This window comes from Melanotaenia boesemani, chromosome 17, assembly GCF_017639745.1.
Source record: "Melanotaenia boesemani isolate fMelBoe1 chromosome 17, fMelBoe1.pri, whole genome shotgun sequence".
Lineage (NCBI taxonomy): Eukaryota > Metazoa > Chordata > Actinopteri > Atheriniformes > Melanotaeniidae > Melanotaenia > Melanotaenia boesemani.
Genome location: NC_055698.1, coordinates 3,180,738 through 3,324,916, shown reverse-complemented (window position 1 = coordinate 3,324,916; position 144,179 = coordinate 3,180,738). Strand labels below are relative to the sequence as shown.

The 144,179-nt window shown below is 41.0% G+C and overlaps 4 protein-coding genes and 1 non-coding gene across 5 annotated transcripts; 3 read left to right on the top strand and 2 right to left on the bottom strand.

The window, feature by feature from the left end:
• Window positions 1-6,430: 6,430 nt before the first annotated feature.
• On the top strand, window positions 6,431-22,173 carry maneal (mannosidase endo-alpha like). The gene is made up of 5 exons (XM_041967296.1): window positions 6,431-6,741; window positions 6,866-7,532; window positions 10,837-10,946; window positions 18,454-18,530; window positions 21,220-22,173. Exons 2-5 carry the CDS (start codon window positions 7,028-7,030, stop codon window positions 21,854-21,856), a joined length of 1,329 nt encoding a protein of 442 aa, XP_041823230.1. The 5' UTR covers window positions 6,431-6,741; window positions 6,866-7,027; the 3' UTR covers window positions 21,857-22,173.
• A 4,058-nt stretch (window positions 22,174-26,231) lies between these two features.
• trnav-cac lies at window positions 26,232-26,304 on the bottom strand. Its single transcript has one exon. It is a non-coding gene; the product is annotated as a tRNA-Val (tRNA).
• Window positions 26,305-27,529: 1,225 nt separating this feature from the next.
• sf3a3 (splicing factor 3a, subunit 3) lies at window positions 27,530-38,653 on the bottom strand. The gene is made up of 17 exons (XM_041967292.1): window positions 38,427-38,653; window positions 38,269-38,316; window positions 37,516-37,568; window positions 37,274-37,379; window positions 37,119-37,191; window positions 33,276-33,367; window positions 33,102-33,184; window positions 32,885-33,023; window positions 32,744-32,812; window positions 32,593-32,660; window positions 30,772-30,879; window positions 30,607-30,676; window positions 30,330-30,494; window positions 28,202-28,312; window positions 28,024-28,114; window positions 27,883-27,938; window positions 27,530-27,795 (listed from the first exon to the last, which is right to left on the bottom strand). Exons 1-17 carry the CDS (start codon window positions 38,520-38,522, stop codon window positions 27,718-27,720), a joined length of 1,506 nt encoding a protein of 501 aa, XP_041823226.1. The 5' UTR covers window positions 38,523-38,653; the 3' UTR covers window positions 27,530-27,717.
• A 2,592-nt stretch (window positions 38,654-41,245) lies between these two features.
• On the top strand, window positions 41,246-135,398 carry LOC121628290 (ubiquitin-conjugating enzyme E2 E2-like). Its single transcript, XM_041967306.1, has 6 exons — window positions 41,246-41,399; window positions 48,327-48,524; window positions 55,577-55,627; window positions 108,939-109,071; window positions 127,911-128,058; window positions 134,673-135,398. The coding sequence occupies exons 2-6, from the start codon at window positions 48,334-48,336 to the stop codon at window positions 134,768-134,770; spliced, it is 621 nt and encodes a 206-aa protein (XP_041823240.1). The 5' UTR covers window positions 41,246-41,399; window positions 48,327-48,333; the 3' UTR covers window positions 134,771-135,398.
• Window positions 73,398-77,121, top strand: LOC121628278 (E3 SUMO-protein ligase ZBED1-like). Its single transcript, XM_041967290.1, has 4 exons — window positions 73,398-73,408; window positions 73,485-74,864; window positions 75,639-76,249; window positions 76,473-77,121. Exons 2-4 carry the CDS (start codon window positions 74,027-74,029, stop codon window positions 76,884-76,886), a joined length of 1,863 nt encoding a protein of 620 aa, XP_041823224.1. The 5' UTR covers window positions 73,398-73,408; window positions 73,485-74,026; the 3' UTR covers window positions 76,887-77,121.
• Window positions 135,399-144,179: the final 8,781 nt, after the last annotated feature.

The window sequence follows — 144,179 nt, the reverse complement described above, 5'->3', positions numbered from 1 at the left end:
TTTTTCTTCTTTTCACACACACATACAACTTTCTGTTCACTGGTTGATCTTTGGCTGCTCCTGATTGGACGTTACCGTCAATCTAAGCTCTCTGATTGGTGGAAAGTCTGACAGGAAGTGGCTTCATCATCATGTCCAGGTCTAAATAGAGGTCTCTTAGCAACATAGTACTGATGGTGATGTTTTTATGATGAAATGTGATAAATAATGTTGTTATCATGGATCATTGTGTATTTACCAGATAGTCACTGAATAAAACTACATTTAGTGGCTGGATTGTAAACCTGCTGGATGGGATAGAAATGCTGGAAAACTTCCGTAGTTCACCTAAAGGGTAACTATCCATCACAGTTTACCACACAGAGTTACACAATACCGTTCCTGAGACACTAATGATGATATGAGTGACAGCGGTCAGGGGTGCCGTTGATCTAGCAGAGTTTTAAGGATTAAGTAATTAGAAAGTGTTACTAATGCATTGTAAACACCTGAAATGGATGTAGAAGGGAAACTGGTGTTACCTCAACATACACCAAGGCTGACTTCCAATCCCAATGACAAATCCAGGACTTTAAAAGGTCAAGTCTTTTATACCCAATCTTGGCACCCTTAACTGTAACAATATAATATGCGCATCTGTATTTACATATTTATATAATTATATAAATATATATAATATATAAATATTTATATATTTATGTATTTCCTTTAGCTTTGTTGTCTTCCTTTGTATCGCTCCCAACTTTTTCTGATTTGAGTGGTTTTAGATTTGTTTGTTATCCAAGTACAATGAAGAAGCTTGATGGAAACACTGAAAATCACTTTGTCTGAAAATATAAGTTCAAACCAATGAAAATAAATGAGTAGATTTAAAGTTTAGTTGCATTTTAGAAAATTTCCTAAACTTTTCTGGAAATCATTGTTTTGTGGAAATCCTACATTTTATTTCACTTTGAAATGTTGTGCTTCACGTCCTGCGTCAATGTGTTCACATGCGACAGCCTGGACAGCAGCTCTGACATGGAGTCAGGTCAACAGCTGGGGATGTTTTGCAGTTCTGGTTTGTTTCAGATAAAAAAACAAAAGGAAAGAAAGTCCTGTCAGGGACCCCAAGAGCTGCCGTGGAATTAATAAAGGCCACAGGCCGCTGCACAACAAAACAGGCCACGCTAAGGTGACCGGGGTCACTCAGAGAGGGGCTTGTGGGAACAAAACCTTGACACGTGCTCAATCAATAAATCAATATGGACATACATATCTCCCCCCCCCCCCCCCATAATCACACATACAGACTGCAAAGACGCACCTAACACACCTAAATTTGTGACTAAACATAGCGATTCCAGGTAGAATCTTCAGCATCCATGTTGTGGGATAGATGGTTTAAGGAACACTTTGGGAACACTTCATGCTTCATGAGCTCTTGTCAATTAGTGATGTGGGATAAGAATAATCAGCAGTCCCACTTTGAAGCTGGTCAGTTCACCTTTCACCCCTTTTCCAGAGGGAAATAAATCAATACACCTGATCAATAACTAATCTATGACCTCCTGGGAGAGGTGTCCCTCCCACCATGAGCCGGTAAGAGAGGCTGCTGGGCCAAGCTCCAGGCCAAACAGGCAACAATGACAGGATGAAGCAACCTGGAGGCTGTTTTATGTTTCACCAGATGTCAGTCGAAACTTTCTTTCTTGAACTGCATGACTGTGATGCTTTACTTGGATGTTATGATCCCAAAGAAAAAATCCAGTATATCTGGTGCCAATATTTCCAATAACTGCAGGATAATTCCTCACACCACCAGATGGCACCAAAGGTTAAAAAAAAGAAGCTGTGTGAATTACTTCATTATGTTGTGAGTTGTGTTATATATCCCATTTTTAATTTATTATATATATATACGTGTGTGTGTCTACCTGATCTGTCACACTAGACAGACAGACAGACAGTCAAACACACACACACACACACAGATATATATATATATATCTGTGTGTGTGTGTGTATGCTTAACATTTTATTTTATTATATTAAATATAAAATTGCTTTTGTTTTAATTTATTTTATTTTATTTTATTTTATTTTATTTTATTTTATTAGTTGGTTAGTTTGCTTGTTTTTCTGTGGTGGACATATTTATTCTGCCTATATTACAGTCCTGTACGGTTATTAAAAGGATGAGTAACAAACAGCTCTTTGTATGTGACAGAAAACAGTTTCAGCATGAAGGACAGCTTCAGCAAGGCTTTTTATCACACGTGTGATTTATGAGTCTATAAAGCAAACACGCTGGTGGACGGGCAGTAACCACCTGCTTCACAGCCAGAGACGAAAAACTACAGAGCTGCATCCATAAACATGAAGACGATCAGTGCATTATTTCACCTCATCCACTAGATGTCGCCTTAAACACAGGTTCTCTATGAAAACAAGACAACTCCAAGCCAACAAGAACGTGGTGCTTCAAGAAATATTATATTAAAAATAAGAATTATTCATTGTTTATGATGTTAACGTTTTTGTTGAGCTGTGATAGGCCTAAAATGCCTACATTCATATTTTCTAAAAGAAACTAAGAAGAGAACAGAAGAGGAATGTCTCTGACTCTGTGGTGGCATCAGCCATCCTGTACAGTGTGGTCTCAAAGAGATGGAGAGGAAGAAGCTGGGCCAGCCCTGCCCTGGGCTGGTCTCTGGACTCAGTGCATGGAGGTAGGTGACCCCCCTGCTGGACCATGAGTCCCCCCCCTCGCTCCAGTGACAGCTGAAAATCATGGCCCGACGAAGCCAACAGAACCACATCATCTGCAAAGAGCACAGACCTAATCCTGAGGCCACCGAACCGGATCCCCTCAACCCCTTGGCTGTGCCTAGAAATTCTGTCCATAAAAGTTATGAACAGAATCAGTGACAAAGAGCAGCCTTGGTGGAGTCCAACCCGCACTGGAAACGATTCTGATTTACTGCTGGCAATGCAGACCAAACTCCGACACCAATCATACGGGGACCTGACAGCTCGTACAAGGGGGTCCGGCACTCCATACTCCCGGAGTATCCCCCACAAGAGTCCCCAGGGGGCACGGTCGAATGCCTTCTCCAAGTCCACAAAGCACAAGTAAATTGGTTGGGCAAACTCCTATGCCCCCTCAAAGACCCTGAAGAGGGTGTAGAGCTGGTCCACTGTTCCACGACTGGAATGAAAACCACACCACTCTTCCTCAATCCGAGGTTCTTGGGCCTGCCAGGCCTGACTGGCATCCTCCCTCACCATCTGAGCCAACTCACCACCAGGTGGTGATCAGTTGACAGCTCCGCCCCTCTCTTCACCCGAGTGTCCAGAACATGCGGCTGCAAGTCCAACGACACAACTACATTGTCTACGACCTGCAGCCTAGAGTGTCCTGGTGCCAAGTGCACATGTGGGCACTCTTATGTCTGAACAAGGTGTTCGTTATGGACAGTCCATGATGAGCACAGAAGTCCAACAACAAAACACCACTCGGATTCAGATTAAGGGGGCCGTTCCTCCCAATCACGCCCCTCAAGTTCTCGCCCACATGAGCATTGAAGTCCCCCAGCAGAATGAGGGAGTCCCCGGAAGGAGTCCTTTCCAACACCCCCTCCAAGGACTCCAAAAAGGGTGGGTACTCTGAACTGCTATTTGGTGCATAAGCACAAATAACATTCAGGACCCGTCCCCCTACCCAAAGGCAGAGGGAGGCTACCCTTTCGTCCACTGGGGTAAACCCCAACTTACAAGCGCCAAGTCGGGGGGCAATGAGCATGCCCACACCTGCACGGCGCCTCTCACCGGGAGCAACTCCAGAATGGAAGAGAGTCCAGCCCCTCCAAGGACAGTGGTTCCAGAGCCCAAACTGTGCGTTGAGGTGAGTTCAACTATATCTAGCCGGAACCGTTCAACCTCGCGCACCAGCTCAGGCTCCTTCCCCACCAGTGAGGTGACATTCCATGACCCTAGAGCTAGCTTCTGCTGCCGAGGATCAGCCCGCCAGGGTCCCCGCCTCTGGCAGTCGCCCAGTTCACACTGCACCTGACCCCTATGGCCTCTCCTGCAGGTGGTGAGCCCACGGGAGGGGAGGCCCACATCACACTTTCGGGCTGAGCCCGACCGGGCCCCATAGGCAAAAGCCCAGCCACCGAGCGCTCGCCTCCATAACCCACCTCCAGGCCTGGCTCCAGAGGGGGGCTCCGGTGACCCACATCCGGGCAAGGGAAACCTTGGTCCTTGTTTTCTCCTCATCAAAGGGGTGATTTGAGCCGCACTTCGTCTGGTCCCTCCCCTAGACACCTGTTTACCATGGGTGACCCTACCAGGGGCATGAGCCCCCGACAACATAGCCACTAGGATCATCAGGATGCACAAACTCCTCCACCACGCTAAGGTGGAGGCTTTTTGGATATATATACAGTATATATGGAGACATTCTGGATAACACCCGGACAGAAAAATACACTTAGAATAGACATTTTTGATGCTCTGGTCACCAAATTTGAACCAGCAACAGCTGAGCCTTAATTGATTTTCCAGTCCATATCTCCATCTTTCCATGTGCAGCTAAAAGAAAAAATGAAAGAAAAATCCAGGAGAGGGAAGAAACATTTGATTACAGTGTGTTCCAACTTCAGTAACTACATACATGTACTGTTATAGAAATTTGATAGCTGATTGTAAAAGTTCAGTGTTATCTTTACAGAGAAGACTGTGCTTTTGAATTTACTCCACAGAGTTCAAGAGCAGCATCTAATCTAATTTGGGTATGCATTTTTTCAGGCATTTTTGGCATATTGGGTGTGACAGTTAAGGAATTAACACATATAACTATCCTCTTACTAATTTAGAATTTAGAATTGCAGAACATGGGCAAACTTTTTTCTTAAACATATCACTTTTTTAAACAGCATAATTAGCAGCTCACCCTATGGCATTGCTAACATTTGCGGCTAACTTCCGGGAAATATTGATTGGCTCCCATTTTGATCCCTGTGGCGCTTGCTAGTGGTGGCAGGCTGTATTAATGATGGTTGTTTCTTCAGTCAGAACTTCAGGAGTAACATCAGGAGTCATTTTAGAGTGAGTTGATGTAAAAGTTTAAGGTTCAAAGTAATTATTTTCCACATGATATTTAGTCATCAATAATGGTTATGATAATATTCACCATGAATTAACAGTGTTGTCCTTATGTTGACTCTGCGCCGCCTTCAAAATGCCAAGAATTAAACCGTTACATTTGGATGTCAAAATTTCCTAATTGAACCGGGATTTCCACCTCCCGAAGCGCAGCAGCTACTCTGCTGTTGGACCTCTGCTCTGCACGTGAACACATGGTAAACATCTGGAACATGTACATGACACACAGGAGTAAACTAGTACCCATGCATGAAAACACACACCGTGAGGAGGCATTTCTGCACTGCGAGAGAATAACATGATGTCTGCAAGCAGAGAATCATCCTCGTCAGAGCCCATCAATCCACTGTGTCCATATGTGGACCGAAGTCCTCGCAGCAGTGACCAGCACGCTCTCTATTCTGTCACTGTACGCTCGGCTAAACGGTCCTCGCTCGCTCCGTAGTGGAGACTGTGGTTGACGTGTCCTGTCCTCTGACTGGTCGATTTCCAGCCGACAACAGAGCTATGTCAGAAAAAACTTTTCTAAAGTTTTGTCAACACATAAATAAACAACACTGAGCATATTCCATTGAATTATTAGGAACCAAGACCACATTAGACCAGCTGCTATAAAGTAAAGTGCCATAACTTGGCACTTTGTAGATAGATTTGGCTACAAAATTTTGTAGGGGAAACACTGATCAGTATGTTATTTTATCAGGTGGCAGAATCAAGGCTGCCAGGTAGTTCAGGGAGAGGAGGAGATGCCGAGGCAGGTGGAGAGGAAGGTGAGTTTTAATACTCAGAGTTGTGACTTGAGCTCTATAATTAACTGAAATTTAGTCATAATATGTCATAGTGAAGTGTTTATTTGACTTCCCATAATAATACACAGATTTGTAAAGACATTCTTGTTTGTTACAGATCCCTGTAAAAAAAAAAATAAATAAAAAATACCATAATAGTTTTAACATGTTTTTAAATTAAAATTATTGTAATAATGATGTTAAAATCTCCAACATAAATTCTATGCAACTACAATGAATCAAAATAATAAGAATCTAATTGTAAAGCACTGAATGGAAACTTATCGTCATTTCAATCATCTTAGTTACATGATATTGGGACACTTTTATGTCCCTACCAATGAATCACTGGCCCTTGGGGAAAAACAGAAAATATGTTTTTAGATGTAAAATTATGTTGATAATAAAGAAAAGCATCTTCTGTAAACTCTATGTTAGAAAAACAGAGCTTCTTTTGTTTGTGTTTTGTTTTTTCCAAATGAATGCAATAAAAGGCTGAGACATTAAGCTCCGCCCCCTGCTTCTTTGTGGCATGAATCGACCCCCATACACGCATCTTTTTCCGGTTAAGGTTAATCCTCCCTCCCGCTTGCAACGCAGAAACAAATCTACCATTCTGTGCTCTAGTTTCAGCGTGTTTTTATTCAACACAGATCTGATCCGCTCCCCTAGAAACGGATGCGGTTCTGCTCGGAAGGAGCAGCAGCTGCATGGAGCAGAGAGAGGCCGGGAGACCGCGCGCTGCAGAGTGATGGAGCACGAAGGTAACAGGACGCGGTTCGTTACCGCCGGACAGAAGCCCTCGGTGAGTCAGAAATAAATGAAAATCGTCATGGCTGTTCAGATGGTGAGCAGGAGGAAATCTGCTGAAGCGCGAGCTGTCTCCAGTTCCTGATCATGGAAGTGAAACGCTGTTTTCCGTCTTACAGGCTCCGTTATGCAACAGTTCAAACGTCCGTTCATCCGCTAGTTCGTGCTATACGAGGATGACCGCGCTCGCGGGGCTGTAGTTGGCAGTAAGTGGAACCGGAGTCCCTCCCCTGCTGGTCTCTGGACCGGGTCTCCCTGCGGCAGCACCACGGACAGCGACGATGACTCGTCTGCGCAGGAAAGCGCTCGTTGCGCTTTTCCTCTTCACCCTCTTCATCTTCGGGACCATGATGGGGCTCAGGACGCTCAAACCCAGCGACGGCTTCTCCGACCTCGCGCCAGGAATGGACTTCATGGCGGAGAGATCCGAGAGGAGGCGGCTGGACACGAGGGACGTGGTGGTGTCGCCGGGCCAGTTCCATACGGGCAGCAGCGACACCAAGGTGGTGTTCACCAAATCCGACCGGGATTACAGCATTTTTTACGATGTCCACATCTTCTACTACCTGTGGTACGGCTCTCCCAGCGTGGACAACAAGTACATCCACTGGGATCACGTCCTGGTGCCGCACTGGGACCCAAAGATCGCGGCCAGTCACGCGCAAGGGAGGCACACACCTCCAGAGGACATAGCCTCGAGTTTCTACCCTGAGCTGGGAGCCTACAGCTCCAGGGACCCGAAGGTGCTGGACTCACACATGGCCCAGATAGAGGCAGCTGCAGCAGGTAAACACGCTGAGACACCGTCCCTACATGGCTCTGGTGCAGTTATCAGTTAACAGTTTTTTAATGATATATATATATATATATATATATAATTATAATCCAGTTCAAACAAATCTATTATATAATCCACCTCAGTCCAATTTATAGCTGTAACTATTTATAACTGTGTTCAAACAAACCAGCTCATAAAATAATTACCTAGCTAAGAAAACCAACGGATTGGATCAAATGTCCAGAACCAGGAAGGACGGCCATTTTCCTGGACCAGTTAGGGGTGGAGAGGACAGGAAAGAGGGTCAACCAGCAGCAGAACTCTAATCCAGGGATTCCTGCTGAGAAAGAAGAGAAACACAAATCCAGACAATGTCAGATATTTCTACACGGAGAGTAAAAAGAGTAGAGCGGAGCCCAGTGCATCATGGGACGTTTCCCAGCATCCTCTAGCAGCAGCACTTAAGGATGGATCAGGGTCACCAAGCCAGACCTACTAGAAAAATTATCAGGAAGGAAAGTTTGAATATGATCTGAAGGTAGAGAGGGGTCTGATACCTGAAGCCAGACTAGGAGCTGGTTCCACAGAGAGGGTTCGATACCTGAAGGTTCTGCTTCCTGTTCTACTTTTAGACCCACCAGTAAACCTGCAGTCTGAGTGAAGTGCTCTGATGGGAAAGTCTGGAACTCTGAGATCTTTAAAACCCAATATATCTTGGTCACTAAGAGCTTTATATATGTACAGTAAGGAAAACTATGGCACCTAAAACTGGGCCTTGGATTATAATGCATAGATCCTATAAATATGTCAGTCAAGATAAATTAAGTGATGACGTAAAAAATGTAAAGTGGGATCGAATTTATGCTAAAAAAGACACCAATGTTAAAATAAAAGAGTTTACAGATATGGTATAAAGGGTAGCTGATAAGCATTTAAAGAAACTGACAGTTAAAAAAAATTTGCCCGGTGGCTTGATGACGAATTTAAAACTTGTATGACCCACTGGGCTGCTGTAAAATCAGGTGATTAAACCTTGTTGAAAAGCACCAGGCACTCAGAACAAGGTTACAAAAATGAATATCCATAAGAAAAAAAATATTTCCAGAATAAACTTCATGAAGAATGATAGAAGGAACTTTTAGCAGACCTCAAATAATATTTTATAGAGGCCCAACATTCCATCATTCATCGAATTAGAAGGAAAGTTAATACCTAAAGCATCTGATAATGTTAATTTTTTTAGGAGCTTTTTTATTGTTGAAGTAAAGAGTATTAGATCCAATGTGAATTGCTCTAATTACAAAAAACCCACAGAACTTATAAAAATATAACAGTAATTTTAAATTTAGGCCAATAGAACTGAAAGAAGCGGCGAAACTCTCATATTCACTTAAAAAGGATCAAGTTTGGACTTAATAATCTGGATGGTAAATTAATTAGATTTTCCGATGGTTATGTTTCTGAACCCGTGTCATATTTTTAACTTCAGCTTGAAAGAAAGTACTTGTCCCCAGAGATGGAAAGTTGCTAACGTTTTACCGTTACCTAAAAATGATCAGAAAGCTTTCACAGTTCTCCTAACTGCAGGCCCATAAGCATGCATCCACCTCCTAGTGAAGTCATGGAAAAACTTGTCATTTCTGCAATATCAACAGATTTTTCTGTAAAAAATCCAATCTGGCTACAGAGTGGGCCTCTCAACCTGTACAGCTCTAACTGTTGGTTGGTTGTGTCAAATTGATCGAAGGAAAATTGTTGGTGCTGTTTTATAGGTTTTAGTGCAGCTTTTGATGTGATAGATTACAAACTTTGATTGGAAAAACTCTCAGCTTAGTCAGAGGCCGTCAGGTGGATAGAAAGTTAACTGAGAGCAGTTAGTATAGTTTGATGGCTGTTTTTCAGGGTCAGAAACTACAATGTGGAGTTCCTTGAGGCAGCTGCTTCAGCCCTCTCCTCTTCTCAATCTTTATTAATTATTTACCTCTGCTGTTAAATAAATCATCAGTATTAATGTACGCTGATGATTCAACAATATATAAGTCTGCTGACAGCTTGATTCAGTTAAAAGATGCATTGCAGAGTGGAACTGCACTGCGTGTCTAACTGGGTTGATAAGAATACGATGTTTCCAAATATTACCAAGTTCATAACTTTCTGTTCTAATCAGGCTTTAAAAGACAAAACTGATCCAAGATGCTGCAGTGAGGGTCTGGACCACCTTCTCATGAACTGGTGTTATACAAAAAAGCTGAATTGAATCAATACATCTTCACATACCTGCTGCAGTTACAGAAAATACAAATACTACAAGTCTGGGTATTTAGTTAATTACTTCCCAACTCCTGGATTAGACATGAAACTAAATAGCACCAAGTGAAACAGAAAACAGATTAAAGGTTATTAAATTAAATCTCAGACAGAAAGAAAATTCAATATATCATTAAAAACTGTGTTTCTATTGGTGTCTAATAACTATAATGTTTTTATTCTCTTAGAAGGGGCTATTTATTTCTACTTGCCGTAGGTCCACATGCATGGTAGCTGCCACCATTTTTACTACGGATCCACTCACAGATGAAAACATCTTTATGTCTGGACGAATTTTGGCCCCTGGCGGCCACCGTACATTCATGACTATGCTATAACCATCTTCACCACTAGATGTCAGTAACTTTTACACTCTGTGTTTTTAATGGTCATAGAAACCCTTTGCAAAAGCTTTTTAGCTGATGCTCTTAGTTTTCAAAAAAGGCAGAAGATCGTCACTGATAGGAAATATCTTGCAAACTACTGTTAAAGAGTGATAATAAGAAAACTTTAACCACTAAATTTCTTTCTTTCTTAATTTTTTTTTTTGCAAGTCTTTATTAGGACCTTTAACCAAATATAATGAATACAAATGATTTGCATATATGTAATATGTCAGAATTATTGTAGTAGAAAAAGTGTCCACCAAGGGGCAGAAGAAGAATTAGATCATATACAACAGGCTTTTGAGCATAGTTTTGACCATAAAGTGGTGCAATAGGTCTCAGAAACTGTATGTAAAAAATATATTTCTATATTTAACCTTTATTTATACAGATTATTCCATTCAGAGCCAATGTTTCATTATCAAGAGAGAGCCATTTCAGATACATTCAAGCTGTAGTATTGAAATAAAAGCAAACAGTGGACATCAGATAATGTGCCAATGTAAAGACAGTATGCAAGAAACAGGAGCAAGCTCCCAGTGATGGCTTCACAAAGTCCCACAGCTTCAGGTTAACTTGTCCTCATGGCAGTCTTCTTCTCCACACTGTCGGTTTGTAGGGGTGCTGGTGTTGTCATGGTATCCTCCTGGGGTGGCAGATGACCACGGGGAGCCCACCGAAGACCTGGTTCCTGCTGTCATGGACGCTGCCCAAAGGCACAGCATCAAGGTAACTGGTGAGACAACTGGTATGTTTTTCTCTTTCTGATGATCTAATGAATGAATGAATGAGTCACCAGTGATCTGAACTGAATCATCTGTGATATGCTCACTTTGTGTCTGAAAACATAATTTTTCTAATTATTTTACCCATACCGGTGTATAATCACTTTTATTTAAATACCTTACCTCTTACTTCAAGGGTCGGTTTCCCAGACAGGGCTTAAGAAAAGATTTCCGAACTAAGTAGAGATCACTAACACCTGGACTAATGCTTGCAAACCAGATGCATTTAAAGCCACCTGTGTTGGTCTGAATTAGTGGGACTGAAGAAGCATCGAATGAAACTGGAGAAGAAAAACAATGGCTGTCAAATAGTCTGTCATCATCAAACTTTATGCAGCTTAGGAAAACTTTTTAAAAGACTAAAAAAACTAAAATGTCAAGAACCAGATCAGAGAAGATAAAGATAAAAAACACGATGACCCTTTCAGTGTATTTTGTATAGTTTTTGATTTCTTTGGTATATTTCAGAAATATAAGTATTTTGTTTCTCATATGGAATGTCTGTTTGTTTAAAGAGTTGTATTATATGCTATATGAATAAAATGGTTTGGATTATATAAGTTAAACCTGAATTTAGTCTTAGATCTTCCTTCAGAAGATCAGTCCAGTTTATTACAGACCTGTTTTACACCCTGGCTGAGAAAAAAAAATCTATTAGTCTGTGTTGAAAGACCATTTAAATTTAAGACTAGTCTTTGGGAAACGGCCTCCAAGCTTTATATAATGGACTAAAATCTGCGGCCCAGTCCAACTCCAGAATGTACAATATCAACATTTGTCCTCAGAATGTTGGGTCACTTATTAAACCTTCATTTAACCAGGAAATAAAAAATCCAGAGATTAAAATTTTCTTTTCTAAGCTGGATCCAAGCTGGAAATGAGCAATAATACATCCAACAAACCACAGACAGACTGATATTAAATACATGTAAATATCAGAAAATGTCTCAAATTTGCTTAAATTTACTCAGTGAAACCAGCTCGTTACAATATACAAACAGATGATGAGAAGAGCAAAAATAAAAACTTTCTCTTAATCAAAAGTTGTTGGAAATAAAAAAAAGTTTTCAGACCTGATTTTTCAGAACTCCGGTTTGGATCAGACTTCAGGTTTTCAGGTTTGTTCCAGATTTCAGGAGCAAAACAACTAAATTTTTGGTTTAAAGTTTGTCTGGGACCAGAGTCCCCTGGTGAAACAGTAATATAGAGTTAAGTAATTTCAGCATAATTAGGATCAGATATTTGGTTTGTTTCCATTATCTGAGCTAGTGGGAGCATGTAAACAGTGGGGGGCCCAACATGGCGCCGTGGGGAACTCCATGTCATCTCTGAGAACTGACACAGTGTAGTTCCTGTCTTTCAGGCAGGATTGGAATTAATTCAGAAACAGACTAAAGATTCATGCCAATTATTCAAGCAAGTCTAAAAGGTTGTTTTGGTCGAAAGCGGTGTGAGATTCAACCAAACCAAAACCAGTTTTTTTAAGAATTTGACAAGGTCAGTTTCAGAGTTCCTCTTGGTCCAGATTCTGCATGTGAGCATTGCAACAAGCATGTAAATGACATCACTGTAATGCATCACAGACATGAAAGTGGCAGCAACAAGCCTCAGTTTGAGTTATAGTATATGTACTACTTACTAATGTTAGATCAGAGCAGATCCCACAATTTATTCACCCCAGATGGGCAATTTATTTACAGCTTTTCCACAACCACGTTCAAACATCTTCAAAAGAATCAGTGATCATTATTTAAAGGAAACATTAAAAACCACTCGAGTACGTCAATAAAATCCTAAAATGGTTATTTATCAAATAAAAACTATATAATTTATGGATATAAAAATGTATAAGTTTTTAAAAATCCAATAAAAAAATCCTGTAAATGAAATCTCACACTGAAGTCAAATAAACACATAAATCTTGAAAAGAATTATGTGAAAGAAGAAGAAGTCAGTTTAGTCTAAAATGAGTTAAGTTAAGCTACTAGCAGAAGGAATTAAAGAATTTTGTCACAGTTTGTTTTGGAAATGTGAAGTTTGACAGAATTGTCAAGAATTCCCAAATATTTATGTTGTATTTGGACTTTTTTCTGTTTGTTGTCTCACATACTCCATGCCCTCCGTTCTACATGCATCTCATCTTGCAGCTGCATCTTTTCTGGTCCACTGAGGACACTGAGGACATTGAGGAAACTGGAACTTTCACTTCGAGTCCCAGTGGTGTCTCCGGTTTTAACTCTGACCTGAAAACCTGACATTTACAGCAACATGAATGTTTCACAGGGATGAAAATCGCGCTCAAACGGAGCCCAGACTCTGGTTAATGGGACAGAGGAGTCTACTTTCATGCTCCTTATATGGAAGTCTTGGACTGAGAACTGGGTCTCTCTGTGTGTCTCAGTTTGACTTACACAACGGTGTATTTCACAGCTGACCTGAGGGCCAAAGCTCCAGTGTTTCAGTGCACCAGAGCTGCTGCTGACTAAATACAAGCTGAAGTCTGTGTGTGTGTGTGTGTGTGTGTGTGTGTGTGTGTGTGTGTGTGTGTGTGTGTGTGTGTGCGTGTGCGTGTGTGCGTGTGCGTGTGCGTGTGTGTGTGTGTGTGTGTGTGCGTTGCCTCAGCAAAATGTCAAAAACACAAAGGCATTTGGATTCTCTGTTATGTGAAATAAGGAGTGTATCTGATGCTGCATCTTTGACCGATAGCATGCATCAGTCAACACGGCAGCTCTGCAAAATTCAACAAAACCAAAAAGCGAAGAGGTTTAATTAAGCTCACGATGTGCTTTTACAGCTTCCATCTATTTCCTGTGTGCTGGTGCTTTGGCAGATCTCCACCAACCAGCACTGTGGCAGCGATGACGGAGGTCTCATAGCAAAGCAGGGAACAGGCACAAAATCCTTGAATGCAGCATATGATTTTAAAATAATTTCACAAATAGGTTTCTACCTTTTTGTGACCACATTGTGTTCTTAATGCCTCTCAGCTCCCTGCGAGCTCTGGTTAACCGCTGAATGTCCATACGAGAACATCAGAGCATTTCACGCGATGAGCAAAACTTCCTTTTCCAGACGTGTAAAAATCTGATTTCATCTTTGGAAACGAGCCTCTGTGAAAGACAGGTGTGTGATCTGAAACTTGGATTATTGCTGCTCTGCTGCAGGGGCGGAGCAAAGGGGTGGCCCCTACCTGCTTAAATTCAGCCACCCTGTACAATCCACTGTGTCTCCCTCAGTCCAACAGAAATTACAGTCAAAACACTGAAATTGCAGCTGCAGGGATGGTGAATGCTCTCATAAGATTTACCAAAACACACATATAAACCCTACACAAAATGACATGTACGACTCAAAGCTGCAGGAATGTATGTTTCACATTTAAGAGGAGCAGGAAGGAGATGATTCCGTCTCTGGATTATTATAACAACCATAATGTTAAAAACAACCACTACTATTACCACTTTCACTGCAGCTACTACCACAACTATCACAGTGATCATCATTACATAATAAAAAGAGTATGTTAATAATTTATCACAACTATAACCACTATTAAAAATACTTCTAATAACAACAACAAGAACAAGCATAATAATAATAATAATAATTCATCCCAAGGTTCTCCAGGATTTTAAACTGTAATGCGCTCAGTACCGGCACAGCCTGGCTGTGTAAACACTTTTTCATGGGGAGCAGTGTGTTGCATTCTCCGACAGGAGCTGAGGGCTGAGTGATGGATGTCTTCTGTCATCCTGAAATAACTACACTGGAGCTTCTTTGCTTCTGTTATAAAAGGCCGAAAAGGTCCGCCTCAGCTCAGAGGCAAACAGTAAAACACTGACAGAGCTGTTGAGCTGTAACAGCGAACACTCAACGCCCACTCCCATCTTCCAAGAGAGCCTGCAAGGTCTTCATCAACAGTTTCCACGGCAACGTCGTGGCGTTTGCCACCCGAGCTCAGGCTTGTCAGCCGTCTCGACTGGAAAGGCCAGCAAGGTAAAATGCATTTCAATCTGTTCCTATGAGGAGCACTTTGTTTGCTCAGATCTCCAACCCCAAATCACATATTCACACTCCAAACCACAGGTGTAGAGATGCTGCTGCAACGTCCAATCAGAACAGATCTCACCTGTGATGACCAACCTGAGAAGATGCCTCTATATTTGCATCCTACAGTCTGTGCAGCAGGGATGAGCCCCAGATAACCAGATGTGATCAGAAACAGATAGTTTTTATTCAGAGGTAAAGAAATAAATAGCTGCTACATGAAGAAGCTACACTCTCACATTAAGCTGTACTGCCACAGTTTAATGAAATAAAAACGCTTCAGCTTCAGCGTCGGGACCTAACGGAGCTCTGGAAGAAGACGTGTTCTGTTTATGTGGGACAGTAAACTGTTGATTATTGTTGCAATGATGTGATTTTACCACTGCTGGCAGCAAACCAGAGCTGGAGCCAGAAAGTTGTGAATGTGTGGCTGAACCACTGATCTCAGAAACGGCTGTAGTTAGCTTCTTTTCCTCATTCATGTCTGCAGGCATGTTCACGTCACTTCTGACTAATTTCTTATATTTTCTTTTTGAATTAATTATACAAGTTTGGAGAATTTTTACATTTAAAGTGCGGAAAATAACTTTAGATAATCAAGGCTTTTTTTTTGGTTTTTTTTGTTTAAGTTTTAGTTTTAGTAAAAATGCATTTTATTGAATGTTTTATTATGATTTATTTAAATTCACCTTTATTTATTTATTTATTTTTTATTTTATTTTATTTATTTTATTTTATTTTAATTTTTTTACCCTGTCCTGTCCAGCATCCTAACATACAGAACGGTGGGCAAGACGTTATATGCATGGCTGCCCTTGAAAATAAAAAATAAAAAAATAAATAAAAAAAAAATTTCACTGGAGGAAGGAATTCTTCTTTTATTGCTCTATATCTGGTTTATCTGTACTTTAAATGAAATTTGTTTTTATTTTTATATCTTTCCATCCATTCTATTATTATATACTCCAGTTAATTAAGGGTCACTGGGGGGACTGGAGCCTGTCTCAGCTGCAGGGTACACTCTGGACAGGAAGTCCATCATGGGGACGACACGCATGCTCACATTCACTCTTAAACCTCGTTTCTGCTCCCTTTATGTACATAAATAGCAGGGCTGACTGACTTGTCATTTTTAAATGGAAATGTTGATGTTATACAACGTCTGGTCCAGGTTTCCAACCTGCAGCGGCCACGAGCTTCAGTCTTCTTTACTGTGAGACAGTCGTGTAAAAATCCGGTGACAGCTACACTCAGCTGTAAAGTCACGTCTTCAAACTTAATCAGACTAATTTTCCAGAAATGACTGAAATTGAGACAAAAACCACAGAGGACAGAAAACTGTCCAACTTGTGAAATGTCCTGAAAATGTGAAAAAGAGTCTCTCTAAAATATTCCTAAAGTTCAGTGCTACAAAGAATTTTGGATCCATTTAAAGCTGAAATACGGCTCAGAAATTCCTAGAATGACGTTCAGCTCGTTCAGCTGCGTCTCCCTGATGGACATGAAGTTCTCTGCATCTTCACCTCGCTGGGAGAGTTTAGAAAACCAGGATTTCTGTCTGATTTCCAGCTGGGTGAAGACACTTGTGGTCCAACATGTTCTCTGGGTGCTGGTTGGCGTGTGAGTGCTAATGGTCAGAATTTTAGCCACACATTCACATTAGAAACACCATGAGGACCCAGAAAGAAGTCAAGCCCAAGATAGTCTATGATAGGAAGAGTACATCCTTCACTATAAACCTCCTTCATCTCCATGAAAACCAGCAGGACCTTCATGATTCATTTCAAACAAAGGCAGAGTCATAGGAGAACACGTTAGCAGACTTTTTAGAGCTGGAATCAAACTTTTCACCACAAACATCAACAGTAAGACCTGGTTTCTGATTCTGGCTGCTAGCTCCAGAGTTTCTGTCCCACAGTGATGAGACAGACGTCTCTGGAACCAGCAGAGTCTCTGCCGTCATGTGACTCCTTGTTTGTGTGGAGAAATTAGCAGAAGCTCTAAAGAGAACAGCTGTTCTCATAGTTTTCTTACGTTCCCATATAACTGCTTGGGGTTTGAACTATGTGTGCTTTGGATGCTGAGGCTTGATAAAGTCTTTTAGCTGAGTTCCTCCCATCATGTTGCTACGCTACATGTTGCTATGCTACATGTTGCTATGCTACGCTACATGTTGCTACGCTACATGTTGAAGAAGATGTTAAATATCTGATTGAGCTCAGGAATAAAGTAAATTATGATCGACATTCCTGCTGGATGGAGTATTATAGGACATTAAAATCATTAGTCACGGTTCTTATTTTGCATTGACTGAATTGCAGGCAGCAGATCTAAAACAAGAAAGAAACAAGAAAGTCAGGAAAAAGATTGGACCGGTGTTTAACCAGGGCTATTGTTCGCTTCTAGAAGGCATTCTGTTATATTAGAATGGAGTAGGTGGGATGATGCTATTATATTTTCCCTCACGGATTAATAAAGTATTTTTCGTTCATTTATTTGTACTTCAGAGAGAACCAGCAAAGAGCAGAGCACAGAGTGTGCTTGTCTGCCAAGATGGCTGCACGTGTTTTAGCCATGTGTGACAGCTTTTATACCACCAAACATCAGCCACGCTGTTTGTTTGTTGTAGCTGTTTACATTCCTCCTCATGCTCATTCTAAAGATGTTTTAAACCAGAAGTGGCCTCTTGTTTTTTTTCAGGCCAATAAAATAACAGCATAATAACCAATAAGTAATGAAAACAATTTCTCTTTTTGTTTTAGTACAAAGAAGTACATCATCATGATGTTTACATGTAATGAATGAAATGAAAAATACTTCATTAATCCCAGGGGGAAACTGCAAAACCAATAATGAGCTATCCTTTTATAAAACATTTTAAACAACCTGAAATTTCTGGAGAAAAATATGTGCAGTTATTTTACTTATGTACATATTTTATTTTAGATCTTTACTATATTTATATGAATATAAAATATACTTATATATATATAAAATCTATTCATTTACATGTTTTTTATTTAAAATGTTAATTTTACTCACAACAAAATCAAAACAACAAAAAAGGAGCAGAAAGAAGAAAATCGTATTTAATCTATTTACATAATATTAATAAATAATAATAATTTCTGGTAGGACTAGGACTGTGATGCCGCCACAAAACTGCTCTGCTTGATTTAAGATTTACTCAAAAACAAGCATTTTATCTCCAATAAAACACAGAAAGGACACCACAAATCAGCACTGACCCAGAAACAAAATGGCCACAGATTGCTTACTAAATCAGATATATCTACAGACAGAAATAATGAGCTGAATTTACAGAATAACCTCTTATTTTCCAGGATTTTACATATTCAGTTTGTGTTTTTAAATAACATGTTTATTCACGTGTCTCTGCACAGGTGGCCTTTCACATACAGCCATACAAGGGACGGACGGACCAGAGCATGCATGACAACGTCAAATATATTATTGACAAGTAAGCTGATTTGCTGTGTGTCCTCCTCTGTTTAGAGGGAGATTAGTTCCCTTTCACTGCCTGAGCCGGTCGAGCTCGGCCGTCTTTATCGTTACCGACTGAAGTTACAGAGATAAAGATCTGCTGAAACATGAGGCCTGAAAAGGGAAGATGAGTAACTTCTAGTTAAATATAGATGTTTCCCCGGTGATCCTGTTGCAATGGATCACCTTGAGCTCATCTTCAGTTTTACGACAGACCCCCTGGCTTTGGGATTGTATAAAACATGTTAGCTTTAACAGTGACAGAAAAAGGCTAAGAGGCTAATTGAATCAAGTTTTTTCACTTATTTAATAAGATATTCAGCAGTGATCTGATAAAAGCAGAAGCCCACGATCTCATGCTGTGGTTAAAAGGAAGAATAAAGAGTGTCAGTGATTCTTGCTCTGTCATGTTTCTAATGATGCATAAACAGCTTAAATCAAAGCCGGCTTTGACTGCCGAGTCCAGTATCTGGACTTTATGGGTCCTGCCAGTGTTTGGACTCACCTGCTGTGCTGAGGATTGGGATCGGTTTGTTAGGAAAGGAGATCTACATTTAATAGGATGCATATGATGTTTTTAATCTTGGTATTTGAAACGCGTCTTCATTTACAACGGAAAAAATAATGTTGATGAGGAAAATGCTGGTATTCACTCACATCCTTCCAGCAAACCAAGTGGTGGTCAGTCAAACTGAAGTAGCTGATGCTGAGCAGGAAGATGCAGGATGAGTGTTTTCCGTTAAAAAGTCGACCTATGCAATGGCAAAGATCCTTATATGTTAATTCTTAATGGTTAATAAACTTAACGATTTAAGGAGGAAAATTCCCTGGTTTTTCATCAAATGTTAAAGCTTAGCTCTTGAAAAGCTGCTGTAATCACGATACAGGATCATGAAATCCTGTATGTCTCAGTTCCAGATATCTGGGAAAAACACTGTGTGATTAATCCATTGTGATTTTTAAGTAGTATTAGACGTGTAAATGATAAATTGAGGCAAAATATTGTTGAAACTGCACTTAATTTTCTCCAGAAATGTCAGCTTGTTCATAGATAGTTAATTAATGTAAACATCTTGATCATCTACATATATGTACTAAAACAAAAGGGGAACATAGTTGTTCTTGATGTTTTTAGGTTATTATGCTGTGATCTTACTGGTCTGGCCCACTGGAGATCAGTGGCCCCTGAACTAAAAGAAATATATGAATCTTTCTGTGTAGAACATTATTTTTGAGCAGTTCAAGAATTTCTGAAACGTTGGAAGACAAACTGAAGATCCTTTGACTATGTTTCGCCCTTTAAAGGTTGCTGTTGATTACAGTCACCTTTTTACATCCACTGTTTTTAAATAACATCACAACTAGCTGTAAATGATTCCCATCCCAACATTTTTTATTGTGTCAAGACCTAAAATACAAAAATGGATATTTAGAGCCCTGTGCCTATTTTGTAGGCCTCTGCTTGAATTTAGATCCCCATAATGAAATGAGCAAGGTCTGTTTGAATACTTTCAGGGTCCTAGTTAGGGAGGTTTGCTAAAATGATGAAGATTAAATGAAGATAAGACATAGCACATGTTTTTTTCTACAAACAAACGCTTCCAGGGTGAAATATCTCGTAGGAATGATGCAGCTGTGGGTCTAAAGGCTCATTCATGGTCAATGCAGAAGACGGATACACAGAAGACGGAAAGTTTTGTCCATATTCTGCGTCAGTTAGCTTAGCTATCCATCTTTTGACGCAGAAGACGGACGGAAAGTTTCGTAGGATAACGTCGAAGATGGATAGCAATACCACCGGAAATCACAGGGGGCAGTGCTTAGCAGAATAGCTGAAATGCAGCCAGGGAAAGAAACAAACCAGAGAAGAAGAAGAGGATCAGGAAGGGAATAAAAAAGCAGAAGAATGAAGATGAGAGTAACAATTATAGAAATTGTGCAAGCTTTTGAAGAAAGACTATATGTGAATGTTTAGGGCGTGTTAGGCGGTTGGAAACAACTTTATAGCGACACATTACCGCCACCAAACCGTGTCTGAAACTGACGTCGGCTCACGGGAGTGAACTCTGAACTCGGCATTGCCCCCTAGTGGAGGAATTGACTTAAAAACTATGGCAACACAAAACAGGCTTGGAAGTATGAGGACGTATGACAACGATTAAAATAGACGTCGCTATATACGTACATAAGGGAGCATGAATGGGCCTTAAGCCTCTATCGACTCAAAAAACAATATGTGAACATGACCCCGTTAAAGAGAAGCAGACGTTAATTAGAAGTTTTAGTTCAGACAGTTGAGGCGAGGTTTCAAATATGGACACTTTGGCAACATCTGTTGTCAGGTTTTTAGAAAGTAATAAATGAAATTGTGTTGATGGGACCTGAAAAATCTTTGGTGCATACTGTCTGCAAGGATATACAAGTCCAAGTAAATGTAGGAATCACTGCCTTTATCTTTTTTATTTTCCAAATTCCAATATTTTCCTGATTTGGGATTGTATTTTTGGAGTAACTGTGAAAAAGATTAAAAGAAATTTGATTTGTCTTTATGCAAGATTTGCTAACTTCTAGTTCTGTTATCCAGTATGATGACAGCAGACTGCAATGCATGCAACTGCACCTCATTATTTACACTAACCTCACCATTTTTCCTAATTTTCCCTCAGGTATGGAAAACATGCCGCCTTCTACAGATTCAGGACCAGCACGGGGCAGGTCCTGCCTCTCTTTTATGTCTACGACTCCTACCTGACACCTCCCGAGTCCTGGGCGGAGCTCCTGACAGCTAAAGGCTCCCAGAGTATCCGAGGCACACCTTATGACGGGGTTTTTGTTGCCCTTATCGTGGAGGAGCGCCACAAACACGACGTCCTTGCTAGCGGCTTTGATGGCATGTACACCTACTTTGCCTCCAATGGCTTTTCCTTTGGCTCATCCCACCAGAACTGGAAAGCCATCAAGGCTTTCTGTGATGCAAACAATCTCCTGTTTATCCCCAGTGTTGGTCCAGGGTACGTAGACACTGCTGTGCGACCATGGAACAACCATAACACCAGAAACAGGGTCAACGGACGTTACTACGAGACCTCCCTGCAGGCAGCTCTGTCTGTCAGGCCAGAAATAGTCACCATTACATCCTTCAACCACTGGCATGAAGGCACACAGATAGAAAGGGCTGTACCCAAGAAAACAGTCACACGCTTGTATCTGGACTATCAGCCTAACCAAGCAGACCACTATCTGCTGCTTACGCGCCAGTGGGCTGAGAACTTCAACAAGGAAAAAGACAAGTGGCTGATGTGAACAGAGCACCTTAGTGTTTATCCTGGTTACTCTGACGCGCCTCATGACAATTTCCCGTCATCCTCAGTATGGCCCCGGTGTTTTATCTCACTGACGTGCTTTTGAACTGGTTAATAATGTTGCGGATGAGCTGAAACTACCGGATGACAGTGATGAACAGCTGATCGTTGTTTCCTAATCAGTATTTCTTGGTAATATTAATAAGTATGGTTAAAATGAACCACTCTGTAGGGTTTTTGATTTTTCTTATTTTCATATGATGAAGACTGTTTTTTCCTGTATTTCCTCAATGAACAATAAAATGTGTCTGTTTACCATTTGAGACTCAGCATTTGATGTCAAGTAAAACAGTTTAAGCCATAAAACTCAATTAAATATATCCCTCATATCATTCCCAGTTTCTCGGCAACGGTAGTGTGTGGCTCTGTGGAGTAAACTGTGATGGATAGTTACCCTTTAGGTGATCTACGGAAGTTTTCCAGGCATTTCTATCCCTTCCAGCCTCTAAATGTCGTGTTTATTCAGAGACTATCTGGTATATCCACAATGATCCATTATAACAGCATTATTTATCAAATTTTACTATCACTACTATGTTGCTAAGAGACCTCTATTTAGACCTGGACATGATGATGAAGCCACTTCCTGTCAGACTTTCCACCAATCAGAGAGCTTAGATTGACGGTAACGTCCAATCAGGAGCAGCCAAAGATCAACCAGTGAGCAGAAAGTTCTATGTGTGTGTGAAAAGAAGAAAAATAATGCTCCTCTATGGCTGGAATAAAGCCAAGAAGACATTTCTGATGCACGGTGGTGCCACAAAGCAGCTGAGCTGGAGTTGGTTTAGTGAGGATAGCAGGTAAATAGTAGCAGGAATAACTGGAAATGAGGAAAACGTAGAAGGTACAGAAGGCTATGTAATTAAAATTTGTGTTCGATTCTCCTCTTTAGCCACTACTGTCATGGTTCCTGGGTTTTGGTGTGTGTGTGTTAGATGTAGATCATGGTTTGGTTTCTGGTTTTGTCACGTTTAGTTCAGTCTTTCTGTTTTCCTCATATGCTCAGTTTTCTGTTCCTGGCTTGTTATTTCACCTAGTTTGATTTCTCATTCTCTTCACCTGCTCCTAATTACTTCCCCTGTCTACAAATACCCCATGGTTTTCAGTTTGCTTTTTCAGATCCTTATTATGGTTTACTCCCTGTCGTGTGTGGTTCCCTGTCTTGAGTTTTGGTAAATAAACGCTTTACCTGCACTGATTCTGCCTCCTGCCTTGTCTGCCTGCAATGGGGTCCTCACCTCCGTCGCCACCAGTGACAGCTTCAGTACAAGGATGTTCGTCCTGACGTGCTCCTAAGACCAGACTGCTGTCCAAGTTCAGGATGAATTCATGACCTGGTTGTACATAAAACTGCTTCTATGTGATCTGAATCTCGCTGTGTGATTATTTAGAAGTTATCACTTTAGAAATCAGGACAATCAGGTTTCATTTTATCATATTTATTATCATTTTGTGTTTTCATTCATCCTCGTGGCATTGTTTATTTTTCCTGGTCCGTCTCACCGCTGTCTGTCTGTCTGCTCATCGCCATCAGTCATGACCTTTTATGGGCATTTATGGGTATTTAGCTGCAAACTAGGGTCAGCCGGTCTATCCTTTCAGTTCATTGGAGATTGGTATTCACTAAGTGGAAAAATACTAACAATTTTGCGGTCTACGAACATGTTCATGAATCTGATGAAAGGTTTTTGAAAAAAAAACAAACTTCTGAAGTTCATCTAAAGAATAAATTTAAGAAGATATTGACCAATTGAGTTAAGACACCAATTTCCTGTGAGGCCCCGCGTCATACCCAGGTGTCTGCACCGCCACCCTTTGTCTTAAAGGTGAAATGGCTTGACTGGTAAAACATTTATTACTGGGTAAGTCTTCCTCATTCTGCCTGACAGCTCATACACAGTGAAACGGTGAACGTTTGGGGGGTCTTTTGGTGACTGAGACCTGCAGGTCATCAATTACAGATTCTCAGGGTCATGTAAGTTGTACTTCATGTCTCAGTGCACGACTGCAGCAGGACTGTTTTGGTGGTCTTGTGTATTCTCAACCAATATATATATATATATATATATATATATATATATATTAAAGAGAAGGGGTCCTACGAGCACAAGCACTAAAATGGTCTGTTTAGTGGTTGGTTTGAGGAGGTCCCATTGAAAATTCAGAGTGAATCTTGTAGTTTAAAAGATTTTTATTAGTTGAAAGGGTAACATTTCATGTGTTAGGAAGCAACCATTGGCCAGCTTCAATGGATGAACAGCTTCAGACTTCATGTTTTATAAGAAATAACTGGAGTGAAACTTCTCTCAGGAGAGTAATACCATGCCTCGATGGCTGAGTCTCCATAAAGCTTGTGCACATCAAAATTACATGTTTGTGCCAGGCTGCTGGCAGCCCACTTTTAAATGTCAAGCCTTGGAGCAGAGCTCGTTACTCAGCTCCAGTTTGAGATTTGAAAGGCAACTGCAACTGCATTCCCCCTTACAGAAGCTTAGAAACAGAGTTCACATCACAAGGAGCCATTATAAAAAGATTAAATGCAGCATGAAATGGTACAGCTCCACTCAGCGTGGAATTTCTGGACGAATAAAAAGAGGTGAAATGACGTTTTAGTACTTTTACAGTCTGCCAGAACCTTGCTTGTTTAGCGGTAAGTATAGATCCAGATAACAATTAATTTTTTAGTGAGCCACAGGCAACTATCTTAAAACAAATTTCCTAAAGCTCGTGGCAGCATCACTTATTTGGCCTGAGGGTATATTTGGAAACTTCCTTGTCATTTGTTTGGACAAGAAGGGGGTCAAGATGTGGGTGTTGGAGTGAGACAGATGTCGGCTAAAGAATGATCCACATTCACAACCATCAGGACCACCACAAAATTTGCACTGACTGCAGACTCCATGTTACGTTCACCTGCATTATGAGCCAGGTGTTACCGTTAATTAGCAAATTTGCTGGAGGCAGCTACTGTCCGGTGAGGCGTTTGCATGGATGAAACAATGGTTGCTAGAGTTGGGCCGATACTGATACTAGCATCGGAAATGCTCACAAATCCTGCCAAAAGAAAGGGGTTCGGTATCAACAAGTGTTTCTGTCTAAACACCATCCAATACCATGGAAACAAAATCAAAAAATTTTTGTTTCCTGCCCAACACAACTACCCACAGACAGGAAGTTACGCAATCTTGCGTGACCGTTGTTCTGAGTTGGTAGGCGGAGAAGCAGCTGACTGTTGTCCTAACATGTAGCATCAGCGGTATGGTAGTAATTTTGCGTCATTACTCATTAGAAACTCCTGCTGTGTACTGTAAATGGGGCTGGGTTACTGCGAGTCAGCACCGGTATTCTGCGAGCTACGTAGCTCACAGGACGGGGGTTCAGAGGGGTGCCATGTCAGCAATGCCACATACTGTGAGTTAGTGAGTTAGGCTCTGTTCACACTGCAGACTGCAGCTCATTTCCGATTTATTTGCCCATATGTGATTCATATCGGAATTTTTAATGACTGAATGTCTGAGTGGTGCAAATCCAATTTTTAAATCTGACCCAGGCCACTTTCATACTAATTATAGGATTTATGTGTTTAAACATCAATGCTCAATAACATACCAGGTTATACTCTCCTTTTTACACTAACATCATCACCCACATCAAACATAAATAAAAACATAACTGGAAATAAACATCTGGCTTAAAATTGAGGTGAGGTAACAATATCTTGGGGATCCATCCACCAGGGCGACCCCTGGTGGATGGATGGAAGTTATTGTGTTGTGTGCAAGTGGTGTTTCTATTTTATTTTCCATATGTTTCAAGGACGCTTTAAGCTTCTGAAAGCTGCATTTTTGTATTTGTTTTAGCGCGCTCTAAATGTTATTCTAAAGATTCATACTTCAGCTGCACATAGTTGAATCTTCTGTACGGAACCATGTTAAATCATATTGTCCCTGTTTAATGAAACAAAAGGTGTAAATAATGAAGTATAAGTCAGTAAGAGAAAAGCAAACTGTGTCAAAGAACAAGTACAATATGCATTTGGTTAATTTAATGTTATAACAACAAAGTTTGTTTATATTATTAACATATTATTGTCACTACAGAGACCCCAGAATTACCTTTGGTCCATATTCTACAACTTTTTAACATGTTTTACTGACTCAGTTAAGGGTATTTAGCTTCATTTAAACATTGTATATGCTCGTGAGGTGATACCATATATGTCTGTGGTAAGTCTAAGCCGGAGAAACCTGAAAAAACGCAATAAAATAATAATAATAATAATAATAATAATAATAAAAAAAAATAAAAAAAAAAGTTGTTTCCGCCCGGTTTCGAACCGGGGACCTTTCGCGTGTGAGGCGAACGTGATAACCACTACACTACGGAAACTCAGGATACCATCTAAGTAGCCCGTTCGACAGATAAACAAACATACATCATTTTTCGTTGTGCTAGCAGGTATGTTCAGAAATGCGGACCAGTGTTTGTTCGGCTGTCCGCTCCTCTATTTTGGCTAATACCTCAGCTATTAGCTGCCTTTAGCTAGTTAGCTGGAAAATTAGCTTGGTGACGTGTAACAGAACATTAATAAACTTGCTAAGTGTGACGTATTTGGTCATTAGGTTAGCTTACTGAGGATTTTTTTGTGTTGTTTTTTAGGGGGCATTTTGCAGTTTTATTGCCAAAGTTTATACCGAAGAGTTTCTACAATAATAACGTTGCAATAACAACGACTAATGCACGAGCTCCATCTGGTGTTTACCAGCCACGTGGCAACATCTACCATTAAATATCCATACATAAATCCATTTTCCATACATACTTCATCGTCATTAGAACTCACGTGTATACTGTGAAAATGCTCCGACATCTCACATCTTCCCTTCACAAATCATTTGGGTAAACCTACGAAATAAAATGAGTAACATCCTGTCTCAGAGTGTTGAAGAAAAACTAGTTCATGGGTTTGTTGCACGACTGTAATCCCTGATTATTCTTGTGTCCCAGAAATGTTCTGAAGTCTTCATCTGATCCAAGATGCTGCAGCGATGGTTCTGATGAGAATGATCATCAGAGATCATATTTCTAGTTTTATCTTCTTTATCGGCTCCCTGTTAAATCTAGGATAGAATTTAAAATTCTTCTCACAAATAAAGCTTAGTGACCAAGATCCATAAGTTCTAAAAGATCTGAGTTTCAGATTTTCCCATCAGAGCTTCACTCTCAGACTGCAGGTTTACTGGTGGTTTCTAGAGCTTCCAAAAGCAGAACATTCAGGTTTCTGACCCTCTCTGTGGAACCACCTCCCAGTCTGGCTTCAAGTAGACCTCCTCTCCACCTTCAGATCATCTACAAACTTTTCTTCCTGATAAATCTTCTAGCAGGTCTGGCTTGGTGACCCTGATCCATCCTTTAGTCCTGCTGCTATAGGCCGAGGCTGCTGGGGACATCAATCATCCCATCAGGCTTGGAGCTGTTTGGGCTAAAACACCAAAACTCAAACCAGTGTACAGAGCTGGACTGTAAATCAGTGTTTGTTCTTATTTTCTACAGAGACTCCCAGAAGTTTCAATCATCACATTATGAGAACAGAAGATTTAAAGACCACGGTGACAAAGTACTGGTTTATTTAAATGATTTAAATGATCTTACATTACAAAGTTGTGAAAGGGGGACACCATCTGCAAAGCAACATTACTACTAACAAATAAAAACACAAGCAAATCTGTGATGAGCCAAATCAAATTTAAAGGAACCGCCGCAGAAGTTACATCATTTCATATTATCCGTCATGTTTTCCATCTACAACAATCCCTGTCGCTTCAGATCCTCGTAGGTCTTCTTGTTGACCACATTCCCACTCGAGTCCTCATACTCCTCCTGAAAAGCACGAGTCAAAGAATGAGCAGCTGCATGGTATTTAGAGAACATTATGTCATAAACCAGTCATTCTAGACGTTTCTTCACCTCCGTATCAGGCATCCACCGCTCCAACGCCTTCTGGGACTTCAGCTTTGCCCACACTGGAGTTAAACACAAACACACTCTTCAAACTCTCCAAAATACGTCAACAGGAACTTTAATTAAAAACCCGAAGACAGAACTTACAGGAGACAGCGTCCTCGATCTGTGTGACGTTAGCAAAATGAGCCGTGTTGGGGATTCCTAGACATCGCATACCGTGAGCGTGCCTCCACTCCTGCAAAAAACAAGACACAATACACTTCATTTTCAGATTTAATACTTCTAATGAGACAGCGAGTCCACCATGACAACAAACACGTACTGCAAAGTGTCTCTGGAAGGCTTTGGGTCCTCTGTAGGTGTAGTTTCCACAGATCTCACAGTTGTAGTTGATGTTCAGACCGTGGAGTTTATAGAGCCAGTATGGGATCGGCTGGAAGGGGAAAAAAAAACAAAGTTAGCAAAGTTCAAACAGGAAACTAAATGCACAGAAAGTTTGTATGATTAGAATAAAAGAAGTGTTGGGAGAGAAAGTGGACGACAGGGTCAGAATCTGGTGGAAACATCGTGAAAACATGGATCCACCCTGCCGTAGATCAACGCTTCAGGCTGCTGCTGGGGTAATGGTGTGGGGGATATTTTATTGGTCCACTTTGGGCTCCTTAGTACCAGCATGGTATGGTTTAACACTAGAACGGTCAAGACAGTCCTTTTGACCATTTTTCCCTAAAAGTAGGTGAATTTTCATTAAAACTAGTTTTAATATTTCGCACGTAGAGAACAGGAAATATGCTCATTTCTACCCATTTCAGCCACAAGTCATTTTGACCACAGAAGATTTTGTGATGTTTTATTTTTAGTTTCCCCACGTTCTAGATCAGTTAATGTGGAAGTATTCTGTAAAAGGTGGTATGCACAGATGGGTCCATGCTGGATTTTACATCATACTGGACCTTTTAGGAATAAATGTCTACATTGTCTTCACTGAAACCCAAACAGTTCAAAGGTGTTTCTGCAGCAGCTGCACAGGAGCGTCTAGCAGAGTTTATGAAGGGCAACAGCCAGCAAGGCTGGAAGAACAACGTGGCCTGCAGGACGGAGGCGGAAGCAGCTACGAAGAAGCTGGGGAAAACCTCCGACACCAGCAGCAGATGTAGCAAGGCCGTGTGCGGGTGCTGCAGCAGGAGCAGAGGCGTGATGCGCCTGAGGATGGATCAGTAGGTGCTTTGGCCTCATAGTAAATAGCGGGGAGAGCATCTTCTGATGCTACTTCCAGCAGGATAATGCACCATGTCACAAAACTCAGATCATCTCCACCTGCTTTCTAGAACATGACGATGAGTTCACTGGACTCCAACGGCCTCCACAGCCACCAGGGCCCTCATTTATAAAACTGTACTTAGGAAAGCTCAGTATAAGTGGTAGGCCTGCAACAATTATTTCTATCGACAATAGTCAACAATAAAAATAGTCGACTAATTTACCTGTTGACTATTGTCGGCCAAAAAAAAAAAACATAGAGTGAGACATCGTCTTCTTTTCCTATCGCTGCTAAGAGGGAAAAATATGGTGACAGACCAGGGAGCAAAACGGCGGCAGAGGACGTCTAAAGCCTGAAATAACTTCGCGTTAAACTTACAAAATAAATTAAATACATGTGAGATTTGTAAAGACGACCTTGTGCACCACGGAAGTTTGCTGCAATGCTCGAACATTTAAAGAGGAGGAACGTCGGACTTACTTAACAACCTCAAGCAAGATTTCAAAGCTGGAAGTGAAATAAGATCCATTTAATAATTATGAGATACAAAATCCGATTGGTTGACTAGTCGTTTTAATAGTCGGTGACTAATTGACTACCAGAATAGTCATTAGTTGCAGCCCTAATAAGTCGCGTGCAGAGCAAACGCAGGAACAGTTGCGCACAAAATCTTCCTGATTCATAAAAAAGAGGTTAAGAGGTGGCTTGATGGGGGAAAAGAGTAAAGAAGCAGAATTTTACAGATAGTGAGGCTGAGCTCCTCAGAGACAAAGTGGAAAACGTAAAAAGGTTTGATGTGGTGGAGACAGTATGGGCATCGCGGCTGAAAGGCAGAGGTGTGGCAGCAGGTGGTGGTCGCTGTCTACGGCATGCCATCAGAGGGCCATCAGAGGGCCGGACTTTAAAGTGGAGGCAAAAAAGCACAATTGTGCTTTCTAGCAACTGTGTGATGCTCAATAGAGAAACATCTCTGAGGAATGTTTCCAACACCTCGTCCGATCTATCACAACAAGAATTAAAAAGGAGGTCCGACCCGGTTCTAGAAGGTGGTCCTGATAACAGGCGGTGAGTGTGCACGTCTGTAGTTTCAAGCTAAACTGCTGTAGTTAAATTTAGGGGAAATATTTCCAGGTAGGGAATTAGAGCAACAGATGAATTAAAAATCCAACTGCACTACATTTATTCTGACCTTTCCATCCCAGCCCAGCGGCAGGTTTTTAGGGTTGTAGATGATCTCGTTGTCTTCATCTTCGCTCTCGCTCTCACTCAGCTGCTCTTCCTCCTCCTCCTCGCGCTCCTCTCCCGTCCTAGCCTGCTTCCTCTGCACATTCTCATGAGTCAGCTGCCTCTGTTCCTGCAACATCCCACAAAACTCACATTAAAAACCATCATGTAATCCATCACATCGGAGTCTGCTCCAACCGCAACACGCCAACCTCCAACAGCAGCGCCGAGGACTAACTCACCCCCAGGATCTCCACATACTCATAGACTTGAGCTTCCAGGAAGGCAATTTCCTTGTTCCGCTCCGTGTCTCTGGAGGAGTGATGGATGGAAACGTTATGAATTATGAAATGAGCGCCATCACAGAGAGCTACGATCATTACAGTAAAACCTTTTTTGCCACTTACTTTTTCGGGCCTTTGGCTTTGGGATTCTTGGCAAACAGAGACGGATCCAGTGATTCCAGGGATTTGCCTTTAGTGCTGAAGAGTCTCTGAGCTCTCTCCTCCAGAGTCCTATCCACACACACATAGATTCAGACTTTTAACACAATAAAACTCGGCTGATAAACCAGCCATGAACATCCAGTTTGATTGTTTTTTTAAATGCACAGCGGTCTCTCTCATCAGCAGTTTCATCGACAGTGACTGATTATTGAAGACAAAATACTGGAGCTCATGTTTCAGATGATAACTAAAGCACATACTTCCATCAGGATGGTGGAAGGTATTGGAAGTTTAAAGAAATTAGATGAGTCGAAGTTTACAGTCCCATCGAGAAAAACCACCAGCAGGGTGTTGAATGATTGTCTCTCTCCTAGGCCTGTCGCGATAAGCAATAAGTCAATTAATTGAACGATAAGAAAATAAGCGCACGATAAGTTTGCCGGCCGCGATAATTTTTATTAGTCCCCCCTTTACCATAAACTGTGTATGACAATAGGTTTCACTATGGAGTATTTTGACTCAACGCTCTGGTTTGTTGCAGAGTGATCTCTCTGGTGTCATACTTGACAGCAGCATGTTGCAGCACGAGCCGGTAAGCCGCATTTGTTTTGCAGGGCTGCCAACACGCAATGGCCGTGAGACTTGCGTATTTAAGTGGCTTCTCACGCTCTTGCGCTAAACCTCCGATTCTCATGCTGAAATATGTAAATAAGTCGAATGGAGAAATAATAGATGCAAGCACCTCCTCTTTTATCATTTCGCTGCTCCCCACATGTAAGCAGAACACACACATTCTAGCTTACGACGTCAGTACAAAGCCCCCACTTCCTGGTCTACCGTAATAACCCCTGTAATCCGCAGGCACATTACGCAAATAGAGTCAGCCTATATACTAGCGTATTTGACAAAATACACATTAAGAGCAATGCCGGCTAATCGAGAGGTTTGGGAGGATTCCCAGTGGGCCGCATTACTTTTGGGCCGGCGTCCCGGCGTATGTGAAAAGGCGCTTTTATTTATTTAGTTTATTGATCTTTGAAAATGTGTACTTGCATTATTATGGCATATGTCATTATATTAGTTGAGAATGGTCTCAAAATGACACATTAGCGCTTTGCGCAATATTATCGTTTATCCCGATAATTTCTGAGAAAATTTATCGTACAGCTAAATTTGTTATCGTGACAGGCCTACTCTCTCCCAGATTCATGGACTGAGTTTATAACAGAGTTGTATGTCATCTCATACTTGGCTGGGAAATCCACAGAGCTGGCCTGGAGACCGAAGTCATGACATACAAGCTGATAAAAACATTGTGAATGTTCTTTTAACAGCTACTGAACATTGGACTAAATGAAAAGCGGCAGCATGTGTACATGACAGTGGCATGTTTCATGTTTAATGACGTGTTTGATGCTCGTATCTATTAAACACAGACACCTGTGTCGGCTCTTCAAATCACAGAAAAGGAGGAGGAGCTCAGACTGAGGCTTAGATACACTCTGAGGCTGCTGAAGCCTCTACAGCCTGCAGTGAGAGCCAGATGTTTACAGAGTGCGATAACCCACGTGGAAATCAATAGATAAGGTGGGTGTGCTGACATTTACTAAAAGAATTATTTTGGCTTCCACCAACACTGAACTCAGCTCAGTTGGGCTCACATGTTGGCCTACATCCAACACACAGCACAGAAAGACTTGAACCTGCATCGAGCGTCGCCTTCTGAGAACTCTTTGTAGTTTTAGATATGTGCTTTAAAACGGAGAAGTTCTGCATCCTCACCCTCCACATTTCAGTCCTAACGCCATGAGAGCCGACTTCAGTCTGTCCAACCCCAAAGACGCCAACTCCTGTACAACACACAGATGAAGACCCATTTAAAAACACATTCATGTCAGTATTAAAGCATTTAAATATAAGATTTCTGATTTACCTCCCAAGAGGAAAAAGCTGAAAGGTCCAGATGAGCTCCAGCATGTGTCAAAGCACTACTCGTCTCTTTCTGCAAAAAGCAAAACAAGGTGAGAACATCACCAAACCTCATCCCACACGCTGGTCCCAGCAGGGAACTTACTGGCCAGCCTTGAAAGGTCCCGTTATCCCACTTCTTCTCAAAGTCTACCAGGACTTTGCCATAGAGGTCGTTCTGGTCCAGCAGAGGCTTGACCCGGTCTGTGTAGTCCTGCAGGTACTCCAGCAGCATCTCCAAGTACCTGCACAACCGGCAACACGCAAACGTTATTCTGAGGTTTTACATCAGCGCAGACGGAGCGTTACTCAGACGGACGTACTTCCTGTATTCAGCGTTCTTCCGGTCCTTGGGGATGTCAAAGAGCAGGTCGAATGAAGACAGGTAAGTGATGTACTCCAGTTTCTATAGCGACAGAGAGAAAGGGGGTAGAAAAATAAACATGGCTTCATCTCCTGCATGAGAGAGAATTAAGCAGGTCTTAAAGGATCGCAACCTCCACTCCCTTCAAGTTGATGTACTTCAGGTAGCAGTCGTGGAGATCCAGGTAGCGGCCGTATCCTTCCTCATCGGTGAAATCCACCATGTCTGAGGAAGACGGAAGATTTTAGTCATTTATCTGAAAACGTGCCGTCTGAACGGTGAAATAACATCAGATCTCGGGAAAATATACCACGAAGAATTTCTACGGAAAAGTACTGCGGAGGATGAACAAAAACACAAGAAATACAAAAATAATGAAAAATTGTGAAAAGGATCATTACAGGAAACTGTTAGAGGACAACAGAAACAACACTAAAAATACACGGACCCTACTCAATAATATTATGAAAAAGAAAAGTGGAAAAATAAACTATTCCAACAATTTCCTGGATAAAAACAATACAGCAAGTAATGAGTTAAATAAGGCTGCTAGCAAATTTAATCATTCTTGTAAGTGCTGGTCCTAATTTGGCTCGGGATACTGCAATCACCAGCGATAGACTCTAGAGAGTAAAAATACCAGTTTTAAAGAAACCAAATTCATAAAGGAAGGGATGAAGAGAGATTACTGACACCGTCAGGAAAGATAAAAGTAAAAAATCCGTTGGCTGTGATGGATTTCAAATGTTCTTGGTTAAAGACATAATTAAATACACTGCCAAACCTTTCACACACATCTGTAATCAGTCCCTGATAACGTGAATTTCCCCAGAAAATGAAATTAGCTAGTTATACCCATTTATAAAACAGGAGACAAACAGATACTCTCAAATGATTTTATTACAAAACACAACATACTGTGCGATCGGCAATATGGATTTAGAACCAAACGCACAACTACACATGGACTCTACAGAGAAGACAGCCTCAGCTAGAGAAAGGAAAGAACACGCAGCAGGGGTATTTTTGGATTTAAAAACACTGTAGGCGTGTGGGTAATATTACCGTGATGGTGGTATAAATCAACTGTGCTACTTTTTATTTGTGCCCCAATTCATTTCATATATCAGATGTCAACCAACCAAATCAAACAAACAAAAATGGCGTCAACAAATTGTGCTGCTGAAATTTCTGTTTGTACTGACTAAGGTTTAACTGGGATTTATCTCATGGCTCAGATGTGTGTGGACTTTCTCTGGGACAGAGACATAATTTGAGAGAATGATGACATAAGAACAGCTGCTAATTTCTCCACACAAACAAAGAGTCACATGAAAGCAGAGACTCTGCTGGTTCCAGAGACGTCCGTCTCACCACGGTGGGACAGAAACTCTGGAGCTATTTAGCTATTTGTGGTGAAAAGTTTGATTCTAGCTCTAAAAACACTGCCAACGTGTTCTCCTATGACTGTCTTTGTTTTAGATGAACCATGAAGGTCCTGCTGGTTTCCATGGAGATGAAGAGGTTTTATAGTGAAGGATTCACTCTTCCGATCATAGACTATGTTGGGCTTCACTTCTTTCTGGACCCTCATGATGGATCTAAAGTGAATGTGGGGCTATATCTGGATCCTCCTGACTCTGTCATAGTTACTTAGCAGCAGACTTCGCCCTCCCTCCACACCAGAACGGTGTCTGACAGATTTTCAGAGAAGTGACCCTTCACTCACGCCTGGGATTTAGCTGTGTGTATAACAGCAGTGAGAAATGCTGCTCTCTACGAGATGCAGAAGTCAACTTAACCCACAAACCCTCGTTAAGAGACAACCTTCATCAGGGGAATTATTCCTGCAGTGGATCCTGTATGATAAGGATCCAGATGGAAAGAGATGACGGATGCATTGTGTCGCATATTTCTGTGTTTTGTAAAAGAAAAGAAAGAAAAAAAAACTATTAAAATCGGAAATCGGATTTGATTATAAAAAATCTGAGATTTTATTTTAGGCCATATCGCCCAGCCCTACCAGAACCTGCTCATAATTCCTCTCACCACATTCATGACCCCAAAATGATCAGACCTGTGTCTCCAACATCTGCACAGCAGCAGCGATTTAAACCAGAGACGTCACCTTGCTTGGTGTTTGGCCGTTTCACTCTCGACAGATATCTGAACCTGATCTCTTCGTAGATGTGTGCATGAGTGTATGATGACTAGTAGATGTTACAGCCGTGAACCTGGCAAACCTCAATACTGAGAAGTTATATAAAACAAAGGAAAACAATATGTAATTGAAATAGGTTGTTATTTACATCTTTCATTCTTTAGCTTCCCGTGACAGCGAAATGAGTCTGACTGATGAGAGACTGATAAATGTTTGTGTTGCTGGAGCGTCCAGTGACAATACTTTGGGGTAAATATGAGATGAACCAGAAACCGCTGGTTTCCTCCTCATATGAACGACGGCGCTAGCAACAGAAAAGCCGATCAGCTGATCACCGACAGCCAATCACAGAACAGCAGGAGAGGGAGGAGGAAGAGGAGGAGAAGCCATATTCATACAGAACTCCAGAAAAAGTTTTTTTTTGTTGTTCTTTTAATGAAGGGGTGTGGGTGGTGAACCCTCTCACCAGGAAAATGGTGGGGGATGAGAGAGCGTTAACTCCATTTAAAAAATTAACACAATTAAATTAGTTACTGCTGTTAACGTGTTATTTTTGACAGCCTTGATATTTATTTATATAATTCATGTTTTATTAACACATGAAAATTGGCACAGAACATTTTTAATTGTTGAGTAAATAAACTCAGATCAGTTCATTTCTAATAAACACAATCTTGAAGTTGGACTTGCAGCAAATGCTTTCGACAAAGGACGGGGGCTGTTTATCCAGGACAATAAATTCTAAAACATTGTCCCTTTTTTCAGTGGCTTTCTGGCCTTCACCTGGAAATTCCTCACGTTCTTTAAAAGCATTTTTCAGCGTTTCTTATTGCTGTGGTTAGTTTAGCCTTTCCTTTAAGGCAACAAACTCCTCGTGCTCTTTCACGTAATTTCAACCAAAATGCTTTATAGAGTCACTTGTGGTAAATTCTATCCTCTCCAACCACTCTGCTTATTCTCCTCTGACATCAACAAGACATCCTGGTCCAGACAACTGCTGCTCGCTGGATATTTTCTCTTCTTCAGACCATTTTCTGGAAACCCTGGAGATGGTTGTGTGTAGGGCTGCAACGATTCGTCAACGTTGTCAACAATAGTCGACAATAAATATAGTCAACAATGAATTTCGCCGTCGACTACTGTCGACAAAAAAATAAATAAATAAAAAAAACAGAGTGAGACATCGTCTTCTTCCTTTATCTCTGCTGAGAGTTGCACATGCGCAATAAAGTCTGTCAGGGGAAAAATATGGCGGCAGACCAGGGAGTAAAACGGCGGCAGAGAGCGTCAAAAGTCTGGGATAACTTCAAGTTAAACTTATAAAATTAATTAAATACATGTGAGATTTGTAAAGCGGACCTTGTGTACCACGGACGTACGTCTGCAATGCTCGAACATTTAAAGAGGAGGAACGTCGGACTTACATAACAACCTCATGCAAGATTTCAAAGCTGAAAGTGAAATAAGATCCATATATAATAATCATGAGATACAAAATCTGCTTGGTCGACTAGTCATTTTAATAGTCGGTGACTAATCGACCATCAGAATAGTCATTAGTTGCAGCCCCAGTTGTGTGTGAAAATCAACCATATCATGTTCAAAGTTACTTAAATTCTCTTTCCTCCTTGTTCTGATGCTCAGTTTGAACTTCGGCACGTCATCTTCATCACGTCTACATGACTAGATGTGTTGAGTTGCTGCCATGTGATTGGCTAGTTAGATTTTCGTGTTAACTGTTGAACATGTGGCGCTAATAAAGTGACTGCTGAGTTTCTATTCTGAAACAAGGTGTTAAGAAAGATTAAGACTTACTCTGAGCCTCTTCACTGGGGTTGTCTCTGGCTTTCATCAACTCTTCAAACTCTGCAGACATTGGAATGGAAATCTACAGGAAACAAGACAAAGTTTTCACTGGGAATCTGTTTCCAACTCAGTCTGAAGGGACCGTTGTCTGGAAAGTTCCATACCTCATTCGGATGCTTTCTGTGAAACTCCTTTATCTGTTTCAGTCTGTTGTAGAACTCAGCAAACTCATTTGGCCCTGAAATGGCAGCAAGTTCGTCTCTCCTCATGCTGGTCCGAGAAGACACAGTCAAAACAAATTGAAGTTGTAAGAGCAATTTTTAGGGAAATAAAAAAGGTGAAAAAATGATTAAGCAATAAACAGTTTTTCTACATCTGTGAAACTGATAGTGAAAAAAAAACATACCCGTCTTTGTCTTCATAGGAGTCTCTGAGGTTTGCGCTCACATCCATATACCTCTGTCAGAAGAAACAAAGATGAAACTTTCTTTCTGTTTGACTTGTGATGCAGAGCTGAAATTAAAGGATGTTTACGATTCTGTTTCAAGTTCAAATGTCTTCACGGTAATGAAACTGTCTAGTCCTGCTGCAAAACTATTCAGACTTAATAGAAAAAAAATATTTGTTCTTTATTTTATTAGCCTATAAGTTTGTGGCTTTTTACCACAATGAATTTGTTTTGGTCGTCTCTTTTGTTACTGCTAATAAAATGAGTGTTACTACTAAGATGACGACACTAATACAATATAATCTGTTTTATGACCTGTAACCAAAGATAAAGTGGTGAAACAGAGCAGTTTAGAGAATTACGGGACATAAATGAATCTCAGCATCAAATGTAATTTAAAGGATAAAATTATGAAAGTTGTTTCTTTTTGCTTTTCCTTTGGTCTGTTACGACCCTCAAGATGTGTAATGAGAGCAAATATTTAGCCTTTGACATGACAGGGTCATTCATGGACAGCGGTGTGAGCTTCCCACAAAAGCAAACATGTTTCTTAAGCAGCTGTGAAGACCTGTCTCCAATCTCCAACATTTAATAAAGTAGATGACCACTCGTGCTCCTAGAGAGGTTGGATATCTAGTATTTTATTGAAGGAAATAATGGCATTAGCTAATCGGCATTAGCCTTTCAGGATACATCCAACTTCATACTTACATCCAACATGGCTCTTATTCGATGGTCAGAATTAATTTGTTCCCGAAGCTGAAACAAAAGTGTAAAAATAAGCAAATTAATTAACAAAATAATTTTTAGTGAAATGTTTCTAACGCTGTAAGTTGATGCTAATGCTAAGCTATAGCGACACAGCTTACCGTGGACTTTTTGTGTAACATTTCTTTAGTTTTCGCGTCCATTAGCCTCTCTTTCTCTTCGTGGTAACGACGCTGTTGTTCTAGAATAGTCTCCATTGTTTATAAATGTGACAAACGTTTGTTGAAATCTGGACTGGGGTTTAAATCTGAATACAACCAAAGCGAGCGCAATCCCCCGCCGTCGCTTTTACGTTTGTTTTCAATGGCGCATGTACAGGAGTTGGCGTCCGTGACTGAAATCAGTTGTAAAGAAACATCTACCAATAAAAGGTTCCGCTCTGGAAATCCGATCGAGATAAAACAGGTTTTTCATTATACTGTATGTGTTATTAAAAAATTAATTAAACAAAATTATTTCTGACTTTATATTCATATAGTTTTTTTATATTTAGTCATAATGGAGTTGTTTTTTTTTTGTTTTTTTTTGTACTTTTAAATTTAGCCAGAAGTAACCTGATGATGAGACTTCACGGATAATTAAACTGCTACATTAACATTTAGTAGATCCAAACAATGGTACTTAAAATGGTACAGTTTAAATTATTGCTCCTGAAACTTAAATAACATAAAATAAAAATTAAAAACAAATGCTGCAACGTTTCAGAGGTGGTCCACGGAGGTGGTCTTTTTTTTTTTTTTTTTAATGAAAAGGTCAGAAAGGAGAATTCTAATCTGCTAATAAAACACACACACACACACACACACACACACACACACACACACACACACACACACACACACACACACACACACACACACACACTCACACTCATATATGTATATGTATAAATGTTTTATTCTTAGTAGAAGATAAGCAACCTATCAAATGTTGAAACTGAGACATTTTACCATTTCATGGAAATCAAGCTAATTTTGAATCTGATGGCAGTAACATGTTTGTAAAAAGTAGCTCCAGGGTGATGTTCAGCATCTTGTAGAATCTCCTCTTCATTTAACATCTGCCTGTAAACGTCTAGGAAGTGAGAAGACCAGTCGCTGGCGTTTAAGTAGAGTAATGTATGGGCTCAGCATAAAGTCATAAAGATTTTGCAGCTGTAAATGAATATTTGCAAATGATTTCAGTTTGTATTTCAAGTTTGTCATCAAGTTTTTCAAGTTTGTCATTCTAGAAAAAAAAAATCTGCTCAAGTAATGGAAGTTATTTTGCAAACATCCTGTCCAGAAATGCGAAGCACAAAACTGCATGAGACTAAAGTTGTGGTTGCTAATTTTGTGTGACAAAGTGAATGTGATGAAGTTTGTAGCATTATCAGACAAAATGATATGATTTAGTCCAAGTATGGAGCTGCAGAGTAAATGTGATAAACTTTTGGCTCTCTAGCAGTTCAGGAGCTCCCTCCCGACATCCCTCACACACATGGAGATAACCTTACAAAGTAACTTAAAGAACACACACAGGAGAAATGTTGCTCCGAACTCATTCTTTTTATTTAACTCTGACTGGGACACTCAAACAACACAAACAAGCAAAGATTTTTGTCTATTAGTGACAGACGTACTCAAACATAAACCGACATTATTCAGTCAGAGACTCCAGCCGCAGGTGCTTTGGACTCTCTCTCAGCAAACCACCACGTCATCCTCCACCCTGCTGCTCCCCCACCCGGCCTCCATGTGCTGCAGTAACTATTTCAACAGTGCTTGGATTCTGGGGTAGCTGCTGTTGCATTAGAACTATCGCCATGGTTCTCCCCAGCTCCTCCAAAAACATGTACCGCTTGTACATGGCTGTTGGTCCCCCAGGTAGTGGTGAGGTGTACTGAAGCCCAGTAGATTATATTGTTTTTGGACTGTCACCTCTAACTCTCCCCCACTGTAAACTGTTCAGCCTTCCACCTGAGGAGCTGCTGTCAGGGACAGAGCTGGACGTGGCCGGCTGGCCCAGCAGCCACCCCAGAATCGAAGCATACGTCTGATGCAGGATTCTAGCTGCTCTACAGTCCTGGACCTTGGTTGCTGGGTTTCTGCTGCCATGATGCTCCAGATGTTGTGTATTGGTGAAAGGTCTGGACTGCAGGCAGGCCAGTTCAGCAGCCGGACTCTTCTCCTGTGAAGCCATGCTGCTGTGATGGATGCAGGATGTGGTTCAGCATCGTCTTGCTGAAATCTGCAAGGCCTTCCCTGAAAGAGACGTTGTCTGGATGGGAGCAGATGTTGCTCTAAAACCTCCATGTACTTTTCAGCATTGATGGAGCTTCACAGATGTGGAAGCTGCCCACGCCATAGGCACTAATGCAGCCCCATCCCATCAGAGATGCAGCTTTTCACCTGTCCACTGATAACAAGCTGGATGCTCCCTCTCCTCTTTAGTCTGCAGGACACGCCGTCCATGCTTTCCACAAACTAGTTCACATTTTCCAAATCTGCCTCCCGGAAATGCTCATTTTATACCCAGTCATGTTATCATGACTTGTTGCCAGTTAATATAATTAGTTGTTAAATGCTCCTCCAGTTTTTTTTTATTTGTATCAATTACTTTTCAAGCCTTTTGTTGCTCCTGTTCCAACAATGACATATTGCTACCATTAAATTCAAAATGTGCAAATATTTTTAATGAAATGGCAATACGATATGTTCTTTATGTTCTCTGGGAATAAAATATGAGTTTATGAGAGAATCATTGCATTTTTAATTTTTAATTTAGTTAACCCAGCATTTATATAATAATTTATTTTAAGAATTGTAGAACATTTTGCCATAACCGATGACAGGTTATATATATATATTTCAAGCAATTCAAAAAGCTTTTATTTATGGCAGATAAAACCGGAAGTTGTGTTTGTAACGGTTGCCGCCATGACAGTCGCTCGCGCTGTGCCACATTCTCTAGCAGCAGTCAGTCAAAGCAGGGGACAGCCAGCAGCGGACAACGGGGGTTTTGGATTTACGGAATAAACCGTGGGCATTATAAATCAAATTTCCTGCCGCTGTGCGTCCAGCCTGCGTGGAAAGGTGAGTAACAGGCCGTGTCCTTTAAAAGAAAGTCTTGAAATAGACTGGAGGTGAATTACGTTATCCTGTGGAAGTGGGGGCGGCGGCGGTTGTCGTCGTTGTGGAGAAGAGGGGGGCATCCATTCTGTCTTTTGTGCTGGTTCAGATCTGGTACTGGTCAGTCTGATCTCTGCTACCGGGCAGACAGTTTACAGTACAGGTGTTCATCTTAATTTTCTTCTGATAGCTATTTCGAGGCTGGTTAACTCTCCGTTTGGAGCCAACAAAGCAGCGGACCGGGGTGCAGAGAGCTCGCGGGCTCCTCAACATTTGCCCCATACGAGCCGTTTAGGATTAAACTACATTAAAACCCCAAACTCCGTCCAAAGTATGAGCTAATTTAAACAACCCCTGTTCTAAAAGTGCACAGGAATGCCTTGAAACAAATTGAAATTTATGGTTACTCAAACATTAATTAGATTTTTAAGCGATTTTAATACAGTTTAAACTTCAGCAACGTCTCTATAACTATACTTTTCATTAAAACGGGGGTTAACTTATTAGCTTTAAAGCAATGGTAACTAAATATAAAAGTGAAATTTACATGTTTTAAACGCTGGCATTCTTGAAAGCAAAATATATACAACACACATAGATAGATAGATAGATAGATAGATAGATAGAATCTTAGTAAGGGTTCAAATTCAATAATGAAAATAAAATGTGCAAAATGCTACTACGTGTTGGCTTCAGTCTAGCTAGCATGTTGACATGTTGGTAACCTCAGACAAGACAAGGTTATGTATGTGGGATGTGGCTTCTATTTTGGGTGTGATTTGTCAGCTGGCGCTCCTTTAAAGCTTTATCAAGCTCCATTGTTTAGCTTTTTTTGGGTCCGTTTCACATCTAAAGGTGAGTCAAGTATCAGCCAGTCATTTATGACAAGAGTCCAAAAGATGCTGTGACATCTTCCACATGAAATCAACAGCCTGCCCTGATAATCTTATGCATGCATAAACATGTAAAATGACCCCCCCTTCAACCTTTATAATCCCCCATTTATCTCTCCTGTCAGCTCACCAGTAAGTGCAGTTAATTGTGTCAGACCAGCTGTGTCATTGAAGCTGTTGTTTATTGAGGAATCGGTCCACACTTGTGCCCAAGATGTTTATTTCTAAGCAACAACAAAGATGCCTTCACACCCGGACAATTGTGTTGTACATTTGTCATCCTGGACAATGTTTGACACTTACACAAAGACGGTAAGATTGCATATTTTGAACCAGAGCATGCCATTGTTTTTTTTATAACTGAGACATAAACATTGTGGCCAGAATGAATTCTGGGGCTAAAGTTGGTGCTCCAGTCTGCCCATTCACCTCTGAACTCTGACATCAGCAAAGCATTTTGGCTTAGACAACTGTATTGATTTGTTGCCATGTGATTGGTTGGTTAGATATTTGTGTTGGAGATGACAGGCAACAGAAAGTACTGGTTTTAACCAAGGTCTGCAGAACAGCATCTCTGAACACACAACACGTCCAGGCTGGAAGCAGATGGGCTACAGCAGTAGAAGACACACGGGGTTCCTCCTGCCAGCTAAGAACAGGAAACTGAGGCTACAATTCACACACACTCACCAACACTGGACAATAGAAGATGGAGAAACGTTGCTGGTCTGATGAGTCTCTATTTCAGCTCCACATTCAGATGCTAGACTCAGAATCTGCTGGAAACATCATGAAAACATGGATCCATCCTGCCTTGGATCAACGCTTCAGGCTGCTGCTGGTGTAATGGTGGGGGAGATTTTCTTGGCCCACTTTGGGTCCCTTTGTACCAACGTGGCCTGGTTTAAGCAGCACAGCCTACCGGAGTATTGTTGCTGACCATGTCCATCCCTTTGCTGTGTTTGGGGGACATGATGGCATGTCTTAGCTGAGTGTTGGAAAACACATCAACCACTTGAAAAGCAGACAAAATTATCAGCGTTCTTTAAAAAATCGCCCAGGAAGGTGAAGATGTAAACAGCTGCGCTCCAGTAAGGAGCACCCGGAGTATTTCTCCTGTTCCGGTGTTACGCAGAAAGCGTCATGTCCATCGTGGGAACGCACAGCTCAACAAGTATCTACCAGCACTGTAGCAATTCTGATGCTTATCACATCCGTGGATCCAATATTATTGTTTTTTATTAATGTCAACACTAGGGCCCGACTAGGGCTGCACAATTAATCAGATTTTGACCGTGATCACGATTTTGGTGGCCACAATTAAATGAACCTGATCGTCAATGATATTTGCATTTGAAATGTGTCTCTGCTGCATCTCTGATCAGACACACTCAACCAGTAGTCTCAACCACCATGGGGCGAACGCAAGGCCAAGGCTTCATTAAGCTGCCTAAAGAACAAGGGCGCAGTGGCACACCCCTTTTACAGTCGGCAGCTAGTTGTTCTCAGCGTTGTTCTCGCTACGACTTTGTCGCTGTATTTAGCGAGTTTTCACTCACCTCTAGCGTGTGTTTTTTTTTTTTTTTCTTCAAAAAATGACTAGCGACAAATCTAGCGACTTTTTCTAGTGATATTGGAGACTTTGAGACTGACGTGAAAGAGGTATACTTTACTCTTCAATGAGGACCCCTCCCACGTCCAAAAGCAGTCAGAAGAGGCTTGTTCATCACGCTGCAGAGGTGCATTCAGAGCAGGAGATGATCGCCTCTGTTTCATGACCAGGCTGAGTACAAAGCTGCTGCTGGAGGATCCTGCACTGGCTTACTGTCAGATATTAGTGTTTATTAATGAAGAGTGTGGACATAAAAATTTAAAAAGTTGATATGTTGCAGACTCCTAATTAAAAAAATTACACTTTTTAAAATTAAATTAAAAAAACAAAGAAAATATTGACTGAAGAATTAAATTTTATTCATTTTTTTTCTGTTCTAAACATTTTTAGGTTGTCTTTTCATCAATTTTTACCTTTTTCACGACATCCCTCTCCACGGTAGCATCCATTACAGCTATATATACTAGTGATGTTCGTCTCTTTTGACTCCCGAACGGCTCTTAATTTAGCATCTTTTGTAGCCCCATAATTTACATTAACTTCTCAAAAATGAATGGTAAATGTATTCGTTGCATTATTTATCATCTATTCTAATTTAAAGTTTAATTGTCGCCACATAGTTTGTTTATAATTGGTGCAATAAAAGTGCATGTTTTTCCAAACACGGTGAATAATCGTGATTAATAATCGTGATTACAATATTGCTCAAAATAATCGTGATTATTTTTTTGGTCATAACTGTGCAGCCCTGTGCCCGACCGATATGGATTTTTTTTTTTTTTTTGGCCGATAGCGATTCTGATATTTGGCAGAAAAAAATCTGATTACCGATTAATCCGACGACTTTTTAAAAAAATATATATAATCAATATTTGGTTATTTTTATTTTTGGTTAATTAACGCTTACACCAACAAAAATATGAACTACAGGCAGAATATTTTACTGTATCACAATATTTTGTCCTTATATGTTTAATTTAACAACAAAGCATTAAATAACTGGTAAATTAAAATATATAACCTTAAAAAAAGTCAATTTATAAATGAATTATATAAACGAATGAAGTAATTAAATACATCTTGTTTTGTACGTCTTGCTGATGCAAAGTAGAAGTAGCTTAAAGTACAGGTAGAAAAACCTTTTAAAAAGTTGTAAATAGGTAACTTAAAGGAAATCAACCAAAACATTACGATAACATTGTTTTCACAAGCCCCCTGTAGTATGTGCAATTTCCAAGAACAAAAAACTGTTAAGTACAAAATGTTTACATGCAAAGTGGCATTAAATCTCTAAAAAGAATTTCTCCTAAAAAAGTGTAAATCTATAAAAGTTATGAAATATATCTTTAAACATTTTCCTTTCCGTCTTGTATGTAAACATGAAATAACTTGTATGGGGGAAGCATCATATAAACAATACTAAAGTAAAAATCTTTAGACAAGCCCTGTTTTATTATTCTTAATACTGCCACTTCAACAGAGGTAGGTTGTAGTGCAGGAAGCACAGTTTCTCCACATTCCCTCCTTTGAGGGAGCTGCGCCTTTTCTCGTAAATGTTACCAATAATGTTAAGTTTTCGGTGCTGCAGTGAATAAACCTCCTCCCCTCTGCATTCACATCTCTCCTCAACCTGCAGCTGACAGAGTGATGAACGGTCTCAGATATTTTATACTCTTATGTTATTTCTGCAGTTACTGGCTACTTAGCTAATGTTATGCTAGGTTAACATAGCAACAGCAATGCTATTCCTAACTTGACAGGAGCGCCTTAAGCTAATTTAGCACAACTTTAGCAATGCAGAGTAAATAAAAAGCTGACCGACACAATGAAGCACGTGTCCCTCGTCATTACACATGGCATTGAACGGAAACTGGAGACATGCTGAGTCATTAATTGTACATTATTACTTGTCATCAAGCTCCACTCAGCCCACTGCGTTAATGCAACCTGGCCATAGCTACTAGCTACCCCTGTTGAAAAGACAGGGGGATGACTGTGGGATTGAATCGAGTCAGAGTGCCATCTAGTGGACAAACGCCACAAGGACATCCTTCTGCAGACTCTGGCACTTAACACCATTTACTGTTTTATGAGAAAGTAAGAATAAATCGGCGTTTAATTGGCAAAACAACGGCCGATATTGGAAAGGGCTAATATCGGCCAATTTAATTGGCCTGCCAATTAATCGGTCGGGCCTTAGTCAACATATTATCTGAGATCTGTCATTAAAAAATACTTAAAGCAACACCACAGGGTAAAACTGTCTTTATCAGGACATCTTTAAAAGTTGAACTTATGTCTGCGCTGAGTGTTTTTTTTTTTTAACAGCATTTTTAGTCGTTTACAAAACATTTGTTCACAGTGAGGTTTAAAAATGTGGCATGACTTCAAAGCTGAGTGTAGCTGTCGCCTGATGTTCACGTTAAATTCATGATGTGCACATTTAATTCAGGTGTGTTACAACAGGGTTACCTTTAAAGGCCCATTCATGCTCCCTTACACACGTAATTAGGGACGTCCGTTTCAAACATGTCATATGTCAGTCCTCATACTTCTATGCATCTTTTGCATTGCCATGGTTGTTAAGTCAGTTCCTCCACTAGGGGGCAGTGCTGAGTTCAGCATTCATTCCCGCGATCTGACATCACTTTCAGACATCGTTTGGCAGCGGCTCACATTTGCATGTTTTCTGTGTTGTCACTTCGACTGCATTTTTTCAAGTGATTAAAAAGGTTCATAAACAGAGCTCATAGCACGTCAGTCCAGCTGGCCCCTGTTCAAATTCCAGCCAGATCTTTGCTGCTCTTCTGGGCCCCTCTCCTGTCCAACTACCACCAATTAAAGGCCACTAGAGCCCAATGGGATTTAAAATGAAAATAAATTTATATATAAAAAAGATGTTTATCATATTTCCTTTCTTTGAAGGCACCGACAGCCGACATATCTTGCACACTGACTTAATTGGATGTGCATCCTTTCTTTTGTTAATATGGAATTTTGAGAATAGCACCATGTCTGAGTTTAGTCCTACATGTCTTTTACCTCAGCTCCTCTTTCTGCTCTTTTCCAGCTTTATCTTCCCTGGAAAGTCACAAAGGGGGAGGCAGACTCTGATTAGCAGTTATTATATGAAGTAAATGTGTTCAAAGCCGATCCTCACAGTCAGTAATCAGGATCAAATGATCGCCCAGCCCTACATGGCAGATATGAAATGTCCACTTTACTGGACACGATGCAATGAGATGACACGGTGTCAGCTCTGTCCAAAGGTCGAAATATGACGTTTGTCAGTCACATGAATGTTGTGGATGTATGCCACAACGTCAAAACATCTCCAGAACAAATCCAGAGTCTCCAGAAAGCCTCCAGAAACTACATAATAACAATACTTTTGAACATTTCTTTAGAAAGCAGGAAAAACATCTGGCTGGCTTCGACTTGCAGCTGCTGTTTGACACATAAATAAAACTGGAACAGTGCAAATAAAGAAACAAGACCTCATATCTGAAATTAGATCCGGTTTCTTCTGCAGATCATCGAACACTGACCAGTCAAAGACATCAACCTCACGCTGTGTCAGTTATTTTTGAACAGAGAAACTATGTTATACGTTAGACAAACTATGGAGCTGCCGGAGCTGCAGGTGATGATGTTTTGGCTGGATTTCACTTTTTACTTCCGGCTCCACAGGCTGGTGAACCTCCCTCCACAATCACACCTTGGTCTTTACTTTTTTTCTATAACCATCAGACAAGGATGACGGATTATTTGGAGGGAATAACTCTTCTGCTGCTGTATTTTCCTATAGAGGCACAGTGCTTCTGCAACTCATGTGAAACAAAAACATGGCTACACAAGCAACAACACACGGATGCTGAGTCAATCCTAGGCGAGTTGCAGTGGTTCAGACATAATCCTTTATGGAAAATGACCATTTAGAGGGATCTTTATGATTAAGTTATTGTAACAAGCCAGCATATGTGTGTTTATGAGTATATTTTAAAAAATCAGAAATGGAGCTTAAAGTTATTTACCTTTACTTAAAAGGAACATCTTGAAGATGAAGCTGAATTTGCCTTGAACATATCAGACTGATGTTACCAGAACCAGCGGATGAACGGTTAGAGGAGAGCATTGTGTTGTTTTTCCTGATAGTTGACTGTGAAGAAATAACAGGAAATAAGGAGAGAGAGGGAGACATGGGAAAAACCATAAAAGTCTACAGTGGGACTGTAAAGTTCATGGTCACTTAATCTATTGTTTCAGTCATTTATTAGGCAAAAGTAAGTTTTCCCCTTAGAACATGTTTAGATTTGACATGTGTGGTTGCAGAAATCAAGATGAAACCGTGTCTTTATGATTAATCCTGCCTCTGCTGTTCCACAGTGTCAGCATGTCCAGTGAGATGCAGCCGAGGCCGGACGACAGCCCCAACACCAGTGGGGGAAGCTCGGATGCCGAGCAGAGGGAGGCAGCTCCTCCGGAGCAGCCTGGCCCTGAGCAGCGGGACCCGTCCCAGCCCAAGAAGAAGGAGGCCAAAATCTCCAGCAAGACCGCCGCCAAGCTCTCCACCAGCGCCAAGAGGTAGATCTGCTGCCTTCTCGCTTTCTTTGTGTCTCTGCCAGGTGTGAGGCTGTTCTGAGCCGATGGCTCCTCCAGCCACTCAGCAGGTCATCTGACACTTACTTGTTTCTGGCTTTGGCTCTTCCTCCGAACAGGTGCTAAAACAGTGGATCAAACAGTCATTGAGAATATTTTGCTCAGGATAGCAGCATCTTTGACTCTCCTGGTCTTAGAAATAAAGAAGTTCGAGGTAATTTAGATAAAAGATGAAATGAAAAGAAAAAAAAGTTCACTGATGATGGAAATATTCCCTCAGCTGCAACATGATCGGAAAGTTCCTGGATAAGTGCTGTGAATGAAATGCTCCAGGGGTGTTTGTTTAGGGTGAAGTTTGTCACTGCTTCTGGCCATGCAGTCTGTTACAGGACTGCTTGTTTTCTGGCTGTTTGGGCTTGTTGTCCAGCTGGAGACGGACTTTGGGAACAACAGCCCCTGATGGAGTTTGGTGATGGATGAGAATGTCAACTTTTCCACAACCTCAATTCTAGAAAAGTTGGGACACTGTAAAATGTAAATAAAAACAGAATACAATAGTTTACAAAGCTCATGAACCCATATTTCATTCCCAGTAGAACATAAACAACTTACCACATGTTGAATAGGGACTGCTCTTCCTCCTGAGCTACAGCCGCCAGAGAATTATATTTACACACACACACACACACACACACACACACAAACAGCATGCATAAACAATAATAATTTACACACAATTTTTTTCCTTCATCACAAATATGATAATTTCTACTTTGAAGTAATTATGGAGAAAAATCAGACTAAAATCCAGAAGTCCCAGCTTTCCACCAGCACTTGAATGCACCATGTATAGTGAAGCTATGAGGCTCCCAGAAGTGTGAAAAGACTCCTAAAATGCTCCTGTAAACTGGTCTGTGTGTAAACTCAGCTTTGTCTGTGCGCATCAGGCGGTTCATGCACACGTGTTTAACGCTTTTTGTTACGATTTGTTTGCACTGAGGCTTTTTTTTTTATCACAAAATGACCACATTTGTGATCTTGAAGAAAAAAAAAATGTGTAGAAGTCTGTTTGTGTGTGTGTGTAAATTCAGTTTGTGTGTGCTGATATTTGCATGTGCATTTTAACACATTTACAAGTTCCCAAAGTCATACGTTAACCGGTTTTCATGGTTTACAAGTTATGCATGACAATATGTAGTCAATTTCCTTTCATGCATGGAGCCGGCATCGCGGCGTACAACGTTAGGATGACGTGTGCAACTAAGCACGCTGTGGGATTTACAAGCAGAAACAATCTGAATCAGACACACTACAACTCCACTGATTTAAATATTTTAATCATGTGGACACACGTTGGATGACGCTGGCTTATTTGGCTCATTTGTGAATGTGCAGAGGTGGTTGTGCACATTCACAAAGTTACACGTTAACAATTGGAAACTGGATCAGAGGATGACTTTAATCTTGAGCCGTTTTCACACAGCTGGAGATCCTCCTTGTCTGCTGCATTCTTGCATCTGGAAACACTCAGCGGGGCTCCGTAGAGCACTCCGAAGGCCGGACATGTTGCAGGAGGCATGCTGGATGAGGATTACACATGTTCAGTATCCGTAATGATGGCTTCTGTGCCTAAGTGAGATACAGGGCTTTGGATTAAAACATATGACAGTAGGTGAATTCTCCGGAAAATTAATTTCTGTTTTCACACATCAGCTCATGTCGAAATTTTGTGTATTTTTTAGGACAAAACCGAATAAATTCCATAAAAAGTCTGATCCCTCGAATGTGGAAGTGTTTCCACCTGCAGCCCAGAAAATGTGTAGAATATTTTACGGCTTTCGGGAACAATCAGAGGTGAAAGTGAAATGAAAATATTTGGTAAAGCAGGTTGTTTCTGTTGATTTGCTGCTCTGTTGAGCATAATTTAGACGTGCAGTGCAGCTGCTGTCTTCATTGTTTCTCACATTTTGTCCTTTCTGATTTTAACTCTGTGGCGATACAGACGGAAATGTTCGTGCAGGAGATGAGTTGAGGCGAAGTTTCTCACATGGACGATGGAGTTGCATGTGAAAATGGAAAAAGAGGGAGAACTTGTTCCATCTTTTCTTTCTTTCTGACTTAATAGATGTGACTTCAGTTAGTATGATGAGTCAGTTGAGATGGTCAGGATTACTACACACATGTATAAAATATATATAAAATAGCAAATATTAAAAATATTATGTAACGGTGTAACTGTGTCAAAATTTACATATTTGGTTAAAACTGCACTTAATTTCTCCAGAAATTTCAGGTTGTTTAAAATATTTTTTTAAGAGGTTAGTTCATGAACACCTTCTTGTACTTATTTGTTCTTTTTTTTTTTTTTTTTTTTTATGTAAAGGTTATCATGCTGTTATTTTACTGGTCCGAATCACTGGAGACCATATTGGACTGACTCTCACTTCCCAGAGAGCATCCCCGACAAAGAAATCCAGATATAACAGCTTATCACAGCAATATGTTCATATAGAAATGTGGACCTGCAGGGTCAGGGCTTCATAGGAAGTTTGACAGGCTCAGTTTCATTACCCATCAGCTGCTACGTCCTCCAACAAAGCTAGTGTTTCACATCATAAAATCAGTGCGTGCCGAGACACGCAGAACGTTTCAGTCTGCTGTTAACGCCGTCTGAAGGATTAGCAAACAGAACGAGCTGTGGACCATTGAAGAAAGAAAGTGTTTTGTTAAAGAGGTCATCCAGGATCTGACTGTGTAATCAGAGGCGCTCGCACGGCCTCGCTTTCTACACCACTCTCACTAACGAGTCCCCAGCTTCATGGTGTAAATGTGCCACCTCAGGAAATACTCCAGATAAAATTACACAGTACGCATTCAAGCTGAGAATGAGTCCGTAACCGTGGAGATTGTATTACAGGCTGCTCTGCAGATATGTCCGTCCCCCCGTCCTTCCCCAACTCAGCCGTGTGCAAGCATTTCCTCCGAGGAGAGTTTAAAAGGAAAATCCCTTCCTGGATACTCATACCCTTTCCTATATATCATCCACGTGTGTCACACACACTGTTTCAGGTTATTTTAAGCTGCTGTAACATCCTCCTAGAGCAGATTTTTATCATTACTTCCCCTTCCTTCCACCCACCGGCTTATCTTTACCTTTTTTATTTTTCTATTTAGCCTTTCATAGAAAGCAGAGGTAAACAAAATGAGCAGAAATCATCTACGAAGCAGTGATGGAATCCATCCCATAATAAACATGTTTTCCTGCTGGCTGCGAGTCTTTCATCAGGTCCATCTTCTAGAACCGGGTGGGACCTTTCTAATTCCTGGTGTGATAGATGGAAGCAGGTGGTGGAAACCTTCCTCAGAGGTTTTCTCCATATTGACATGACAGTATCACACAGTTGCTGCAGGTTTGTCGGCTGCATCCATGATGAGAATCTCCCGTTCCACCACATCCCAAAGCTGCTCTACTGGACTGAGATCTGGTGGCTGTGGAGGCCGTTGGAGTCCAGTGAACTCATCGTCATGTTCTAGAAAGCAGGTGGAGATGATCTGAGCTTTGTGACATGGTGCATTATCCTGCTGGAAGTAGCATCAGAAGATGCTCCACTGTGGTCATAAAGGGATGGACATGGTCAGCAACAATCTGTGGTTGTGTCTGGAAACCCTAGAGATGGTTGTGGGTGAAAATCCCAGTAAATACTCAGATCAGCAACCATGCTCCGTTCAAAGACCCTTAAATCCCCTTTCTTCCTTCTGACGCTCAGTTTGGACTTCAGCAAGTCGTCTTCACGTCTGCATGAGTAAATGTGCTGAGTTCCTGCCATGTTATTTGCTAATTAACAAGAAATTGAACAGTGCGAGTGGAGCAGCAGCTGATCGATGCTGTTTCCTCCTTCAAGTGTGACTGTAGTTGTGGTTAAATATGTGTTGCTGGTTGGGGGTGAGGATAGCAATCAGTCATGGTTAGACAGCTAATATTTACTCTGTTAGAAGACAGCCATAACAGAGAAATGATATCATCAGTTGTTAAAAACAAAACAAACAAACAAAACAACAGCAACAACAAAAAAAAGAGTTACAGTTTTCCCCTGAAGAAAATGTAGTATGGCTCCGTTGTACATCCTGTTTGTACCACAATATTCCAAACTCAAAACTTTACCCTTTGAGTATTTAAAACAAAAGCATTTATACAACAACAGGATGAAAACTAACTCTGTTAGTTGGACGAGACAAATAGAACTGGAAACAATGTAGTGTGTGTAGTGTGCATGTTAGGCCTGTAGTGGGCGGTAAAGCTTTGCAGTGACACGCCCCATTTGTGCACTACATCCTCATGCATGCATGCTGGCATAAATATTACACAAGAAGTAGGTTTTGTTTTTTTACAAGACTAAATAACTTAAAAAGATTCAGCAGCACAAAGTGAAAGTTTCCAGTACATGTTTCCACAGACCGGATTCACCTTTTGTCATCAGCAAATAACACTCTGGAGTCCATTCTCAGACCTTTGCAGTTTCGTCCACCAGATACTCTATTACCTTAGAAACCAGAGGCAAACACTTAACCAAACCTTTGCATTTTATTGTCTAAGTGTCATGTAAACGAGGCCTTAGTGTGATGAGAGTTCACGTTGTTAGTGGTCCAGACCTGATCAGCCATACTGATGACGACAGCTGGACAAAGATGTTGCTGAAATCAGTACAGCGGGGCCGATGATTTCCACGATGTGGAAAACACAGATGGAATCACAGAATTTAACAATCAGACTGGGTTCAGATGTAACACATGGAATTTAATGATATATCTCATATGTAGGTGTGATCTGTTTTTCACGGTGCCTGAGCCAAATGAACAAAATGAACAAAACAAAAAATGAACAAATGAACAAAAGCTGGATAAGAGTTAAATAAAGTTTGACCTCTGCGAACAGGCTGGGAGGTTTCTGGCTAGTTAAGCTGCCAGCTCATATATTACAGCTCCCCAATGCAGACGCCCCGGTTCGGATCCCGGCCAAGGGCGTGTCATACCTACTGTCTCTGCCTCCCTTTCCCGTCAAGCAGCTGTTCAATAACGGCCTCTAGAGCCACCCCTCTCCAAAAAAAGCTCTTCAAATGAACAAAAAAAGATATTTGTGATATTTTTGTATGAAAAACAAGAGGCCCCAACAAAACACAGATTTCAATGAAAAAACAATGAATACATGGAATTTGAGGAAAAAATAAAATTTGTTGGGGACTGGTGCTGATGACAACTGACGAGACGGTACTATGATTGCACTTTGTCCTATAACATTCAGCCTCATTTTCACCAAGGGGTCCAGCTCGGTTCGGGACGGGTTGGTACACTGTTTTTTGTTTTTGCATCTCCACAAGCAAAACCTGGGACGGGTGGCAGAATCTGATCAGAACGTTGTTGGGACTGTTCCTTTGTGGTCTCAGTCTTACGGATCTAACCCTAAAGGGTGAAGCTTGAAACGCTGCAACCAACTGATTGAAAGAGTCGTCACTTCCTGTGTGGCTCAGCAATGAGAACAAAGGGAGAACAGGGGGAACTGTGGACTTTTTGTTGTTTAAGTGCATGCCAAGGTGAGAGAACACAAACTTCTAGATGTCCAACATTCTCCTGGAAAAAAATCCAGGTTACCAGGATCGACCTGAACTACCTCTCTACTGTAGCTCCACCAGCTCACTGACCTCACTAAACCACAGTACATGGACGAGAACGGATGGGATGCAAGCTCTGGCTTAATACCAAGGATATACGTTTTAAAATATTGCTTTATAGCAGGTTTTGATGACCCTTCCTTTATTCACTTTGGAACCTGGTTTTAAAAGTTTGTGTTTTCACGTTTCCAAACTGCTGGTTCCATGTGAAGGAAATGTCCAAATGCTAAAAAAAAAACTTCATGTGTAACCACCTGCATGGATATGGCCTTCATGTTAGCAATCAGACAGACTCTGTACAGGCTCCTAGACCCCCTGTGCTCTTTTGGGACCCCCTTGGGAAGTCAGGGACCCTAGGTTAGGAACCAGTGGCGTAACTGATGCATCTATCGCTATCCGGGTTAAACCAGGTAAGGGGGCGGTTGGCTCTGGAAACACATCAGGATTTCCCGAACCAAGCCAACCCTTTCTGAGCTGGACCCACGAGGTGGAAACAAGGCTTTGGATTCCAACCTTTGTTGCTCATCTGCCACTGGATAGTATCTTCCTCCTCGGTATGATACTATCAAACAAATATTACAGATTCTGCCATGAAAGGATTTTGATTTAATTTGATCCAGAGATTGATACAAGATGATATCACGTTGCTTTAACATGATCGCTTCCACTCATACATCAAAACACAGCTTGGATCAATAGTATTGGCTCGCTGATCATCACCACCAGCAAAAGTTTCATGAACACACTGAAAATATTTGTTTTTGTAGTAGCTAAATGAAAATGACAGATTTAAGTTTTCATTACATTTGAAAAATTCACCAAAATATTGTAGAAATGTGGTTTGTAGATACTTGCGAGGAAAATATGTAAGTTGCTCCATCATGTAATGAGGAAGAGGAGGTCCTCTGCAGCGGGTAGCCGCAGCCTTCATGCCCAGCTGAACGATTGTAAAGTAGACGTGGCTCCTGCATCCATGTAGGAAAATTGCCAGCATGTGATGAATACTTAATCGGAGAAATTTGACCTTTCAGTAGTCCATTTATTAAAAGATTTTTATGTTGGCTGTGTGTGAATCCTCTGAAGCAGCTTCCTGAAAGTGTGGGTTGAGACAGTATCCTGATCAGAATCTATGTTTTTTTATCCTACTGTAACAGATGAATTTCATTTATCATCTCACATTTTACATGCATTAAAAGACATTCAGCCGTGCAGGCCTTGCATAACAGGACTTATTCCCTTGTTCAATCACAGAGCTCAGGATCTCATTAGAAAATCAATGAGATGTTCATTGTGTACACTTCCCGATTGATTTTCCTTGCAGGATTTTTATAACTGTCTGTGATCACAACTCTGATCCTCCTCTCCTTTCAGGATCCAGAAGGAGCTAGCAGAGATAACCTTGGACCCGCCGCCAAATTGCAGGTAGGAGCCTGTCGATTTAGCGTGTTTTGACGCCTGAGGCGCTTTCATATGTGAGCTGTTCCAGCTCAGGAGGCATTTATCCACTGTTTACTCTGGATGAAGCTGTATGGATGATCTTTGTAAGCAGTCTGAGGAATGAACTGGACTCTGTGTAAAGAGTAAGGCTGTCAAAAATAATGCTTTAACCAATTTATGTAATTAATTGTGTTAATATTTTTGACGCGATTAATGCATGCATGGCATGACAAGCTCCATCCGACAGAGGCGAGATGGAAAAGATCAGCTGGGTGGCTCTATGGATGGATTTGAGAATAAACAGCATTACTGGACAACCCATGGACGTCACCTCTGTGGAGAATGAGGCTGTTTTAACACACACTGTTTACCCGGTGAGAGGGTTCCACACCTGCACTTTTTCCTTTTTCTTTTTTTTTTTCTTCTGCACCAACATGTCTGCTCTACAGGATCTCTGGTCGTCTGTTTGTGCAGCAGCTGCTTCCTCCTCCTCCTCTCATGTTGTTCCATGAATCATGACGGCTGTCGGTGATCAGCTTTTCTCTCTTGTGTTTGTTTCTGGTTCAGCTGAGAAGGAGGAAACTAGCAGTTCCAGGTTCACACCAACACATATTTACCCCAAAGTGTTGTTGTTGGCAGGACCTTCTCTAACACAGTAGCTGGCTGGTGGTCGACAGGGTTTATACTTCAGCTATGCAGGGGCGGGTCTAGAAAAGTTCTGATGGGGGGTCCGGCAGGAGCACCAGGAAGGGTTGTCAGCCAATGATGTGTTTTATCAGCAGGTGTTTACTTTGGGTGATGCTGCTGTAGGACTTTTATCACTGCTGCACAAACACTCACACTTCAATGATAAAAGGAAAAAGCTGTTTTTATCCAGATCATCAGTTTTATCAGAGTTTCTTCATCAATGTCGGCTGTTTAACTTCAGTCGTCACATCTGTTGGTTTTATGATGATGTTATCAACATGGAGACATATATACATAATGCTTTATGATCTAGAACATGGTAAAGATGATTTAGACAACATATAGAAGTACATTACATGCTGCATTTACTGACCATTGGACATCTGATATTTACCGAAGAGAAGGTCAGTTAAAAGCAAATATTTGTAGCACCGGCTCGTTCTGTTGATACAACACAGTATGAAACGGGCAGATTTCAGGCATAGTTGCGAACGGTGATTAATTCTGATTCATTTATAAGCTGTGATTAATCTGATTTAAAAATTGTAATCATTCCACCGTCCTAGTAAAGAGTGAAATAAATAAACTGAGGTAGGATTGACCGATTGTCTTTTGTTTACTACCGCCGTAGCAACTGTGTTCAGTATTTCCCAGACCAGGTAGCAGTGTGTGGTGCTCCCCTGGCGCCGGTGAGGGAATAGAGTGTGCGGTGTTGTGGTGCTCGGTGGAGCTGGTCATTGGGGTGTAAGAAAAGTGTGTGCGCGGGCGGCATTTAAACATACACTTTCTGAGCTGCCATATTTATATACTGTACACCTGTGTGCTTATCTATTGGTCTTCAGAGTCACCTGCTTAGTCAGTTGTAAAGCGTTTGAAATTATTCAACTCAGTCCTAATGCTTTAAAGTAAGTTCTTTAAGAGAAGAGAGAACTAAGAGAACTGATCTGTTTCCACCACACCAACCGTCTCCATGGTGATAATGTCTGTGATAAAACCACCAGATGTGACGACTGAAGTTAAAACAGTAAATATTGATGAAGTAACTTTGATTAAACTGATGATCTGGATAAAAACACATTTTTCTTTATATTATTAAGTGTGTTTGTGCAGCAGTGATAAAAATCCTACAGCAGCGTCACCCAACGTTAACAACTGTTGATAAAAAACATCACTGGCTGTTTTACTTTATTACAAGTTTTTCTTCACTTTATTTATTTTTACGTTAGATGATCACTTTAATTGTAATGATCAGTTCAGTATTTTATAAAATCTAGCTCATAAAAAATGTGTCATTTGTGGCCCCCTTTTCTTGGTCAGTACCGCTACCTGGCCCCCCATTAAAACCTTTCTAGACCCGCCCCTGCATATCTGAAGTATGAATCCTTTCTACCACCAGTCAGCTACTTTGTTAGAGAAGGTTTCTGACAAAAAAATATGTGTTGGTATGAACTATGAACAGATAATAAACAATAAACGAAACAACAGAGACGGTACTAGTAAAAAAAACTCTGATCAGCTGATCAGGGAGAGCCGGTCACGGAACAACAGGACAGGGAGGGGAGAGCTGGAGGCAGAGCGCTGCACAGTTTATGCAGAACTCCCAGCAAAGTTTTTTAAAACACGCAGGAAAAGTGCAGTTTATTGAACACTCTTACTGGGAAAAGTGTGTGTGTTAAAATCATCCTCCACGGGTGTGTGTTGTTCTATGGGTTGTTCCATCGGTCTTCTTTTTATACTCCAATCCTTTCATTACCAGTCAGCTGATCTTATTCAATCTCCACATCCTGCCATCAGAAGAGAAATGATGGACGTATTGGGCTTGTCATGCCACGCATGCGTTAAATGCATTCACGCAAAAACGCAATTAAATCAGTTAGCGCCGTTAACGCGTTATTTTTGGCAGCCTTAAGTTTTTTATTTCAAAATCTTGTTCTGGGGGGGGGCGGAGTCTGTGGCGCTGCGCCACACATTAGTCTATGTCTGGGAAACCCTGGTGCTGTTTGCTTCTGCTCTCTTAGTGCTGAAGAGATGCTGCTGCAGGTCCACTGGTCTTCATGGTTGCTCTTCTTCTTCTGGTAGAGGTTGGTGAAAAAGCTGAAGTGCCGTGCACCTTTGTTTATTTTTTTGTGTTTTTAGCTTATTGATGGAAGGGTTAGAGAGTCAGAGAAAGGTGGACCTGCGACCTTGAGGTGTCACATTCGGCTTATTCAGGTTCAGACATTCCTTTGAGAAAGTGGTGAATCTCGGGATGCATCCCCTCCAAGATGGTCCGCTAGACTGTATGTTTGGGCACTCTGTTCAGTTGGGGGGTGCAACATTCTTCCTGAACGAGTTTGTGTTCACGCTTCACTGCTCAAACTAATCAACCTTTTAAATAACATATTCCACTCTCCGCCAGAGGAGGCGCTGCACCAAGAGTTACTGAAAGAGAAGATGAGACAACCAACGAAGAAGAAAACTGCTTCATCTGTTGGTTAAAGCAGAAGAACAGAGTAAAACATGGAGCTACATCAGATGTTAGCGGTCTGGGGTTGATCAGACTTCCATCAGAACTTTTACCAACTTCTTCCACGTCTGACCATGACACATTTTTTCTGAAGCCATCTATCGTCCCACACACTCTCATGTTTTGGTCGTGTTTACCCACAATGCTGTTCACGGAACCTACAATGCACTTTGTTTTGCAGTCCGCTTCCTGTATTAGGTCCACATGAAGCAGACCGAGAATCATGGTTGTAGGTGGGCTGAGTCTGCTTCTTGATGCAAATCACAGTTGGTTTGCACATTCACAAAACCCCAAATGAAGCTGACTTTCCCAGCAAATGGACTAGGATTGGAATCACAAAGCTTGTGTGAAGGTGCCCTCAGTGATGCAAACATACTCTGGATTTTGGGTTCAGCAGCAAATATTTGCACCTGACCCACATGTTGGGATGTACCAAACCAAGAGTTTGTTTTTCACCAATATCTATGCCTGGGCTACATGGATCAAGTCATACCTTGATATTTGGCTACATGACAATCAGGGATGTCGACATTTTTTCCCCTGTAAAGAAATAACATAAAGACAGTGAAGAGACCTCCACCAGTGGGGCAGTGAGGTGTTCTTGCAAGTTTTCCTGGTATTGTTCAAGCAACGCTACTTTCCAAAGGATCGGTTCTTCTAATTTCAGATTACTGATGTACTGATGATGCATATTCATTTTTTTCTCCAGGATCTTGGAAATCCAAATTGAACCAGATCCTATTTTGATAAGATCAGGAATATATAAAGAGCCTTCAAAACTAAATGTACAAAAGTGTTTTATAGCAAAGAGGTTTTTTGGAACAAGAAAGAGGAATCCTCCTTCAAACACTAGAGAAAATCAGATTAGTTCTGAGGCAAAATTTGGGCAAACTTTAGTCCCTTATCTTAACAGAGGAACAAACCAGCCTCTGTGTTAGCACAAAAGAGTTGAAGAGTTTACATGTTCACACAGGCAGATAAACAGAGGGAAAGGAGTCAGAGGAGAGCAGGTGATTGTGGAGTAAACAACCAGCTGAAGTGTCTTTAAGCAGGTGAGGAAGAAATAGAAGTGCGATGGCGCTATCCTTCACGGTCACGGCTGCTTTGTCGGCTTCCTGAGCTCAACTAACAGTCTTATCTGGTTAAAACAAGCCATTTTGTTTCCTGTCAGAGGGACCAAACAGCAAAGGATGGAAAAAGTAAATTTCACAGGCAGACGTTTGTATGAAATACTGACAGATTTGTGGTGAAACAGACTTCTTGAATAACATCCATGCTGAGCGAGCCCTTGTGACGAATGGATTGAGCTCGGCTGCAGTCAGGAGTCTTTAGTCAGAAGTGAAAAATCAGGCTCAGGCTGCTGGGGTGTATTTCAGCGACAGATATATAAGCAGTGGCAGCGCTGCTTGAAACATAGATTTCTGCAGTCATAAGCCTCTCAGGGTATTTGCCTCACTCTAACAGCTTCCCCTGCAAGGCTGTCCAATCCCGGGTGCTTGATTTAGCTTGCATGTTTCAGCCCATTCAGACCCTCCCTTTGTTGCACACCAAGAACATTAAAATGAATTCATACCACACATCTTCACACGGCGTCTGATTGAACAAAAGGCTGCACGTCTCCACCCGTCTTCACCTGCTAATTGATCTGACGGTGTTAAATAGGCTTCACCGGCTGGAAGCCATCAGATGTGAGGGGTAATGAACGGATGCTGTGATGCAGCTCATTACCCTCCAGGTTTCTCCTCCTGCAGACATCCTCCATCCTCTCCGGCTCTTTCTCCACATTCCTTTCTTTGGTGGCAGGAAAGATATTGTAATCCCCTTTGGGATTAAAGGGAAAAAAACAGCATGTCTCTTTTTACACATCATTTAGCTTCTTCTTAAAAAGACTTAACAGATTTTTTTTGGAGGCGGATGAGAAAATATTTCTAATCATTCTTTTTAATCATTTTTGTCACCTGTCCAGAGAGTAATTAACTGAATGTGACAGGCGTGCTGGAAGGGTATGTAAATAGCCCCCCACACCAGACACATTGTATTAGCACTGTGTTCGTTTGGCTCTCCTTCCTCTATTTGTGTGTGTGCGTGCGTGTGTGTGTGGTAATTACCATTTCTTTTCATAATGGTCCTGGCAGCGTTTTGATAAGAATCCCCCATCGACTGAGGGGAAGAGATGTGTGGATCCCTGCAGGGAGCCGATGCTGGTCTCCCTTTCTGTGTTAATCCCAGTTTGACTGGAACAACTTTGCAGTGAGGTTGTTAGTAAATGAAAGCAATAAGAGGCTCACCTCCTGGACTGGAGAAACTGAAACTTATGGAGACAAAATAGACTCAGTAGTGTTATAAATTGCATAACATATAATGCATAAATAGGGATGTCAGAATTACTTACTTTCACAATTAATGGCGGTATTAAACGCCTCCATTAACGAAATGTAAAGATTCCTCAGTGTTGTCACTTTACATAAAAGATCATGTCTGAACTATGACTGCGGATCAGAGCAACTTACACACACAACGTTTACATTTGGCCTAACAGCAGATGTTAATATTTGCTTCTATTAGAAAACAAAAACTCGGCTAAATCTGTCAAATCAGAACAAAACAACTTAATATCTGATTGTTTTACCCTGCAGAAACAGCGTGGCTGAAGCATACTTCTTTGTTTAAGTGTGTGTAGCTTCCTCTGATCTGCTCCACAGCAGCAGCAGCAAACATGTTCACAAAGAAGTGACTCAGAGCCATAAAACAAGAGGGCATGTTACCCAGACAAGTGTGTAAAATGAAAAGTATTTTGCACACAAAATCCTTTGTTACCACTACTGACAGTTTTTAATATTATTTTCTTTCTGATTGTTTAGAGTTTAAACTTGAAAATGTGCACCAGAGGATAAACCTGATCTGGCTGTAGTTTGGTTTCCAATTAATTTAATTTGGGGTGTTACCAATTTTTATTTAAAAAAAAAGCAGATATTTTGTCTAATATTCATGGGTTTCCTAATTTTCTAGCAGCATTGTTTAGAAAGCAGAAACTTGGTGTGAAGACAGGGTTCTGGTAATTTCCAATATAATCTGTAGAAACAAAAAGATATCGAGCAACAGATGATACTAGTATATCTGTGACTGGTTGTACTATATTAGGACTTTCAGGCAGTTTTGTTTTCCTTTGAAACATAAAATGAAAATTGATTATTGCTATTTTTATTTCCTCAATGTTTTTGTTCTGTCATAAAAGACTAAATGAATAAACAGTCTATTTTTCTTTTACGTAATACAAAGTGGTAAAATGTTATTGCAACAAAGAAGGTTGAAAGAAATATGTAAGTCATTCATTCATGTAAATGAAAATAGGTTAGTCTGTTCAGACTCGATGTTATACCATCAATATGTTCATCACATATTCACTTAATGCTTTAAACCTCCTCCCGATAGACCCAAATTTAAGCTGAAACTTACAATGATGATTAATGTCTGACACTGAAAGGTTACACAATGAAATATATCAGCGTTAAATAGTCGACTCAACTCATGTTGAAGAGCAACCAAAAACTATCAGTCAAACTATCAGTATCTTCGGATGCACATCAATGCTGCTACGATACTTGTTTATCCAGGACCTGACAAGGGGAAACAACAGAAGGCGGAGAGTGAGGAAAAGGAGACAAAGAACGTATAGAAAGAAACAGCAACAAGTGAGCAACCAAATCAGAGAAACCAGCTGCTACACCTGCAAAGAAATGTGTCAGAAAACATCCTACACTTCTGTAAAGCAGACAATCATCAGGAGCACCTAAATCAGTGGTCAGCGACTGGTGACCCACGGGCCAAAACTGTTTTGGAGGTTTCTGTTTCTGTCCCCGGAGGTAACAGACCAGAGCATTATGGTTACTGAACTGTCAAAGAAATGTTGCACTTCAGGAGCAAAAGGACCAGATGGAAAGACGAGGAAAATAACTTTTGTTGTTGCTGTAGGTGCGCTGTTTCGTTCGCCTGGCAAAAAAGCAGCACCTGAAGTCTTCCACTTTTTGGAGCTTTTGTTTCCTGTCTAGGTGCTTGTATCGTCATGGTGCTTCGTTTCAAACTCTTCTTACGTTGTATTCTTTCATTACAGCCACACTGTCTCCACACAGAAGTCACAGCTTTACCGTTTACATCTGCAAACATATGCTGTTTTCAAAGTCCACTTTTCCTTTAGCCATTTTTTGAGGGAAAAGGTTGTTAAGAGTTGACTACTAGAGAACAAGTGAGGTACGCGCTCGCGGTACACGCTCGCAGGCCGTGGTATTTGACTGACGTGGAAATGCACTGGCTGTGCATTCTGGGACTTGTACTATCATGGTGGTCCATGCACTCTGTCAGCAGGCCAGCTCTAATAGTGACTAGATATGATCATGTTGGCCTAAGATAATTTTTTGAGTTTGACACTTGATGTATATCATTCCAGGCTACAACCATACCTGTAGATTCAGTAAAAACTCATGTCAGACCAGTTGCAAATGCAGTTTAAAGCCATACCTTTGTTCAGTAGCAGATGATACTGCAACAGAAACACCCTTGTTACATCAGCAAGGGTCAAGTAAAAGTAGAGCCATAAAATAGTTGGTCCACCAAAATCTTTTATTCATAAAATACCGCTTTAGAAAAAAATGGCAGGATTTTTAGGGGTTAAGACCAGTTTTCTGAGCTAAATCCACTATGGGATATTTACAGATATTTACCACCCAATGTCCAATCATGGTGCGTAAATGGTAAATACCAATACCTCGGTATTTAACCTAAGTTATGTTGTGCAGAGTATTTTATATTATTTTTCTTCACTGGGCTGCCATCAGGTTCATCGACCTTCATCATCGCTGCTGTCTCTAAAAAGCAAAAACACTTGTGCCTGTTTGGACTGAGCCTGGCTCAAAGCACTTTTTATCACATTTCATAACCCTGCAGGAAAACAAGCACATATCACGATGTAGTTTGAGGCCCTGTTTCTTTTTAAAGATGAAGACCGAAGCCGACTGTGTTTGTATTCCTGGCAGCGACTCCCCCCAGGACATATCTCCCACAAGTCTGTGCTTTGTGAGAATTACAGGTCTCTCAGAAGCTCTTTCACTTCAAAGAATATTCCTTTATCGGTATCATCAAGGCTTTCTATTCTGCTCAACTGCTGCGAGCCGCCGTGAGACGAGGTTTGAAGATGTCGGTAAAATGAACAGTGTGAATTACATTGTCCTCACTTAATCCGCTGCAGTTTCCTGGTGATTGACAGTAAAAATGAGCGCTGGATGTTATTGACGTCTGAGCTCAGCTGCTTGCCAGCACTATCCCAGCTGGTGTAAACCAATATAAATTGAGCTTCTACTACAGAGATGATAAATCCAAAAGCCAACTAAGTGTGCTGCCAAAGGGGAAAGAAAAAAGTCTTATCTCAAAGCCTTCACAGAAATACTGAACCAAGCAGCATCCAGGGCTGTTTGTTAACTTCATGTTTTAGGTGGCATATGAAGCCAGTAGAGCAAAGACTGAATTAGCCTATTAAAATTGTTTTAACTGTTTCTTTATATTTCTTCATGTATTGAGTTAATATTTAACAGTCAGATGAATACATCTGTAAACACAGTCAGCAAACCTCCAGGACCAATAATACGGAGGACTGAACCTGCCAAAATCAAAAAGAAACACAGAAATATAATAATGACTCAGCAAAACATTGATTTGGCAATAAATTATACAAAAAATAAAAAAAAAACCAATAAAATGTGTCATGAATTTACATTTCTAGTGTCATTTTCCACCGTTTTAATTTAATGGTGTATTCATACTCTTTTTTTACTTTTCCATGTCATGTTTCATGTTATAGAATTAATTTATTTGATGTTTTTTTAAATTTCTTTCTTCCTTTATTTTTATGCCCATATTTATTTCTATATTATTTTCCTTTTACATTTTCTTAACCAGTTAATTATTTCTCTATTTTATTTTTATCTAACATTTTATTTAATTTATTGGCACTTTTTTTTATTCAGTCACCTTTACCTCTTTTTTATATCCAGTCTTGAATTTTTTTTCTTTTCTTCTTCTAATCTCTCCAAGCATATATTTTCTGCCTTTTTACATTTCTGTATGCATTTCTGCCTCATTATGTAAATGAGGGGGCGGCCTTTCAAGGCTCATCTTGTGGCAGGTCGCCGCCTACTGGTCAAGCAACACTGAGCTGGTTACTGGCTCTAAGTGCAGGGAGGACTGTGCAGCCTAGCCTGTCTGGTTCTGTCTCACTCACTTGTGGCTTCAGGAGGGAAATTAAGGTTTTAAGTGGGTAAAACTACAGCAGAAATTACTTCTAACAGGAGACTATACAGCAGTGATCGATAACTGGTGGCCAACAGGCCAAAACTGTCCCGCCGCCAATAAAATCTGGTCTGCCAGAGTAATGTCTCAGTTGTGCAGAGACATGCTGCTGTTTACAGTGCTGTGTTAAAAAACAGTGTGGCCCCTTTAAGAGCTGGAGAGGAGGCGAGAAGCATGGAGCAGGAGTCAGAGCGGGAGGGGAGGGGGGCCGTCTGAGCAGAGGAAGTCACTGTAGTAAATGTCCTGCTTAGCGGTGAATGCTTTGCTCCCAGCTCTAGCAATTAACACCACACAGCTCTGCTAGTTCCAGCAGAATCCCGTGTCTGCTTCACCACTACTGGGTAAAGTGAAGGGAGCTAACCCTGAAGCTAGCTGCTGCTTCACCCAGGAGGTATCACCTCACCTCTGCCTCCCAAGCTCAGTTTGGAGGTATAAGAAGAGATTTAGGAACTGTTTCTGTGTGAGCCCCGATAATGAAGGCAACCGACCAAAGCAGCACGAAACCGTCAAAAAAATGTTACAATTCAGGAGCAAAAAGGTTGCCACAGCCAAATATCTGCAACGAGTAACACAAGTTCTGAGAAGTCAGTTCAATGGCAAGAACAAGATCCGGGTAATTAACAGCTATGCCCTGCCAGTGATCAGATACCCTGCTGGGATAATAAGCTGCCAAAGGAGGAAGTTCAGATCACAGATGTTGAAACATGGAAGCTGTTCACCATGCATGAAGGGTTCCACCCCAAATCCAGTGTCCAGAGGCTATACGTGAAGCACAAAGAGGGAGGCCAAGGATTAGTGAGCATCAAGGCCACTATCCAAGGTGGAACATCCAAGCTCCATGAATACATCAGGAATGGACGAAGCACTGAGTAAATGGCTTAGGCAATGGAACCTGGAGGAGATTGAAATGGAGGAACCATCATTGGAGGACAAGCTCCTGCACGGAATGTACCACCGACAGATAGCTGAAGTGGTGGAGAATGAGAGGGCTAAAGTCCTGTGGGACTTCCAGATACAGACCAACAAAATGGTGGTGGCCAACCAGCCGGACATTGTGATCATCGATAAGCAGTAAAGGAAAGCCGTAGTGATGCATGTAGCCATCCTCAACGATGGAAATATCAGGAAAAAGGAACACGAGAACCTGGAGAAATACCAAGAACTCAAGGAAGAGCTGGAGAAAGACTGGAAGGCAACAGTATTACCAGTGGTCATTGGAGCGTCCCCCACACTGGAGAAGTGGTTCCATCAGACATCTCCATCCAGAAGAGAGCAGTCCCAGGAACAGCTAAGACACTGTGTAGGACCCTCAAGCTCCCAGGACTCTGGTAGAGGACTCGAGCTGAAGATGAACAGCCACCCAGCCTACCCAGAGGAGATGGGAGGGTGGGTGAGGGAAGAGTTTTATATATATATATATTATAAATTTGGCCCCAGGACATGTAATCCTTGCTGTACAGGATCTTAATCACTGAAAAGCACTGCGTCGTTGATGACTGTTGACTGTTTGGTGTGGTTGGAGTAACTGAGAGGGTGTTTCAGATATACACATTGGTCCAGATGAGGTAGCTGTATGCTGATTGGTCTGGATGAAGTATCTGAATGGCCATGTTGTGTCTGGATTAGATGAAAAGTAACTAGTATTTAGTTATCACCAGAAAAACTACAGTATAACCTTGATGATGAAGATTTTAGAAATATAAAGAAGACTGTATGAAAACGGCCGTATGAGAGCATTGATTAATTAAGGCTTTTCAGAATCACAGCCCTAGAATAGTACAAGACTCTCATCCACTTTTTTTAAATTTTTTTTTATAGTGGGTTAAATCTGAGGGTTTGTTGCTAAGCCACAGACCCACCGCTCGACCACCAGAGTCACAGCCAGGCTGAGGGTGAGGGGCTTGTGTGCAGTGATCTGGCCTGCAGCTCAGGTTTGCAGACTGGTAGTCAGCCTCGCAGCAAGCTGCTGTAGCTGCAGCTTTGTCAGATAAAAGGGAGGAGGGCCAGTTTGTCAACAAACATCCTGCAGAGAAACAGCCGGCGAGTAGGTGCACCAGCTGTTCAGCCAGAAACTCACTTTTCATGTTGAGATCTCATGTGAGAGCAGACACGGAGAAGTCTAAATGGGATTCCCAACAAGGAATCATAAGGAGATACAATCATTGTTTCCAACCAGGGTGTGTTTGTGTGTGTGTTTCTGCAGCATGCTGACGCACACATGCTGACATGAAGTCAGCAGGGAACAGTGCTGAGGTTGTGCTTTGCTGCTGAGACATACCTCAAGTGCAGTTACCATGTGAGTTAACTGCTGATGGGGGTGGATAATGATAACGGTAGGAGCAGCCTGAAAAGATGACATGATTTTGCCAGAATGATAAAATGACTTGTCTTCCCGCTGACTTTCAACCCCTCTGTCCTCCTTTAGTTCTGTAATATCAGAAAGCAGCGATGCAGTGAGTTGTTGTGACCTGATGTCAAAGCTGTTTTAATGAAAAAACAACATGGGCCCAAGTACACAGCCACTTCTTTTGGCCATACTTTAGAAAACTGCCACATTACTTTAATTTGCACAGCGATGCCTCCTACATTGGTGGAATCTTTCGGGATTTGGGCAGAAAGATTGCTCGAGGAGAAGGAAAGAAAGAGAGGGAAAAAAGGGTTTGAAACGAGAAATTAAGCTGAGAGTGGCAGAAACAGACTTACCCATCTGCTGCGTGAGGGATTCAAGGAGGATCTTAAATATTTCTGCAGCCCTCCTGCAGGGAGCAGAAACGATGGAAGTGCTAATTATTCACCAACCCTGATTCGGCTTCTTCAGCTATGAAGCACTTTTCAAATTTTCTCCGTGTGAGATCAGGTGATAATAGCCTTTCTCTGTCACCTTATATGTTTATGTTATCATTCCATTTTTAAACCTCTGAGGTCAAAGTAAGATGTGTGAGATGGCTCAGATACTCAAAATAAAACCATATTCTCATTGTAGTCCAGCAGTTGTGTACAGAATATTTTGAGCAGATTAGATTATATGGTAAATGAACTGTACAGCGCTTTTCCTGTCAGCTTTGCACTACCTGTCATTTTCACCCATTCATACACACACTCACACTCCGGTAGGGATATGATTGAGGCAACATGGGGTTAAAGGTTCTTGCCCAAGGACACATCGACATGTAGTCAGGGAAAACCTGGAATCAACCCACCAATCTTCCGGTTGGAAACGTCTGCTCTTCCTCCTGAGCTACAGCTTCCCAAATCCACACCTACACTCCCCATCCACCATCTAGTACCAGGTTGGACCCCCTTTTCTTCTAGAACTGCTTTAATCCTGGTGTGATAGATGGAAGCAGGTGGTGGAAACCTTCCTCAGAGGTTTTTCTCCATATTGACATGACAGCACCACACAGTTGCTGCAGGTTTGTCGCCTGCATCCATGGTGAGAATCTCCCGTTCCACCACATCCCAAAGCTGCTCTATTGGACTGAGATCTGGTGGCTGTGGAGGCCGTTGGAGTCCAGTGAACTTATCGTCATGTTCTAGAAAGCAGGTGGAGATGATCTGAGCTTTGTGACATGGTGCATTATCCTGCTGGAAGTAGCATCAGAAGATGCTCCACTGTGGTCATAAAGGGATGGACATGGTCAGCAACAATACTCAGATAGGCTGTGCTGGTTAAACCAGATCATGTTGGTACTAAGGGGCCCAAAGTGGACCAAGAAAATCTCCCCCCACCATTACACCAGCAGCAGCCTGAAGCATTGATCCAAGGCAGGATGGATCCATGTTTTCATGATGTTTGCAGCAGATTCTGAGTCTAGCATCTGAATGTGGAGCTGAAATGGAGACTCATCAGACCAGCAATGTTTCTCCTCCTTCACACAACTGCTGCTCGCTGGATATTTTCTCTTCTTCAGAACATTCTCTGGAAAACCTAGAGATGGTTGTGGGTGAAAATCCCAGTAAATACAACCATGCTGTGTTCAAAATCTCTTAAATCCTCTTTCTTCCTCATTCTGATGCTCAGTTTGGTGAAGACAGCAAGTCGTCTTCACCACGTCTGCATGACTACATGTGATGAGTTGCTGCCATGTGATTGGCTGATTAGATATTTGCGCTAACAGTGGATGTGTGTACTTAATAAAGTGGCCAGTGAGTGTATGTGTCCTTAAACTGGTCTTTCTTGTTGGAAATGATGCTTCATCTTTTAGACGCCGTTGCTAGTTTTCCTCCATATCACACAAGTTAGCCCATGAGCAGGATGAGTATTTATGTACCACATAAATCTTACATGTCAAGCTTTGACTATATCACTGACCATCTCCACATGAATCCATGTAATTTTCTGTTTCTCAGAACTACAGCACACACTGAGTTGCTACCAAGCGAATGGTTGATTGTCAACCAAGCGAACCAAGTCCCTAATTAAGTGGACAGTGAATGTTTATGTCATATTTGCCAGTTTATTTTCTCTAATGATCAATTAAACTATTAGTTTAATGGAAGTGAATTTAATAGCATTAGCTGCAGTTGTTTTTTATCCAGTAGTTCTTTTGGCATTGAATTCAGCAGCAGAGGCTGAAGCCGAAGTTTTATTTTATGTTATTTTTTACTTTGTTAAATCTTATTTATTATACATTGTATTTTGTCTTATTGTGATTGTTGCAATTATTCTATTCTATATTCTGTTTTGCACTTACTAGGGGCTTTGTAATTTCATTACACTTGTTGCAAAAACAAAATAATTCTATTCTATTCTAAAGGACACATATTTGACCAAACGGCTCCGTAACACTAAATAAATAATACATATAAAGACGACTGACCTTGAACTTTGAGGATTTTTTGTGTCGGATTATTAGCATGTCCAGTAGCTGCAAACCTCCATTTTTATTTTAACCCCTTCTTCAGCGCTCGGTCCTGCTGGAAAGCTTCTGCAGGAAATTTCAGTGGAAAAGCGTTAACTGGCTGTGATAACTGATTCCACTCTTCTTCCTCCTCGCCTGCTCCTCCATCTTTACTCATTTCACTTGTCTGCAGTTTTCTACAGCTGACAGAGCATGTCTCTGCAGCGCTCTGTGTGTGTGTGTGTGAATGCAGTGGTTGGTATGTATATCAGCTCTGTAGGGTGAGTGATTAGCCTGTTATTAGAGATGCTGTCTTGTTTTATAGCAAAGCAAACTGCAGTTGTCACAGAAGCCTGTACCGGTATTTTATATATTCTGTCACACAGATACGTTTCCATCTACCCCCGGCCTTATCTAACATGAGACCAACACTTACTTCCTCACCATGAAGTTGAGTGATTCAAGCTAAGAGGACTCTATCACTAGATCTGTTTAGACTGGCATGCGGTGGAGTCCTCTTAGCAGCATTAGTAATGCACAAACACACACAGTTTAACCACAATCACGCTCACACTTACAGCATGTATACCGCTTCCTGCCATTTCAAGCCGGAAGTTCATTCAAGTCGAACACAGAAAGAAACCTCTGACGTCCTGCGATACACCTGGTCAGACTGAAGCAGTGAACTTTTATTTCACTGACAACATAAGACAGGGGTCTACATTTATAGAGAAGTGGATCGTATCTGGAGACTTCAAAGGTAATCTGTTTTTTATATTAGTTAGATATCAGTGTATAATGTAAACTATGATTCATATGACAGAAACTGATTCCAATTACTTACAACCCACACTGGAATATTAAACACAAACCCGGTTATAATAAGTGACAGGGCTGGCTCACTAATTTCCTGAATCAATTTGATTCACAGCAGCCTATTTTGATTAGATTTCTAATAAATGCAATATCGATTCCTTTACCTCTAATTGTGTAATACTTATTTTTCTTGAATAATTGTCACAGAAAGACATTTATGTTTTATCTGGGAGTAATCAGATTACTGTAATAATCTGATCTGAAACATCTACATTCATTTCTGTAATACCAGAACAATCCAGTGTTTCCCAGATTCACAGCCGGAAACGCTGTGATGGGGGGAACAGGACAGAAAAAAGTGAAACTATTAAAATGTCCTGATGAAGCGTTTCATTCAGCAGAGTCGCTCTGAATATTCCTAAAGTTCAGATCTCACATAACATCTTTATGGTGATAAAACCTACAGAGAATATTGGATCCATTTAAACCTGCAATACGACTCAGAAATTCCATCAATGATGTAGATTCAGCTTGTTTATTGTTCATGTTTAAACAACCGCACACAGATGCTGCACAAGCATAAATCCACCTTTAGTGTTAGCTGCTAATGTGAGCGGTAATAACCTGCAAAACAGTTTACAGGTGAATGTAATCCACGCTGGTGAATAAAAACATCTGAATTTGACATTATCTCAGCAAGAGAAGCTGATTTTGGACGGAGGAAACCAGTTGTGTAATAATACTAAGATCACACAGAGTCTTGGTAAGTCACGCGATAGTGGAGCCTCGTTACTGGAAAACAGGACATATTGGTAAGGAAATATTTTCCAACTTTTGCTAGGGCTGCCAGTTTTCTATTTGATCAGCTGTTTTAAATAATTTTCTTTTTTCTAGACTTCAGGCTGCAGAACACTGTGTACGTGATCTGCCCATATTACTGAAGGAATGATTTTTATTTTCTGTTTACGTTACGCTGATTAAGGAAAATAACGTTACATTTCACAATGTCTTCCAGATTAAGCTTGTTACGTACTCCATGAGAAGCTAGAACTTTGTCCTTGTTTTCAAGGCTGCAAGAACAAGAAAAAAGTTAGTTTTGGTCCGGTCAGTTTATCCTCCACAAGAACCCTTGTCAGGGTGGGGATTACTGCGGGGGGCGTGGTGTTTTTATGTGCAGTTAATAGTTGACCTGGTTATTTCATACTTGAGCATGCAGCGGAGTTTTCCTACTTTCTCACCACTTCTATCAGCTGTTCATGGAAACTATATATTCATCCTTGCATCAGCGGAAATGTGGAAGCAACAACTTTCCATTTCACACTTTTCAGCATTAACGCCCACCTCAAATGTCCGAACAGTTACACAGGACTTCTCAGAGCACGAGAGGAAAGTTCTGCTCAGCTGATGTTTCGAGAACAAGCTGCAAGATGTCCCCAACCCGGGCCACAAGAACCAGATAACATAATTTGGACAAAGAACAAAGTTCTTGCTTCTAATGGAGTATGTAACATGCTTTATTAATATCAAATTAAACTTTATTTATATAACATTTTTTAGACAATCGGGTGCAAACATAAACATACAAAAACACAATTAAGAGCAATAATAAAAGCATAACATGGTGCATAAAAATCAGCTTCTCCAAGCAGGAAAAACAAATGCATGCAAACATAAAAAACAAAAAAATGCATAAAAACCAAAAGCATATCCTCCATGTTCAGTCCTAACTCTGGGAACAGAAAGCAAGCCTGCATCTGATGAGCTAAGCTGCCTGGAAGGTTCATAGAATACCAGGAGGTCTGAGATGTTCTTTGACCCTATACCATATAGAGCTTTAAAAACCAGAAGCAGAATTTTAAAATCTACTTTTTTGTTGGACATTAATCCCAACAACACTACAGCCTCTTGTCTCTTAGTTCGTTCCGTTAGCATTAACTAGCATAACAAACGTTACCTGGGCAGCAATATGGATCTGTACAATTTAGCCTCATAGTACACACAGCATCTGTAGTGTTAGTGTGAAAAAATAGAACTGCCCTGGGTTGTTCTGATTAATGTGAAACACACTCAGCCCAGTTTAAGTGGTCGGTGGATTGTGATGCAACTGCACTAACTCAAGCCTACATTTCATATTTGGTTTGAATCAGACTGATAGAAATTAATTTATTTTCTCTCTTCTTTTAATGTCTTGGTCTGGAAATGTAAAAACAAAGAAAAGTAGATTAAGACTTTAAATCTGAACAAAGCCCAGAGTCCAAGAATTTTTTTTCTGACAAGCCAATTAAATTACAGCATGTTATCAGTAACATTCAGCAGAACTAACCCACAAAGAAATAAACATTCATCAAAGGAAAGACTAAAAACTTAGAAGAAAATAATAGTGTCTAAATGAATTCCTGTTGTCATACTGGTTCTACAAACCAAAACCACAGACCAACATGGTCCTGACATGTGAGACTGTGACCATTTTCATTTGTCATGGTTAATATGACTCAGCTCAACTTTATTTATAGAGCACTTTTAACACGTCAGTTTAAATAAAGTGCTGAACACAACATAGAAGCAGTAATAATAAAAGTAAAATAAAAATGCAAATAAAAACAAACAATAGCACTAAAGCGATAAAACAATAAAACACTAAGAAACAATGAAGCAATCAAAAAAAGAAAACAAGAGTCTCATGCTAGATTGATGGCCAGATCATAAAAATGGGTCTTCAGGCAGGTTTTAATGGAGCTTCTCAAACCAGTAGCGGCAAAGAGTTCCACAGTTTAGAAGCAACAACCACAAAGGCTCTATCCCCTCTGAGCCTTCACCTGGAACCAGAAGACGAGCAGCAGCGTTTTGGACGAGTTGTAGGCGCGAGACAGATGGCTGGCATTACAGTAATCCAGCCAGGAAGTGAAGAAGCCATAAATCACTGTCTCAAAGTCCAGAGCAGCTGAAAATTATTTTGGCTTAGTGAGTTCACGAAGGTTAAAAAAGCTAGACTTCACTAGGGCTGGACGATTAATCGAAATTTGATCGTGATTTCGATTTTGCCTTGTCACGATCATTAAAACACTGTAATCGAAGAAAAACGATTACTGTTGTGCATGTAAATTCCTGCGCTGTTAAGGCGCCATCAACACACCTCTGTCACGTGCAGCTGCAGCAAGCGTGCGAGATGTGTTGATTAATTGAGCGATTGACAACATGGCAGAAAGCCAGCCAGAACCCTTAGCAGAAAAGAAAGGTAGGACAACTTCTGTCATTTGGAGACATTTTGGCTTCAAATTGTCAGACGTGGAGCAGAAGGAGATTACTTGCAAAATTTGTCGCGCCGTCGTGTCTGCACCCCAAAGCAACACGACAAACTTATTCAACCATTTAAAGTTCAGCCATAAAGTGGTCTACGAAAAAGTCCTGAAGGAACAAAAGACCCCACAAAGCGCGTCAACTTCAGCCACCAGAACACAGTCTTCCATTGAGAACACGCTTTACAATGCCACTCCATATCCCACCGGATCCCGGCGACATCAAGAGATAACGGAGGCTGTGACATTTATGCTAGCTAAAGACATGTGCCCCATCAGTACAGTTAGCAACCCAGGCTTTAAGACACTGGTTAAGACTTTGGACAAGCGTTACGTGTTGCCATCACGTAAACACTTCAGCAGAGTTGCATTGCCTGCTTTGTACGATAAATGTCGCGCTGAAGTGGAAAAAGATGTCTCCACTGCCGAGTATTTTGCCACCACAACGGATTTGTGGTCAAGCCGCTCTATGGAGCCGTACATTTCCCTCACCGTGCATTACATTGATGCAGATTTTGCCATGAAGACAAAATGTCTCCAGACAGCATTTTTCCCTGATGACCATACAGGGATTAATATTGCTGATGGTTTGAAGCAAGCTATGGCGGCATGGAATTTGGAGGAGGATAAGCTTGTGTGCATTACAACTGACAATGCCTCAAACGTCAAGCTGGCAGCTGAACTCAATGGATGGATAAGGCTGCAGTGCTTCGGGCACAGACTTCACTTGGCCATAGGTGAGAAATGTTCTTTCTTCCTGTCTGTGTGACATATGCGATGATGTTATTTATTAAATGATACATTAGAATACGGTATTACTGTCACAAAAGTAGGGATAGGCCCATATTACTATAGTGGAAGTCACCTAAATATTTTACTTCAAGTAGTAAATTAACCATTGTGTTATGTTCGTTTCTAAGGTAGATCAATTATGTTACGGGGTCTATTTGATCCAGGGCCTTATAGCTTTCCAAAATGTTCAGAAACCAAAAATATTCCAGTAAACATATGTCGTTATTAACTATTAATATCCCATTCAATCAATATTTAGTGGATCGATGTTCTTTACCTCTCACAGTTCAAGGTTCAATGAGTATAATTTGTTTTTTTTAAAAAGAAATTCATGTTCAAAATGTGTTTATATACACTTTTAATACTTAAAGATAAAACAATACTTTGACATGACAAATGTTTTTTAGAAATTATTTTATATTTGGATTTTTTTAAATCAAGTTTTGTTGTTAAATTAATATGATACACATCTTCTGTATAGCATCCCAATGAGATATAAGAATTTGTTTTAAAAGAAACTTTATTTAACCACTCTTTTTATTAATTAGAAATTCACAAAAATCAAAACAAAACTAAAGATATTATATATATTATATAATATATATATTATATTAAATATATTATATTATATTACACACACACATACACACACACACACACATATATATATATATATATATATATATATATTTTATAAAAAAAATTTTTTGTCATTCCAGAGAATGCAATGAAGGACAGCAGGATTGAACGTGCGATGGGGGTCTGTAAAAAAGTGGTCAGCACCTTCTCCTACAGCTGGAAAAAAAAGAAGGAGCTAATACAGGCCCAGAGGGAACTGAAGCTGCCTGAGCACTCCTTGAAGACAGAGTGTCCCACCAGATGGGGATCCCGACAAGCCATGATCAACAGGGTCCTTGAGCAGCAGAAGGCAATCGCCCAGGTCCTCTCCAGTGACCGCAAAACCAGACATCTGACCCCAAGATGGCAGGACATTGAGGTACTAGAGGCTGTCAACAACTCACTAAGCCCTCTAGTTGAGTTTACGGATGCGCTCTCTGGGGAACAGTATGTGAGTGTATCACTTGTAAAGCCAACTCTCCACCTCTTCCACACATCCATACTAGCAGTCAAAGAGAATGACACAGACCTCTCCAAGTGCATTAAGCAGAAGATCATGGGTTACCTCAAAGAGAAATATGATGACTCGAAAACACAAGAGCTCCTCGACATGGCGTCTGCAGTGGACCCAAGGTTTAAGCTGAAATATGTGGCTGAAGAGAGTCGTGAAGCAATTGAAGCCAGACTGACATCTGAAATGAAGACTGTCATGGTAATACTACTACTACTACTGATACTACAACTAAAAAACAATAATAAAAATTGTTTTTACTATTTTAGCAATTGAAATGAATGTATTGAAAATACATATCTTACAGTAAACTCAATAACATCATGTAAACTTAAAATGCTGAGTAATACAATTATGTGTAACTACCATACTTCAGTTGAAATATAAATTCATATTGTCTTCTATTTATTTCCCCATCTTCAAGGAGAGGACCCCTACTGAGCCAATGATGACACCAGCTGCTGACACTGATGCTGCAACCGGGGGAGCACAGAAGAAGAAGAGGGGCTTGGGCAGCTTCTTCAAAACCACAGAAGACACGGTTCCAGGACCATCTCCTCATCAACCAGACCAGGCCATAGTTTTGGAGCTTCAGGCCTACCTCCAGGCAAGGCCCCTTGATGCTGAGGCTGACCCACTTGAGTGGTGGAAATCATCACAGCCATACTACCCACGGCTCTCCAAACTGGCTAGGAAATACCTGTGCATCCCTGCCACAAGTGCTGCATCAGAACGGGTTTTTAGCACAGGTGGAAATGTTGTCACCTGCCTACGTTCATCACTGAAGCCAGACCAAGTGAACAGACTGGTGTTCCTAGCCAAAAACCTCAGTTTGTAGTAAGTGAACCACAGGGAGTATAGACTGGGTATTCATTTTTTTATTGCTAATATTCTTTTAATATTATTTTACTCCTTGTTTTAATTTATAGCCGGATGTTTGTTCCAAAAGTTATTGAGGTGGATTTCTTTTTGGTGGTTCAATAAACACTTTTTTAAAATCAGTGAATAATTGTGTATAATAATCGTGATTTCAATATCTATCAAAATAATCGTGATTATTATTTTTTCTATAATCGTCCAGCCCTAGACTTCACCATGATTTAATCTGCCGATCTAGTTTAAAAATCATTGTCCAATTTAATACCCAAATTAGTGACAGTTGGTTTTAAAAAGCTAGACAAGGAACCCAAATTAACTGGGCAGGGGCCTCTGGAGCCATTTGGCCCAAACTCTTTAGCCTCAGGATTTTACCCATTAAAATTCTAGAAACTCAGGACCATCCACTCCTCGATGTCATGGAGACATGACTCGAGGAGTAAGAGAAAAGGTAGCTTTCTTTATTAGGGGTAGATGTATCTGGCTATCATCGACGTACAAATGGAAAGATACGCCATGCTTTCTCAGGATGGATGCTAAAGGAAACAGATATAGCGAAAACATGAGGGGCCCAAGAACTGAGCCATGTGGAACCCCGTAGGACACTAGAGCCATAACAGACTCAAAGCCAGCTATATAACACACATGGTTCCACCTGCCAAATAAGACCTGAAAGGTTCATGTGGACTCAGGATTCAGTCACTGTGTAACTTTATTCTAACACTAAAATGATTAATTTGAGGTTTCAAACGAGGGCGAGTTAAAGGATGAAATGTGACTGATTAGGATTTTAAGGTTGAGTCAGTAAACCATGTATGAAAATGTCTTGTGTGACTGGCTGAAAGATTTTCTGTTGACAGTGCTCCAGCTCACTCAGCACACATCACTGCACATGTCTAAAACTTAATGACACAGTGATGTGTCGTCCTCGAGCAGCCGCAAGATAACAGCTGGTGAATCACTAAGAATGAACTGTGGAGCGAGAGACTGATTATCCTAGATGACTATTGCTGGGGAAGCCATTCTGTTTTTTAAATGATAATGTAAATGGAGTCTGAGTCCCAGAGTTATTTTATTTTATTTTATCTGTGTACATATTTATTTGAGTTGATTACATTTGATTTTTAAAAATAATTTATTCATGTATCTATTTTTCTCTGTGATATTTTATATTTTAAACAACTTAATTTATTCACTTCATTATTTTATTTTGTTTGTTCATTCATTTGTTTATTCTGTTATTTATTAATCAAATGCACGAAGCATTGGGTTGATGTTTGCTGTTTTTTGTTGTGTAAACATCAATCAGTCAATATTTATTCATATAGTGCTTACAACACTCAAAGGTGACCAAAGTGCTTTCCAATAAAAGCAATGCAAACACAATAAAATCATGAAACGAGAAGTACATCAACAAAATCCAATAAAATTAAATAACGTGCTACAGTATTTCTAAGTATTAAAAGCCAGTCTGAATAAATATGTTTTGAGTCCAGAATTAAAAAGACCCAGGTCAGTTAGAGTGCGCATATCAGGGGGCCAGTTTATTCCAGAGTCTGGGCCCAGCCACAGAGAAAGCCCGGTCTCAGCAGTGTTTGTACTTGGCTTTCGAGACGTCCAGCAAAAGTTGGCTGGTAGACATCAGAGTTCTGTTTGGTTCAGAAGAGACAGCATGTCAGATAAAAAAGATGGCCCGTGGCTAGGCCTGTCACGATAACAAATTTTGCTGTGCGATAAATTTCCTCAGAAATTATTGCGCAAAGCGATAATGTTGTCATCTTGAGACCATTTTCAACTAATATGACAATGCCATAGTAATGCAAGTACACTCTTTCAAAAATAAATAAACTTTCATTTCTAAGGAACATTTTACACTGGAACTGGAAGAAATTTTAAATAAGAAAACAAAACAATAAATAGAATGGACTCTCAGTCTCATTAACAATGAATGAAAACCAAACACAACGAAAAACAATAGGTATGATAGAAAATAAAGTCTGTTCTGTAAATGAAATTGCCCTTAAAAAATATATTAAAAAAATATATTAAACATAGGGCTCAGACAGGGAAAACCGATAAAACTGACAGTTAGTACCATTGTATTTAAAAAAAATTGGAAAAAAAACTGCATCATTGCTGTTTATGAAGCTGAAATATCTCATCACTGTGTGCCAGACTGGTCTATGAGCAGTGAGTGAACCACGCTGCTGCGACGCTGCGCCTTTTTCACATACGCTGGGACACCAAAGTAATGCGGCCCACTCGGAATCCTGCCGAATCTCTCGATTAGCTGATTGATTCATATTTTAACGTGAGAAATCAGAGGTTTAGCGCGAGAGCGTAAGAAGCCACTCAAATGCGTGAGTCTCACGGCCGATGTGTGAGAGTTGGCAGCCCTGTAAACAAATGCGGCGTACTGGCTCGTACAGGTTAAGTGGTTCACCACGGTCTTCTGTTGCAACATGCTGCTGTCAAGTATGACACGAGAGAGATCACTCCACAAGAAACGAGAGCGTTCAGTCGAGATACTCCACAGTGAAACCTGTTGTCATACACAGCCAATGGTGAAGAAAAAAAAATGATCTCAGCCGGCAAACTTATTGTGCTCATTTTTTTTTTATCGTGCAATTAATTAACTTATTGCTTATCGCGACAGGCCTACCCATGGCCAATAAAAGCGACTACAGAATTGAAGTGATGTGCTCCCGCCTGAGTGTGTTTGTTAAAAAAACAAGCCACAGCATTCTGCATAAGTTGGAGGCGTCTGAGGAAGGACTTGGAGTCTCCAATACAAATTGCATTGCAAAAATCTAATCTGGAGCTGATAAAAGCATTGATAGCCTTCTCCAGACCCGAGCGAAAAATGGCTTAAACTGGGCCAAGAATCGAAGTTGATAAAAACTAGATTTTACTATGCTGCCTGTTTGGTTTTCAAATTTGAAATTATCAAAGATGATGCCAAGATTTTTTTACAGTAGGTCTGAGTCTCGAAGTCAGTGCACCAAGATCAGTAGTTATAGGATCACCAAATAAAATATACTGTTTTGTCTTCTTTCATGTAGAGGAAATTGTGGTGCAACTTTAGGTTAATGTCAGTGATACAGGCAGCTAATGATCTTACCAAATCGCCACATCCTGGTGACACTGGGAGATAAAGCTGAACGTCATCTGCAGAGCAGTGAAATGCTAAGTTGTGCCTTGTAATAATTGAGCATAGTGGCAAGTGAGAATAAAAGAGGGCTGAGTATAGAGCCTTGTGGTACGCCACACAACAAAGATGCCGAGAAGAAGGACATGTCATCAAGCATTACACAAAAGCTTCTATTTGTCAGGTATGAGGTAAACCACTTTAGTGTAGTACCACAAATACCAACAAGTTGTTCGAGGCGAAACAACAGGACTGTACGGTCAGCTGTGTCAAACGCTGCAGTGAGGTCCAGTAGTACCAAAACGACAGGGCACTTGGCATCAATAGAGAGCAGTGTTGTTTTTGGCAGGCATCTCAATTTCAGTCTTAGTTTTAGTCATCATAATGAAAATGCTTATTAGTTTTAGTCACATTTTAGTCATTTCTAAGTTTGATAGTTTTAGTCCAGTTTTAGTCAATGAAAACTCAAAAAGGTTTTAGTTAGGGCTGCTCGATCATGGGAAAAATGATATTCACGATTATTTTGAATGAAACTGAGATCTTGATTATTTAACACGATTAGAGAAAGAGTGGGGGGGAGGGATTCATGATTCATCTATGAATGAATAAACTAGTCTGTGTGCACTGCACAACAGGTGGTGGGCGTGGCCAAGGTGCAGCAGCAGTGCTCTCACAACAGGCAGAAATGTCAGTTATATATCAGCCCTTGAACATTTTCGTCTTGTCAGCAAAATCTCACAAACGTCTCGTCATGTTTTCGCCTTCAGAGAGCCATTTTTAGCTCGTCACCGTCATTATCGTCATGAAAAAAAGGCTAGTCAACGAAATAAATTCGTCATCGTTGACAAAATCTACACTGATAGAGAGAGCAGTATCATTATGCACTTTTAAAAGAGCAGACTCAGTGCTGTGTCGTGATTTAAAACCAGACTGGAAAAACTAAGACAGTCATGGCTCAGCCTTTTTGAGCCACGACCCCCCTTAAATGTTGTTGGGGTGTACTACTTATAGTACACGTGGAAAGGCTCCGTTAATGCTGAAGGGTAAATACAGGTTTTTAACCATGTTCTCTTCCAGGTTACACAGATTATGTCTTTTAAGGCTCTAAGGCTCTGCAAATTTCAGCAAGGCGATGCTATAACACAAAGTGCATCAGTTACAACAGAATGGCCTCATTTTTACTTCTTTGTTACATTTACTGTTTCTCATACCTTCACTTCGAAACCGGTGGAAAGATCTGTTATCTGTTAATCAACCACCTGAACCGCATCAGTTCTGCAGCACCTGTTTCAGGATGCAGTAATCCAAAGTGATGGATATAAAGGCTATTTCCACAGAGCCATCCACTTCCTGCACTAAAAAAAAAAGGCCTCTTATAAGTAGTGATATAAAATATAATTTTCACACCTATTTTAAACAGGCACTGCAGCCGTAGCAGCAGCCGCCCAGCTCTGAACTGCAGGAAGAGCAGATGTTCTCCATAACCAGCCTGAAAACAAATTGCACAAAGCTGCAATGGGCTGATCATGCTCAGGCTTATCGTCATTAATGCCTTTTAATGTAGACTGTAAACATAAAAATTTAAAAATATAATCTTTTAAAATATTTTTAATGAATAAATCTAGTTTAAAAAAGTAGATATTAACTTGTTTCTTCTACTGTTTCTATTGTTTATTTGATCTTGTATCATGTATTGTGAAGAAAAAGACTTTTGTAAATAAGTTTGCTAACTAGTTTTTAATTTTGTATTTTTGCCCCACAGTGAGCAGTCTGACAACACTGTACCTCTAATAGAGCTTTAAAATATTGCATTCACTTAACATTGTTAGTCTTTTCTTATATTTATTAATATGTTATTGTTGTATTGTTTGGATTGTGTTTTTATTTTTTTGGTGTTCTGACTTAGATTAACAAAAAAAAGAAAATCCCCTCTATGGTATAGAAAATAGTATCAAGCACCATCTTTAAGCCTGGTACACACAACCTCAGACGGCAAAACACCCGATCATCGTGAGATTTCCCTGTCCAGTCATCATTTGGTCTGTGGTGTGTTACGAGCCGATTTGTCCCGATAATCTGCTCTGAAACAGGTTGTAGCCGACAATTGGGAACATTGAACATGTTTAATATTTCAGTGCCGATTTCTGAAGAACGCAGACGGCTCATACATTGTGACTGCGTGAGTGGTGACGTGGCATGGAATGTAACCAATCAGAGAGCGAGCTGGGTGGGAGTCACACCTCCAGTCTGTTATTTTTTTCAGTTCTGGCTTTTTCTGTTGACAATAGTCCCAAGACCACCACCATTCCCTCGTCCTATATGTCCTCTTCCATGCTGTGTGTTGGGTTTTCTGGTTGTTGATATGGTTCTTCTTCTTTTCGACGTTTGTCCGGCTTGGAGGACTAGATTGTAGATGAGTTGCTGGACAGCATCATCATGTGTTTGTTGTTCCGTGATTACATTTTTGGAGCACACCACACATAGTATGATCAAAACTTATCTTTTTTATCTTCACGTGTGAGGTCGCAACCAGATAAAAAAATCTCACAAGATTAAAAAAAATCGTTATGTGTGTACCAGGCTTTAGTTTCGATATTGCGTTTGAAATTTTAGTATCGTGACAACCCTACATATAGGTGTCAAATATTTATCTTATCATGAGACACTTGAGAGAATTCCTCAGATTTCTCATTGTTAACATACTATGAAATAATTGTAAATCTAGACACTGATTGTCCTTCCACCCCAACAAGTTGAGAAACTTATTTGTTGTTTGTGAGCCTGTAATCTGTTGTTGTCAACCATGTTGCATAACATCCTTTAATAGAATAAATGTGGATATTTATTCAGTTGGTAAAATACAGATCTATTCAACGAGCACGATGCCATAATAATATTGTTTAATCATGATATGAATGTGATGAAACATGATGTGGGATGGCCACGACTCTGGTATGCAGAGCAGCGGCTGACTCATCCTGTGTGGTTGTTTGGTTAGCAGCCAGTCTGTCATCACAGAGATAAAATAGAATCAGCAGCAGTCCTGTGATTTGGTTTGTTTGACTGAGACGGTACAGAGAGGGGATATAACCAACAACAGGTAACATGGCATCAGGGTAAGAAGAGAGGCAGACGAAGCGATGCAGCCATCATCCTTAGGGCCTACTGTACAAGCCTGTGGGGGCAGTCTATGATCTGGAGTTGCTGCAGTTGGTCAGGTCTAGTCTCAGGTTTAGCAACATTATGCGTCCAAAGAATAAGATCAGCTGACTACCTGAAAATACTGAATGAGCAGGTTATTCTGTCTATGAAGTAATCTGTTCGCAACAGGAATAAAATGAGGAAGAGGAAACAGACTGCCACAATCTTAACAACGCTAAAAATGTTACAAGAGGAATGAATAAAGAGAAATAAGTAAATACATGAAAAATAAAACCAGACACAGCTCAACATCTAGCTACTACACCTAAACATAAAGCAAACAAAGCATTGTACAATCCCCATGAGAGAACGCCACGGATAATCATTAAGAGCACCTGCAGAGAGAACAGTCGAGACACACAAACGGCCTTAGCAACCAGCAGAAAGCAGGAGGATCTCAGTGTGCATGCAGGCAGTGCTGTTTTTGGTAGCCACACAAGATTTTGTGCTGTTCTATTTTTAGTTTCCCAACTTTCAGGATCAGATAATGTAGAAATATTCTGTAAGGAGTGGTATGCAGAGATAGATCGATGCTGTATTTTTAAATGGGACCTTGAAGGAATAAATGTCATCATCATCAAGAAGTGCACTACAACCCAAACGGCTGATACTGGTTTCTACAAAGGAATGTTTAGCGGCGTTTACGAAGGCAAACAGCCAGCAAGGCAGCTGGAACAACGTGGACTGCAGCACAATCCAACAGTGCAGCAGACTTCTGAAAGGAGGCGGTGCCAGGTACAGAGAAGCTGGAAACAAAGCCCACGGCAGCAGGAGGCAAAGCCGGGCACTGGTGCTGCAGCAGGACCAGAGACCTGATCTGTGCCGCTGTGATTTCTAATTAGCTGTTTTAGCCTCAGTAAATAGTGTAGATTGCCATGACAGTAAAAAGATTCTTGCTTTCACATAACCTAACTTTTGCCATGTTGTCTCCCATGCTTCAAGCTTATCCACCATTATTCTTCTAAAGGAGCTCTAAGGTGCTCATTTACCGCCTTCTCCCTCTACAATGCATTCTGGTTTTCTTTCTGATAGATTATATCAGAAGTAAGTCCATAGATCATTTTTTTGTTTCTGACCACCAAGCCCCTTTGTTGACGCTGCCGCCATGATCCATCAATGAAATAATAAACTCAATTGTGTGTTATGGAAAAAGGGGCATCAACGAAATAATTTTTGTGCGTGTGAGCATGTAAGTGTAACTGTGTGGCTGAGGTCAACACCTGAGCTGAAGCTGAAGCAGCAGCTCTTGTGTTAATTGTGAAAGATTAAATAATCTTCTATCTCATGCGTTTCCTGTTTGCAATGAGGCAGCAGCTCTGAACGGCCAGTTTTGACGACACCTTCAAGTTCACATTGATTAGGGCTGGGTATCGTTACTAATTCCCTGAATCAATTTGATTCGATTTACAAATGCCTATTTCAATTCGTTAAAGATTCATTTACAGCTAATTATGTAACGCCACCTATTTTTCTGGAATATTGAAGATGCTCTCAGATAACTTCTTTTTTTTTTTTTTTTTTATAAAACACTGAGTGCATTTACTTGACAATCAAAGTCAGTTATCTTGGAGTAATCAGATTACTGTAATAATATGATCTAAAACATCTAATACCAGAACAATCCAGTGTTTACTAGATTCACAGCCGGAAACGCTGTAATGGGGGGGGGGGGGACACAGGACAGAAAAAAGTAAAACTTTTTAAATGTCCTGATGAAGCGTTTCATTCAGCGGAGTCGCTCTGAATATTCCTTAAGTTCAGATCTCACATAACATGTTTATGGTAATAAAGCCTACAGAGAATATTGGATCCATTTAAACCTGTAATACGACTCAGAAATTCCTAAAAGGATGTAGATTGAGCTTGATTAGCTGTGCGCATTGCCATGACAACCATGATGCTATCGGCGTAACGCCGGAGCAGGAGAAATCCTCCATCTGCTCCTCACTGGAGCAAGATGCTTCCATCTCCACCTGCCTGAGAGAATCTAGAAAACTGTCATGTTTCTGTCTTATTTTCCGACGCTGAAACCCGTGTGTGCTCGCATGTGTGTGTGCTCGCTGCCGTGGACACACAGAGCAGCTATGACATGCTGTCATGGAAACCAGATAAATAGCATCAGCTTGTTTGATACAAGGACGAAGTGTAAAATCTCTAGAGGAAATGTGACTTTAAATGACCATGTCGGATTTTAAACTACGTGTGTGGCGACATCACTTCCTGTCGTTGAACGTGATATCGCCCGTTAGCATCAGCAGCTAATATGAGTACCGTGGTCTTTGTGTTAATACACTGCAAAACACTTTATAGGGAGATGTAATCCACACTGGTGCATAACATTAGAAAACATCAAACATCTGAACTTGACATCATCTCGGCAAGAGAAGCTGATTGGACGGAGGCAACACAGGAAACCAGTTGTGTGTGTATATATATGCTAAGATCTCACCAAGCCTCAGTAAGTCACGGTAGGGTCACGTTACCGGTTACATTTTAAAAAATTAATCTCCAAGTTTTATGAATCGATATGGATTTATTTAATTTGAATTGATTTAAAATCAATGATTCGATTTTTTTAATCCCGCCCTAACATTGATCAGACCTGTCTGGATGTTCCAGAGACAACAGCATTATTACCCTGTTTTAGCCTCGTTGCACTGGCTCCCTGTACGTTTTAGAATCGATTTTAAGGTTTTACTGGTTACTTTTGAAGCTTGTTTAGGTCTGGCACACGGCTACATTAGTTACTGACACCCTACGAGCCTCCCTGCAACCTTAGATCTTTAGGCAGGTCCCTTTTAGCAGGTCCCTTTTAGCTGTGCCAGGGTCGAAACTCAAGACCAGAGGTGACCAAGCTTTTTCGGTCCGAGCCCCTCGACTCTGCAACGACCTGCCTGAGGAGATAAGGCTGGCACCATCAGTATCATCTTTTAAGTCACTTCTTAAAACACAAATATATCGACTGGCCTTTTTATAACCCATTTATTTACTTAATTACTTTATTTCTGACTTATTTATTGTCAGACTTCTGTCTGTCTAAATGTACTCATGCATGTGTCTTTTCTTTGTTGATTTTATTACCTCACTTTGGTGTGTGCTGTTCAGCACTTTGTAAACCTTGTTTTTATAAGTGCTATACAAATTAAGATTTCTTATAGATTTATTATTATTCACATCTATTCAGTGCAGTTTACAGAATCACCTAATTTCTATCAAAAATCAAAGCTTCCTACGACATGTGGTGTGTTAATGTTGCTGTGAGCAAACCGCCAGGGTCTGTGCTCCTCATCCTCAGCAGTGGATTCAGTAGAACTGGTCTACATCCAGGCTGTTTCCTCCACCTCTTCATTATGCGCTGGTGTCAACGTCCTTTAAAGTTGATTGTGCAGCCAATTTTAATGTTTTACCAAACGTCCTCTGTGATGTTGATTTTCATCTGTTTACCTGAAACATTCTGCTGCACACTCATTTTTTTCACCTTTTTTAAAAACCTTTTCCACTTCTCTTCCTGATTTATTTCCTGCTTATTTTTCACATCATAAGCAGATCTAATTAAGGTGTTGGGGGAGAGTGAGGACGTCACTTCCTGGTTTATAGGAGGCTTTATATCCCACCATTTAGCTGAGCTATTCCATCACTGAGAGAATCCCATCCTTGTTGTAAACCCCTCCAAGTTTAGCAGCATGTCAAGCCACCAACTGGGCTTTTCTGTCTGGTCTTGCCAAATTGCTGGTTTTGTGTACTCGTTGAAATTTGGTTGTTTACAGTCCCAAGTGAAGATTGCTCAAGTAATGACATTTGTCTGAAGAATTTTCTCATGCTCGATAGAAATTCCCCCCAGACCCAAAGCTTTCTCAAGCCGAGTACAGCAGCATGACTAGTAAACTGTGTATGACAGTAATTTTTTTAAAATTAGTTCTAACTAGGATGTAGAAATGACCCTGTGACGTGTAGACTGAAGAATTTAGGCCCCATTTCCCCCTGAGCTCCCACTCAGTTCTGTTTATTTTCCATTTCTCAAGCTCAGCTAATGCTTCTCCAAAGCTGCTGAATCAATAGTGCAGCGAGATCCAGGCGGCACCCACAGACAGCAATGCAGCCTGCACATCACAGAACATAACGTGTTTCAGTTTGCAGGCTCTCATCTCTTTCTGCTTCCCATCTAAAAGGAGATCCACCCAGAAGTGTTTTCATTCAGTCCGCCACCTCGGCTGTCCTCGCCGAGCACACGTTTGCCCTTCATGAGATTAATTAGCCATTCAGTGCAAAGATAGTCATGGTAGTTGCAGACACCATATGTAGTACCGTGGAGCCTAAAGGGAGTCATTCTCACCGGTCGCCTCATTCTGAAAACGGTTGTTGAACCAGACGACCCAGAGCTACCATTAATCAAAGAATGATGGGAACTGATGGACTCTCTGTAGCTCACAGGTTCGTCTTGCTCTGGTTAATCGTCTCTATGCACGCCTCGGTTGATTTTCCAGCTGATGTGGCTGTGCTGGCTTTTAAATTGTCACTGCACCCTTATGTTGTCTGCTTTCAATAGCTCTCACCTTCAGGCTTCGGCCTTTAGCGGTGAATGTCTCCACCTTTATCATCAAGGGAGTCCAGCTGGGACGGAAGCATTAACGCTGTTTAAAGGAGAGCTAATGGATATGTGTAAATTATGGCCGAGTCGCTGCAATGTCATTGGGATGGGCATAAAATCCCTCCCCCTGGAAGAGCAAGAGGTTAGCTCACTGCCCTATAGCTCATGTGGGAATAAACTGAGAAATCTTGGCACATGGACAAATGGTTCCTCGATGCAGAGGAAGGTTTTGTCGTGCCTTCATTACAGTTGTGGCAGAAAGGTTTTCAATCCCCAACCAGAGCATTAGCAGCCACCACACACACAGAGGATTATCTTCCTGCCAGGACTCTGATTTCACTTGGGTGACGGATTCCCTGCAGCTGGACCTGATGGGGAGAGGATTGAGGTTGGGACGAAGAAGGCGGAAAGCATGCTTTCCTCGAATGTTCATCCATCACTGATGGGGTTCTGTGTCAAGAAGGGAGGCAGTAACAGAGGTAAAACTGCTCTGCATCGTAGAAATTAGACCACTATTGCTGTCGTCACTCCTCTGATTCTGTGATGTTGGCTTGACACAGCGATGAATGTAACCACAGAGGAACCGTGACAACGGTACAGTTTCACATTTTTGACATGGTTTCAACACTTTGAACTCCATCGTCAGTAGTATGTCTAACAAGTTTAACCGATGTGCTGCTAACAAATTCAGAGCTTCATTGTTAGTTCAAAGTCACTGCTAAATTAATGTACATCAAAGCCATGCAGTCTCAAATAAGTGTTATCAGAGTAGCAGAATATCTACATGTGCACTAAATCCTTTAAACCAGTGGCTCTCAAACATTTAGCGTCATGTACCACCTCAGAAGAACCCCCACTCTTTTTAGTAAAATGATGAGTATTTGGAAAGAAATGCTCCGCTTGTCCATACTGTATCTGCCTTTACCACTGGGATGAATATTTTTGTACCAGCAAATTCAAATTAGGGCTGGACGATATGGCCTAAAATTTTGACAAAGCCTGACAATATTTTTTTGGCTTAGTCCTGATACACGATATACATCCCCATGCTTTGAAATTTCCTCTAAAACACTGTGTAAACATTGAATTCAACATTATCATGCATAAAATGGCACCAGTAGGATTTAAGTAAGAAATGTATCTTTTACTCTAATCTTTCTCTTTTAACAAACTATTTTGAACCAGGCGTACAGGTGCCTGGTTTATTAAGACATTTAATAAAACCCAGACCGTTATATTAGAGGGGCACCCCAACTTCTGTACAGCAACTCTCACCAACCTTAGAAGATCAATTTATTTTATTTTATATAATTACTTAATTAATATCTATTTTTTTCATTCAATTATTTTATATTAAAATATTATTTTATTTGATTATTTAGGTTATTTTAATTTTGCACCAGATCACAACAGAAGTAACAGAAGTCCCATTTCCTGTAGAACAGGTTTTTATTTTGTCTTTTTCTTATAAAAACTTAACAGCCTGGTTTTATTTATCTGAACAGCTAAGCTGAACAATCAGTCTCCTCGTCATTGTCCTAACTTCTGATTTTTGGCGAGTAAATCTCAGAGGGCTATCCGCCAAATGGCAAGTAAATATTTGTACCAAATTAGTCATGTTTTTCAGTCTTCCTTTTGGTGGATTTCTTCTTTATGTTCTGCTGTTTGCATATATGAACAACGCTTACGTACACAAACACACACTGACGCAAACACTCGCACGTGACACAAGAATGTGCTGCACTGTTTCAGTTCTGTTTACCGTTTAGCTCAGGCTAATTAAGTAGGGTGAATATGTGGAGATTTTTAGCAGGAGCTGGCCAGCTTTCCAAAAGAAAGCACGATGAACTGGAGGATAAATCAGCAAAGCTTACAGCCCCAACCAGAAAGTTCAGTGAAAAGTGATGGTTTGGATATAGCGGCACCTTCTGTCTGCTACACAACCCGGTTCTGCTTGCTTCTCACGCACCGACTGTAGACGGTAACACACCTGCACGTGCTGACTGTAGGCGGTAACACACCTGCGCGTACTGACTGTAGGCGGTAACACACCTGCGCACGCTGACTGTAGGCGGTAACACACCTGCACGTGCTGACTGTAGGTGGTAACACACCTGCACGTGCCGACTGTAGGCGGTAACACACCTGCGCACGCTGACTGTAGACGGTAACAAATCTGCGCGTACCGACTGTAGACGGTAACACACCTGCACGTGCCGACTGTAGGCTGTAACACACCTGCACGTGCCGACTGTAGGTTGTAACACACCTGCACGTGCCGACTGTAGGCGGTAACACACCTGCACGTGCCGACTGTAGGTTGTAACACACCTGCACGTGCCGACTGTAGGCGGTAACACACCTGCGCGTATCGACTGTAGACGGTAACACACCTGCGCGTACCCACTGTAGATGGTAACACACTTGCACGTGCCGACTGTAGGCAGTAACACACCTGCACGTACCGACTGTAGGCGGTAACACACCTGCGCACGCTGACTGTAGACGGTAACAAATCTGCGCGTACCGACTGTAGACGGTAACACACCTGCACGTGCCGACTGTAGGCTGTAACACACCTGCACGTGCCGACTGTAGGTTGTAACACACCTGCACGTGCCGACTGTAGGCGGTAACACACCTGCGCGTATCGACTGTAGACGGTAAAACACCTGCGCGTACCCACTGTAGATGGTAACACACTTGCACGTGCCGACTGTAGGCAGTAACACACCTGCACGTACCGACTGTAGGCGGGAACACACCTGCGCGTACCGACTGTAGACGGTAACACACCTGCGCGTACCGACTGTAGGCAGTAACACACCTGCGCGTACCGACTGTAGGCGGGAACACACCTGCGCGTACCGACTGTAGACGGTAACACACCTGCGCGTACCGACTGTAGACGGTAACACACTTGCGCGTGCCGACTGTAGGCAGTAACACACCTGCACGTACCGACTGTAGACGGTAACACACCTGCGCGTATCGACTGTAGACGGTAACACACCTGCGCGTACCGACTGTAGGCGGGAACACACCTGCGCGTACCGACTGTAGACGGTAACACACCTGCGCGTACCGACTGTAGGCGGGAACACACCTGCGCGTACCGACTGTAGGCGGGAACACACCTGCGCGTACCGACTGTAGGCGGGAACACACCTGCGCGTACCGACTGTAGGCGGGAACACACCTGCGCGTACCGACTGTAGACGGTAACACACCTGCGCGTACCGACTGTAGGCGGTAACACACCTTCGCGCTGCGCTGTTAGCACAGCAGCACTCTGTTGGACGTGATGTTAGCCTGTTAGCTTAGCTTGTAGAACTGTCTAAAAGCACGAAGAATAGAGAGGGAGGAGTCTGATCAGGTTTTAGTTAAGGAATTCATACATTAATACTTTATCAAATAAAAAAATTTCTTGTTGCCTTTGTTTAATGTTGCTGTGACTTCCACTTTCAGTTTAGATACAACATAACATAGTATTTTAGAAAATGACACGCGCGTAGAGGTATGTGTGTAAAATGATTTAATAATTTGGCCAGTAAAAAACATGTTTGGCCAGTGGATTTTTTTCATCTACTGGCCAACTTGGCCGGTGAGTCAAAAAGCTGATTTCAGACACTGCTGCGTGCAACTGGCTTAATTTGTCTAAGATTGTAAAATTCTCCTCGTTGTTCAAGTTATTGCTTGTATACTACGCTTATGCCAGTGGATTCCACCAGGGGTGGGTATTTTCTGTCTTTGTCCACAAGCTTGTCTTCTAAACTTTCTTTCATTTTTACCGCTGTCGACTCTGTGACCTTACATCTGGTTAAATTGATCCCTACACACATTGCAGCCTGTGACCATGCAGCGTTAATTTCTGAGGACATGCACAAATGATGCTTCAAACAAATGCAAAACACAGTAAACATGTGCATGCACAATTTAAAACAAGTATATTCTCGGCATAAATGGAGAACTATTGACTTCCCACACAGACCCTACATGTTTATACCTGAAAAGGAAGGAGAAGGTTTGTTTTCTGGAGGAGCTGAACACAACCTGTTATTCCCCTCCAAGTGGGGTGGACTACTGACAGTAAACCACTTCTGGAGATCCTGGGCATGATATATCCAAGATCCAGCAAGCAGGATTTGCTACATGTCTAAACTAAAAATTTGTACATTCAATTTTTAAAAGCCATAAGGAGTCTGTGTGCTGTTGTCAGTTGCTTAGCATAACCTGGAGTCTTCCATTCATTCCTTGACTCCTACCTCCACTACTGACATGGAAACAACTGTTTCTAGACATCACGGAAGAAAACCAACCCTGACTGCTATTTCTTTTACCGAATTACAGCTATGAACAGTAGCTTTCATCAACACAGTCTGGTAACACTGCTTACTCGGTTTTTGTGGCTTTCATGAATAAATAGATTCTTCACTATTAGCATGATTCACCTGAAAAAGGACTCAGTGATACAACCAGTTGAAGAACTGAGGGGACTGTTGCTCCAGATGTCATGCCACATAGCAAATACTGTGCCAGTACCTTTGCTTCCTCTGTACTAAGCTTGACTTTAGCCTTTGGGGACCACTACTGAATCTAGTAGTGTGACAAATTGCATGACTCCGTAGAGCTTTATGGTCTGATTTTTGATCAGTGTGCATGAGCTCATCATCGTGTTGGCTTAAACTGAATGTATCTGTGCAGACAGATCAACAGGACAAAGGCAATGAATCACAGAGAGACTCAACATTTCTGGCTCTGAGTGATTGCAGTCTATGCTCAATAGAAGAGTGACATAAAATCAATGCTGACAGTGCAACCTAATCAATGGTGTCATGATGGCCATTTTTTATGTGATCTCTGAAGGTCACCCAGTGTTTTCTTTGATGCTCGCACGCTTTCTTTACGTATAAAGCCTTGAACATTAAGCTGATTTAATAAGGCAGCAGCACTCTACGGTGACCCAGGCTGTTTTTAATTTAGCCCCAAAGACAATGTGTTCATTTCTGCCATCGACTGCACGGCGATGAGTGGTTCAGGATGGAAGCAAGCTGAGTCAGCAGGTCTCTGTGACCTTCATGAGCCCGCTCTCGTAGATCTACCCGTGGGATTCATTGATATTTTATTTAAATGTTATTTGACTCCACCTTATACAAATTGTAACAGCTACACTTTCGCTTATAAAACATTATGATGAGGAAGGACGTGCATGGTAAATATCATCTGATGTTGCCTTTGGAAAAGGTTAACATAAGTAAGGGTGTAACAAGACATTGATTTAACCATCAGTGAGCCAATAGCATTCATCCAAATAAAAAATATGGATTGATCATTCATTCAGTCATTTATTCATTGTTCTGCTTACTTCAAGTCAGGGTCACGGGAAGCTGGAGTCTATCCCAGCAATTAGCAGGCGAGATGCAGAGCACACCTGGACAGGTCACCGGTCCAGATGCTGAAAATTAGCTCCTCTTTGCTGATGTTATATACCACGTTTATGACCGATCAACCAGCCGTATACAGGTGCATATCAATAAATTAGAATATCACCAAACAGTTGATTTTTGCACTAAATTGATCCAAACATTGAAACTTATGCTTATAGATTCATCATACATGTGTTTTATGTGTTTATTTCATTTAATGTTGATGATTATTACGCACAGCTAATAAAAACTCAGAGTTCACTGCTGAACTTCTGGAGGTTTTCTCAGTGACCCGTCTCCTACCGACGGCTAATCCAGCATCCATCTTCATCCTGCCTGCACTGAGATCGCTCCAAGACAGCTAAAGATAGTCTTATCTTGACTATTGTCTCTATCTATCTCTTGTTCTGTCCCTTTCTTTGTTTTCCTTTCTTCCTCCGATAAAGTCTTCTTGCATTTCTTTGCCGAATCAGCCACAGAGCGTGTTCAAAACGGCTGGTGTGTTTATATTCACTCTAGCGGCGATGTGGCTTGTGAAGAAAACTCAGCTGCAACGTTACGCTGCGTCCCGGAAGAAGAAGTTGTAAAGTAGTTTCTCAGCCTCCAGACACTGCTGGACAGCAGCGGCTCCAGAAATGGTTTTGTTTTGTTCTATCTTGGTAAACTAGAGTGGAATTAGTTGTGGTCTTCTCTGTATCTTTGCAGGAAGCTGTTTTTTAGAAACATGTTTTATTCTGGCCAGCTACATGTGGAAGTTTGCTGGCTTTGCCCTGCACAGCAGAGACTCACACACTCATCCAGCCAGACTGGCTGCCACAACAAAGAATTTATTGGTTCAGATTACGAGACACACAGTGGTTAAAATGCCATTAATCTCTTATAGCTGCACATAAATAGTTGTGTGCTGCTGAGTTAACATTTAAAGCGGAGTATATTAAACCATGATGTATAATTTTAGGTGAAGTTACTCATACCGTAAGGTTTTCTCAGCTGTATCATGTCCATTACTGCCAATTTCGACACAACAGATCAATGGTGTGGATCCCACTGGGAATATTGAATTTACCAAATTCCATTTGGTGAAGTTAGAAAACATAATTTCAAAAGACAAACACCCCGAATATCCTTTGCTCTTTAAATGAAAACTAATCTTTGGTCTGGCATAAGTGATACTATAAATATGAATCTTAACCTCTTTGCTACACCAAAAACATACAAGGAACCCCTACAGTCCCATTTAGGTCCACCTATTTAACACAAAAATCTAACCAGCCAATCACGTTCAAACTGAGCATCAGAATGAGGAAGAAAGAGGATTTAAGAGACTTTGAACGTGGCATGGTTGTTGGTCTGAGTATTTACTGGGATTTTCACCCACAACCATCTCTAGGTTTTCCAGAGAATGTTCTGAAGAAGAGAAAATTTCCAGCGAGCAGCAGTTGTCTGAAGATGGAGAAACGTTGCTGGTCTGATGAGTCTCCATTTCAGCTCCACAGTCAGATGCTCAGAATCTGGTGGAAACATCATGAAAACATGGATCCATCCTGCCTTGGATGAACGCTTCAGGCTGCTGCTGGTGTAATGGTGGAGGGATATGTTTTTTAACAGGAAGTCAAATTAACACAGGTTCCAACCAAGGTATGCAGAATAGCATCTATGAACATGAAAGAACATCCGGCAGTAATTATCGCAGTAACTTTTACTCATCTCATATAACACTCTGGATGGATGGATGGATGGATGGATATTGTCCAGAAGCACACACGTCTACATCCACACATATGTACAGTAAGATGATTTCTCCTGTTTGGGTAATTAAAATGAAATATATCAGTAAAGATGATTGCTGGTTTCCCCATGACTGCCCTGCTGGTGCTCACCGTTAAACAACAGATGCTTTATTTCCGGCCTCATTAAAAGGAGCATGCAGAAAGTATATTAGATTTTAGGCCTGTCATTAACATTTAGGAAGTTATTTGCGTCTCGAGTCCTTTCATACGATCTTGTTAGCTAATTTAATAGCTTCATGTTTGTTGATCTGTCCCTGAAGGACCTGTTTAGAGTTTATGAACCTTAAAGCTGAATGTGTGAGATGCAGTTTTGTTCCATTTGCTCCAGTAAGTTGTATTATATTAATGTCAACAGTTTTTTGGGGGGAATAAATATTGCTAGATGTATGCTGGTCTGTGATAATTTGTCGTCATGAAAGAAATTATAGCCTTGAAATTTTAAGGCCATTCATATGAAGACATAATAAAATATTATCTAGGTAAGTAAACTAAGTGCACCCCATTATTTATATAGGCTTGTTAAACCATCATTAACAGGAAAAACATGAATTATTTCTTCTGTGAATGTCTCATCTCCGTGGAAGGATTTTGACCCACTCATGACAGTTTAATGTCCAGCTCTCTGAAGGTCCCACCACAGCATTTTAACTAGGCTGAAGTCTGGACTGTGACTGGATCACGTCGACACGTCAATTCTTTTCTTTTTCAGGCCGTTCTGGTGTAGATCTACTGCTGTGGTTGGGATCATTTTCCCTGATCTACTGCTGTGGTTGGGATCATTTTCCCTGATCTACTGCTGTGGTTGGGATCATTTTCCTGATCTGCTGCTGTGGTTGGGATAATTTTCCTGATCTACTGCTGTGGTTGGGATAATTTTCCTGATCCACTGCTGTGGTTGGGATCATTTTCCTGATCTACTGCTGTGGTTGGGATCATTTTCCTGATCTGCTGCTGTGGTTGGGATAATTTTCCTGATCTACTGCTGTGGTTGGGATAATTTTCCTGCTGCATGAGACAGTTTCCTCCAAACTTTAAACTCACATCTGACTTTAAACTACTTTTTATGTCCAGAAGAGTTCATGGTCCACTCAATGACTGCAAGGTAGGGCCGAGCGAAAGTCGATTTTATCAGTTATTAGAATTTGCTGTTTATAATGATTTATTTTTGTAAAAACCAGGATTTTTTTTTTTAATTTGCACTGCAAATGCTCTCCTTGGGCTTCCATGGTTACCAGCAGGCTCAGCCCTCCCACCATCCGTGTTCACTGAGACACCCAAAGCAAAAATAAACACAACAGCTAGCAGGAGGAGCTTGTTCCTGAACAGATTCTGTGTTATCAGTTTTTAGGAGCTGGTTGGGTTTTGCCACCTCAGACTCTGAACAAGTAACCACACGTTGCAGAATTAATATAAAAGTTGTTTATGCCAAAGATGGAATAACTGATTTTATTTTATCACCTAAGTAGACCTGCTGCTGAGTGGGAGAAATGACTGCTGTCAGCTGAGCAGACACAAAATTCACAGTCATCTGGATTTATTCTGGAAAACCAAAGGTCATAATGGAGCCTGATGACTTAACCATCAACTTTTATGCCCCGATTTTTATGTTTAGTTCTGTGGTGTAAACGTGGGCCGGGTCACCAGAAAGGTTCTGGGACTTTAGAGTAGACTTCAGACTGGTCAGACTACATACTACAGACTACAGACCAGAACAGAAACTATGTTTGTCTGAAAGCACTAACAGACATACAGTGAAGTGACTCAGTCACAGCTGGAATTTAGTTGCTCATATAACCTCTATGAGAAATGCTGCTCTCTACGAGATGCAGAAGACAGCTTCAGCCCATAAATTCCTGCTAAGAGACGACCAACATCAGATGCTGTACGATGAGGAAGGATCCTGGTGGAAAGTAATCATGGAAGATTTGCAGCCAATTTATAGGATAGAAAAGCCTTGCATTTTTCATAAGTTGTTTTAGTTTTATTTTTATACTATATATATTTATATATATAAAATGATCAGAATTATCCACCCTCTGGTTTTTTTCAGAAATCGCACCCTGGTTATAGTAATTAAATATTTTGTCTTGAAAAGATTGAAATAAATAAAACTAATAGACATAAGGAGTGTTCAGACGATTTTACGCATTATAGTTCTGTGAAATTGATTTGAACGTATTAATTGTAAAATCTGATTATTTCTTTGACAATAATTGTACCAAGAAAATTTGTAATCGTGACATCCCTAGTAGTCGGCCACCATAAGTCAGCACTCGTCCAACTTTCCTGTGGTGTTCCACTGGGCTCGGTCTTAGGCCCATTCTGTTCTCATTGTACATGCTTCCTCCCAGTGATATCATCTCTAAATTTGAAGGTATGTCATACCAAATGTATGCATATGACCTGCAGTTTTATTTATCTTCTAACCCGGAAGGAACAGAACAGATCAGTTCTTTGCATGACTGCTTGAACTTTTTTTAGGGCCAACGTTTGAGAGTCATTCTTGCCTTCATCTCATCACACCCTGATTATTGTAATTCCCTCTTCACCTGCCTCAGTAAAGGCTCATTAGACCGCCTTCAGTTAATCCAGAACGCGGCTGCCAGATTTCTGTCCAGATCCCATGAATTCTCTCACATTACTCCTGTCTTCTCTTCCATATTTAGCTGATCTCTCCTTCTACCACCCTGTGAAGTCACTGCGATCTGTTAAATCCCTACTACTTTATGTCCTACAAAGCAGGTTAAAAGCCAGAGGTGATAGAGCCTTTCAGTCTGTTGCCCCAAAATTGTGGAATTCACCACCTCTTGAGTTAAGAGCAGCCTCTTCTGCTGCATTTTTAAAAAGCAGTTAAAAACGCATCTGTTTGGGCAGGTATTTCAAATAGCCTGATGCTGCGTTTTAATTAAATGTTTAGCTGCTTTTATTTGACATTTTTATATTATTTGTATGGTGTCTGCTGTATTTTTGTATTTTTATGTTTTTATCCTGTGAAGTACTTCGTGAGTTTTCTCTGTGAGAAGTGCTATATAAATAAAATTTACTTACTTTTATCAGTTGTTAGCTTAGTTATGTCTGCTTGTATCACTGTTGTCGTTTCCATGGGAATGCATCTCGCAGCACTGAAGATACACACACACACACAGTCACTGCAGGGATGTGATGTTGCTAGGCAACGTGTTCAAGACAATGGGAAAGATGCAGTTGCTTCAATGCTGATTCAAAGGTTAGGGGTGTTGGAGAAACACCCTGCTTGACCTTCCTCCAATCAGACCTCTGCATCACCTCTGCTCTCACTGAGCGTGTGCACATCACTGAACCAAGCGAAGACGGACAAAGGCCTCCGCAAGCTAACACCTTCTCCTTTCAGCCACAGCAACAAAGGAATCCAAACAGCTTTTATCCCACAAGGATTTACACATTTCACCTTCTTCTGAGGCCTTTTTACAGTGGATTATTCCCACAGACCTTGATCTAACCATCACCATTGGCTAGCGAGGAGCATCCTCCAGGATGGCTCTGGTAGTTCATAGTTGCCGGTTAATACTAACTAAAAGTTATTCCTTGTGAGTAATTTCAAGAGCTCTGAGTGACTATTCTGTCTGTCACACGTGAATCTGTTAGTTTGAGGTTCAGTCATGACAAGTCTCAACTTCTTAAGGTTCTTTCTTCCTTTGACATATGCAGCAGAGGACATATTTTGTTGGGTAATTTTATTTTCAAATATCTATTCTAAGTCCCAAATTGTAGCTTATTGTTTGTGAGATAGATTATTTAAGTGTTTGTTTTAAAGTTGTTGTACAGCAAAAATCCCAGGTCCCAAAAACAAAACATCAAATGCTGTGATATATTTATATATTTTTTTGTTAATTCCACCCAGAACTTTTAGGACAACATCAAGCTGTTATCATATAAACTATGATGTGCTAAATTTGACACTTCCTGGTTAAAGGAAACCCCAACTTATTGGTGTGAACGATCTTTAGGAATGGATCAAATTAAGTAAAATGGGGGAAAAAAACTAAAACTAATGGCTCTTTTTCCTTCAGATCAATGTCTGCTCCTTCCTGTCAGTGATTCTGCCTTTCAGTGTGTGGCCCTCTTTCATTTATTTACTTGTCTGTAATATGTCTGTGTAATTTTGTCCCGGACTAACAGATCATGATAATTTTTAGGCTAATAAAAAGCAGCTTTTTCTGCAGCTTTTTCAAACGACGCTTCAATTTGTTTTTATTTGACTTTTTCCAGTTAGATTATGATGGATTATTTCTACTAATAAACACTTGAAACTGGGTCAGAACTGTGTTAGTTGCCTGATAACTGGGATGAAACACACACATGCTGAGAGAAAACTGTAAACACAGTAGTTCAAACAAATTGCTCGTGTCAACACTGTGGAAATGTCTGCATTCCCTCCTTCCTCTCAGTCCGTCAGCCTTTTTTTCCCAACAGACCGTCGGTGTGTGAGCTGCTTTCCTTTATTTACTTGTTTGTAGTGGATTGTGTGGCGTAGCCTCTGTTCACTCCTCGGTGAGTCGCTGACATTTACGCAGAGCCTCTGAGCTTCTACAGTAATAAGAGTCTGTTGGTGGGTATGACGCTGAGGAGTCAAAAGCTTCAAACTGAACTGTGAGTAAACACACTGAGAGACTTGCTGATTAGTTTTACACCCAGAACAATAAAGGTTATCCTGAGACATACTGTTAGACAGAAAAAAAATCCTCATAGTTGTTTAAAAGCTTTCTGCATCATGTCACCAACCTTGAAAATCACGAAGAAAGGAACAAATTTTTACATTTATCTTTTTTTTTTATATATAATTTATCTGGACGTAAATAACAAGTTTGATCACAATAAGATATAATATTGATAACGATTCAACGTCATACTTGGCCCACTTCTGCAGCATTGTTTGGCCCGTATTTGGCCCACTTCTGCAGCATTGTTTGACCCGTACTTGGTCCACTTCTGCAGCATTGTTTGGCCCGTACTTGGTCCATTTCTGCAGCATTGTTTGGCCCGTACTTGGTCCACTTCTGCAGCATTGTTTGGCCCGTACGTGGCCCACTTCTGCAGCGTTGTTTGGCCCATACTTGGTCCACTTCTGCAGCATTGTTTGGCCCGTACTTGGTCCACTTCTGCAGCATTGTTTTACCCGTACGTGGCCCACTTCTGCAGCATTGTTTGACCTGTACTTGGTCCACTTCTGCAGCATTGTTTGGCCCGTATGTGGCCCACTTCTGCAGCATTGTTTGACCCGTACTTGGTCCACTTCTGCAGCATTGTTTGACCCGCACTTGGTCCACTTCTGCAGCATTGTTTGGCCCGTACGTGGCCCACTTCTGCAGCATTGTTTGACCCGCACTTGGTCCACTTCTGCAGCATTGTTTGGCCCGTACATGGCCCACTTCTGCAGCATTGTTTGGCCCATACTTGGTCCACTTCTGCAGCATTGTTTGGCCCGTACTTGGTCCACTTCTGCAGCATTGTTTGGCCTTGATTTACAGGGTGGATTCTATGCGAGTGTGGCTGCCAGAATTTAACCACATGACCACCACAAGCCCACAAGGAAATTACTGTAAACTATGTCCAAGCCAGCTCTTCATATTTGGCCACATGTGGCCTACACAACACTTGCTAGTGCTGAAACTGAGGTATAAATGCCATAAGTATCTCAGACTAGGCCCAGACACACCTGCTATCTGGGCAGAGTCCTAAGGAAAAATGATTGAGGATGTTGACTGATGGGAACATGCCAGTCTTGCTCCAGAGCTGCTAATCTGCATGTCAGAGCAGAGAGAGTCTGATGATGAGGAACGATGAAGCTCGGCACACTCTCATTACTTTGTCCTTTAGTTCCGTTTGTTAGCTCATTCAACTGTCCTGTTTGTGCTTCTGTCTTCTCACAGTAAACATCATTTAGTGCTTGTGTCAGTGTCAGGTTTATTATTGGGCCTTTACAGAGCCGACCAGGCTTCCTTACAACATTTAATCTCATTTAGTTTTTTTTATGTAGCAGCTACTTTATTAACCTGTCAGTCTTAGAAATGTTGGGGAAAAATTTAAACTGAGATGAAAATTAAAGTGATTTAAAGTAAATATAAATGAGTAAAACAGTTTCTTTTAGCTCTATAAGCTGGAAGCAAGGACTTAAAATAATTATGTAATTATTAATTAAGCTGCAGCCTGTAGAATATTTCTATAAAAAGGAGACGGGTTACCATGGGAATTTATATAAAATAATTTAATGGTTTCCTGACGATGAAACCATATCACCTGACACCAGTGAGGAGAAATCTGCTGCTGGCTCAAGCAGAAGAACTGGAACAAAATCTGGTGAAAACATTAACGGTTGCCAAAACCTACAAATTGAATTGAAGTGCCCAACAATAAGGCAGGGCAAGTTTATTTGTATAGCACGCTTCATGTTCGAGGCAATTCAAAGTGATACAGAGCTGGTTTAAACTAAAACTGCTTTTCAGCCAAATGTCCGCATAACTGAAAATATTTAAAAGCTGAAAAAGCTCCTTCAGCTCGTTCTACATGTTTCCACCTCAGTCTAAACGCCGAATATTAGGTGAATTAGTTTGGTGCTCCAGTCCGTTGTGGTTAAGGAGGAGCTGAGCTGAGAGGCAAAACCTTCCATTTGCTGGTCTGTCCTCATTCTAATCCTCATCCATGGTCACTGGGTCGTTTCCTTTGGAAGGTGGTCAGATTGAGCCTGATGGATCAGACCATCCAGATGTAGAATGGCGTGAAGCTCCTCCTCTTTATCCAAAGGAGTCAGCAGAGGTGGTCCAGGCATCTAATCAGGATGACTCATGGATAAGGTTTTCTGGGCACGTCCTACAAGGAGGAGACCCGGGGAAGACCTAGGGCTCTCTGGAGGCGATTATTTATCCCTTCTGGGTTAGAAACACCTTGGGATCCCCCAGGAGGAGCTAGAGAGCATTGCTGGATCTCCCTCCTAAACTGGTTGCCTCATGGACCCAACCTCAGATAAAAAGACAAATAGATGGACGGATAATTAGTCAACGTTTCAAAAAATCTTGTTTAGGTTTCTCCTTCAGCAAAGAGGAAAATCACATATCTTGTTACCATATTAAAACGATCACCACCTACTGACCTCATGGGCCAGTGTCCTGCAGGTTTTAGATGTTGCCCAGCTGCGACACACCTGACTCAATTTAATGCGTCTTCTAAGGAGCTGGTGCAGAACTTAACAAGCCAAATCAGGTGTGTTGCTTTAGGGAAACATCTAAAACCTGCAGGACACTGGGCCAAGAGGTCCGGAGTTGGTGATCCCTGCTATCATATTTTAATCCTTCTCTGCCTTTAAAATGAGATTTTCCAGGACTAGCTCCCAGTGAACGGGAGCAGAGCTGCTTCTCCAGCAGCAGAGGTCAGATTTATGCTCACAGCTTGTGGTTTTGCTTCAATGCTCGGTACACAAACAGCTGAAATGGTCTCAGAATCCAGAACTATGATGACTCACCTGACAGGATTTTATGTAGACACTGAGTCAGCAGCCCAGCTGATGACACCAACCTCTGTCTCTTTCCAAAAACTGTTCCATAATTATTTATTGTTCTGGATTAGTTTAAGATCAGAAGTGAGGTATGAGCTGCTACAAGGCCGTGGCTGTGCTGCAGTTTATAGCTCATCTGAACCTGATTCTACAGGAATCAGACCACCAGACCTTTCCTCTCCAAATAATTGTTTGAATAAGGTAATCTGACATATCTTTTAATCTCCGATGTCCTAACGAGCCATCACGTGGCGCTGTGGCTGGTGTAACTTATGAGCACAGACTTACTTCAAACTTCAGCCACATTCAGGATTTCTGAGCTACAGTCAGCCGAGTTTTACTGTTAGCTGGGCTGTGACTGAAAGAAAACCGTCTCAGTTCTCTTCAGCAACCTGGGAAGGGGTTTTCTGTCTTTTTAATGATGCGCTGCATGAGTAAAAATGATTATCATGACAAACCCAAAGAAAAATTTAACCCATGAAAGTCCATTAGACCCCAAGCACCATCCCTTCTATCATCCCCAGTGTCTCAGCAACGGTAGTGTGTAGCTCTGTGTGGTAAACTGTGATAGATAGTTACCCTTTAGGTGAACTACCTAAGTTTTCCAGACATTTCTATCCCGTCCAGGAGGTTTACAATCCAGCCACTAAATGTAGTTTTTATTCAGAGACTATCTGGTAAATCCACAATGATCCATGATAACAGCATTATTTATCACATTTCATCATAAAAACATCACCATCACTACTATGTTGCTAAGAGACCTCTATTTAGACCTGGACATGATGATGAAGCCACTTCCTGTCAGACTTTCCACCAATCAGAGAGCTTAGATTGACGGTAACGTCCAATCAGGAGCAGCCAAAGATCAACCAGTGAGCAGAAAGTTCTATGTGTGTGTGAAAAGAAGAAAAATAATGCTCCTCTATGGCTGGAATAAAGCCAAGAAGACGTTTCTGATGCACGGTGGCGCCACAAAGCAGCTGAGCTGGAGTTGGTTTAGTGAGGATAGCAGGTAAATAGTAGCAGGAATAACTGGAAATGAGGAAAAAGTGGAAACATGGAAATAGTTTCTGTTGTGTGTTTGTTTCAATGCCAAGATTTTTTCTCCTGAAAGCCAAGACTTGAGAGAACGATGAGATGAGAAAAGGCTTGGCCACTGTTGATCTGTGTGTTATTTCTACAAAGTTCTGTTAGTAACAAATTATGCTTTCTTCTTCTGGTCGACCTTTATGCTGCTATATCTATTCATACATTCATTTTACATCATTTTAGCCTCAGAATCTGACAGCTGAGGCTGGAAACATCATGTCTGGTGCTGGCTGGAAATAAAAGCTCCATTATCTACAGATTGGTTTACATTTAAAAAACCAAACTGGGGGCCCAAAAAAGCAAAGAAAATTAAAAAAAATAAAACAACGGCTTGGAGTTTTAGGGTTAAACCAGTCCACGTTGGTACTAAGGGGTCCAAAGTGGGCCAAGAAAATCTCCCCCCACCATTACACCAGCAGCAGCCTGAAGCGCTGATCCAAGACAGGATGGATCCATGTTTTCATGATGTTTCTACCAGATTCTGATCCTGTACTGTATAAAGCTTCAGCTCCTATAAGCAGTTTTACATAAAGAAAAAACAAAACAGGCTAAATATAGATGGTATAGAGCTATAAACTGTAGTGTATTAACTTTGAATGTGCTTGCTTTTGATATTAACAATAACGTCTTAACTGTGGTTTTAAACCCTAAAGTAAAGCCTAATTAATGAGTTAATCTCTATCCAACCATGATTCTTTTCATTAAACCTTTAATAAGACAGCCATTTGTTCAGTAACACAGCACTACAGAGAGGAAATTGAATTTGGAGGAAAGCACCAAGCTTCTTCCCACGGGATTTGCAGCTTTTTTCCCACAAGATTTGCCCTTTCTGAAGAGAGAGAAGGAAGTCTGTTTCTTTTAACCCTGAGCAGACGTATGAAATGATGTCCTGCTGCATTACAGATAATTAATATTCAAATTAATAGGGTGTGCGCTTGAAATATAATAAAATGTTATGTGGGTTTAAACTTTAATTAGACTGCTATATAGTTGTTTTTTAACCAGTTGGATTTCATCTGGACTGGGATTATCCCAGCTCAGCTGCAAGATGAAACCAAACATCATTATAAATCTAAAAATAATGTAGCCTAAGTTCAGTAAGTACATCCTCATTTAATATGGGCTAGATGCTTTGTAATGACTTAGGCTAGTCTTTAAAATACATTTATCCACATTGATATATTGATTCTATGATAAATGATCCAATTCTGTCAATCCAGATCAGAGGTACCAAACACAGAGCTTTTACGTGCTGAACATCCCCAAAGTGAATGAAGAATGTCTCCACGATGATCAGGTTCATCTTCATGTTCTCGGTGTCCTGAGACATCCAGGGACCTCAGAGAAAAGATGCCCCGGGTAAAAGATGTTGTCTGTTAGTATGTCTGAGTAGATTACAATAAATCAGCAGCAACAAAGTCACTCCTAAACATTAATGTTGTCGCTAAAATAATCTTTCACTTTTTCGTGTAGATTAGAACTTTGAACAGCAGTTAAAATTAACCATCACTGTCCTGTTTTATGGGTTTTTATAGGTGATAATGTCTGTCATGTTTTTCAGGCCTTACCAGGATGGATCAGACTTAGACTAAGAATGTACTTGCTTTTAATTACGCGTTTGTCATGGCTGCCTCGCGTGCTTGTTTGAAGCGCCGTCTTCAGAAATCAAGGCCACGCGTTTGCAGGTTGCATTGTGAGTCAGAACCAGATGTAAGGTCACAGGGTTGAGTCCTCTATAGTCACCACATCAGATTAATTCAGCCACTCTTTCTGGTCTACGTTCTCTAATGCGCCCCCTAGTGGAATCTACTGGTAACAGGCATAGTACACAAGCAAGTATGTGAAGAATTACACTTGTGACAGAGCCGGTTACCTCCATGAACACAACGTCATAATATTGTGTTCAAACTTGCAATTTAAACCCCTAGCTAAGGACAGACAAAGCTTTATAAAGCCTCATAATCAGACATCATGTCTTACTGTTGCTGTTTTGTGGTGAAAAGTTTGATTCCAGCTCTAAAAACTCTGCTAACGTGTTCTCCTGTGACTGCCTTTGTTTGAAGGCATGAAGGGCATGAAGGTCCTGCTGGTTTCCATGGAGATGAAGGAGGTTTATAGTGAAGGATTCACTCTTCCTATCATAGACTATGCTGGGCTTCACTTCTCTCTGGGTCCTCATGGTGTTTCTAAGGTGAATGTGGGGGCTATCCCTGGATCCTCCTGACTCTGACCACTGATAGAGGTGTCATTCCTAGCACTACTGTACTCATTCCTAGATGAACTGAGCTGCTGTCCTCTGGTTTTTACTGGAAGTAATGTGGTTTTCATTCATTTTGGTATGTTATTTCACAAGAGGAACAGATATAGGCCTGAGGGTGAAGATTTTAGACCAATGATAATTCACCTGAATTAAAATCATATTGTGGCAGAATGTGTGATATCTGCAAACACTGAATCATTATCCAATAATACTAAATACGGTCAAAACTTGTAATTAAACTCCTAGCTAAGGAAGGACACAAGCACTAACACAGCTCTATAAAGCCCTTTTAACACTGCTGGAAAAACACCTGCTAACTTCTGGCTTTGTGTTCAGGGAGAAATGAGTCAACCTGTTTATTTTAGCAAACGTACTCAAGTTTTAAAAACCCATGAAAACAAACTGGCTATCTTCTATTTAGCCTGTTAGTTTAATCACTAGTAGCACAAAGAATGAAAAGTTCTTTATACTGATGGACTGTTGACTGTCTTTTTAATCATCAGAAACAGTCTGATAATACCAAGTTAATCATTTAAAAGGGTAATTTCACACAATTAGGTTGTGCTGCAAACATAAATAAGTACTCAGTGGACATTTTGTTGTTAATGTGGGCCTCAGCTGTGTGGAGAATTGACAGTTATGTGGGAGCTGAAGGATGTAGAAAGAGCCTCCTCTTAATTACACTCCTCTACTCACGGGGCACTCATGCTTCTCCACTCTCATTATAAATGGCTTCTGTTGTGGAAACTGACACCATGGGAAATAGCCAGGCTCATCCTTGTCTCTTACCTTTCACTTTGAACACCGTTTCTTTTGCCACCGGCTTGTACTCTGCTATTTTTTTAACCAAGTCCAAGATTTTAAAGACTACAGCCGAGGTTTTCTGGATTAATAAGAGGCCCGTACCTTTCAGTGATCCATCAATACAGCAGGCCGAGGCAGGTGATAGAAAGGTAGATCTTTCATTACAAGACTCCAAATGTGTCCTCCTGTCAGAGCAAGTTAAACAACGCTGCAGAAGAAGAAAAAGAAGGCAGCGTTGGCAGCGCTCTAAATATTTCCAGATGCTCCAGACTTCACTGTGGGAACTTAGCTGAGGAAAAAACGAGCTGCTGGCCAAAAGGACTGTTTGCAATGTCTGTCTTGTTATAAGAGTTGGTTAAATGGGTTTTTCAAGGCCAGGCTTTGTAATTTCTAGCCTGACGGACAAACAGTGGTTCCTTTGTGCTTGTATTTGATAAAATGACCCAGAATGATGAAGAAAAATGATGTGGTTAGGTGTCACATAGAGTGAGTTGGGCATTGTGGAGGAAACTGTTAGTCAGCTATTTTAAAGCAGTGTTTCAGTGATGTAGGGGGTTTGTTTTGCTTCATTTTGTTGTTTTTTCTTTTCTTTTTTTAGCTTTTATCAAAGCTAATGTGTAATGTCAAAAAAGCTCATTAAAATAAAGCCGTCAAAATTGGATTGTAATTAGTCTTATCTAGATTTTAGAGAACTAACAGGATCAACTAATTAAACCTTTTTATAGTCTCTTCTGAGCGCGATATAATGAGTCAACTTTCTGTCCCTTTAAGTTTGTTTGTTTTCTAGATAAATCCAACCTACTGATGCTGCATTGCTCTGGTAGCTGCTGTTAACACATATACACAACACTGTCTTCTAGAAAAATAAACAACACCTTATTACCTCTGTGTTTGTGAAAGAGCCGGGCTCTCCCTTAGAGATGGGGTGAGAAGCTCGGTGATCAGGGGAGGGGCTCAGAGTAGACCCGCTGCTCCTTCGCATCCAGAGGAGCCAGATGAGGTGGCTCGGGTATCTGGTCAGGATGCCTCCTGGACGCCTCCCTGGTGAGGTGTTCCAGGCACATCCCACCAGGAGGAGGCCCCGGGGAAGACCCAGGACACGCTCTAGGGACTACATCTCTCGGCTGGCCTGGGAATGCCTCGGGATCCCCCCGGATGAGCTGGTGAATGTGGCCGGAGAGAGGGAAGTCTGGGTTTCCCTGCTTAGGCAGCTGCCCCCGCAACCCAATCCGAGATAAGCGTCAGACAATGGATGGATGGATGAATGGATGAATGGATGAATTGATGGATGGATGGATGGATGGATGGATGGATGGATGGATGGATGGATTGTGACAAATAAGGAAATTAGATTAACAAACAGTACTAAAAACATATGTATTTGCTGTTCAGTGAATGCAGCATTATTTGATCATAAACATGGTTGGACATAAAGATGAGAAGGATGAATATTCCTGCTCTGACCTCAGAGCGTGTAGCAGTAATCCACAATGAAGGACCAATTTTCTCACCCAGCGGCAGCGTTTTCCTTTAATAAAAACCGAGCTGTGCTTTCATGTAACTACTGACACTGAAAAAAAGTTTGACACACAAACACAGATTCTTGCTATAAGCCACATCGAGCCGTTAGCTCGTGCTGAGAGGACTCATTTATCTGCCGTCTCGTCCCCGGCCTGCACCTCGCCCTCCCTCTCACTGACTCTCTTGCTCTGTAAGTAACGGAAGTAAAAGTAATAGAAGAAACCGACAGGGGCATCTGGCCTAATTCCAGCAGAAAATAAGATTACATTAGAGCCTCTCTTCTCACAGATGTGTGTTCATGATGCAACAATCAAGCCAATAACGGAACTCAGCAGCTGCAGATGAACGGCGAGGAAACAGAGATGCTGCTGCTCTACACCTTCCTGTTTATGTGTGTGTTTCACACTTGCACGCACTCACCAGACACATCAGTCATCCACGCTGATCCTAATCCTCAGTTTCCCGTCCTGCAGCAGCGCTCTTTGTTATATAAACTGCTGAGATTTTTCCGGATGGATCAGAGGTTTAAACTTCAGCTTATTACGCAGCTTATAAAAACTGGCTGCTGCAGAGGGAATTAAATTACACCTTTACAGCACCTCTTCGTCTAAAACGCTTCTTCTCATCCTTTATTTTGTGTGTTTTTGTAAATGCAGTGCTGGTCCTAAAGGAGACAACATCTACGAATGGAGGTCCACCATCCTGGGCCCCCCTGGCTCTGTGTATGAGGGAGGAGTATTTTTCCTAGACATCGCCTTCACGCCAGACTACCCCTTCAAACCGCCCAAGGTGAGTGATGCTCTGCAGCCACCCCACCCGTGGACCCCAGAGCTTTGAACAATGCCTCCATTGACCCAGCTGCCTCCCACAGGTTCACATTGTTGTCGGAGTGGACAAATTAATGTGAGGCAGTAGTTTACTCTTCCCAATGAGGAGCGGGTGCTGTGCAGACCCCTCCCCGTACACAGGGGAGCTCTCAGCTGTATTCAGAGCAGACAACGTTCACCTCTGGTACATGACCAGGCTGAAAATGAAATGTACAAAGCTGCTGCTGGATGATACCGCGCTGGCTTATTAATAGTAATGTCTATTAATAAACAGTGTGGACAAAAATATTAAAAAAGTTAAAAGTGTTGTGACATGTTGCAGACTCCTAATTAAAAAACAAAAGACACTTATGGCAGCATCCATTACAACTATATGTACCAGGCTGATTATGCTAATTAGTGACTTCTAGGACAGCCAATAGCTACTTTTCTTACTGAGGAGGTAGCTCAGTAGTGGCTGGAGAGGAGCATCAGTCCCTGAAGCTGTTTGCCAGGAACTACATGGACCAGTCATACCATGCCATATGGGGGGATGATGGTGACCAAGTTGCCGTTCTGCTTCGACTACAAAATGAAAATCAAATCAAATCTGATTTGATTTGATTTAATAAGTTCTATATCTACTTGTTTGTAGTGGTGCAACCAGTAAGATGTTTTTTTATGTCAACTGCTGCACAAAAAACTGTGAATTGTAAGTGTTGTAATTTCTGAATTTATTGTTCAAGTATTTATCACTAATACAGTGAAAATGAAAAGGCGATTTCAGTGTGCGGCCCTAAATTTTCTGCTTGCGTTCCTAAAAATTTAAGTTAGGGGCCACTGTGCTCCTCGTAAAAAATGTTAGTCTGGAGCCCTGTAGTATATTTTGAGATTCTGCTTCAGTAGCCAAAAGATGAAAAGTTCAAAAAAGTGGTAAAAGGATGACTTGGTGAGGTCCTCCTCATACAATGAAGAATCTTGAGACACACAGTTCTGTCCCACTGACTTTAAAATCATCTCCAGCGCTTCTTCTTCTTTCTTTTGTGATGTAGTTTTATTCAGAAGCAGATAAAAATTGGACAGAACATTGCAAACTTGTGGATCTGTGTATAATGGTCACTTATCTTCGTCCAATCGAGTCGAAGTAACCGGGCAGAAAATGTTGATTTTCTTCAGAAAACTGCTCTTGAAGGACTCTGAGAAATTGAGTTTTTCAGTAAATGCAGTTTTGTCTCGATGGACAGAAGTTTTGGAAGCAAGACAGTAAAGTTAAAACAGAATTCATGATGTTTTTAAGAATTTTCACTTCCTTTGCTTTTGGTTGGTAAATCTTGGTTGGAGCCTGGTGAAACTTGATGTTTTGTGCTTTCAGTGGAGATATTGTTTGTCTGTTGTGCATGCCGTCGGGTGTTTACCTGCTCTTTTAATTGTTAGTTGTCTTAACCGTGTTTGATGGTGATAGAAATGGTTTTAATTAGCTTTTAGCTGAGATTCTGGACTTTCAGTGGATACAAAACACATGCATATTTACATTATAGACCTGATGTTACACCCGTGAAACCACATGTCAAACCTCAATGCCATGTTTGTAGTAATGGGTTTAAGATTTCCTTTCATCCATCCATCCATCCATGCTTGCGTGCATCCATCCATCCATCCATCTTCTGCATCACAACCTAAGCAAAGAAGCCCAGACTTCTCTTTTACCAGCCACTTCTTCAAGCTCATCGGGGGGATCCCGAGGTGTTCCCAGGCCATTCGAGAGACATAGTCCCTCCAGTATGTCCTGAGTCTTCCCCAGGGTCTCCTCCTGCTGAGATGGGCCTGAAAAAAACCTCCTCAAGGAGGCATCCTCACCAGATACCCAAGACATCTTATCTGATTCCTCACTGAGGAGCAGCAGCACTCTGAGCTCCTCCTGGATGGCTGAGCTTTTCACCCTAGCTCTATCTAGAGTCCTTTCCTTACTCCTGAAGAAGACCCTGAGATACTTGAACTCCTCCACTTGGGGCAGGAACTCATTCAGTCCATCATTTTTTGGTTGAGGACCATGGTCTCAGGTTTGGATTTACTAATTCTCATCCTCACCACTTCATAACCGACTCGCTCCACAACTTAGAGTTGGAAATCAGTGCCTGTTTAAGAAAAAGGAACATCTCCTGCAAAAGTAGTTGCAAGTTGATTCCACATGATCAGTTAGATGAAAGCCGGGTCTGCCCTTAAACCATATGAGGAAACTGGATAAGCCTCATCAGAAATGGTCTCCATGGAAACGTGGCTGTCAAGAAACAGGGAGAAAAGGCTGAGTATGTCACATGACACAAGAACTGGACTGAAGATCAGTGGAAACAGGTCTGATGGAGGGACGGATCGGCCCCGGGAACCCGGACCTCAACATTACTGAAGCAGTGTGGGATCATCTGGACAAAGAACGGAACAAAATGCAGAAACATGTAAAGTCCTTCAAGGATCCTGGAAAACTGTTCCTAAAGAGGAAACGATAGAGGGTTCAGACTGTGATGAAGGATAAAGCTGCTCAGACCAAACATTATTAAAATAATTCAAACCCTGGTTTTCCTGGTTTGCAGCTAGGCTGAACTACAGCTGTCTGCGTGGTTTAAGGGAATAATTTGACAGTATTAAAAGGAAACATGGAAATGTTTCCTGCTTTGTTGCCTTTCTTCTGGTGTGTTTACTGCAGCGTTCAGCTACATTTGGCTTACTTCCAGTCAAGCTGTGGGTTTATTTGTGTGTGTTGGGCTGATGCAACTGTGTGTCAGTGTTTACACAGCAGACTGGAGGTTACCACCTCCCTTTCTTTGAGTCTTGCTTCTGTCTTCACCCAGACTTTTGGTTTCAAGTGGTTGCAATATTGGCTGTGTAACCTCTATTAGCTGTCAGAGACACGTCTTAAAAAAGAAAAGTAAACAGGAAATATTTGAAGACATCTGCTGGAGTGAAATGTCAGGATAATCTCCTCAGGCTGCAGAGATATTACTGTAGTCTTCAGGTTTTTTAATGGTTTAGTTTAAAGAAGTGTTTCAAACATTTAAAACAAGTTTTTTCTGGGGTCTCTGTGCATGTTTGGCCTCACTAGTTAAACCATTAGATATTTCTTCTTATAAAGGGTCACTTTAGTCTGTGTCAAGTTTCCTTTTGTTAAAACAAATCTAACCAGCTCAGGATCTCATTCTTTAGTCAGAAAACCAGAGGTGGACAGAACTTTCTTGGTCCAAGACTTTGGAACAACCTTTCTGAGAAAATCAGATCGGATGACTCAGCGCTGTCTTTTAAGAGGCTTCTAAACACATTTTTTTAATCTGAAATCATTCTACAATCCGAATCAGAAAAACTGTATTGTCTGTAACTGACAGAACATCATCTTTAGCTTGGTTGGGACAAACCACAGCGTTAAACTGACACACAGCATCCCCTCCAAACACACTTCTGTTAAAATTACATCGAAATTAACAGGAACTGTTAGTGATTATTTAAGGCTCTGATAGCAGTGGGAATGCATGTATTTCTGTAGATTTTTTTCTTAATACGGCCTGATGGGTAGGATCTGTTGTGTTTGACCTGGAAAAGCTTTGCTTTGCCAGACTGAACCAGATGAAATATTATAGATATTCTTCTGATTTACTTCTACTTGTATCATTGCTGTTATTGTTATTTTGTTGGTTTAGATCTGTTAAGTAAATTAAGTTTATTTAGAAAGCGCTTTTCACAGATAAAAATCTCAAAGTGCCTTTCATAAAATGGCTGCAATAAAACAACATAATAATTTCATAAAGAGTCGACCACACGGAAGGACGGGGGCATCGTTCCAGAGTCTGGGGGCTGCAGCCTGAAAGCCAGGGTTTTAAATGCATTGATTTGTAAAGCAGCTTGTTGTGAAAAGTGCTCTACAAATAAAGATTATTATTATTATTATTATATGGAGTCAAAACAACATAAACAAGTCAGTAAACTTTCAGGCAGTTTTTGTTTTTTTACATTTTCACATCTGGAGCCAAAATAAAAAATCAAACAACCGTTGAGTGATTTCTGATTTGTGTTGAGGACAAAAATGACAAAAACTGATCACCAGCAGCTTGAGTGGATTTTTTGTTGTCTGAGAGGAGTAACGTGACCGTGAAATTCTCTCTGCTTCCTTCTCCCAAAACCGTGTTGAATCATCGGATCATCATGACTAATTCCTCCAGAAGGAAATGTTTCCTGAATTTGTTTCACATGAGCTCTAAGAAGATGAAACTGATGCGATGTGTTGGAGGATGTTTTTGTTTTCACCTGTATCCATAGATACGGAGCAGCTGGATTGATCCTCCGTCTTTGATCGCTCGCTGCTCTTTAACAAGAGTTGAGTCATTTATTTATCTGATGTTAAACTTTATGTAACCTTTCACTGAGATTTATGAGATTTTTCGGGCATCCACAGCGACAGAGGAATGAAGGTAAGAACGGTGGCTTATTGAGCTGAAAACAACAAAGTTGACTGTTTGAACCTGAGGATCACCATGGTAACGGATGCTGGTCTCATAACCGGCTCCATCCTTTCACTGATTCTGTTCCCGATGATTTTGCAGACAGAAACATTAGACTGATCTTTGTTTATTTACATCCCACCTGGACCTCAGGTTTTTGGATAATAAATTAATAGAATTACCTGTGGAACTGCAAGGATTTGAATCTGTAAAATTATCTTTGAGACATTGTTTTTCCTTGCTTTTCTTGCATTTTTGTATTTCCGTGCATTACCAACAACAGTACAGATACCAGGTCTGGCTTTATTATAACAGTTACGTTTTTCTGGAGTTGTACATGTTCGCATCAACCAGTTATATTGCAGTACTTTCAGTGGATTATAGTAGTTCCCAGCTGTGCTTCGGTACAGGCCTCTTTTCACTGAAGGACACATTTTTCTCCTGCTTTTTTCTGGATGTGAACATTTAAGACTTTGATGTACACGTGAAACAAAGAAAAGAAATGCTGTATTCATGGAGCAGAGATAAGTTCCAGGTCATCTGTTTTTGGGATTTTTATCCATTTTTGTTCTCATCAGAAATCTGAAAACCAATAATGGTTCGTTATCCGAGTTTTCATTTTAGTTTTGGAAATGAAAATAAAGAAAAACAAGGGACTTTTCCAGTTTTTAATTTTTCCTTCTACTGTGGAAAAAGCAAGCTGGAAACACGTGGACCAGAACAGACACAATTTTCCAGATGAGCAGAGTTCGTCTCCTTCCAGCCAGCTTCTTCCTGGCAGTCCACGCTGAGGGAGAAGTCCAGGCCTGCTGTCGGCTTGTTTTTCCAGTCTGGCTGAGCTCTGCCATCCAGCAGCTCACCGATCCGACAGCTGCAGCTGCTCTCCACACCGACTCACTGATGTCAGGATGATGAGAGTTCAGGCTGAGGATGACGATGACGGGGACTTTCTGTCAGGACCTGCTCTGAAGACAAAGACCTTTTTAAGTTAACATTACACTTCTTTATTCACTCTAAATTTTATTGTGATTTGAACAAACTTTTTACTTTATATTTCGCGTGTAACTTGGTTATTTAACATCTCATAAAATCAGGGCTTAGACTTTTCACCGTATTACCTTGATTCTGTTCTGATTTAAGATGGTGCACATATGCAATTCAGTTCAAGTCACTCAGACAGATGAGAAGATTTTGTCACCAAGAAGCTATGGGGCATTCACACCAGGATAGTCTGGAGGACTTGGTTTAACCGGCCGGGGATTTCCAAAATATTTCACACGTTCCTTTGATTTTTGTTCAATGTCACATAATTAAAACAACTTTTCGGTAGGGGGCGATACCTCCCAAAACAACCATTGATCAATAATGAAAAAGCATGAAGAAGAAGAAAATAGGATTCCTTGAGTGGCTAGGGCCAAAAGAGGAAAATGTTTCTGTTTCCACTGGGTCCTTCACCATACGTAAACCGTAAACTGTGGAGCCAGACGATGGAGTCATGGGCAGAGTCCTGCAACAGGCTAGGTACCCACAAAACAGCGTTAAAAATGACATATTTTAATTTCTCCGGTACAGGTGGATATTTATTTAATGGGTCGCAGGTGACAATAGAATTTCTTATTTGTTGTTGGAGAAAATTGTTTTTATCCAGTTTCAGACTTTGAAATGATCATGGTCTTAATCATGTCGGTGGGGTTTTAAAAAAAAAGCCCTCCACAGCACAGAATCTGCACTTTTAAAAGTTTTTAATGATCTTTTCGTGTTACAGATTCTAGGAACTCTACTATTTTAGTTATTTTAGATCCTAGCACCGCTTTCGATACGGTTGATCACGGCATCTTATTATCACGGGCTGAAAAAATGATTGGTCTCATGAGTATAGAAAAGTATTCACGTCTTACCTCACTAACAGAAGTTCCTCTGTCAACATTGGTATTTTTTCCTCGTGTTCAGCCCCCTTCTCCTGGGGGGGTTTCCGAGGGATCAATTGTAGGTCCAAATCTTTTCTCTGTTTACCCACTTTCTTCAGGTTCAGTTTTTACAAAACGTGGCATCCCGTATCACTGCTATGCAGACGATACACAGATATACATCTCTTGGAAGCGAAAAAGCCAGATTCCTCTTAACACCTTCTTAAACTGTTTAGAAGATGTTATGTTTTTAAGGATTCATATAATCATCTATTTGTTTGATTTATATATCTAAACAAAGTACAAGTTATTAGAGTAGCAGTTAGTTTATATGATTTTTGGTTACTCTATAATTACTCCTGACCGCAAGATGGCAGCAACGTTAAGCTAAGTTTAAGTTGAAAAGGGGAATACAGAAGCAGCTTATCCAATAGTCACTTCAGCTGAGTCCCCACAGGTGTTAAGTCCTGGATGGCTAAAAATGCCCTACTTCTAAAAATAAAGAATAAAACTGAAGTTCTGTTGCTTGGGCCTCCAGACTGCCATGCTGGCATTGCCCAGAAAGTTAATCTTGGTCCCTGGCACCAATATAGCAAAACCTGCATAAAAAACCTAGGAGTCATTTTTGACAGTCACTTTTTTATTTGACAAACATAAGTCTGTGGTCAGAGCCAGCTTTTATCAGCTCAGAATTCTTGCAAAAGTCTTGCCTACTGCAACAGGTATGACATGTTTCCACAGCTGATTTCTGTTTATGTTCAAGCATTTGAAACAATCCTGTCCAAGTGGTAATATTCAGGTTTTTAAAGGTGTTTCTTAAAACAGTAGAACAGCTGGATAAACATTTTCTCTCAAGTGTCTTTTAGAAGCTTTCTCATGTCAGTAAAATATATTCATAGATAAAATAGCAGTAAATTAGGCCAGATCCATAATCCTATTGAATGTGTATTCTACTAGAAATGTCCCTATTTGGGAAATCTTCCATTGAGGTTTTAAATAAGGATTGGAAATTTCTGAGGCTAAACCAATATTAAAGCAACACCACATAACTTTCTTACCTTAAAACTCCTGAGGCTAAGAAACCACTTCACAAGTGTTTTTTTCCAGCCCAGAGCATCATGTTATGGCCTTGTTTAGCTTTACAGAACCCTGTCACATATCAGAAACTGGATATCAACACGAGACAACATCTGGCTTGTACTGGCTGGCGAGATCTCAGAGAAGACAGAATGAAGATGGATGCTGGATTAGCTGTTGTTAGGGCCACCACAGTATGAAAATCTGATGATGTTGTGTGGTGTGGCTTTAAGAATCAGTTTTTTGACTGATGGTTAATACTGATACAGATTATTTTTGCAATTTATATTCTCATTAAAGCACAGAAAAAATTAAATCTACACTATGTTCACAAGTTGTAAAAGTGGTATTCACTTTCCAGGAATCCTCATGTCCTATTAAGTGAGAATTATTTCTGTCCTTCCGTTGGACGTTAACAGCTGAAGGTTTGTGTCTATCCAAAGAATATCTGACTCTGGTCACTTCTTTTTAATATAATTACTCCAAACTGAAGGAATGACAAAAACAGGAATGAATGGGACATCGGATAAGCTAAAGGAAATGTGGCCTCTCCTGCATGGGCGTGACATTAAGCCATGGATACTTACACTGAAAGATTAAAGGTTTTCACTAAAAGCTGCTTTTATTCCAGAAACCTCAGTTTGATCTTGTGATTGACTGAATGAAAGGATGAAATGAGGATGCAGAGGTTGAGTTCAGAGGCTGAGAGATGAAGCCATAATACAGAAGGGGATGCCGGATTAGACCTCAAGCTTTTGTTATGCAGAGGCAACTTCATAATCTATTAGCATCAACTGTGACGGGATTACAGGCTGTTAATGAGACCACACAAGCAAGCCGGGGATCTGTTTCATGGTTGATGTGCCGCCAGCATTAGCATACCTCCGCTAACACATCTCAGTAGTGTAAGAACAGAAAGAGGAGCTTTGCAACCAATCATCAATCATCTCCAGACATCCTGTCATGTCATTGAAATTCTTGTTAATTGTTCTGGCTGGCTGTCATGAGTCAGTCTCCACCCTCTTGGTGTTACCAGCATTAAATGCGGAAGGGGGGGGGGGTCTGCTTTGTTTTTCATGAGGAGGAGCTGTGAGGGAGAAATGGACAGTCAATGAAAAGATAAAGGAGTTTAGGAATAATTGAGGCCAAGCTGAAAGAAGCTAACACGCTTAAACCCCCGTCCAGGTCAGCAGCTTTAGCTCTGAGGAAGCAGGAAGGTCAAAGGTCACTTCTTAATGATGGTGTGCTCCCTGTGCTGATGTTCAGCTCTACTGGCTGCTGTAGAGGCTTCGACTTCAGTGTCGACAGCAGCAGAAACTCTAAAACCGTTCAGCTTTTTTTCATTCTGCACAGAGGATGATGTGTGTCAGGGTTACCCTCAGAGGTAGCCATGGTAACGCAGATGCTTTTTCATGTTGGTTATTGTGTTAATGTTTTTTGTTTTTTTGTAAATATTTTAGTCTTACAACTAACTATCAGTTTAGTTATTCATGCATTTATTTAGACAACAAAAACTCAATAGTTATAACTACTTCATTTTATCTGAATATTCTGCTTTTGTAAAACTCTTTTTAAAAAGAATAGAATTTTGGTTATTAATGGCCGTTTATTTTTAGCACAAGTAAAAAACACAGATGGGAAAATTTGATAGAAACACCTTGTGATTTGCATTTGAAAAAGCATTACCTTTACAAATTTAACTGTGCAAATGATATTCCAGTTAAAAGAGATCTATCACAGACCTGACAGGCAGAAAAGCATCACAAAATAGATGTTAGTTGTTCTTAGTCCGCTGTGTCTGAACTTGGAAGAAATACAAACAAAATGCAAGGACTGTAAAAGGGAAACCAGTGAAGACGTCAGAAATAAAAACTCTAGACTTCCGCTTCAGCTATTATGGGGTAGAGTCGCAGTATTCTCGCGCTCCCGCAATATTTCGTTTTTACAACCCACCTGCCAAATTTTTACCGTCAAAGTTTTGTAGTAACTGCTTGTTTTGGTGCTTAGCTATAACTCGTGTTATAATGCCCCCTAAACCCCCTAAAGCGAGTGAAAAAGTTGAGTCGGAGGCGGCTATTAGCAAAACTGATCTCGTGGCCGCATTAGCCGACCATAAAGACGCCCTGCTCTCTGAACTGAAAAGGGACTTCAAACAGGTGAACGAGAAGCTAGATGGGCTCCAGGAGACCGTCGTTAGTCATGGCGAGCGCATAGCGTCACTGGAAGAAAACTCTGAGACGATTTATCAGCGCTTAGAGAAGATGGAAAGGAGTTACGGGGGGCTGCAGGCTGACAACGAGAAACTAAAGGCTAAGCTAACTGAGCTAGAGGGGAGAAGCCGGAGGAATAATGTACGCCTTATCGGTCTACGCGAGGGCATTGAAGGCCCGCAACCAAGCAAGTTTTTCTCCCAACTCCTGCAGGATGTCTTTGGGCGTGACACTTTTCCCTCTCCGCCGGAGCTGGACCGTGCTCATCGGAGCCTGTTTCCTAAACCGGGCCCCGGAGATAGGCCTCGGCCTGTCATAATCTGCTTCCACCGCTGTCAGCAGAAGGAGCTTGTGATTCGAGAAGCCCGGAAAAGAGGAAATTTGACGTACGAGAACAACTCATTCAGGGTTTACGAGGACTACACTCAAGACGTGGTGAGGCAACGGAAGGGATATAAGTCTGTGATGTCATCACTGTACAAGATGGGACTGAAACCTTCGTTGCTTTACCCTGCAAGGCTCCGGATTACTGAGGCGGACGGTACCCGTACAGCGTTCAGCTCCGTGGCGGAGGCCGAGAAGTTTATTCAGGATTCTAATGGCTCTTAACTGGCTTCTTGATACTCGTAGGATACAGAACTGCCCCAGCCTGAGTGGTAACCTTTTTATTTATGTCTTAAATCAACAATTTTACCTTTATCTCAGCTATGATGATTGTTTCGATGTGAGTTACTCACTGTAAGCTATACGCTTCACTTTTACTATAGTCCCCTTTTTTTTTTTTTTTTTTTTTGAATGAGCTCGCTTGTTGTTTGGTGGGTGTGTCTTATACACAATTTGTTAAGCGGGTTAGAGAGTACTTTTTAGTTAGCTTTTAATGGAGGTGTTACAGTTAGATAGGGTAGGTGTGCTGTTTGTTTCAACAGCTATATTCACCTTGGTGTTCTGGGGAGGGTTTTTTTCTACTGTCACTATTAAGATAAAGATGTGTCTTCTTTGCACAACCAGATTATTTTTGTTTATGTGCCTGTTATTATATTATTTTTCTCCTGTTCTCTTACTTTCAACATGAGTAATATGGCAGGCAATTTTAACATTGTTACATGGAACGTTAAAGGCCTGAACCATCCTGTCAAAAGGAAAAAAGCTCTCACACATCTTAAAAATCTAGGTGCAGGAATTGCGTTTCTACAAGAAACTCATTTGAGGATCCCAGATAATGCTCGCTTGAGATGTGGGTGGGTGGGACAGCTTTTTCACTCAACCTTTCAGGGTAAAGCAAGGGGAGTTGCTATACTAATAAACAAAAATATACCTTTTGCGCCATCCACAATAATAGCTGATTCTAATGGACGTTACGTTATAGTAACTGGTAAACTTTATCATTTGAATGTGGTTTTGGCTAATGTTTATGCCCCTAACTTTGACGACCCCAATTTTTTTTCTCGTCTTTTTGGACAGCTTCCTTGTTTGGATTCACATCTGCTTATCATGGGAGGGGATTTTAATGTATGTCTGAACCCCGGGCTTGATAGGTCATCTGTTCGACCGGGCTATACTGAATCCAAATCAGCTTCTTACATTCAGTCCTTTCTTTCAGACTTTGGTATTCTGGATCTTTGGCGTTTTCTACACCCACAGGACAGACAATATTCTTTTTTCTCTCATGCCCATCGTAGTTACAGCAGGATTGACTACTTTTTTACCGATAATAAATTAACTTCATTTGCTCAGAAATGTGAATATCAACCCATAGTGGTTTCGGACCACGCTCCTCTTTTAATCGAATTTAATATACCTGGGGCTGGGGCTCAAAGGAAACATTGGAGGTTTAATTCTCTCTTACTGTCTGACGACAGTTTTGTTGAGTTCATGTCAAGCCAGATCTCCTTGTTTTTAGAAATTAATACGACTCCAGATGTTTCCATTTCAACTGTTTGGGAGGCTCTCAAGGCATACCTCAGAGGTCAGGTGATATCATTTGTGGCTAAAAAAAAGAGGGACTCCATGTCTAAACAAGTGGATCTGGAGAGTCGAATTGCGGATTTGGACAGTAGAAATGCACAAAATCCATCCCAAGATCTATATAAAGAACGCTTAAAACTTGGAGCAGAATATGACATACTGACATCTCGGTCTACTGAATATTTGTTGTTAAAAAATAGAAGTAATATGTATGAACATGGTGATAAGGCTGGGGAGGTTCTAGCAAGACAATTAAAAGGTGCAAGGGCCAAGCAAACAATTAATGGGGTAGGATCACAGAGTGGTGGTATTATTACTGATCAAAAAGGAATAAATGATGCTTTTCAATGTTATTATAGAAAACTGTACAGTTCTGATAACCTCTGTAATCCTCATCTTTTAGAGAATTTTTTTAGACACTTGCCTATCCCAACTTTGTCCCCAGAGCAGGTCTCTGCCCTGGATGCGCCAATATCACAACAGGAGATTGTGGAGTCGATTAAATCACTACAACCTCGGAAATCACCGGGCCCAGATGGTCTGCCGAGTGAGTTTTATGCCACGTTCGCTGAACAGCTAGCTCCTGTTTTGACATCAGTGTATACAGACTCTCTTAATAAAGGGTCCCTTCCTACCACCTTGAACCAGGCTTGTATTACACTGCTTCCAAAAAAGGATAAAAACCCTCTTGAGTGTGCATCTTACAGGCCAATATCATTATTAAATAGTGATTATAAACTATTGGCAAAAGTGCTGGCCTGCCGCTTAGAACGAGTTCTACCCAGTGTTATATCTTCAGATCAAACTGGCTTTGTTAAAGGTAGGCGTTCCTTCTTTAACATCCGCCGTTTACTTAATATAGTCTGCACCCCTTCTCAAGCTGATTCCGAATGCCTTCTCTCCATGGATGCAGAGAAGGCATTCGATAGAGTGGAATGGGCCTACCTTTTTGAAACATTGGAGAGATTTGGATTTGGCAAGTTGTTTATATCTTGGGTCAAGTTATTATATGCATGTCCGTCAGCCATGGTTCTGACAAATAACTTTTACTCTAAGCCATTTACTTTGAACCGCGGGACCCGACAAGGATGCCCGCTCAGCCCCCTACTCTTCGTCTTGGCTATTGAGCCATTGGCCATAGCAATAAGGTCCAATGGCTCCATAAAAGGTATTATGAGGGCCAATTTTGAACATAAACTATCCTTATACGCGGACGACCTTTTGTTGTATGTGTCTGATGTGGACTCAACTATCCCTCATATTTTGACACTTCTTACTCAGTTCGGTGAAATTTCGGGGTATAAGTTAAATTTACAAAAGAGTGAGCTGCTGCCACTGAATTTGAATTTTTCAGATCCTACCAGAACTAGAATTCCCTTCAAGATTGCCACACATAGTTTTGTTTATCTGGGTGTTACTATAACTAAGACTTTTGATAACCTTTACAAATATAATTTTGATAGACTATTACTTCAGGTACAGCAGGACTTAACAAAATGGTCAACCCTTCCCCTCTCTTTGATTGGTAGAGTGAACGTAATCAAAATGTCTGTGCTCCCTAAATTTACATACCTTTTTCAGTGTCTTCCCGTTTTTATACCAAGTACTTATTTTAAGAAACTCGATTCTACTATATCAGCCTATATTTGGAATGGCAAAAAACCACGTTTAAAGAAAGACCACTTGCAGAAATCTAAACAAGACGGTGGTCTGGCTCTTCCAAACTTCCGATACTATTACTGGGCTTGTAATCTGTACTGTCTGTCCTTTTGGGTGCATTACAGCTCCAATGATGATGGCCCTGTCTGGGTGGAGATGGAGAAGTATTTTTGCAGTCCTTCGTCCTTACCGGCTTTGATTGGTGCATCATTACCCCTACCTCTTAATCTTGCAACCACTAGCCCTATAGTTCGCAGTTCCTTTAAAATTTATTCACAATTTAGGAAACATTTTGGCCTTCAGCGAATTAGTCTGTCGAGTCCAATTGCATCTAATGACCTTTTTCTTCCTTCATTACAAGATCATACATTTAATGTGTGGCTAAGAAAGGGTTTAAAATGCTTTAAAGATCTTTTTATTGAGAATAAGTTTGCCTCCTTTACACAGTTGTCTACCAAATATGACTTGCCAGCTTCTCATTTTTTTCGATACCTGCAGGTTAGGCACTTTGTTACTTCGTCCATTTCTGGGTTCCCTGGAAAATCTCCCGATAATATAATTGATGAACTGATGTCTTTCAATCCAAATAGATGTAAAGCTGTCTCTTTTATGTTAAATTTAATCTCTCGCCTAGATTCCCCTTCTTCTTTAGCAATTAAACTTTCTTGGGAACGTGACCTTCAAATCACAATCAGTGAATCAGTATGGGCTGATGTTTTGAGGAGAATCCATTCATCTTCCATGTGTGCGAGACACTCCCTTATTCAGTTCAAGGTGATACACCGGGTGCACCTTCATAAATCCAAATTGGCCAGAATCTATCCTCAAATTGACCCGACATGCGATAGGTGTAAAGCTGAAGAAGCCACACTGATACACATGTTTTGGCTTTGTCCCAAAATACAAATATATTGGAATGGCATCTGTGAAGCGCTTTCTGCTGTTCTTTTAGTTAAAATAACACCAAACCCACTCATGTTGCTTTTTGGGGTCACTCCTGAGGGACTGGGTTTACCTATAGGAGGTCGCAAAGTGGTTGCATTTTCGACTTTATTAGCACGTCGTTTAATTCTTTTAAAATGGAAGGAAGCTGTCCCACCCACAGTATCACATTGGATTAAAGATGTGTTGTTTAATCTAAAACTTGAAAAAATTAGATGTGTGATGAGAGGTTCGGAGAAGAAGTTTTATGAAACTTGGAAAGCTTTTTTTACTTTCTTTGACCAACCATCAACACAGGTTCAGGAATAGTCTGCTTTTTTGTTTTGTTTTTTCTTTTGGTGATCTGATTGTGATGTGTGTTTATTGACCTGTGCATCGTTGTGTATCTTTTTCCTTTCTGTATTATACCTTTAAGTGACAGTACACACTGGGGTGTTTGTAGTTTGCAGGGTGGGTTTTTTCCTTTTTTTTTTTTTTTTTTTTTTTTTTTTTTTTTTTCTTTTTTTTATTGATTTGTATTTTTGTATTGTTTTTTTTTTTTTTTTTTTTTTTTTATATTGAAAATCAATAAATATATTAAACACAGAAATAAAAACTCTAAAAGCATAACTCCATGAATAAAGAAATGCACAACAAATTTAATAAAAAATAAATGAAGCAAAAACTGGAAACGATTTGTTGCTTTTTAGGTTCCATGTTCCAAACTATTTCCTCTTTACTGAAGCCAGATCCACACGGAGACCAGACCAATTTAGTTGTTTACAAGTTTTCCACAAAGAGGGAATAAAGTTAAAAAAATGTGTTGGTCCACACAAAACCAGTGGAAATGCTGTAATTTATCTTCCAGACCTGCAAGTGGCGCTGCAGTGCTGCAATTGAAATACACCAGCAACAGAGAAGGAGACATGGAGCATCAGAACCTTGCATTGTGGGGTTTGTGCAGATGGGGCGATGGCATCAGCGGTTCAGGAAAAAAGTGTTTGGGTTGTAATTTATTTACAACATGATTTATTCACTGAGGGACCTGGTTTGAAAAATTATCCCTTTGAGTCAAAATGCCAGTCCCTGTATACAAGACATTCAATTAATTACAAAAAAAAAAAACCAAAAACATGAAACTTTTTCTAATTATTTTTAAGGTGAGTTTTTCAGGCTACATAGAGTTTTGGGTCATATCTTTTATTTATAAATCACTTTTCCTGCTAAAGGCAACACTAACTGCTTTAGGCCTGGTACACACAGGGATTTTTTTAAATCTGATAAAATATTTTTATCTATTCGAATCCCTACCCATGAAGATAAAAAATCAGGCATCTAACAGTGTTGATCGCACTGTGTGTGGTGATGTCCAATAATCTCTTCACAGAGCAACACACATATAACGATGTTGTCCTGCAACCGATCTTCAAGCTAGTCCTCCAAGCCAGAAATCTTGCGTGATCTAACAAAAAGGTAGAAGAAGAACCATGGCAACAACCTGAAAAATGAAGACGAACCATGACAACAACCAGAAAAATTAAGAAGAACCATGGCAACAACCGGAAAAATTAAGAAGAGGAACCATGGCAACAACCGGAAAAACAAAGAAAAACCATGGCAATAACCAGAAAAATGAAGAAGAACCATCGCAACAACCAGAAAAATGAAGAACAACCATGGCAACAACCAGAAAAACGAAGAACAACCATGGCAACAACCAGAAAAACGAAGAAGAACCATGGCAACAACCGGAAAAACAAAGAAAAACCATGGCAATAACCAGAAATATGAAGAAGAACCATCGCAACAACCGGAAAAATGAAGAAGAACCATGGCAACAACCAGAAAAACAAAGAAAAACCATGGCAACAACCAGAAAAATGAAGAAGAAGAACCATGGCAACAACCACAAAAATGAAGAAGAAGAACCATTGCAACAACCGGAAAAATGAAGAAGAAGAACCATGGCAACAACCGGAAAAATGAAGAAGAAGAACCATGGCAACTGCCGGAAAAATGAAGAAGAAGAACCATGGCAACAACCAGAAAAATGAAGAGGAACCATGGCAACAACTGGAAAAATGAAGAAGAAGAACCATGGCAACAGCCGGAAAAATGAAGAAGAAGAATCATGGCAACAACCGGAAAAATGAAGAAGAAGAACCATGGCAACAACCACAAAAATGAAGAAGAAGAACCATTGCAACAACCGGAAAAATGAAGAAGAAGAACCATGGCAACAGCCGGAAAACACAACACCCAGCATAGAAGAGGACATACAAGACGAGGGAATGATGGTGGTCTTGGGACTATTATTAACAGAAAAATCCAGAACTGAAAAAAATACCAGACTGGAGACAGCGTGAACACAGACTTTCTATCCTTTATTGCTCTCCAGTCAGCTTGCTCTCTGATTGGCTACATTCACTTCCACATCACCATCCTACAGTCACAACTCAGGAGTCGTCGGCTTTCCACACACACGTGGAGACTTTTGGTCGTAAATATTGAACATTTTCAATACTTAAGATTGTCAGCCATGACCTGTTTCTGAGCCGACTGTCAGGACAAACTCGCTCGTAACACACCTCAGACCACCTAATAATTATATAGAAAAATCTTAGACCTAAGATAATTGGTGGTTTGCCTTCCTTGGTCGGGAAGAGGCTAAATCGGGACAAAAACAGCCTGATAATCTTTATGGGTGTAACCAGCTTTACATGTCAAAACAAGCCTTCACAGACCAAAGTAATATAGCAATAAAAAAAATAAAATAAAATAACATTCATTATTATCTGTCACACAGACGACACATGACAAATGCACGAATGGAGCAGTTTACCCTCCCATACTACACAAACATGAACTCCCTAATTTCTGTCTCTGTTCTGAATAAAAATAATAACAGTAATAAATATTTGGCTTGACGCTGCTGTGAGGAAACAATGTCTTGGGGATCCGATCACACCAAGGGCCAGCCCACCCATGTCAACAGACGCCCGCCAATGTAATCACCCAGACAGGGGTAGGCAAGACTCCACACCACAGCTCAAGGGCGCTCACCGTGGCAACAACCTCCAGACCGAGCAGGCAAAGCTTCTGGCGCAAAGGATGCTCATGAGGAAAACACTGGAGTTAAATAAATGAAAAAATAAATAAATAAATGCACATAAAGGACTTCATAAAATAACGTGCTAAAAAATTTATAAGATATATAAAAAAAACAACAAAAATAAAACATGAATTAGATCAAATAAAATTCAGCTAAAAGCTAAAAAGGTCTAATATTAAAAACATCAACAGTCTCTGCAGCCCTGAGGTCCTCTGGCAGGCTGGTCCACAGACAAGGGTCGTAATAATGGAACGGGTCCTTGCTGTATGTTTTGGTCCTTAACCTTGGAACAACTAGAAGGCCGGTACCAGAGAACCTTAGGGTCCACGAGGGTTCAGAATTTAAAAGTAAGTCAGATAAATAAGAAGATCCAAGACCATGAGACATTTATAAACAAAAGCTTAAAATCGATCCTGAAATGCACAGGGAGCCAATGCAGCGATTTTAAAACATGTGTGATGTATTCCTGCCCTCTGGTCCTCGTCAGAACTCTGCTGCTGAGTTCTGGAGTAGTTGTAGGCTAGAAATAGACTTTTTGGGAAGGCCAGAGAGGGCATTACAATAATTATTTTACTAGAAATTAAAGCATCAGCACCTCTGTGCTGGCGATGTTTCTAAAATGATAAAATCCTGTCTTTGTGACATTTCTGATGTGTGAAATAAAACACAGCTCAGAGCCAAAAAGAACACCCAGATTTATCACGCACTGAGAAGTATTAAAATGATGTAATCTTGGTAAATTGATCAATCTCTTGCCTTCAGGACTGATAATTTAAAGTTCAGTTTGTCCTGGTTAAGCTGTAAGAAGTCATCTCCCATCCATGACTTTATATCTAAAATACAGCTTTAAAGGACATTAACTGGCTCCAGGTCATCAGGAGACACGGCGACGTAAAGCTGCGTATCATCAGCATAGCGGTGAAAATCAATGCCGTGTCTCCTGATGACATCCCCAAGAGGCAACATACAGATTAAAAAGAACTGGGCCTAAAATTGATCCCTGGGGAACCCCACACTTCATGGATTCCTGAGGAGCAGGTATCCATACTTACAAAAACATATTCGATCTGTGAGATAGGAGTGAAACCATTTAAGAGCAGTACCTGAGAGGCCCAGCAGACTTGTGAGTCTGTCTAATAAAATTTGGTGATCTATTGTATCAAAGGCGGCGCTTAGATCCAGTAGAACCAGGACAACCATGAACATCCCCTAACTGTGGTGTTTCCTTTTCTATTTTTTTGGGGGGGGGTTTGACAGTTCTAATCTAGTGGCAGTGCCGTGATCGCACCCTGTATCATGACCTCTCCGTATCTTTTGAACATGGACGTTTGCACAGTTTTTATTATTTTGTTAAATCTATACATTGCAGAGCCAGATTGGATCATTTGGACCACATGTGGAATAAAAATTTGCAGAGACCTGAAATAAGGCAGCGTTTCACAGGCAGATGATCTTCCTGATCAACCTCTGCCACCGTGTCGTTCCAGGTGACGTTCCGTACGAGGATCTACCACTGCAACATCAACAGTCAGGGAGTCATCTGTCTGGACATCCTGAAGGACAACTGGAGTCCCGCACTCACCATCTCCAAGGTCCTTCTGTCCATCTGCTCCCTGCTCACCGACTGCAACCCTGGTGAGTGCATGAACATACTCCCCATCACATCTCCCTGCAGGCTGAATGACCTGCCTCCTGCACGGAGGATGCTCATTGAATTTAGTCCCTTTGAAATTATTCTGATAGCTTTACAGAAAAAACAGGCAGCTATAGTGATGATAAAATAAAAGCTGGTTTCAACCTGAATTATGTAGCATTGCATAATTCATGGCATTATCTTGGCTTTAAGAGAAGATGTTTGCTCTGTAAATGATCTACAACAGGATTGCTACAGTCAGGCTGAAGGATCTCCTCTCTACATACATTTTTACTCTGCTCTTCCAGTTCATTAAGTGAAGGGGACGGATATTTCTCTGCACATTAACTTCAAGCTGCTAAAACCTTTACTTTAATGTGTCAGCAACTTAATTAAATGTGTGTCATGTCAGTGGAGTCATGTTTCTTGTTTCCATCTTTTCTTTTATTTCGCCTCTAACACAGCATCACAGTAGTTTTCCTGGGATCCTTTTGTCTCTTCAGCTGTTTGTTTGACCTCTCAGTCATCCTCATTTGTACTTCTTTATCTCACATTTTCCCAACCACTTCTGGTAATGATATTATACGCACCGTCCACGTAATCAGGACCACTTTCTAGAACCGGGTCGAACCCCCTTTAATTCCTGGTGTGATAGATGGAAGCAGGTGGTGGAAACCTTCCTCAGAGGTTTTCTCCATGTTGACATGACAGCATCACACAGTTGCTGCAGGTTTGTCGGCTGCATCCATGATGAGAATCTGAGAAACAAATTCATTACTAACTGTACAGGCTCAGAATCTGATGGAAACATCATGAAAACATGGATCCATCCTGCCTTGGATCAACGCTTCAGACTGCTGCTGGTGTAACGGTGGGGGGAGATTTTCTTGGCCCACTTTTTGGGTCTCTTGGTACCAACGTGGCCTGGTTTAACCCTAAAACTCCTAGCCATTTTTTAGCTATTTTTGGTCCGCCAGTTTGTTTGTTTTTTTATGTAAAACAACATGTAGAAGCTCAACCCTTTTAATCCCAGTCAGCAGAATTTATTACTAACAGAACTTTGTAGAAATAACACACAGATCAACAGTGACCAAGCCTTTTCTCACCTGCATCATTCTTTCAAGTCTTGGCTTTCAGGAGAAAAAATATTGGTATTGAAACAAACACACAACAGAAACTATTTCCAAGTTTCCACTTTTTCCTCATTTCCAGTTATTCCTGCTTCTATTTACCTTCTATTTTATCCTCACTAAACCAACTCCAGCTCAGCTGCATTGTGGCGCCACCGTGCATCAGATTGGGGGAAAGTCTGACAGGAAGTGGCTTCACCATCATGTCCAGGTCTAAATAGAGGTCTCTTAGCAACATAATAATGATGGTGAGCTTTTTATGATGAAATGTGATAAATAATGCTGTTATCATGGATCATTGTGGATTTACCAGACAGTCTCTGAATAAACACTACGTTTAGTAGCTGGATTGTAAACCTCCTGGACGGGATGCCTGGAAAACTTAAGTAGATCACCTAAAGTTTAACTATCCATCACAATTTACCCCACAGAGCTACACACTACAGTTCCAGAGACACTGGTGATGAGTGGCAGCACTCCGGGAGATCTGGTAGATTTTAAGGGGTTAAAATTGAAACCAGAATCTCTTAAAACTAGTTTTAAATGTAAGCTACAACCACAATAGGTGGTGAATCATTCCACATTGTAATATCTCTTTACATTAAAGATCTACACACACCATCAGTCCTGGGTTTTTTGTTTTGACTGGATAAAGTGGTATTACTATGCATATATATCCCGACCTTATCACAACTAAAAGATGAACTATTTTTAAAATAAAAATCCAATTTTAATGTCCTTCTTAGAACCATGTGGACTCTCAAAGGCTCTACACATAGAAACAGCTCATATCTACTAAAAAGGTTTCACACCATGTGCCGTGGTATTTGTCCCAGTCAGACCTCAACAGATAAGCCTTATCTCCATTAACCATTCATACTCATACTTCTGTGTAACTAAGCAGAAAAATCGGTAGCATTCGTTTCATCTCTGTCGTACGGTATGATGCTAACTGTGTTTCTGGACTTTCCTGGTCCATAGTTCAGTCAGGATTGGACCAGAACCTGCTGTAAACCAGTGATTCCCAACCCTGGTCCTGGCCCTGGCCCTGGCACACTATCCTGCAGGTCTTAGATGTCTCCCTGCTATGACACACCTGAATCAAATCCATGGATCATTAGCAGACTCATACAGAACTTGTCAGAGATCCATTTAATGTGAATCGGGTGTGTTGCAGCAGGGAGACATCTAAGACCTGCAGGATAGTGTGCCTTGAGGACCAGGGTTGGGAATCACTGCTGTAAACAGCTGACGGTGTTTGCTGGGAAGATGTCATCAGTTTTAGGGTTAATTAGTGACATGATGGCTCAGTTCACAAACAGTTCAAAGACCACCACTGCAAGAACTGGGAATTTAGGTAGTCTTTTATGGACCAGTTAAACCCATTTCCTCTGGTCTTTAGCTACAAATGCGTTTTATGTCTGTTGGCATAAAGTATTAAACTGAGCACACAGGGCTGGTAAAAACAGCCACTGTAAAAAATCTGTTCTGTATCACCACAATCAGATCCAAAATGAGAGAAACGGAGGAATGTGCCAGGTAGTTAGTGGTAGATAAGAGCTGGAGGGTTTCAGGCCATATCAGATGTGAGAGGTGGGGAATGAGACAAAGGATGAGGCCGATTGTAAGGACCTCTGATGATAGCTTGTGTTTCCTCGGTGGGGATTGGTCTTTGATGAACGTGGCAGCCGTGATTCTTCCTCTATGGTAAAAACTAATGTTTACATGCTGGTGAGAAAGAATGAAACAAATCTTTTAAACTGTGATGATATAAACAAGATAGATAAAAAAAAGACAGAAAAAAGAACAAGAACTCATTCTGCCTCATAAAATAAGTCCACTCGCTCCTCTTATCTCCTCTTCAAGAGTCTTTTAACCTGACCTGAAGTGCTGAATTTCAGCTGTCAAGTGTCTCTACACCATTTTCCATCTGAGGCTTTATTTTCCCATCATGCAGCTGGAAATCATTGACTTGTTTCTCAATTAAGGACGAGAAAATGGGATGAGAGTTAATCAGCCCTCACAGGGCTCTCTGAACTCTGGACAGTCTCACAAGCACAATTCTTCCTGGTTGATTGTGGGGCCTGAACCACGTGCGTATCAGAACCAGTATCAAGGGTTCAGATCCAGCCTGGGGGGCACCAGTCATCCTCTATGGAAGGTCCAACAGGTCACCCTAAAAAGGCTTTCTTCCTGGTTTGTTGGCCAGATCGTATATCTGGAAGATGAAAAGTGCTCACCTTTTTCCTTGAGCAGCCTCAGGGCAGTCAGTCTAACCTGTGATGACACAGACCTCTCCTTCCATACAGGAAGGTTTACAGGCTAAGAAAACATGGAAGGAATCAGCAGTGGGTGTAGATTTCTCCAGCAAACGACAAACATATCCTTCTTTTCTGTTCTTTTTCCAGTTTTTACGTGGACCCCAAGGGGTCCCCAAAGAACACAGGGGGTCCCTGAGTCTTTGGCTGTTCAGAGCCAGAGTGATTTAAAAGGCCATGTTCACATAGAGACGAGCTGAGGTGTATCTGCTTACGTTCTTTATCATCTTTGTGCTTCATTTACATGGCCCAGAGTTTTGGGAGCCTGAAAACACTTTGCACCGTTTCATTAATGAACATGTCTGAGAAACGCCACGGTGCAGATGATTCGTCCCTATTTTGCCCTCAGGCAACACACCGATTTTCAGCTTGACACATCTCAAAATGCATCCTTTGGAATGATTCACTACTTTAAAAAGGAGGGAAGACCATAGATAATCAATAACAATGTCACATCACTCTCGGGAAGCTATACTGAAACCGTTGTTGATCAACTTTATCAAAGGGAACAGCTCAACAAAGAGTCTGAAACATAATTTCTGCAGTTTAGATGTGGTTCTGTCTTATTTGCTCATAATTTTAATTCATAATTCAGCCTTATTCAGTGTGTCTGGAAAGAAAAGGATAGTAAAAACCGCTTCATCGAGCTCCATAAGCACTGAACAGCAGCATATGATGGCAACGCTTGTCAGGAAAGATCCAGGAAACTAAAATGAAGCAACGATGATCAAATTCTGGAATCCGACTCCAGTTTGTGGTTTAGTGAATGTTTGGGATTTTTGTTTTCTCAGTAGTTTGTGTGAAGTCAGAAAAATGAAGCTTAGACTCTTGTAGGTGTTTATTTAAATGTCCAACATTGCTTCCAGGCAACACAGACATAAAACCCTTTAAACGGCTGCCTCTTATAAGACTTTTAAACCTGGCTGTACTGTAACTTGTCTGTTTTATATTCCTTTTAAAAACTTTTAAAACTTTGGTTTTAATGTGACCAAGGCTTTCATCCATACAGATGTTATCATTGTAAGTAGTGAGTCCATGAGAGGTGAATTTATTGTGAAAACGATGATTGTGGTTATACAACATACACCACTTCCTACTCTGTAACATATTGTGTTTTTGAGTCCAGTACATTTGATACATGTCAGCCAAGTGTACTAAAACAGTAGAAAGATCCGGTCCAGGCCAGTTTTACCCAGACACATCTGGTCTGAAGAGCTGGACCGAAATAAAAAATCTTCCATGATGTTTTGTAAAACCAAAGCATCCAAAATCAATTAGAAATAGACTACCGAAGTTCAAGTGTCTGTTGGCTGTCCCATGCGTCTCCAAAACAAAAGCAGCTACAAGTAAAGTCGTTCTCCATCATTAATGTAGCAGGAGAAACTGATGACGGTCTAAAGTCTGAACATACCTGAGTTCTGCTTCTCAGAGATCCCCCAGACTCTTAGAACGTATGCTGTTGCAGTTTGTTGTCATTTGGTGGCAGGATAACAAATTCATGGAACAGCCAGGGCTGTTTTGGTGCTGTTGATGGTGCTTTAGCTTCACTCTTCCGTGGAAGAAGGTGTAAAAATCTGCTTTGTGACAGAGTGAAGTTGGGTTGTACCTGGAAGGTCGACTGAGCTTTTCACAGGTGTTTTTCCACTGTTCCTTTCTGTTGTTTTATCTTTGTTATGAAATCAGTTGTCAGCTGGAATCACGTTTTCCCAGTACAAACTCACTTTCAGCCAATCAGCATTCGACCAGCATGTAGCATCAGCTTCTAGAACTATTCTGGTTTTTGGAGGATTGCATTGGGAAAATAACTATCCAGCTGAACAGTTAAAACTAGGTGTAAAATGCCTCTTACATGTGCTTCAGAAATGGACTGGAGTTCTTTACTCCTGAGAGACTTTGCCTCTCTAAGGTGCTCTTTAGCCATTACTGTGACTGTAATGAATGCTATGTTGCATCTTCTTGGAAAGGTGTTGTCATTAAATATAAGTTAATATTCATCATAAAATAGTAAAATTACTTTCAACATTTGATGTTTTCTATAATTTACTATGAACGATGTATTGATTGATGAGGTTTACATTCTGCCCCAGCTGTTTTATGACTTGGGGTTGCCCCACAGATTCCTGCTAAACAAAATGATATATCACAGTATTTTTCTAAATCAGACAAGATTTACTGTATTTGACAGTGTTTGTGTTTTTTCCCTCCACGCCTGGGTGTTAACCACATTTTCCACTGATTGATAGAAGATTCACTGCAGTAGATTGGCCAACAAAAGTCTATTCCACAGAGTAGTGTTTACCTCAGCAGGTAGACCAGCTGCCCCGTTTACAGAGGCCCAGGTTTGAACCCCGACCTGGGGCCCTTTTGTGCATGTCACCTCCTCTCTGTCTGACCACCTTCCCTGTCAAACAACTGCTCAATGAAGCCTGCTAGTCTATTCGATTGTCACAAGGATTGTATAACGTACAGAAAAACCCAAAACACTTCATTGTCCACAGTATCTTTATCACATCCATGAATCCATCTCCACAGAACTGATCAGAACCAGGTCTTTGGCTGTATGCATTGTGTCGATGATGGTTATCTTTTTTTTTCTTTTTCTTAGTCAGGAACTCAAGCAAACATGTCTACAAGTTCCATCTGACTCGAGTGTCCTCCACCTTTTCCAGTTTTACCTGAGGATGAGGAGGGGCTGATCTTAGTCTCAGACGTTATTGGTTCTCCAGATCATAAGGTGGTGCGGCAGATTGCTGGTGTTGACAACTTTATCTGGACATCGTTGTCAGTAAAACCCATACCAGACCATTGTTGAAAATGGGGCTAAACAGTAGTTTGGACCATGTTCGACCTTTTAAAACAAAATTATCTCCATGATAACAGATATTGCATCCTGTTCAACGTCTTTACCTTCTGAATTTTCTCCATTTTCACCTCTTAACATCTCTAAAAATACTGCTGCAGGTTTAGTGGTGCAGCAGTGAAAACGGCCCCCCCTCAAACAGCTGCTCTGCTGCAGGTTTAGTGGTGCAGCAGTGAAAATGGTCCCCCCTCAAACAGTTTCCTGCTGTTCCCTTCATTGTTTGGGCTGTTTAAACTGCTGTTTCTATGAGACAAATTCACATTGAAAGAAAATTAAACTGACTGCTTTTGTGCTTCTTATGTTTCCAGCTGACCCTCTGGTTGGAAGCATCGCCACACAGTACCTGACCAACAGAGCTGAGCACGACAGGATAGCCAAACAGTGGACCAAACGCTACGCTACATAGACCAGCCCACTTCCCCAGGACCTCCCACTCAACCCACACTCATGTATGCACACACACCTCCAACACTTCCCCTCCTCTGGAATCTATGGAAGCACACCCACCCTGTCATCCACCCCCCCCAACCCCCCCTCCCTGAGATATGAACTGTTATTTGTTCCATGCTGACTTGAAAAGCTTCTTTTTATACAAAGAGTCTATTGGGATTGTATTTTCCAATACACTGAATGTTGATATGGTCATGAAAAGCTTTATTACTGTTAACGTCGATGTTGTTGTTCTTATTGCATTGTTTATAACATTGTCGCCACCCTTGTCGTCTTCTATATCTAAATGTTTTATTCCTGTTTTCATGTGATGTAAAAATGTTCATACTGAGTGAGTGCATTTAGTTTTCTTTTTATTGTTTGATTTTTTTATGCAGCTCATGGTCAATATTAGTGCATGGCATCAGGACACGTGTTCATGCAGCGGACATGTAGTCGCAGTAATTATTTCTGTCCCAGCAGAATTGTGGCATGGAGTGAGCCCACCATGATGTATGGCAATAGTGGATAGTTTGCTGTAGATTTTAATGCCTTGTGAGAATACATACTCATTGAATACTAATTAAACACTGGCTGTAATGTGACAGTCTGCTGTTGTGATGTGACTGATTCCAGCACGAGTACTACAGCAAGGCTCGTCTCTCCCACCACTTCCTGTGTGAAATGAGCTGTTACAGACTCACCACAGAGCTTGATGATTACACAGTGAAAGGTGACGCTTTTTTTTACATGTTATTGAGGCCTTTTATATTCAATTTGTCTCTTAAATTCATTTTCTGGTGACTTGAAATCATATTACTCAGTCATGCAGCACAAACACTGAATCTCTTGTAAGGCGGCGATAGGCGAACACATTTAGATCTGTTATGTAACGCCGTCTTCTGCTTTGTTTCCACAGTCTCAGTCAAAAGCAGGCTTTAAGGAGACAAAGAGTTGAGTAGGTGGAATATGGTGTTTCAGAGAAGTTTCACTTCCTTGATGGAGATAATAAAAAATCAAAAGTTGAGGCGACTTGGGAAGCACAGTTATTCTTACATTTACTTTTACGTTGCAGATGGGGTAAAACCAAAATATCTCGTGTTTTATCTGCTACATTTAATGTGCTACACACACATCAGTGTTTTTATATTTCAAGTCTGCAGCTCATTACAGCAAAGGTTGGATGAGGCCACTGATGCAGCATCTAGAGGGTCTTCAGCTCTTCAGATTTAAAGCACTGCACAGCTTTAAATCTGAGCGACTCTGCCTCTCTAAGGTGCTCCTTAGCCATCTCTGTGACGTGTTGCTTATTAATGCGATTGTAAGATGTGCTTATTTGTAAAGAGCGAGGGAGCAAAAGAAAGCTGGACTCCTGAGATATCCGACCCTTCAGACAGCACAGCATCAGTAGCTGGTAGAACCACGTTGGTAAGGAATTACTGGTGGAAATCCACACGTTCACTCAGTCCAGAATCAGCGTCAACTTCTCTGGTCTGGGGCGTCATGGATGGACCATCACACTATGGAAATGTGGAACAAGTCCAAAAACCTGGCAGCTTTATTTCAGGAAAAATCACCTGGATTTCACAGTAACATGCGCTGCCTTCAAGACCACGTTTACCAGGAAATAGACGATGCAGGACCACATTATGTACACGATAAATGGAAGAGGGGGGTACTGAACAGGCCCTGCACACACCGTGAATTCTAACTTCCAATCATGTTTTCAGTTAAACTGTAGGATCAGTCATTTCAACCCGTTTCTAATCCTCATAATTAAATGTTACAGATGTCCACTGCATGTTAAAAAATGAATAGTATTCCATGTTAAAACGTGTATTTAATAGAATAATGACTCATTAAATCTGCCTCATTTAATTCCATAAAATAAACACCCTGCTGAATGTATCTGGAAATGTTACAATTGGTTTAACAAATTAGCCCAAAGAAGAAGTTGGGTTTTGTGGATGATCAGATTTTCATGGGAGAGTATTCCTGAGAAGATGGCCCTCGTCCCACCATGCATCACTGCATGGTTTACATGTATGTTGTCTAGAGGAGAAATGACCCCCTACCGATGTACTCCTGAGACGTTACTGCAGATAATGGGACAAAATCACACCTGAAACCCTGAAACCGAGGCCAGAACATCTGAAGTTCAGTGACAACACATTAAAACATTACGAAACCATCATGTCCTCTTCATCAGGACCGCCTTCTAGTACCGAGTCGTCCTCTCCATCGGGACCGCCTTCTAATATCGAGTCGTCCTCTCCATCAGGTCCACCTTCTAGGTCGTCCTCTCCATCAGGTCCGCCTTCTAGTACCGAGTCGTCCTCTCCATCGGGACCGCCTTCTAGTACCGGGTCATCCTCTCCATCAGGACCGCCTTCTAGTACCGAGTCGTCCTCTCCATCAGGTCCACCTTCTAGGTCGTCCTCTCCATCAGGTCCGCCTTCTAGTACCGGGTCATCCTCTCCATCAGGTCCGCCTTCTAGTACCGAGTCGTCCTCTCCATCAGGTCCGCCTTCTAGTACCGGGTCGTCCTCTCCTTCAGGTCCACCTTCTAGTACCGGGTCGTCCTCTCCATCAGGTCCGCCTTCTAGTGCCGGGTCGTCCTCTCCATCAGGTCCGCCTTCTAGTACCGGGTCGTCCTCTCCATCAGGTCCACCTTCTAGTACTGGGTCGTCCTCTCCATCAGGTCCGCCTTCTAGTGCCGGGTCGTCCTCTCCATCAGGTCCACCTTCTAGTACCGAGTCGTCCTCTCCATCAGGTCCACCTTCTAGTACCGAGTCGTCCTCTCCATCAGGTCCGCCTTCTAGTACTGGGTCGTCCTCTCCATCAGGTCCACCTTCTAGTACCGAGTCGTCCTCTCCATCAGGACCACCGTCTAGTACCGGGTCGTCCTCTTCTTTAGGACCGTCTTCTAGTAGCCCACCCTCACTTCTTGGTCTTGCCGCTGTAGCGTGCATGTTACATAAACAAGTTAGAGCGGGTTTATCTAGATGAAGAGAAGTTATCTTTGTTGCAGTGAGAAGAAAAAAACGTGGAAAGTAGTGCAGATGAAACAAGCTAATTCCGCTCAGAGCAGCTCCTTCTGTCCTGGTGAGTTCCTGGGCGTCAGGAGACTGAAAGTAAAAACAGCCAGCTTGGATCATATTAAATCTGTGTCCAGTTAAGCTCTCAGGCTAATAATGTTTGTTTATAGAATTCATAGGCAAGAAATCTGATAATGCACAGCGCTGTGAGGGTGTTAACATTTTCCTACTAGCGTGCTTATAATAAATTCACCCTGAAAGGAGAGCTCTCCTAACTGGTAGCTTCTAACAACACATTCCTCCGTCTGCAGCAGGAGCTCAGAGAAGAAGAGGCGTTAGTTTCAAACACCAGCGCAGCTTTAATGTGTTGCAGGTGGTCATGAAAGCACTCGGGATGTTAAAGCTGCACCTGGACCGTTAACCCTCCAAAGCCCCGGGGCACTTTCCCATCTGTAAACCCACATCTCCGCCGGCCTGAACGGGCTAATGGAGGAGAGGAAGCCCTGAGTCGGCCTGAAGAGTTCCCGCTCCTGCTATCAGTGGAGCGGTGTCATGTTTCCATGTTGTGGATGAACTGGTAAGCATGCTCAACATGATGGAGCGCGCTACTTCTATTTCACAACATATTGACAGCTGTCAGTCATCGGGAGTTTTATTATGTCGCTTCCAAATGTCCCAGCAGTCGGAAAACAGGACATTTTCTAAGTCTTCACCACGTGTTTGTGACAAAATACAGTTTAATTCCTTTTCCCAGGAGATAGGGATCTAGAGAAAACAATAACTTGCTGTTATCTTGAACAAACAAAAGGTCAAGTGGCTATTTATAAGTTTTCATGAGTCATCGTCTTCCTGGAACAAGATATAATGTCCAGACAGGTTTAACACATGCTGTTTATTATTGTCAAAAAAAGAAACGTGAAATGTTTTAACAGCACAAAGTCTCTCATGTTTACTCACAAATAACAAATATTTTTTTGTGTTAACAACAAATCTGTAGAGAATTGCTGATCTCATACAAACAGATGCAGGATTCCTCGTTTCCAGGAAATTACACAACTAAAATTTATCTCCTTCATTTGTTCATTCTGAACCTTCTTTTAACCGACACAAGAGCAAAGAAATCATTTTTAAATCGGCGCAACTCAACTAAATCAGACTGAAATCAACTCTGTTCAGTTCTGTTGAGTTCAGTTCAAACCGGTTAAATCCAGTCAGATTGCTGGCTGTGGCCTGATGGACATTAGCCTGGTCTATAACCTTTTACATGCTCATTCATTAAACACAAAACTCAACTAACTCGTCTGTTTTTCGATTCAATCCCTTCATTTCAATTTATTCATTTTTGCTTCCGTTTAATTCAGTTTAGTTTAACTTCGCTAACTCGGCTCCAATCCAGCTTCAACTTAAATTCAATTCAGTTCGGTTTAAATCAATTCAGTTCAATTCAAGGCAGCTGAATTCAACCTAATTAAAATAAATTATATTTAAATTCCAATCAGCTTTTCAACAATCAACAATTTTCATTATGTGGTGCCAATTCATAACAAGGTCATCTCAGCTCACAGACAGTCCAGTTCAATCCAATTCATAGTCCAATTATAATACAGTTAAAATAAACCACCCTATGGTCCAACTTATAATAACTGTTCACATAAAATAATGAGCTAGCTGAACCAGAAGGACGGCCATCTTCCTGGACCGGCTGGGTGTGGAGGACAGGAAGGAGGGATGAACCAGCAGCAGAACTGAATCTGAAAGAAGAGAAACAAGCGAACCCCGTCTCCTCCTGCAGGAATGATGCGAGTCGGTAATAATAATAGTTTGTGTATGAATCTGCTGTAGCCAGCAGGTGATCAATGTGTGTGCGCGCGCGCACACCGAGTGTTGAAAGTAGAATAAACCACCAAACAAACTAACGCTGGTTCCACCTCATTCCGAGCTCTGCTGTGGTTTCATTCCCCGACTGCTTTGCAAAATCAGCAGAGTGGAGCAACACAGGCAGAGTTAATTATGGTTGACACATCGGGAGAAGGGAGGGGAGTCTCTTCCTCCTCCTCCTCCCTCACACACTGCAGCTGCAAAGGAGAAGTGGCTGTTGCGTGGATAATAATGTAACATTTGCAGTGAGAGGAAGCTGATCGATAGCAAAGGCCAGAGTTGGTCTGTGGACCAGGTGTGGAGGACGCACGAGCTGCCGCCACCGCTGACTGTTTACCAAACACAAGCACCTTCTCTCCAGCTGCATCTCAGAGATGCTTCACGGGTTTTGATGCAGTTAATGAACCTGTCAGCTTTCACTGATTCACATGTCGCTGGCTCGCAGGTTTCAGTCAAACAGAAGAATAAAATATGACTTTATAGAAAAGGTTTTTATTATAAGAGTTGAATTGCTTATTTTATCATGTTAACAGCCATGGGAGGAAAGGTGGGAACACATCACTGATATACAGAATTAAAAGGACAAGCGTTCTGCTGTAACTCCATGCTGTCTACACCAAGAGAAGAAGCCACGAGGACTGAAGAGAAGGGCCTTCCTCATAACCTAAAAACTGTCTTCATTTTCATCATCAGCCACTCTACTTAATGTTTGTTTCAGCTGCAGTAAATGAAACTTTATCAGAGGCTGGGCTCGGCGGTGGTGCAGGCGACCTGGTTTGTCCTCCAGCGTGACTTTTCCTTGGTTCCCTGAGACGAGTCTGTTCACATCTCCGCCATCTTCACGGCTGAAAAACGGATTTTTACTCCATTTTAATGAAAATGTTCAGATTTCTGTGGCAGCGTCTTCCATCTGCTGCTGGTCCGACACTTCCGGCGACAGCAGGCACGCGTCCATCTAATACAGCGTCAAGTTACGTTCGTTAACCACGAAACCGGAAATAGGAGTTTTTAGGATTAACTCCTACAAAATAAAAGCAGTAAACTTCTAACTGTAGAGAGCAGCTGTTGGCCCAAAAATGGAATTTCTCCACTGAAAATGTTTAATTTCTTCATCATTTAATATTAAATAATAACTATTATTTAATCAGATTATTATTATTATTATTATTATTATTATTATTATTATTATTATTATTATTATTTGTGTGTTAGAGCAGTTCCATGATATATATATATATATATATATATATATATATATATATATATATATATATATATATATATATATATATATATCTTTTATATTTATAATGGTACATATTTTTGCTTTCTTAGACTTTTTCTTGTAAATAATTTATATTGCACCTTCTTGCTGCGATGCATGTTCACCTTATTCTGTCTTTCTGCACTTTATTCTATAACAAGAGCTGCTGTAACAAGTGAATTTCTCCACTGTGAGATAATAAAGTCTAATCTAATCTAATCTAATCTAAAAGGTGTGACATGTTCTATGGATGTACGATGGTTAGATAAATAAAATCATTAATTAACATAATAATGATAATTAATTAATAACTAATAGTTAATTACCTCCTTTTGTTGCAAAATTGTGTAAGACCAATTCTGGCCTTTAAAATTATTTTTTTTGCTTGTTTTATTTAAATATGTAGATTATTTATATTGATTTATTTATTTATTTCATTTTAATGTATTTGTTAATCTTTTTATCGTCTTAAATCTATTAACAGTTTAACTGCGGTCTATTTTATCTAATAAATTTGGATTTTAAGGGATTAAATAAATATTGATTATCAATTACTATTATTTACTGCTGTCAAATGATTACAAATTAATCATGATTAATCACCATTCGCAACTATGCCTGAAATTTGCATCAACAGAATGAGCCGATGCTCCAAATATTTACTATTAACTGACCTTCTCTCTTGGGACTGCACGGTGGTGTGTTGGTTAGCACCGCAGCCTCACTTCTGTGTGGAGTTTGCATGTTCTCCCTGTGTATGCGTGGGTTCTCTCCGGGTACTCTCCGGTTAATTGATGACTCTAAATTCTCCCTAGGAGTGAGTGTGAGTGTGAATGGTTGTTCATTCCTTATGTGTTGGCCCTGCGATGGACTGGTGAACTATCCAGGGTGTAACTTGCCTCTCACCTGTTAATGCTGGGATAGGTTCCCGCTTACCCATTAACCCTTAATGGACTAAGAGGTACAGAGAATGAATGACCTTCTCTTGGGTAAACATCAGTCAGTAAATGCAGCATGTAATGTAGTTCTATTGTTGTTCTAAATCATCTCTACCATGTTCTAGATAATAATGCAGAATGTATATACGTCTCCATGTTGATAAAATCATCATAAAACCAGCAGATGTGACGACTGAAGTTAAACAGCCGACATTGATGAAGAAACTCTGGATAAAAACAGCTTTTTCCTTTTATCATTGAAGTGTTAGTGTTTGTGCAGCAGTGATAAAAGTCCTACAGCAGCATCACCCAAAGTAAACACCTGCTGATAAAACACATCATTGGCTGCTTGTTTTACTAGTTTTTCTTCACTTTTTTACATTAGATGATCATTTAGTTGTAATAATCAGTTCAATGTTTCATAAAATCTAGACCTAAAAAAGAGGTCTCATCTGTGCCCCCTTTTCCTGGTCCGTGCTCCTGCCGGCCCCCCATCAGAACTTTTCTGGACCCGCCCCTGCATAGCTGAAGTATAAACCCTGTCGACCACCAGCAGCTACTGTGTTAGTGAAGGTCCTGCCAACAACAAGACTTTGGGGTAAATATGTGTCGATGTGAACCAGGAACCGCTAGTTTCCTCCATTTCAGCTGATCCATAAACAAATGCTACAAGAGAGAAAAGCTGATCAGCTGATCATCAACAGCTGTCATGAACAACATGAGAGGAGGAGGAGGAAGCAGCTGCTGCACAAACAGAGACGACCAGAGATCCTCTAGAGCAGCCATTTTGGTGCAGAACACAGGATAAGTAAAAAAAAAAAAAAAAAGAATACAGGAAAAGTGCAGGTGTTACACAACTGGGTGTGACGTCCATGGGTCGCTTCATTAATGTTTTTTCTCAAATCCATCCATAGAGCCACCCGACTCATCTTTTCCATCCTCTCCACGTTCCACCATCATGGTAGAGAAATGACGGATGTATGGGGTTTGTCATGCCACGCATGCATTAATTGTGTTAAAAATATTAACACAGTTAAATACATAAATTAATTAATGCATTATTTTTGACAGCCCTACTATCAATTAATTATTATATCAATTAATAATGTTTTAATATATTTAATGGTAATGAAGTAGTTCAGCCATTTTGGTTCTCTGCATAAACAGAAACAAAGAGAATGTAATCTGAGCAAATCCTTAAAGATTTTAGAAATTTATGTCACAATAACTTCACAGTGAAAAATAACATACAGCATTTTAACAAAGATTTTTGACAATAAATCTTTTACTATGTGAAAGTCTGTTTATTTCTCGTTTAAATGGAGCCACGTTTGTGAGGAAAATGTGTTTGTGGGATGAGCAGCAGAGTTCAGTATGTGGGTTGCACACATGGAGCAACTTGCCAAATTTTCTGTGCCAAACAGTTTATCCTGATATTACCTCTTGTTTTGAGCTTCTGGTGCCCCAGATGTTGACCATCAGGCGCATAATTAGCAGCACCAATGAGGATGGACACTTAGCTACTCAGGAGGAGTCAGACCTCTCTCATCCCTCACCGGTCAGAGCGAGGAGGACTGTGAGTGTCTGAGCACACAACCATCTGACCAAGGCCAGCTGGACCATCACAGCTTCCTAAAGGTAAGTCGGTTTATGAATGAATCAAACATATAAGAAGCTTTAATAGTAGAAACATGTTTTCACCTTTGAGTTTCCATAAGATGATTAAGAAAAGTGACTGGTTCTCGAGTAGACATGTAAAATCATACTTGCTGTTTCTCATACTCCTCTCTCTCATCTCTCCAACCGCACACAGTTTATTCAACTCAAGGCCCACACTTCAGAGTCACTCCCCATCACGGCCGGTGTACCCCAGATATCGGTCCTTCTGTTCATCACTTATCTTCTCCCCCTTGGCTACATTTTCCATAAATATAATATCAACTTCCATTCCTATGCAGACGACACCCAGCTCTATATCTCCTCCAAACCGTACTCCTCTCTTCTGCCTTCCTCTCTCTCTGACTGTCTCCAGAAATTTAAAGCATGGTTCTCCTCCAATTTTCTTAAGCTCAACAGCAGTAAAACTGAGATTCTACTTGTCGGCACACCCTCCACTTTAACCAAGTCTCACAGTTTCTCCATCAACATAGACAGTTCTGCCGTTTTCCCCTCCCCTCAGGTCAAGAGTCTCTGCGTCATTCTCTACAGCACCCTATCTTTTCAAGCCCACATCAGCAGCGTCACTCGGTCTGCCTACTTCCACCTTTG

Coding starts and splice junctions, on each gene's coding strand:
- maneal (XM_041967296.1), top strand. CDS start 7,028: ATGACTCGTCTGCGCAGGAAAGCGCTCGTTGCGCTTTTCCTCTTCACC. Junction 7,533..10,836: donor GATAGAGGCAGCTGCAGCAG/GTAAACACGCTG, acceptor GTCGGTTTGTAG/GGGTGCTGGTGTTGTCATGG. Junction 10,947..18,453: donor CCCAAAGGCACAGCATCAAG/GTAACTGGTGAG, acceptor GTCTCTGCACAG/GTGGCCTTTCACATACAGCC.
- sf3a3 (XM_041967292.1), bottom strand. CDS start 38,522: ATGGAGACTATTCTAGAACAACAGCGTCGTTACCACGAAGAGAAAGAG. Junction 32,813..32,884: donor GGACCTTTCAAGGCTGGCCA/GTAAGTTCCCTG, acceptor TGCTTTTTGCAG/AAAGAGACGAGTAGTGCTTT. Junction 28,115..28,201: donor CCTTCCAGAGACACTTTGCA/GTACGTGTTTGT, acceptor TGTTTTTTGCAG/GAGTGGAGGCACGCTCACGG.
- LOC121628290 (XM_041967306.1), top strand. CDS start 48,334: ATGTCCAGTGAGATGCAGCCGAGGCCGGACGACAGCCCCAACACCAGT. Junction 48,525..55,576: donor CTCTCCACCAGCGCCAAGAG/GTAGATCTGCTG, acceptor CTCTCCTTTCAG/GATCCAGAAGGAGCTAGCAG. Junction 55,628..108,938: donor GACCCGCCGCCAAATTGCAG/GTAGGAGCCTGT, acceptor TTGTAAATGCAG/TGCTGGTCCTAAAGGAGACA.
- LOC121628278 (XM_041967290.1), top strand. CDS start 74,027: ATGGCAGAAAGCCAGCCAGAACCCTTAGCAGAAAAGAAAGGTAGGACA. Junction 74,865..75,638: donor CAGACTTCACTTGGCCATAG/GTGAGAAATGTT, acceptor TTGTCATTCCAG/AGAATGCAATGAAGGACAGC. Junction 76,250..76,472: donor CTGAAATGAAGACTGTCATG/GTAATACTACTA, acceptor CCCATCTTCAAG/GAGAGGACCCCTACTGAGCC.